The sequence below is a fragment of the Chaetodon trifascialis genome, chromosome 14 (assembly GCF_039877785.1).
Source record: "Chaetodon trifascialis isolate fChaTrf1 chromosome 14, fChaTrf1.hap1, whole genome shotgun sequence".
Taxonomy (NCBI): domain Eukaryota; kingdom Metazoa; phylum Chordata; class Actinopteri; order Chaetodontiformes; family Chaetodontidae; genus Chaetodon; species Chaetodon trifascialis.
In genome coordinates, this window is record NC_092069.1 from 11887975 (window position 1) to 12025512 (window position 137538).

Sequence of the window (137538 nt, forward strand, 5' to 3'; positions counted from 1 at the left end):
TAATCATAAATAAACAAACCAACTGTGACACAAGAATTCTGATTTCACATTCATGTATTGATGGCAATAATAATCCACTGATATAATATACTGTATTCTAAAACACTGTGACTTTGCATACATTTTGCTGCTCATAGCTTACTTCTTACTTGTATGTTGTGGATGTACTCCATTCTACATTTGTATATTTGCACTTGACATTATTTAAAGTGATGCTGTAAATGCTGTCAGGATTTAAATGATAAAGAAAAAAAATTATATCTGTGATTCTCAGTGAATATTGATTCACAAACAATACTGTGAAAATATTATTGCACCATTTAAAAAAGCAATGTTGCTGATGTGATGTCTGCCATTTGACACTATCCTGCTTCCTTCTGTCACAGGGAAAACCTGAGAGGTGTTTGCATGTGGACAGTAAAATATTTCTTGAGAATACTTTTGTGTTTATTTTTGATAGAAATCTATCTCCATATTATCAGTGGCTGAAACTTTCATCATATGAATAAAACTACAGCTGAAACCAAATTCTTCTAATGCAGGAAATACATAATGTAAAATCTGTTTAAAATCAGAGAAAACTCCAATGATACAAGTCCTGTTTGAGGCATGTCAGATAAGTAAATACAGCACCTTGCAATGCCAAGCTATCAGCTGTTCACAGCATGTGTGCGTGTGTGCACACGCGTGCACGTTTGTGTGTAGAGGAAAAGAGATGCGGAGCATGTGCACACATATACAAAAGTAGATGATGGTCATTGGCAAAAAACTGTCTCAGTGTCACCAAGTGATACTGAACTCAGTGAGTGGCAAACACCATCTGTTTGAACATGAAATATTTTGCCTTCAGACTGTGTTCAGATGAATATGGGTCAAACAGGATTTGCAGATCATTGCACTGTTTTTATTTACTTTTTCAACTGCCATAGATTAATTAGGTTAGAATGTCACAAAAACACAACGATTCTTATTTTCAGGTGATTAGACACACAGTTCTGAGTATTATTCTCCATGTCTGACAGTAGATTCTCATAAATCTTACAGACTGGCCCAGAACAAGCTTAGTAAGTGTAAAAATAATTATTCAGGCTCAGTCTTGAGAAGTACATCAGTCAGGATGCATACTGTCTGATGAGTTAGTACTCTGCATTCAAGGGGAAGTCTTTGTGTTCTGAGGCCCTGTAGAGAAAAGAGCAACACATGTTACTTGAAGTCCGTTGGTTATGATAATGGCTCCAGCATCCTTGGTCTGTAGCCTACGAGAATGCCGTTAGCTCTGCTTATGTTTCTCTCTTTCCCCCACACCTTCTTCCCATCTACTCACCAGGCCATTGTGAATCCTCTCCAATTATTGTTCAAGCTCAGCATGGTCTTCATGTCGTCGTCACTCAGCTCAAAGTCAAACAACTAAAAGAGAAAGAACAGCTTCAACAAACTGCAGAAGCTGCCCTCAGTGTTCTGTCCAATGACTGGCATGCAATGTGCAACAATGAATACATGGTCGAGTGTGAGTACAATATAAAACAATCAGATTCTTAAATTTTCATTTTCAGTCAGTGCACCTGGAAATTTTCCTTGATTCGATGTGGCGTTACTGACTTGGCAATGACAACCACGTTCCTCTGGATGTGGAACCTGATGAGAACCTGGTGAGACAGTTCAGAACACAGAGCGATATTTTGCCAGGCATCATCTTCCTGAACATCTTTATCAAGTTTTCTAGAAACAATCTGTTTGCTTAATGCACCACTGTCAGGTATGTGATCCAATATGAGTCATAATAATATTAAGAAGAAGAAGAAGAAGAAGAAGAAGAAGAATTCTAATAATAAGAATTTGTGGTCATATTCTTTTAAAGAGAAAAAGGTGAAGATAAATACTGGGTAGACAGTTCTTTCTAACCTGTGCTGGAGACTTGTTGTGCTTCTTAGCAATGGCCGTGATCTTCGGTTCCTTCAGCAAAGAGGGTTCATTAGATGATGCCCTTTGACAACAAGGACAGAAAAGAATGACTGACGGTCAATATTCTTAGTGAGAGGTGATTATGGGGGGTGCCTCTCACCAGGGTCTGTCAGGGGAGCCCAGGGGACTGTAAGCTGTGACTGCAATGCCCTTTGAGTGGCAGTAGTTGATCAGCTTCTCCTGGGTCAGATATGGATGGCACTCGATCTGGAGGAACACCTAAATGCTTGAGTTTTATGTTCCTTTGTCTACATTATGTTGCAGAATCAAAGTCTTGTTTTGTACCTGGTTGGTCACAGGCTTGTACTTGAGGCCTGGCTTGTTGAGGATGGCTTCAATCTGGTCTTTGTTGAAGTTGGAGATGCCAATAGCCTTGACCAACCCAGCGTCCACCAGCCTTTCCATAGCCTGTGAGACACATTATATACTCCTGTAACCCTTGGTGGTGCATCTTGTTTTGGAGGTCCACATTTCATTTGATTTAAGTATTTGTGAGTCACTTAAATTACCTCCCAAGTGTCCAAGAAGCTGCTGCCATCAGAAATTAACTTGTTGTTCTCATCTGCTGGAAAAAACTCATCCCCTGGCTGCAGTGGCAAAAATAGGGGTAGAAGTTGCAGAGGAGATGTCAAGCATGAAAACACAACAGTCTGAATTTAGAAAGGCCACAAAATCTAACTGTAATTCTCTGTGTTGAAAGAAAAGAAATCGGCTCAAGGTTTAGCTTGTAGGAGTGTGCATGCATACCCAAACCATAAAGGGCAGGGGGCTGAGCTCGAAGTGAGCAAATCATGACATAAATAAACAACTTTGAAAAACGCTCATTGCAATTTCCTGGAGTGGAAAGTGATGCCTTAAAATTGCTTCTTTTGTCCAAAATCCAAAGACACAAATGACAAAGAAAAGTAGCAAATCCCTGCATGTAAGAAGCTTTGACCAGCAAGTGTCTGACAGTTTTGCTTGGAAAAGATTAACTGATTATCAAAATGGTTGACAGTTTTTATTTGTATCCACACCTTGGCTCCGATAGGGAAATGCATGAGGTAAAGGTCCAGGTAGTCCAGTTTTAGGTCACTGAGTGTCTTCTCACAGGCTCCCCTCACCAGAGATGGAATGTGGAAGGTGCACCATAACTATAAAAAACAAACAGAGATTTCAAGAAACATGCTCCAGCTGTAAATGTGATGTTGGTTTATAGTATTTTTTTTTTCTTTTTTTTTTTTAAAGCTGTTGTGGGTGTATTGACTTTGCCTTTGTACCGTACCTTACTGACAACGAACAGTTCCTCCCTCTTTACCACCCCTTGGTCAATCAATGCATGAATTCCAGCCCCGACTTCTTTTTCATTCTCGTACACATAAGCACCATCGATGTGCCTGTAGCCAGCAGTTATTGCCACTTTAATAGCCTCCATGACCTGCCCCTGCTCTGCCTATAAAGGTGGGGTGACACAAAAACAAGGAAATTACAGCTACAGATAAAGAAAGAAAGCCTCATATCAAGCACAAAGGCCATGTTTGCAGTGTTCAAGTGTTCATGTGTTCTGGCCACTTTTCCTAAATGGTATATTTAGGAAAGGATGCATATAAGACAGCGAAAATGACCAAATCATGTCTCCATTTTGATCAAATCGTGACTGCTTCATTCAAACCAGCTTTAGATTAATAAAATCACTTGATATTTTATCACTAATTTTAAATTCACATGCACTGTCATCACCACCATCCATCCTGTTACCCCCCTCCCCATTCATCCATGTATTTTCTAAACCTTTTCTATAAGTATAAAATGCTCAGCCTTACCCTCCATGTTCCCAGACCCACAATAGGCATCTTTGCTCCATTGTTGAGTGTAACTGACGGTATCATGCTGGATCTTCTCTCGCAGTTGTATAGGTCAACCAGAAGCCGTGTGTTAAGCCTTGCAAGCAGACTCGTAGCAGACTACTCTGAGGGAGGAGGCTGCCTGGTGTGTTTAAAGTCAGTGAGAGAGGTGGGGTTAATGTGCAGAAAGAGAGCGTGTCTGGGATTGATTAGTAACATCTGTTCACAACATTAACCCAGATTCTGGAGTTATTCCGTCTGCAGAGAGAGGCTACAGGGGGAAGAATGACTCAGCACAAATTAAGCGATTAAATGCATCTAGTGTGATATCAGTGTTAGGATGTCTGTGAAACTGCTGTCATTCACTCTAAAGACAGTATTCTGAAGAACCCATTTAATCCCAATCTAACTTTCTGCTGTGTTCTAATGGCTTCAGTTCATGTAGTTGACAACACGAGGATCACCGATGACCCATTTTTCAAGATTAGGCCCATCTTCACTGAGTTCAATCAGTCACACAAAGTTAAGCGATTTCAGGAATGACTGTCAGTAGATGAGCGCATGATTCCGTACTATGGCCGACATGGATGTAATCAATTCATAAGAGGTAAACCAATCTATTTTAGTCACAAGCTATGGAGCATTGCCTCATCCAGTGGTTATATGTATCACATGGAGCCATATGATGGATCCCACACTCTCCTCCCTGAGACTTGGTTGGGTCAGGGACCCAGTGCCATTCTCGGTCTTGCAGAGCAAACTCAGGTGCCTCAAGGTTGCAAGTTCATTCATGACAACCTCTTTACTTCACTTACACTCCTCGATGAAATGACAAAAAGAGGATGTGGGTGCTCTGGAACAATGACAACAACAACAGAACCGTCTGTTTGATGTCCCATTCACATCACAGATGGACTTCAAGAAGTTACCCCGGTGAACCTCTGAGGTTCTGACCTAAGACGAGAAGTTGCTGGTACAAAACCACTGAGCTCAGGAAGGAGGTCTCTTCTGGCTGCTAACTCTTCAAGATCAGGCAAGATATCACAACGCTTCTCACTGGCCAATCAACACGACACACCGGTTGCAGAGATGTCATCTTTGTGACAAATGCATACCTAAAGATGTGAAGAATGCAAGGATGCTAATGTCATAGAGCATTGTAGTGGTGATGCTGGCGACTACCAGTGACAGAATTGTACAAATGTTATTAAATGGGATGGGATATATAGCAATTTTTATGACTGCACAGGTTGAATATGATAATGTAGTCTATAAATCGTAGATACAACACTTTATCCCACCGGTCACAATTGTGACCGAAAAACAAAACACACTTTTTCACCTACTTTTCCATGAAAATTTTTTAAAATAATAATTGTTTTTTTCAAAGGGGTTCTAATGACACATTATTTGGATCTTTTCATGTCTGGGAAAAATTTGGGATTAAACAGATTTAAGTTCATTTTAAAAAAATACCCAATTCATCATTTGCGTGCAAAATCGCCCCACTTAAGGTTTAATGAATATCAAATTTTAAGTGTACTGAACGTCAAAGTTGTGGAGATTTTTTTGGGTGTGCTGCAATTAAACAGCAAAAAGGATGAAAAGGCCTTCAAGTTTTAAGGCTCCCTCCAATAATGTTCATACAACATGGATATGAACAAAACCATGCAAGGAAAAACAACAAGACATAGATAAAACAAGTTATTAAAAAAAACATTCACACTCACTTCATATCAACACTGACCAAGTACACTGCTGTAATAAAGTCATAATTATAACGCTGGTGTCAACTTTGGATCTGTTGCATTCATCCAAAGGTCAGCACAAACATTTAGAGTCAGGACTCGAAACACTGTGCTGTCTCTGTGCAAACCTGCTCCACAAAGTTTCAGTAAATAGGACCCAGAACACACACATGCCGAGAGGAGGAACAAGTTCCGCATAACTTGTCACGAGGGTACATACGTACAATTAAAACACACAAACACATACAGAACAAATCCTTTCCAACCACCCCTGTAATGCCATACAGATGAGGCGGATGCAATTAGCATACCAGGTGGTGGTGCAGCCAGTCACGATCCTCTGGATGGTGCACCTGTAGAAGTCACAGAGTATCCTGAAGCCCATGTTGCGTCATAAACCAAACTAGATTTCAATTGGACGACAAAATGAAGTAAAGTCAGGTGTTCCTAAGCATTCATACTTATTTGCATAAAGCATAAGGTTGGCTGCTTCCACCCTTGCTGCATGCAAATCTGCAGGATTAAGATGTTTGAAGTTATTATATGTCATAAGACCAGCTAAATTCCCCATACCCCCGTCAATCCAAGCATGTGGGCTTTGTTTCACTTTAGCTGGGTCAATATATAATGAAGGGGAAACAGAGTGATATTAATAAATCTACAGTGTCTTTTAGAAGAGCCAAACACTAGTGTAGAAGGAGACTGTTATTTTTTAGTGTCTTTAGAGAATGTTTGTCAGTCTGACAGTGACTGAGATGATCAACAGGTGATGATCAACTACAGAAAGTCCTGAACATGACTCACATTTCTTCAGGACTCCCCCTCATCTCTGTTTATCCTTTGAATGAGTCAGATTCACACTCTGTTTCATCAGGCGCATACAGACATGTGTCCTCAGAGACTTCCTCCTATCCAGTCAAGTTTTGCGAGGTTAGAGGGACAACAGCGCTATGCAGGGGCATGTGTCGGGTCTTTGCAATGTGTTGTCTTTGGAGAAGCAGTACAGTGTCTCGGTCAAGGGGTGGCATTGTATGTCAGCTTCTGAGCAGCAGTGCTGCTAAGTGATAGAGGGCAAAAAGAGGCATCGGATTAAATGGGACAGGGAAGGACGAAGGACACATTTTCTTTCAGTGGCTTTTCCTTCCTTTTCTTGTTTGATGCGTGTTTGTGGGGTTTTTTTTAGATTTTGAAACTAGAGGAACAAAGAACCCCTATTTAAAAATGAGACCATAAACAGATGTAACAGTAAGGAGTCTGAGTATGAGAAATGCTGCCTCACCAAGTGTTATCGTTCAGTAAAATGTAAATACAAGTCAATTACATGGCAGTGGTATTAAAGCATTGTGCAGATTAAAGACTGAATTCCTAATTAACCTTCTTACTTCCACTGCTTCCAACCTGGATTTGAAAAGGAAAAACACAGCTTTACTGAAGAATGCTATTATATAAAATGCTGTAACGCGAGCTGTGAACTCTTCACATTTGCAAACAAATCGGTGCCTTTTAATTTCAGGGAAGCCCCAAGTTTAAACAAACCGACTCCTGAGCTCAATGATAGGATATAATGCTATGATATTAGCAGGAGAGACCTTAATTCACTGCTGATAGGAAAAAGTAGAAAAGTCCACATGTTTTTGTTCAGTGGTGGCCATTATTTGGATAAAGGTACAGTAAAATGGAATGCATATCACATGAAAGCAAAGTGAATGGAAACATTTTTACAATGTCAATGTCTGTCCACAAAGAAGTGTTTGGTTTTCAGTTAGGTTTCCACTTATGTGGATGAGGAGTCAGCATCTTTCACTTTGTTCAGATCATCATCTTCAGACCACTTCAGCTGATTGGCTGTGGCTGCAGGACCTGATACAATGCTACACAGTCAGCTGACTGTTGGCTACTCTGCATGAAATATCATACTACCTTCAACACACTATTGCTAAAACCAATGGCAGTGCTGGAGTGCTATGATGTAGTGTGAGTGTGTGTGTGTGTGTGTGTGTGTGTGTGTGTGTGTGTGTGTGTGTGTGTGTGTGTGTGTGTGTGTGTGTGTGTGTGTGTGTACATCTGTCTTTGTGAGAACCGATTTGAGTTTTAAACCTTTCTGGAATGGAAATCTCCCTTTTGGACAGACCTTCAAAGGGCTGTTTGGGGGTTAGACTTGGTTTAAAGGTCTAGGTTAGGGTTAAGGGTTGGGGTTAGGCATAAGGTTATGGTGAGGAGATGGGAAAAATATATGAAAAGAATATATACCACATACTAAATCATAACACTATGGTATTATCAAGAAAACAAAAGTTTGACAGCCACTGACATTGCTTTGCTTTGCTGTTTGCTGATGCGTTCACGTGTTCCAGTAAAAAACACACCACAATTATAGACCCACTAACATTTTACTGAATTCGCCCACTTAAAGGCAGACGAAAGAAAGGCCAAATTATCTTTGGACGATGATTTATTTCATAATAAATCAAGACATACCATTTCCAATAAATGAATTCGTGAATAACTACAATAAATCATCAAGAGTTACACATGGCTAAGTGAAATTGGAGTGACTTTTGATGGAGTTTGTATAACTGTTTACTGTGCGCTTTTCAACACTTTTCTGGTCATTAACGATCGATACAGACAAGGTCAAACCAGGATTTCCTCCAGCACTTGAAGCGGCAAACACGCGATGTTCTCGTCATCACTAATTGAATGACGTAGCGGCATAGTAGAATGAATGGGACGTGGACCACAAGAGAGTCGGCTTAGAGACATTCAGAGCATCGAAAGAGAGAGAGGCTACGATGCTGTGAAGCGGGCTTTCTTCTGACTCTGAATCATAAAATAATATATATAATAAAGAAAAATAATAATTACTTCATCGCCTTGAAAGCACAATGGCACGAGGAGAGGGCGCCGAGCAGTACGCGGCGAGTTTACTATCAGTCAAGCCCATAAGTACAGAGATCAAGACAGCAAAGGTAAGAGCAGGGAGTGGTGTGTCTGACTGTGTTTGAATCAAGCTGCTTTCTTTGTTGCCTCTTTTTATTCAGGAAATGAAGATAACGTTTGAAAATCAGCGGCCGTTAACGTGACTTCCTCTCGGCTGCATTTGAATTTCACCCGGCTGCTCCATCTGCGTTCCGACAGCTGCTTGAGAGGCGGACCGTCTTTAAAGAGACCTGCTCTCCACGAAATTTACCCTTTTGATTTAAACTGTCAAATTTTTAGTGATGACAGATGTGCTGCAGAATCGTGACGTGGTAGCATATGTTAGTCCAGCTCCAAAGCCGTGTGATGCCCGAGTGACGCTTCATTTGAGAGTCTGAAACTAAATGTGTGTTTGATGGTGTAATGTAACAAAGCATTTCAACAAACACACATTTCTGTGAGCATTTAAGTAAGAGTAAAAGCCTTAAATGATTCAAACGGGCATCAGTATGCGTCTAATGGTCTCCAGATGACTCCCAGGTGTTGGTGTTTTACATGAAAAGGTGTGCCAGCATTGCATTTGATCCATCTGCTGCCTAAAATACCTCCCATCAGCACGTCTGCTCTGTGATCACTCTCATCAGCCATGTCAGATCACCTTTTCACGATGGTTAGAGCAGGTACGATGTAAGCTGGGTTTAAGATCTAACGCCTGTTTCAAACTGAATTGAAACATACCTTCAACGTGTCTCGAGTCAGAACGATCAGTTGACAGGAAATTAATTGGCAACAGTTTTGATAATCACTAACACGTTTGAACAAGAAAATGACATTTTGAAGACAAAACATTGGATCAGTCCATCAAGAAAATACTCATTAGTCTGTATTGAGAAGACTTGTGGCCTTGATACCTCCTATTCAAACGGAAAACATTTAGTGAAACTTCTGTACGGTTTTCTCCTTGAATCCACACTGTTTCACACCGTACAGGACTTTTCCCCGCCAGCCGTGAAAGGTCTCTGCGGGCTGTTCCCTTCATGTAGCTGGAGCTCTATTTTTAGTTTCTCGTGATACTTATGCCGGCATACTTTGCATGATGGACGTGGTGGGAGAGAATATTATTCATTCCTGACTTGTGAGGCAGCAGCAGTTTGCCCACGACATGAGGAGATCCTGCTTTTGTGTCTTGTGGCAGATGTGAATCAGGGGATACAGACCCCTTGCTGACATCATCAGAACGTTGCAAGTGATTGGCTGTGGCTACTGGACGTGGTACGATGCTGCACTGTTTGCTGGCTGTTGGCTACTCAGCATGAAATATCACACTACCTTCAACATCCTATCGCTAGAGCCAATAGCAGGGCTGGAGTATTATGATGTAGTGTGTGTGAACTACAGTAACCCCCTAGTTTCACACCACACACAATCTGACTGCAGCGTATTGGCCCGGACTGCATCACCACGAGGGATTTTATCTCTAATCTGACATTCTGAGCAGTGGGGTGAGGGAAGTTAGCCAATCTCAGTGCCTCATTATTACAGGTTGTTTAACACGGCATCAATTGTGCCAAGAGGTTTTGACAGAGGGATAGACGAGGGTGGCTGAAGCTGAAAACAGGGATTAAATACGATCCAGACTACAGAGGAGAGCTGTAGATAATGATCATGTAGCACACCACCACCACCACCGCCACCGCCGCTGCATTCCCGTCATTTATAGCTCCCCTGGGAAGATGAACGTTTAAGTGTTTACAGTCAGACGCACAAATTAACTGCTTTACGCATCTCCTCTGTCCTCCCCTCTGTTTGTCTTCCAGCCAAAGAGCCAGCGAGATCGCCTGTCTGTGTGGAGCAAGCTGTGCTATGCCATCGGTGGGGCTCCCTACCAGATCACGGGCAGCGCTCTGGGCTTCTTCCTGCAGATCTACCTGCTGGATGTGGCTCAGGTGATTTGCAAAATTTAAAAAAAATGTTTGTCATCCCTTTGTTTATTCTGCAGAATACAAGTCTGCGTCTAATTTCCTCTTGTTTGCGCTTGCTAGTTACACATAACGATCAGCTTGGAGGCCAAAGCTTATACTCGCATTTCTCAGCCTTGGATCAGTTTAACAGCCTCCAGCAGCAGCAGCAGCCGGTCAAGCGCATTAACCTGGACTCCTACTGCTTTGTTTTGTTACTCAATTAGCAAATTAGACTTTTCCACTGTGCACAGTAGGAACTTGAATAAAGACCATTGAGCTCGAGAGATGAGATCATTAGAGTGACTTCTCTGAAAGCTGCTCTCTTCTTAAACAAATGGCACAGTTGTGTATTTCACTGCTGTTGTACTCTGACCCTCATAGTGTCTCCATAACCTCTCTGGTGTCGTGGCTCTTCTGAATCATTCCTTAGCAGCGCCATATGAGGTAGTGTTTGGCATACTCTTTGTTTCTGTTTCATGCCTCACTCTTTTTCCACATTCTCCCCGCAGCTGGATCCCTCCCATGCCTCTATCATCCTGTTTGTGGGCCGGGCCTGGGACGCCGTCACGGACCCAACAGTGGGTTTCCTGGTGAGCCGGAGTAGATGGACCGGCATCGGCCGCATGATGCCGTGGTAGGTGTCTGAATCCCACGGTGGGCCCTGAATTTCATGACAGGTTCACCAAGCAAAGAGGATATTAAGTGATCATAAGGAAATGAGTGGGTATGAGAGGCAAATGTACTGACGAAGATCAACTCATGAGCCGTTGGCAGTAACCATGGCAACAGGGTTGAAGTGGCTACTGGGGAAGAATGTGGTGAGAGGGCAAGAATATAAGCTGGATGAAACACCGTGCATCAGAAATCCCTCTGACAGACACTGAACCTGCAGGTGTAACCTGTCTGACGAACAAACAGCAGCTGAGGCATTTGTTTGAGGTTGTGTTCACGTCTTTCTAGATGCAGATGTGTGGTGGGATCTACCAGCTGTTTTAACTTTAAATTAAGATACGTGGTTCACTTTAAATCGACTTGGTGTCATGTTTTAGCTAAATGGGTGCATCAGTGTTTACTTGCCAGAAATCCTCTTCTTCTTGGCCTTTGTTGGCACAATGCTGCGTCACCTCCACCTGTCCATCAGTGGAATAGTGTGAAATCACTGGCATGAGTGTGTGTTGCGTCACCTATATGCTTGTGCATGTGTGGTTAAGACAACAAATGAAACAGGAACTCAGTTAAAACATGGCTCCACAGCACTACTAGTTCCAAGCAGGTGTTTTTGGAGCATTCCTCGACTTTCCCAGTCTTTAGTTGCTCCTGTCCGAACATAAGCAGATATTTACACAAATCAATGAAGTTGATGAGGCAAAGCATTGATTATATTGTCTTTGTACTGTTTTTAATTGAGCATATGTCTAAAAGGATTATCACACTGTGATAATCTTGCGTATATAATTTGCGTATATAATTCATATATAATTAAGTATATAATTCAACAGTACAGCACAATACACAGTACATCAGCAGACATGAGTTTGACAACGTGTTAGCTTTGTGATTCACTGACGACCAGCTGGCGACCTGTTAAGGTTTTCCCCTTCCTCTTGCCAAAAGCCTGCTGGGATTGGTTTCACCTCCCTGCAACCCTGAACAGACCAGATATCAGCCTTAATATATTTATACCTAAAGCACTGAAAGGCTAAGCATGAAGCGAGGAACATTAGTACAATTAAAAGGCTCTGCTTTAGAGGACACAGCTGTGATAAAGCAGCCATGTGATGCTGACAGTTCATGGAGGAAGTCAGATTGTGAAGACAGATGACCTTGTCTTTCTCCTCTCACAATGAAATAGGGTGTGGTTTCTTTTACATACAGAGCGTGTGTGAAGTGTGGGTGCTGGATGTGAATGTGTGGTGTCGAATCCATTGCTGAGGACCACGATGTATTTTGCACTGGAACATATCTACAGTCAATATTTTACAGGGATTTTCTCAGATGATGTCACAGTAATATCTTGAGCATCGTGGGTATTTCAGGGAAACATGCCGGCTGTAGCAGGCTGCACTTGGTAGGAGAGGGGGAGGGGGACTCTACCGGCATCTGCTGTGATTGGTCCAACCCACAACACACCATCAGCTTCAAACCAATAGGGGTGTGTCCATCTTTGTGTGAATGTGTGTCTGTTTGATTTCCTTGACTGTTTGGGAGGGGGTTAGCTTAAGGCAGAGAGAGGTTACCATAGGTCAAGAGGCATGCCTGGTTCAAATAATGGAGGTCATTGTTAAAAAGGGCAACATTTACATGTTCTGCTTCTGGCTTGTGTAGCTTCTGAAACTGAAGTGAAACAACTGGCTGCTAGATATGAACCCACAGATGTCTTTTTATGTTCTCACTTGTCCTTTCTATTCCTGCTTAAAATGTTCTACACAGAGATATCGTTACAGGAGACTAGAATGGGACGCTGTGTCTCGTCTGCATGTGAAGGTTTTTGCAAATATAGGCATTTGGTTTGCCTGACTGACAACTGTGACATATAAAGCATCTGCGGCGAGCGTTCAGTGAGCCATGTCAGTGTGTGAAACAGCCACAACCTGGCCTCTATTCACAGAAAAATTAGCTCACATTAACCTAATTCACTCAGACTTCAGGGGGAATCAGGAGGTTCTTTCTTATTTCCCATGTGTGTCACATGAGAATGGGGGCAGGGGGTGTTTAAATGACCACATGTGAGCGCAGAAGTGTCAGGTTCAATAAAGAAACATCTATTCTGTGTTCAGTGATACAGTCCTCAGGGAGAGTCGACACTTATCTCTCTTGCATGGCAGCTCAGAAACAAAAATTAGAGGCAAAACCACTGATTTTCCATGTTAGATTTAAAGCTGCAACTGAAGGCTATTTTTGATTTTTCTATTGCATAAGCAGCAAGATGAAAATAGTTGCAGGCTACGTTTTATGTTGCTTTTAGTTCTATTTGGATAACTCCAACTCCACTTAACCTGTTGGGATGTGCTGACGCCAACAAAAACATGCGGTTTCCTGTTGGCACCAAAACACCTTGTAACATTTCTCCTCACTGCCCTGCAGCAGGGCCTGACTCCTAACACTAGGGGCTCATGAAAAAGGAAAAGTCTTCGCTGGACTGTTGTCTGTTTAAGTTTCTGAAATGGCCCCAGCTTCTCTGACTGAGGTCAGCTGGAGGGCATACAAAGCTGAGGAAGAGGCCGTTGAGACTGAGCGGGGGTGAGAGCGAGGTGGGCCAGAGTGGCCTCGCCGCTGGGCCAGCCCTCCCTCGCCTCCCCATGCAGCCCAAACTGAGCCCTTTCTCCACACAGTCTCTAACAAGGCAGGATTAGGGGGATTATTCACAAAGCGGCATGAGAGAGTCGGAAAGACTGCAAGGGAGGAAAAATGAAAAGGGGGGGTAAAGCTACAGTAACAGTTGGCAAAACTGACTAAACACACTCTTAACAGCGGAAAACAGCAGGCAGGGTGCACTTTTTGTTTTAAAGCAAACAGCACAAGGCAGAAAATATCACATTTTTGCTTATTAGAAATGCTGCAAAATCTTTTCAACTTCTCCTCACAATCTTCCATTTCTTCCCAGGATCCTTTTCTCCACTCCATTTGCCGTGCTGACGTACTTCCTCATGTGGTACGTGCCTCCTTTTGAACAAGGGAAGGTCGCCTGGTACCTGATCTTTTACTGCCTCTTCCAGTCAATGCAGACGGTTCGTACGCCACGTTAACACCCCCCAGCACTTTCTTTCCTCTCGTGTGCGTGCGTGCACTAGCCTAACTGTACGTTCGTGTCCGTTTGCAGTGCTTCCATGTGCCATATTCGGCCCTCACCATGTTCATCAGCAGCGACCAGAAAGAGAGGGACTCTGCCACTGCTTACCGTACGTCAGCGCTCCGGTGTGATCAGCTGCTTTCACGTGTGAGGTCGTTCTAGCGCTCATGCTCATTTCTGTGCTGCTCTCAGGTATGATGGTGGAGGTGCTGGGCACAGTCCTGGGTACCGCAATCCAGGGTCAGATAGTAGGTGGCGCCTCAGATTGTCCAACTGAGCTTGATCAGGTCGTGGACAGCGGAAACTCAACCAGAATCAACTCGTCCACAGTTACGCTGGATGAGACGGTGAGTGCGTCAGAGAGATGATGGTGATGAGCTTTTACACGAGTGTTAGCTCATGCTAATTCTGTCTTTTCTGTCCTCAGAAACAAGCGTACTTGATTGCTTCAGGGGTCATCTGCGTCATCTACGTCCTCTGTGCCACAGTCTTGTTTTTGGGTGTGAAAGAGCAAAAAGGTATGAAGTAACAAGAGAAAACCTCATTTGTTCAATGCAAAAGTGGACATTTTAGCAGAGCTGCGGACTCGAGATACTGGAGTCAAAGTTGACTCATGAATCTGAGGACTTAAGACAAAATGCCCCCCAAAATGCTTACTTACCAGTATCACTTTTTCATTTCTCAAAATGGCATTAAATGTGGTGATGGCTGCAGGTTAACGTGTTTGAAATGGAAAGTTGAGGCTTTGGACCTGATTCATGCTGGTGTCTTGCAAAACCTTTGTTTTTGTCTCACTTCTGATCTAGATTTCATTTCAGTCTGTCTCAGCTGTCCTTGGGAAACATTTGGCCTCCTCCAAAATGTCAGAATGTTGTGGTCACATTTTGGCAGACACACACCAGAACATAGTTTCTCATCATAATGGCTCTGTGTCGTGCATGAGATTCCTGTCAGCGACGATTTCCAGCTGTCTTATCTTATCTCTCCTCTTCTGTGTTGGATTATAGAAACCGGGCGAAAAAAGTCCCAGCCTCTCACCTTCCGTCAGGGCCTGTGGCTGGTCATGAGCCACGGACCATACATCAAACTGATCATCGGCTTCCTCTTCACCTCTCTGGCCTTCATGGTAATACTGTGCTTCCTTAGCAGATGTCATTTTGTATTCATTTGATAGAGTCACCGTTAAAGGGATAATTCACCATTTTAGCCTCTCATCTAACCAGAAGATTGATCTCATAATTGTCCCTTAAATGAAGCTACAGCCAAGAGTCAGTTAGCTTAGCTTAGCATAATAACTGGAAACAAGGGGAAACACCTAGCCTGACTGTCCAAAGGTAAACCCAGAACCTGCTTTTAAACTTCAGCTTTCATGTGGAGATAAAAGCATCTCCCCAAATGTTGAACTGTTCTTTTATCTCTCACTGTGATTTGCATAAAAATGTCTCTTCTTCATTTGTATTTTACAGCTTCTGGAGGGAAACTTTGCCCTGTTCATCACCTATGCTCTCGGCCATAGGAACGACTTCCAGAACATCCTCCTGGTCATCATGGTGAGTGTTTGTATTTTCCACTAAAAGATTCCTTGAAAAAGCCCAAATCACTATGACGTTTGGAGGGCGTCGGGGCGTTCTGCAGCAGTTGGGCTGTCCCTGTGGCGCAGAGCAAGGTCCCAGTGTTTATGGGGGTCTCAGCTTGTTCTCTGAGGTCCTTCCTCACGTGAGGAGACACATGCTACTGGGGCTGAAAGGGCAGATTTTCAGGGTGAGAGGAGGTGTTGTTTGGGCTCCTGGGAACCTGTCTCCCAGTTACACACTCACATGGTGTTAGCAGGAGATGGAGGGGAGAGACAGGCACACAGTGGAGCTTTTGTTGCCCCGGCTATCCCTCACTGCCACCATGGGAACTGCCACCACTGGTTGCGCCTCCTCTCTCTGCTTTCTGCTCTGTTGCTTTTCTCTCTGATTAGGAGTGGAAACATTTTTGGGCACCCTGTATCATAATTGGAGGGGGAGTAGTTGAGGGGGAATGTTTCCCACTGTATTTACCCTCAGTTGAAATTCAATTTATTTCTCAGGCTGCGAAGTTGGCAGGCTCGTTCCTGTGTGGCCATTTAACACTGGTTGACCACGTTTGGCCCAGAGGTGAAAGGTTGACTGGCCCTTGAAGGGTGAAGTCATGACCATACAAAGCATACTGTGGCCCTGTCCCTTGACCTCCTCCTCCAGTGGTCACTTTATTCTTACAAGTTCCCACATTTTATAGAATATTAATGAAGCCCAGTGAGAATTCTGCTTGAGTTTCACACAATTCCTTTAATTGTTAAATAAAACAAATGAATATTGAGTTATTATTTAGGCTGCAGGATTTTAAATACATTGAGGTTTTATAGTGCTGCAAGTCCGACATGTAGCTACATGCAGAATTGTTTTGCCTGATTTTGTCAGGCAAATAACTAAGGAACATACAGAACATACTATTTTCATGACATCCAGGCATGTTTCTTTAGACGGGAATATTTTCATATATTTTCATGTAATGTTAAAATGCATGAATGGCAATGAAGAAAAACAAGGCTGGCACAGGATGTGACCTACTCGAGCTAAGACCAAACATTCAAACCAAAGTTTGAAGTTAGTCCCTGATCGTTATTTGGGCACTTTTTTTTTTTTGTCCCGCACTTAATTTCCACCAAAATTAAAAGTTACACACAGTAACAGGTTGCAAATACCTCGACATCACCAGAGGACATGACGTCAGTGTCCTCAGCTCTGATGGTGCCTCGCCAATGACAACACCAGTGATACAAGTGACTTTTCCTTGACTCCGGCTCTTTCTCCAACATACAAAACATAGGTTATATATTGTCTGCAACAGTATGGGAGTTCAGATAAATATTTGTTTCTGTTGTAATGTCTCTATCTTCTTTTAACGAAGATAATCTGGCTGAGATGAATGACTTCATCTGACTGAATGATTCCATATGAATCAGATGTTTTTATTGTTTACCTTCATTGACGTGAACGATGACTAATCACTGAGTAACTGTTTACATCCCTCGCCCTTTTGCTCTTTTACAAGCTTGCATAATTGGATTTAATGAAACTACAACACTGATAGTTCTGTCACATTCATTCCAGCTGTCTGGGACTCTGACCATCCCGTGGTGGCAGTGGTTTCTCACCCGGTTTGGCAAGAAGATGGCAGTTTACTTTGGCATTACTGTAAGTAAAAAATGCTTGTTCAGCATTAATTCCCAGAGGATGCATGGTTATGGAAATGCTCACATCCTTCTGTCTCTTTCTACAGTGGGCAGTACCCTTTATGATCCTGATCATCTCCATCGAGAGCAACCTGATCGTGTCTTACTTGGTGTCAGTGGCGGCGGGTGTGAGCGTGGCGGCAGCTTTCCTCATGCCGTGGTTAGCTCATCTACAGAACACATCCCTCCTTTTATACGCAGAGGTTTGTTGTGTTGCGTCTCAAGGTTCCTTATAAATAACGTGCTTGTGCTTTTAGGTCAATGCTCCCCGATGTAGTGGATGACTTCAAGGTTCAGAACCCAGACATCCACGGTCACGAAGCCCTCTTCTACTCCTACTATGTGTTCTTCATCAAGTTTGCCTCTGGCGTATCACTGGGCATCTCTACACTCAGTCTGAAGTAAGTTGACGGATCCATTTTACCTGCAGCCGAGTCATGAATAATTCTCATCTGCATTTGTGTTTTTATCCTTGCTGTCATCCTTAAAAGTTTGTCGGCGCTCACTTTAAGCTTGCATGGCTGTGATCTCTAACACGTATACGAGAAAAGCTCATTACAGCCCATCAGTCCTGTAGTCATGTGGTCGACAATCACATAATCCTTCACTGAACAACTGTACTCACATCAGCTCAACTTTTCTCCCTCTCTTTGCATTTTTCCGCAGATTTGCCGGCTACGTGACCGGGTCCTGCTCACAACCTGAGGCAGTCAGTTTAACTCTGAAGGTGCTGGTCTCTCCTGTGCCTGTGGTTCTTATTGGTGTGGGACTGTTGATATTGAGGACCTACCCCATTGACGAGGAGAGGAGGCAGGGCAACCGAAAACTACTGCAAAAAATGCTGTAAGTGAACGCTGCAATGCACACAAAGCACCAAACAAACAAGGACACAGATGTTTATGCTTGATCGGGATACTGAAACAGGTTCAGACACCTATTGTTGTGCAGCAGGACTCGTGCATGACCACAGTAAACAAACCAGTTAGATGCTAAACTGAGTTCCGCTCTGTATACCTGAGCTAAATTCAAATGAGGCCTTTTAAAAAAACTGTTTTGCTCCAGTGTTGACATGCATTATTCACCCGTCTGGACAAGCCAAGTCCTTTGTGTGTGACTCCTGGCTGTTCTCCCGTCCTCTAACAGGGACTCTGAAGCAGATTCTGAGTCTGAGACTTCGGCGTTCGGAAGCAGCGTGTAGTGACGGAGGACGAACCAGCCACCACTGCCGCTTTACGTGTTTGCTCAAGGTGTGGAGGTACATGACCACTAATTTTCTGTGATAACAGTGGAGGGACCACAGACCACTACAGCTGCCTCAATATCATCAGCACTACCAGCTGCCTTCACATGGATCACGCAGGTTTACGTCGCCCTCTGGTGGCAGTCTAATGTCATCTCGCGTGTGATACAAGTATTTTTGCTTGTCCATCTCCAGCCGTGTCCCAATCAAACTGCATCTGCTAAAACTAAAAAGCATTCACTTTACAAACACATTGTATAATTTGTCAGGTAGTGTAGAGCCAAAGTCCAGCGTTAGAGTCAGTTCTTCTCACTTTCATCTCCCAATATACTTTTTCTTTCATTCATTTGCTGAAACACAGTACTGGGGCCTGTCCATCTTTAACCTAAGTCGGTATCTACTGCTGAAATCTGGTCACCTTGTTGTCTAAAAGAAGTTAAAAGACATTTTTTGTGTAACAGCTCCTATAAGTGTGTGGCTAAGACTCATGGGAGCTGTAGCCATTTTATTTTGGTGGCGTTTTACTCAAGAAAGAGAAATCAAACTGTTTTTTTCCATAGATGGCTTCTTCATCACTTGCTGAGATGCTCCTGTAGCTGTCATTTACCTTGACCAGCTGTTAGCAGCGCCTCCAGTTCTTCTGTGCATTGCGTTGTGGGACAATAACATTCATCAACTCTATTTTCAAACCCAGTGTGAACACGCTACATGCTGAACAGCTGGTTAGAGAAGGCAGGAATTGGGACACAGCTTGTGATTTGTGGTATTGTTTATGAAGTATTCATGTGCTGGTTTACAAGATCAGACCTTGACTCGTGCAGGCTGGAGCGTGATGTTACCTTTGATGTTTACTATGTCCTAGCTCAGCTGTGTGTGACTTTCCTTTCAGATGATGCCCTGGAGGAACTCCACAGTATCAGCCTTTATTAATAAAGGGCATACCAGCACTAGTCCACTCATTGGAGTTGTATGGCGCTGTGCTACAATGTCTACTTTTCATTAGGTGGTGTTGTGTCAGATCATTTCATAAAGGCAAAAACTTTGAAGTGTACTTGAATCTTCTGAAGGGGAAAAGGCACCTCTTGATGTACTGTATGATGTACTGTATGTAGGCTGAATCACTGCCTTACACACTCATCTTGTATTATAAGTTGCGCTGAGATTTTTGGTCGAACTTTTGGTTACTCGGATCATTTACTACTGAGAAGGGTTTCCCATCGCACCTTTTTGTGCTTTAACATTGCAGCCAATCTCCATGAGGTTTAATAGACATTTCTGAATGTGCTTTTGCAGCGAAGTCATTTCATGGAGCATGTTCTCACTTCCCAAGGGAAGCAAAATGCTTTATTTAATTATTTATTTAAACAAACAATCTAAGGGATTATAATTTTTTCGTATGAAAGCACATGTGTATAATAATTTATTAACAGTGGATGGTTGTTGATAGATATGTGACAGAGTGATATTCAAGTCCTGTTGAAAACATTGGAGAACATCAGAATGATGCATTGCTTTTCTTTTTCTAAGAAAAGCTGCTGTAATGTGACAAACGAGCTGCTTGTACAGTATTGCGACTCAAAAATCAGAAGCTCAAACCCAGTTTTTCTATCAAAAGACAAGCAGGAGAAGAGACATTTGCCCTGACATAAGATGGCCTGATTTAACCCCAAATGATCGACTGGTTAAGCTATTGAGATTTAAAAAAAAAAAAAAAAAAAAAGGATCCTTAAAACGTAATCTATTCCTGCATAGTTTTCACTTTTAGGGCTTTTGAAATTGCACTGAATGAACTTAATGAAGCACATTACATCTCTCCTTGGTCTCATTGGTGTTTATATGCTGCTGTCTGTATAATATGTAAATATTTTTTTCTAAGTTGGACCTTGATGAACATTATATAATTTAGTGAAGAGACAAATTCATGTGCTGTACATTTGTAATTTTAAGTTTGTGAATAAAGTTTGTCAAAACAGAGAAAACCCTGCGATGTCATTGTAATATTGAAAACTACCCCACACCTTTTTTCATACATCTATGTAAAGGCTCATGTAAGTCACAATGAACAAGACTTAACGAGTAACATACCATTTACAGATAAACTATCAGTTACATTTAGTCATGTCTGGCAACACAGAGCATATATTTCCGTTTATTCTAAAGTCTTTTTTTCTTGGCAAATTAATATTCACATAAGATGATCTGTATTAGAAAGGGTTGATGTCTGCTCTAAGATACAATCCTCAAAACAGTTTTAGCAATTAAATAAAAAAATAAAAAATAATAAAAAAAATATTAGGCCTGAATCCTTCCACTGATTTCTCTTGTCGTGTCCAGAAACTAATTTGCCAGAGCAAGATGACCTGACTTGAATTAAGAACTTCACGAACCAAAGACATCTGCAGTCAAGGAAAACTGGCACTGGTTCCTTTGGATGACCGAAATCAACCAAAACGAAGCTAAACCTCGTCTGTTTGGCGACAGGCTGCCAATTTATCCTCGATACTAATTAGCCGCAGCCGTGACTGAGCGCTGGTTTTACGCGCAGATTGAAAGGAAAAGGGAGAAGGACAGCAGTCTGCTGCGATGAAAACAAAGTGGCATCTCTGTATGTTGCGGAGTGTTTTATTACTTGGCCTCCTCAGCTGTACAGTGAACACTGATACATCTCCACATACTGGAAGAAAAAAGCTTTTCAAACTGAATACGCCAAAATCCAAACCAACCAAACTGTCAACAACAGGCGACAGGAAATCCTCCCAGCGGTCACCTGCCAGCACGTCTCCATTGTCTCAGCTCAGTTTCGAAGGGCCCCACGTTCCTCCTGCACCTGGAACGCCTGGTTCCATGCGTCCAGGGGAGCCTCGGGAAAAGACCCGACCGGGATTTGCATACCTCCCAGACGTTTCTGTAACCTGCTCCACGTCTGACTTCGTTGTGCGGGTAAAACCGGCTTTCTACGGTCTGGGCGCAAGTGCAGAAGAGCTGAAATTAGGCAAAACCTGCAAAAGCAACGGGGTTCTGCGACCTTACGGTGACCTGCTCTTCACGTACCCTCTGACAGCGTGTGATGCCGTGCGCCTGGTAAGATTTCCACGCGTTTGTTTCCAGACTCCCCCTGCAAAATCCTGAAATCACAGTTTCTGACCCCTTTTGACAGTCGCCCCGCGGATATCTTGTCTACAAATTCGTGCTCCACTATGAGCCTTCGTCAAAGCGTTTCCCGAGCAGAGCGCACCGGATCCATGTCGACATTGAATGCCAGTATCAAAGGTTAGACTTGTCTCTCAGTTATAGTCAACATCGCGTGTGTGTTTGAAAACCCGCTATTTACAACCTCCAATCCCTGTCCAGGAACCACCATGTGCACCAGCTGACTGTGAAGCCCACCTGGCAAACTGCTGTTCTGCGTAAAAGGCTCAAAGGAAGTCCAAATGACTTCCAGATCGAACTGATGGACGGTACGCTTAACTGGAGTGATGAAGAGCTGCTTCAGATTTCAGGGCAAATATGTTTTTGTATATTAGAAATATCTCTGAAGTGGCTCATTTGATGTGACATATTTTCACGAACTCTTAGATTCGTGGAGCAGACCAGCCAAGTCCCAGGTGTACCGGCTTGGAAAGACAGTTCATTTCCAGGTCTCTGCTCCTCATGTCCCAACTGGTGGGAAACTGTACATCAGCAGCTGTTATGCTACACCATCCAGTGGCTCTAAATCGTCCCTCAAATACACCATTATTGACAATTTTGGGTGAGTATAATGGATAGAGGTGGATTTCAAACATTTGGTTTTACCTTTGGTGTCCAGATATGCACTTAACTGAGATTAGATGCTGTCATCCATAGCTGTATGCTGGACAGCAAGAGAGACCCAGGGGCCTCTCAGTTCATCTCTCGGACAGACAGCACCCTGAGATTCTCCCTAAAGGCTTTCCAGTTCACTTCTGACCCTGACATGGAGGTGAGCATGGCCTGCTATAATTCTCTGCATTCACACAGTTTTAACTGTGACTCAAACTCTTTTTCCATTTTCAGGTCAAAATTCACTGCAACGTACTTGTCACATCTGAGGACCCGGGTCCTGCACACAAATCATGCACCTACAGAGGGAACAGGTAAGCCTCGACACTATGAACTAATTTCCAATCCAGGACTGTGGATGACCTTTCCTTTCCGTGGTTGAGTGGATTGAGCATATTTGTGTATTCCATGATAGGTGGGAGGCTCTCACTGGTGACAACTCCATATGTGAATGCTGTGATTCACAATGTGTGACCTCTAAGCCTCGGAGGGCCATGATGACAGGTATGTGGCAGTATATTTTAAGCCTCAATTAGATGTCAAGAAAATATTTATGCATGTTCCTACTCATCCTGCTGTGGTTATTGCACTACGAGTGCCATATCTCTGGCTGACCACCTAAAGAAACTTAAGTCACATGAATGACCATTTTCTTGTGATCATTACAAATGGCTGGATGATCTCTATCTCTCTTTTCAAGGCTCTGCTCACAGTGGGTCGTTGCTAGTCTCTGATCAGCCGTACACAGCAGAAGATGGCTTTCTACCAGTCAGTCCCTCCTCAGTCAGCATGAGCAGAGAAGACGAGGCCACAATTAATCATTACATTAGTGGGCTGCACAGTCATGAGAACCTGTGGGGTAGTGTGGATGTAGTAATGTATGATAATGATGATGATGAAGAGCAAGGCTACACAGATGAAGAGGAGGAGCAGCTTGAAGAAGATGAAGACAAAAGTGAGGTTATCCTCACAGTGAGGACAGAGGCTGATGTAGAGGAGTTAGGTTTCAGGGAGAGGGTCTTCATGGAGGAGAACGAGTCTGATGGGAATGATTCACTTGAGTTTGAAGAGGAGGGGTCAGGGTACGGAGTACAAGAGGATTTTTCAGAGAGTGAAGAGGAGGAGGCATTTGGAGGGAGAGAAGATGAGATCTCTGATGTACAGCAGGTCATCTATTTGAATCAGAGGGAAGGTGAAGTCCTGCAGCAAATGTTCCCATCAGACGTCAGCGTACAAGGAGAGTTACAGCCGGTGGTCCCTGAAGGAGAGGGAGAAAACACAAAGCATCCAGGTAGAGGTGAAGAGGATGACAGGACAATGGCCTCTGAGGGGGAGTGGAAGAATGATGAAGATTTAGAAGATGATGGGGAGAAGACCTGGTATTTCACATGGAGGTAGTATTGGTTCAATGAATCAATCAGTACTCTGCTTCAAGACTGTTATAATTCTCCACAACTGAAGGATATTGTGACTCACTTCAATAAAAACATGAAAATGCACTCGATGGACCTTCCTCTGTCATAACTGACTAAACGTTTAATCATTGTAACTAGATTTGAAGATTTTTTTCATCTTCAACATTACGAATCCTAAAAGTAACTGGCATAGATCAATTAAGTCAACCTAGGCTGAAAAGTAGTATTCCGTGGTGTAATTAGAAATAACATTTAAGTATAGAAAAGTCACTTGAACTTTCTGTGCTTCATTTAAAGTATGTTTGACATATACTTTTAAAAAGCATATGTCTAAATAGGTGTAAATTTAAAAATTGATGCACTAATTCTGCAAAACTTTTAGTGGTATTAAGTATTTATAATAAGTACATTATTGTCATTGTATTATAAAATAAATTGTACTTACCTTTTAAGAAGTGTACTAAATTACAATTATTTTTAATAAAGTGTACTTACAAAAGTGTACACTATTAGCCTGTTTAATTAAGGTGTACTTTAATTTCACCTCATTTTAAGTATATTTAAGTACATTTCCAACAGATGGGAAAGTTCATTGAATCAAAAGCTACATGCTGAGCCATACAGCCTTGAGGGTTGACATAAGAAGATGGTATGCAAATGTAAGGGAAAATGCAACACCAGTCTGTTATCAGACTAACAGGGAATTTAGAAGAAAACTAAAATGTGAATATGATCTGTCCATAAATCTTTATTCTTTCCATTATGAATAATCATTTCTTACATTACAGTCTCTGAAACCAGTCAAATATATTAGAGTTCAACTCAGAAATATCCCACTGTCTGAGCCATAACTGTGAGGAAAGATGTTTCCATTATCAGTAACTATAAGCAGCAGAAAATGTGCTCCACAATAATGATTCTATTATTGCTTTACAAGTTTGCTCATGTTTTTGTGGCATTAATGGTCATGCACATGCATAGCTTTCAATCATAAAAAATGACAAGGGATTTTTGAGAACATATATTTGGATATTACTAAGGGTTATATAAACAAATTTGATTTAAATGATATTAGGGTTTAACACAGTATTGCAAAGAAGACATTCTGTCTGCAGAGACCCTCCTCTGAACATGAACACAGGAAAAATAACTTAAGATAATTAATATTTTTAACAAATATAACTGGTGTGGAAACTCTTTTGGAAAAAAAAATACAGAACAGAACTCTGTAGCACAGATCCACCATTACTGGATATGTTAAATGTACAAAGTATTGCTATATTTACAGATGAGCACCCAAAAGTCCCATTGTTATGAGTACTGACTAAAGCTCTGAATCAGCAGGACATAAGTAGTACAATCATCGCTTGACACTAGAGGGCGCTATATTCCCATCTCTTGCAGCTGTAAAGCACAGAGGACCCTCTGGCAAAAGAAAACGTGCTGTATTTACTCTTAGTAAAATGCAAAGTGAGAACTTGCACAAATTAAGACCCACACCATTAACACCAAATAAGCATCTCATCTATCCAAATCCAGTTTCTTGTGTTTAAACACAAAGATCGACTTGCAGCAAATTCAGTGGAATTAGTAAGTCCTTCCCAGGTCTCCTTCAGTCTTTACAATCATGTCGGATGGTGTCCCTCCTCCTTCAACAGTACCTGCTGTCCCATTTGTTTTCTCTGCAGCATCTGAGGTTGGAGAGTTTAGGCAGAATTAGTATGATGGAGTGCAGAGGAGTTTTACAAGAAAAAAAAAATTAGATTGTAAATAAGATGATAAATGTTACACCTCCTAAAGCTGCATTCAGGCAATGTCGGGAGAATGGAAAGGAAAGGAGAACCTCCCATTAATCCAAGATAGTTAACACCACTGCTAGTTTCACAGTGTTAAATATTTGAAGAGGTTTATTAATAAACCATATTATAAATATATATTATATTTAGAGGTTACTGCCAGTGATGGTGGCTTTTCGTTGACTAAAAATGATATGACGTGAGCGCAGCTTGAATAGCAGCATGATAGCACTGTCTCTGTTAGCAGGCTAGCATCATGGAGCCACTACTATTATAATATACATGTATAATATAATGTAATATCCCTTACCTTTGATATTCTCTTGCAGTACTTCCTGTCCTGCAGTTTGCTCCTTCCCTTCACTGGTCTCAATCTCTTTGCCCTTTGTTTTGGGTTTCTTTGCAACAGGTGGTGGCACCTTGATTTCCCTCTTCACCAACTCTGCTTCGCTCACCACCTTTGTTTCAGAGGAAACCTCCAAGTTATTCTGTATGATTGCCTTGGTCTCTGGTGCTGGCTTGGTCTCAATCACCGCCTTCTTGTTGCTCTTGGAGAAGATAAAGCTTGCTGTGCTGGAGGGAGACTTATGGAGGTCTATTGGTGAAGTTGGTGAGTGCAAACTGAGGCGAGAAGCAGGGCTGCTTTTTGATCTGGCTGCTGTCCTCAGGCGGATGGCCTCCTGTAGGTTCATGGAAGGAGAGACGGTCACAGCAGGAGGAGACTTTTTGGTAGGGGAGAGGACTGTGGCTGAAGACGCAGGTGGAACCACAAGAGGCTGTGACTTGGGCAGAGCTGGTTGTGAAGTAATGACAGCAGGTGGAGAAGTGGGTGGAGGAGATATCATGATCATAGACCTTCTGATGGGCTTCTGAGGAGCCTCACCACTGGAAGATGAGGTTGGGACATGACTGCTGGGCTGCTGACTCCTCATTGTGACCTCAACCTCTGGTTCCTCCTGAGCTTTAGGAGGCTCAGGGCTGCTACTGACAGACCGCAGCTTGACCATCTGCAGGATGGAGGGGGTCACAATGGGAGTGGGTTCCTCCTGTACAACAGGGGCAGAGGTCGGCTCTGGAGTTTGGTTTTCTATGCTTGCAGGACTAGGCTGGTGCTTAATGTTAGCAAGACCCTGCACAGGTAAAGGCGGAGGCAAAGGAATGTTTACAGGTGGAGAAAGAGCAGGTTCTAGAGCCTTTTCGGTTGATGGAGAGTTTTCAAGAGCTGATGGAACAGAGGCTTCAGATGGTGGTGAATTGGAGGCCTCCGGGGTTGTTGGACCATCAGTGTTTGGGGGCACAACCTCAGGTTGGTGGAGAACCTGTATGGGAGGCAGTGGTGGAATACTCTGAGGGGGAGTGAGAATACTGTTAGATGAAACCAGGATACTTTCAGATTCAGAAGGGATGTTCTCCTCAGGGAGATCAATCTCCTGCTCTGACAACTGGGATTGGGATAGCAGAGGTGGTGGAGGTGGAATACTTTGTGGTGGAGTGAGCTTGCTAACAGATGTTGCCTCCTCAGAAGATTGATGGGCATTCTCTTGTAAAGATGGAGGAACCTCTTCAGTGGACAGAATGGAGACTTCTTGAGGAGGCAGAGGCGAGACTCCGATAACCAGTGAAGGGGAGACCTCTTTAACTGGTGAAGAGGATACCACCACAACCAGAGTGGAGGAAACATCTTTAACAGGAGGAGGGGGTGCTATTTGAGCCAGTGGAGGAGAGAACTCTTTGGGCCTCACAAGAGAAACTGATTTAGGTGGTAGAGGAGAGACTTCTGTAGGTGGTGAAGGAGAAACCTCTTTAGGTGGTGGTGGTGGTGGTGCCAGTGGAGAAACCTCTTTAGGTGGTGGTGGTGCAGGAGAAACCTCTTCAAATGGTGGTGGAGAAACCTCTTTAGGTGGTGGTGGTGGTGGTGGAGGAGAAATCTCTTTTGGTGGTGGTGAATGAACCTCTTTGGGGGTTGGCGGCAGAGGAGAAACCTCTTTAGGTGGTGGTGGAGAAACCTCTATAGGTGGTGGCAGAGAGATTTCTTTAGTTGGTAGTGGAGGAGAAACCTCTTTAGGCAGTGGATGAGAGACCTTTTTAATCGTAGGATGGTTGACTGCCTCAACTGGTGGTGGGGGAGCTGTATATGGAGGGGGAGGTGGGATATTAAGGGGTGGAGGTGCGATCCCCTGGGACGTACTGGGCTGCTGTGGTTCAGCCTCTGTGATCACCCTAACACATTCCGTTTTCGTAGTTGCAAAAGAGACACCACCAGGACTGGACCTCTCTGGCGGCACCTGAACAGGTATAACTAACGCCTCCTCACCAAACATTGGGGGAGGCGGAAGAGGAAAATCAATTTCATCAGGCACACTGAGGCCCATTGGTGGAGGTGGTGGGGGCCAGAATGACTCAGGGGATACAACTTGTATTGTTGCAGCAGAGGCAACCTCTGTGGTCTGTTTGGTGGGGGTTTGGGTAGATGGAGGATTGTGTACTAATGAAATTGCAGGTAGCGTATCCACGTTAATCTTTTTGCTTTCTTCCTGCCTCACTACTGATAACCTTTCTTCACGTCTCACTACAGCCTTCACTAACATCCCATTTAATATGTCACTTACTCTTACTTTCTCATCTTTAACTGTCACTTTTCTATTTTCTTTCAAATCAACATTCTGCTCAGCCAGTCTGTCACTGTTCTCTGCATTCAAAATCTCACTTTCTTGAACCTTCTTTGTCTCTACCGTATGCAGGGATCCATTCATGGACTCCACTGCTGGAGCTGGATACTTGTGTTTTCTTTCTACCACCAAGCTCTTCACAGAGCCCTCTGCAGAAGCAGAGGGAGACTTCCTCTGTTGTCTCCTGTCCTTTGGATTCTTCTTTATGATGGCTTGAATGTTATCAGGTGCCGGGGGTCCCAGTAGCAACTCAAAGGTACGCTTGCTATGAGCCCATACCTCTGGAGGAGGAGGTGGAGGTGCATGGACTTTAGGTGGAGGAGGGATATTGAAGAGTTCTCTCAATGCCCTGACAGAAGGACTGACACTGGCAGGATCCTCTGTGTGTTCTGTGTTTTCAAGAGCCTCTGGCTGTGTGGGAGGAGGTGGAGTTGAAGCAGCAGGTGTGGACCCAGGAAAAAACTTTTGAAGCTTTGCAAAGATGCCTCTCTTGTGCCTTGGAGATGAGCTGTGGGTCTGTTTAGAAACGTGCGTAGATGTGCCATCATGGCTGGAGTAGCCACTGGACGGAGACAATGTCTTGCTTAGCTTATTCTCAGGCAGTGGGTCCTGCTTCTCTTGTGAAGCATGTTTGGAAGCAGTTTCCTCAACCTTTGCAGCTTCCTCTGCCTTTAGCGCCTGCAGCTGGAATCTGAGTGGACTGAAGGACGCTGATCCTGCAGAGTCATCCAGAGAACTGGTGTCAGCATTGTATCCAGGGCTGTCTATGGTTCTGGAGGGCACAGGAGACGATCCAGATTTGTTTTTGTCATTTTCCTCACCTGCGGCTGAGATAGTATGGAGAGAAGATTCCCCTGAAAAAACCTCTGCCAGATCACGTGACCGTCTCTTCATCTTGTTGTGAAGGGAATAAGAGCGGTTTGGTGGAGGAGGAGCCCTCTTTGGCTTCATGACAGAGAGGCTTCGCACAAATGGCCCCTCTTTTTTAACCTCATCTCCCTTAATAACAAGCTTGCCATTCGAGGTGCATTTGGAAGCCTTGCTGATGGAGGAGTGAATACTGATTTTGTCCTCTTTAGCAGAATCATCCCTATCCTGTGACTTTTTCTGTCTGGGGGTGCTGCTGCTGGAGATGGTTGAGGAGTCAGATACCAAGGTCTCTGAGGACTCAGAGTTGCTCCAACACGAGCTGTCGGACGGATTGGGAGCGTTGTGACGGGAGGCGGAGGTGATGGTGGAGGCTCTAGAGGAAGCACGAGAGGGGGCTGGGCTGGACAACAGCAGGCTGCTCTTGCTGACAGTGCGGACACTGTTGCGACTCCGTCCACGGCTGATTTCCACCACTTCGATGGAGGGTGGCAACACAGCATTGGGAATGATTTTGGACATGTAGGCGGCCTGGGGTGACATGGACATGACAGGGCTGGGTGGCTCCTGCTGGAGGCTGTTGGCAGTGGTCATCCAGGGAACAGCCAGGGACTGAGCCCTCTGCTCACCTGACAAGTCAGAGCCCAGGCAGTGCAGCAGGGCCAGGTCATCCCTATGAGCAGCATGAGTGGCAGTGAGCTGCTTGAGTTGGTCTTTGTTGAGGGGATGGATGGCATTGGCGCCGGCTCCTTTTTGTGACTCTGCTGCCTGCTGTGGCCCATCACTGTCAGTTTCACCATTATGAAGCTGTTCCTCATCTAACCTCTGAGTCAGCGTCCAACCCGCCCTGTCAAGACCTGATAGAAGACAGGAGGACCAGTTAGCACAAGTTAATATTAATAATGAAAGAAATGGACATGTACAGAAACCATCCATTCATTTATTTTCTATAAAGAAAACTGCCACATTTAACACCATGATATTTCTGAATGTAGCCCATTCAGTTTAAAGAGTAGTTCATAGATGAATGTTGTTTGTATGTAATGCAGTTAAATGATGAGCTGCATACCAAGTTCTCTCTGAACATGCTTTGGGATACCCTCAGCAGTCTTCTTGTGTCTTCTCCTCTTGGCCTTTTCTGACTTTTTCCCAGAGTTCAAGGGCCTGAATGTTGATTCTGGTTGGACAGTGGAATGAGAGAGCAGATGAAGACATCATCCAATGATCCATTTAAGGCGATTCCAATCTGCACATCTCACCATTAAATGTTCAATCAGTTAATTTATGTGTGCTCCTCACCATATGTTGTAAAATGACCAAGACCAGTTAGAAATAGTACTTATGTTAGTGCTTACCTTGCCTGGTGAGTCCAGAGCGGGATGATCTTGTGGACACAGATGACTGTACAGAGATGACAGAAGTTGTGTCAGCAATGGTGCTGTCTGTAACAAACCCTCCACCTTCCCCGTCTGTGTGGACCGTCATTGTTGACTGAAAAAAGGAGAAACAAAATCTTAAAAAAAAAAAAAAAAAAAACTTGTACAAGAACTTTGCACTTGTAGTAAGTTTCAGAAAAAACTGCAATTCTGTGTGTCACTTACAACAGTGCTTTCATTATCCTGGTACTCCACTCCATTGTTGGTTTCTGTGAGGAGAGTAACATTTAACTCTGCAGATTTATAATTTAGATTTAAAATGCTTAGCAGTGTTTATATCCTCTGTAGCACACCCTCTTGAGTAATATGCAAACAATTATCAACATCTTGGCATGGGACACCTCTAATTTTGTGCATAGACCGTATCACTAGAGTGTTTTGTACCTTCCTGCTGCATCATTTTCAATCCCTCCAGGGCTTCACTGTGAAGGTTCTCCAGGTACTTGGGCCTGCTGACCTCAATGAACACGTTCTCCTGGAACAATTGGGGAGACTGGGTCTTGTCATCGTCATCTCGCTTTGGGACAGCTGGAAGTAGAGAGAGGGGAGAGGGGATCAGCCTGGATGTACCCAAAGCTCTGTGTTACTGTAACAGTAGATAAGGGGACCATATGGACAGGATGAGAGCATTCAGGTGTCTGATGGTGACAATTAAGGACAGGAACAGTAAATATGTTTGACATTTAATACATGAGAGTGTGTGTGCAAATTAAAAAGGCTGAACACTCAGGCCAGATTAAACTCTAGGGACTTTGACAATGACTTAACACGGGATTATCACATCAAAAATCTACCGCCTGCAACATATGCTCTGTATTTTCCCCAAGACTTCCTCATCTAATTAGACAGTGGAAAGGATACTAATTAAATCGCTGTCGCATCTTGAGCAAGCTAGTATTAATAATTATACAATAGCTGAAAAGCCATGTCACGAACCATGGGCACCATCTAAAAACATGACAACATGCTTTGAGATACAACCTGCGTTAAGTCATATGTCAACTCCAACAACCTTAATAATCCATTCTAATGACTTATTGTCGTATAAAATTTTAATGTTATGGTTAATTTAGAAAGTCAAAAACTATACGGATTGTTGCCATTTTTGTATTTTAAAAAGCCTTAATGTAAAAATTAAGAAAATTGAGATAAAAGACAAAAAATAAAGTTACAGTAGCTTTACATTTGCTGACTGACATGTGATTCAACTCTGTGATGCTTCCAGGAGACAGTTTGGGATCATTGGGCTAACAACCGGCTAAGACACTTTTATGTAATGGTGACAGCTGATCCGCATTTAGCCACCTACTGTTCTCCACTGTCTGCACGGTCGCTATAAGACCATGCCGGAATTAGCCTGGGCAGTCATGAGCTCAGTGATCGCTACTAATTATTACCACTGTCTCTTCTCTAAAGGCATTACTGGTGGCAGAAAATCCCAATAAGCAATTACCTACAAATAATCTCAATTTTAATTCCTGACTTTAATTTCTTGCAATTCAAAGCAAATATAAGTTGCTGAAGTGAGACTATGAATCACAGCACATGCATCAGGAGAGCACACATTACAATCTGACAGTGGTTTTTATGGTCCACAGCGACAGTGAATGACCACACTTTAATTGCTTTACTGCCTTTCCTAGGCGAGCCAGTTGATCCAGCCTGTACTGCTCATGGCTGAAAAGCAATTTCAACAGGTAGCAATTGGTTTGAGTCATAAACCAATCAGGTCAGCTGTCTCATAATTTCAAACAACTGGCGTGTGCTGCTTTCACTCACCTTTCCTCTTGAAGACTGTTGGAAAGCAGTAGAAATTAGCACTAGAGTTGTTAGTCAGAAGCACAACCATGGTGTGTCGCAAAGCCTGTAAAGCAATCAAAAAGTTCACCAAAACTATGCCCAAGCTGTGTTAAGGAAAGAGGAGGAAAAATTAGATCTCAAGGTGCCGCCCGCAATCCACCCACTGAAAAAACATCCCGGAAAGAAAAAGACAGGATGATAATCTGGCTTGTTTTTGATGAAGTTGTTGTTGTCAGTTCAGCTCCGTGCAGAGTGCAGAAGGTCTCTACAGCCAATAGACAATCAGATCTCAGACACTAATCCTCAGCAGCCTAATTCCTGCCATCCCTCTCTACTCTATGTCCCCCCACTCGCTGCTCAACAAGATACCCAGCATCCCCACTGTTGCTCCCCCATCTGCATTCTCGTTCCTGATTGGTCAATCAGGGCTCAGATCAAACTGAGATCATACATGTAAACACTGAAGAGAAGAGAAAGCTGTTGTCAGGGATTTGAGGTACAATGACATCACAGTGGCTCCCTCTGATTATGCCACAACTTTAGTACTGTTAATAAATACCACACTGCTTTAGATGATTTACCATTTTCTCTATAGAACTGTAGTAACACAGCAAATGTATTCATTCCTCAGACTTCATTAAGAGACATGGAACTGTACTGTTTTGCCACAAGGGGGAGTAAGTGATTTAAAATCATCTATTCCTAAAACAAGATTAAAAACATGTTTAAAAAAAAAAAGAAAAGAGGCCTGCAGCTCTGTAGCACATGGCCACACATGTGCAAAATGTTCCCCATTGTTTCCAGGAGAATTACATTACATTTGTTACTATGCAGCCAGAATACAAAGGATGACATAAGGTCTTAAACTCCTCATTTAATCAAGAGCTGCTCTCTAGAAACTTCAGGAGAAGTGGCAAACACTTCTTTTTCCTTGTTTTTGAGTCGCATTTATGTTGTTTAGACTATTTCTTCATCTGTTTTTCTTTTTCTTTTCCATTTAGGACACCTCAAACTCATTTGCGGCTGAGGGGTTTGTTCACTTCCTGGTGTGCTGAGCAGACATGACATGGAATGTATGCCATCTGAACAAATGGAAAACATTCTCATGGTCGTGATCCTACCGAGTGAGTCAAGACAAAAGCAGTGTACAAAGAAAAGAAAAGAAATGAATCGCATGTGTTACCAGTCCATGGTAACAAGTACAAATGGGTTGTTATTTCAACAGAGTCCACTGCTTAAGTGGAAACTTCAACCTACAGATGTAAACTGAAAGTTGATATACATGCGTCTGGGAAAGGCAGTCTATAACAACACTGATCTGGTTCCCATGACAGAACACACTCGACTGGTGAGGCCTGGAGTGATGGGTGGGGCACAACTGCACATTAATGAGGGGCTCATATTATCACTGGTTCTGTGATCTCACTGTAATTGTGTCTATATTAATCACTGACATATTAAAGATACCATCTGTCACTGGTGGATTGTGCTCAGTACTAACGGGCTGGCAGTGATTATGTATGAACCCCCAAACTGATGTTTACATCCCGGATTTGGATAAACACACTAAATCTAATGGATTGATACTGCGTGAGTAGTGTATTCAAGAAGCAGACTTCAGCCTCTAGTGAGGAAAAAAACCAGCTCAAGGGGGGAATTATGATTTCATCTTATGACATTTAAATAATGGTGGATTTAAAGTGGAACATTTTAAATGAGCAAACATCTGTTGGAAGGTTTGTTTTGCTAAAATATGGATTCCCTGGCAGTAAACAGACAGAGGGTTCAGGAGATAAGTTGCCACACACTGTAAACAAATTACAACCAGTGACACATATGTTGGTGAAGAGTGTTTGTGATATGCAGCCATGGCAACACTTTGAGCTATGACTACTCATTTCAGATTAGGAGCACTGTTCTGTGAAAGACAGACCAAGACAGCCTGACACATTTTCATACAGTGAAGGAAACCTGAAGAGGCATCCGAAATGTCTTTTTTCTAAACCAGTTTTTGGTTTTTCAAAAATGATCTAACACGGCTGTCACATTTAACATTTATCTCTGACCAACAGCACACCTGACACCAGGGCCAGGATTTCAGAACCACTGACGTTGTGAGTCCAAGTCGCTAAAATGTTCGAATTGTTTTCCTTTTCTCATATTTCATTTATTCAGTTAACTGCTATTTACATGAAAGTTTTAAATAAATACTGAAATACCTTACGAGTCGTTTTTTTTTTTTTTTTTTACCTAAAAGAGGTTGAACTGAACTTAATTCAGTCTTTAAATGCTGGCACCATCCTTTGAAATACCCACATGTGTTAATTCCCAGAAAATAATATTAGGACGTGACCACAGTCCTCAAAATCCCTCTGTTTAAACCTAAAAGAGAGGCTAATCTAGAGAACAGATACTACAGCTCCAAAGGCAACTGATTTTGTTTGTGAAGTTGCTGCTAATATCATCTAATAAATGTGCAGGGGCAGAGTGCCAGAAAGGAGGGAGGGGAGAGGGAAAGACCAGCTGCTCAGCTTCATGTGCATACAGTTAAAATTCACTGTAAAGAGCAACAGTTTGAGAGCCTGCTTTAGATAGAGCACAACACACATGCAAAATGAGACAGACAACCTGATGTAACTCTTTCTTGAAGCGCTTCATGGGAATCAAACAGATGCAAATACCCCACACACACCTTATGTCCCTGCCCCAACTTGCCCCTCTCTCTTGTTTTGCGCCGCCAGGCAGACAGCCATGCAGAGACATTCTCTCCAGCTCTGAGGGTGCTGTCTGCCAGGTGCTTAAGCCTCTCTAATCAGCACAAACCCAACCGAACACACTGCGATGACAGTGGGAAAGAGCTGGAGGCTCGCTGTTTCTTTAAAAGCAAGAATATACAGTGGCGATCCACTGGACACGCGTGTTAATGCAGCATGGTCAAAGCTTGTGTGCTCCATTGACCATTTTCACGCTCTTGGTTTCCAATGAATTAAATATAAACGTCTCTCCGTCAAAGCTGAAAGAGAGGAAGGAAGAAGCGTAGTGCGACGAGGACAACAATCCAGGTAACAGATACACCTGCATCATCTGGCACGCAGGGTAACGCTCTAATTCAAGGGTGGGGAACCTCCGGCCTCTTGCAAATACTCTGCTCAAGACTGACCCATACCCAGAAAACCAGCTGTGAGGAGCATCGTCATCACTACCATCTGACATCAGACAAAGAGAAGCGGTTCCAGCTATCACAGAGGTTAGTGTGATACATGTGTTCAATAATTTAGTCCAGCCCATGAAGGATGTTAGAAAAAGTGAAATGGCCCTTGGCAGGAAAAAGGTTCCCCAACCCTGCTCTAATTCACAGTCAGACAACACAATCTGTATGCCTGGAAACAAACCGGCATGTATCAGACACCAGCAAAACTATAGCCCACAAGCACAACAAATGCAAACTATTACTATTATCTTGCAGGTGGCAACTTTTTGCATCATAGATAACGTCATTACACCAATTTATACCCTGAACCTCCCCACAGCCTTCATCTGTCACTTCACACCTCTCAAACTCCTCCTCTCTTGATAGGTTTAGCCATAAGCAACGAATCAAATGCCGTTAAAATCTATGCAGGAGGATGTAAAGTATCCAGGCCTGCTTCAGCCTGTTTAATGTAAGCACAGCTTCACTAGAGACTCCTATTATATGTGATTACAGACAATAAAACAGTATTATAGGCAAAAAAAGAGCTCCAAGATTCTTATTAGCAGAACAAGGGTAAGTACGAGAATAATGGACTGAGTGTAGTGCAGTTCTTGGAAATGTCTGGGAAGTGTTTGTTAAATCAGAATTAAAGAGAAAGAAATGTTTTACTTATTAGAAGCTACTTTTAGTATTTAATAAACCAAACTGCTGTAACATTTTTAGCCATGCTTGCTGAGGACACTTGTTTACAATTAATTTCTACATCTTCAGAATAAATGAAGTGGTAGATCACCTCCCTAACACTAAAACACCAGGCTGTGCTGAGGCAAACTGAGCAAGTCCCTCTACTATATACAAGCACGGTGCAGGTTTATCATCAGTCCTTGACTATGCACTGAAAGAACAGTGTGTTCTTGGACAGGAAAACTACCTGAATAACCAAAACTATGAGCTAAAACCAACATGGATGTCTTCAGGACTAGTACAGTGATTGATAAACTGCCAAACTTAGCTGTCAAAGGAGGCGGTTGCTTGAAAAACTGCCACATTTGACAGCTAAGTCATGACTGATGACTCACAAAACTTTCCGAGTATATATTTATCAGTCTGTCTGTAGCCTCCTCACAGTGTGCTGCCAAACAGTTCCCTTTTGTGACGATGGACCGGGCGGTTGGTGCAAAGCCACAGTAAAATATCTGCATAACCTGACAACGAAACAATGTATGATTTCATAAATAATAACTGTTGCTTTTGGCCATCCTGCTCTGTTTGGCGACACTGACACCGAACATTAGAGGACTGTAAAGAATAAAAGGAACTTGATTAAATGAAACTGGAGCACATTATTCTGTTGGGACTAGAGGGCAATCTGGTGCTTAGAAAACTTCTGCCATTCGAGTGACCTAAATATGATCTGCTCTGCCATTTGGGCGTGGTGACGCTCCATCTATTGAAATAAAAATCCTAGTAAACACCCATTAAACCCTGTGATTATAAACAAGCATTTGTGCTGCTGTTTACTATACAGGTAGTCAAGTCTTCATCTACAGAAATTCCCACGATGTCAGCATCAGCTTGACTCTCAGGTAACACATGAGCAGGGAGTGACGGTGCATTAAAAAGACAGACTGGCTGATTGTTTCCTGTCATGAGAAGAAGAAAGTGAAACTCTGTCAGAAGTTTGTTTTGTTTTTTTTCCTCAAACCTGTTCTCCTGCCTGTCACTGTCATCATCAGAACACAAGCACAACAACATCCCGTGTCACACAAAGTGTCAGTGTCACTAACAACATCAAAAGGTGCCACTTGTACATTTTTAACTGCAATATCAGTTTTCAGACAAACTACATGATCCCCAGTGATGCTCCTGATTGTGTGTATGTGTGTAAAATCTAAACGAGGCTGCTGTAACTTGTGCACTGCCGCCTCTGCGGTGGCAGTTTGACCGTTTTTTCTTTCCCTTCTTCTACTATCTGCCTTCACAAAGCTGAAACTTGAGCTCAGCCACAATGCAATCTGGCATTAAGCCTTATATAGAATCTAGCAGATTTCACACAAAAGCTAACCTGCTGATGAACCCGAAAAAGCTGCACATCCTTTATACAACTGTGTCACGACTGATGTGGCAATGGTTTACCAGCGTTCAAATGTCCACATAGCGCCTTTAACTGACTTCACGCCGCATGAAAACAAGGTTAAGCAACAGATAAATACACTTAATCTCAACAATCCTTGTTAAATTAAGCAGTGTCTATAAGAAAATATCCAACAAAGGAAGTTAAATAACGCAGCTCATATGATCTACACACAGACAGACAGACAGACAGACAGACAGACAGACAGACAGACAGACAGACAGACAGACAGACAGACACACACACACACACACACACACACACACACACACACACACACACACACACACACACACACACACACACACACACAAAGGGCTCCCTATTTCTAGCTTCTTTAAAGAAAAATCTTTAGAAAGTTCAGGAATGTGAGGAATCTCTGAGGGAGTGTTTCGAGTGTGCAGGTGATCTTCGGGGCATACCTTGGTAGGACTATATGACCTAATCAGTCTTCCACTCGCCTTATTTCCATTTAACCAAACCAGGGGAATCACTCTTAAAACCCATAATGAAGCTAAGACAGGATCTGTGCCGCCAGATATGCATGAGAGGCCCGTTGTCTAGTTTTACACCAGATCGAGTACACTGACAGCACGGCAGGGACATAAATCACCGTCAGACGGACATTAACAGTGTAAGGAATTAGACATACGGATGTGAACCTCTGCCTTTTGGCTCAGGATGAAACATCGTCCAGGTAATCAAAGAAGACAATGCAGAGTTAATGGGTTTACCACACTGAAGGGTTTAAAGAATTTAAGACCTGCTACTGTGCAGTCCCCTCTCTGGTCAAACTCCATAGGCTTTGTTTGCAAAAACGCATTCCTGCAAGAGCAAAGGGTACGGCAACCCCAGGGTTACAGGGTTTGGACGCTCACTCTAACTGGGAATCTAGATCAACCTGCATTGTCAACCCGAAAATCAAACACACGGGGAGATTAATCTGTCAGTGTTAATAGCAGGTTACTTTGTTAGGTGCCTTTCACGTGAACACAAGCACATACTAGTCGGAGAAATATAAACACAGCTTTCTACAAAAAGCTTTGTCTTAACAGAAGCTCTCAGATTTTAACTTCTTGACCTAATGTAAGAAACTTTACTGAATAAATTCAGTCTGAAATGAAAATATAGCTGTTTAAAGAATAAGCAAAAAACAAAAATGACCTAAAAATATCCATATTTTGAAGGGTTGTAACATTCTCTAGGGCTGCAACACACAATGTTGATATTTTCTCAATTAATTGAGTAATGGTGAGATAAAGTCTGTCTGAAAATTGTGAAAAATGTTTGCTTTGAAAAAACCAAAATCTCATATTTACATTATTTTCTTTTAAAATGATAAATTGATACAGCACGGTGTACTGGAGAAGAGCTGTGCTGAGGTTAGCTAGCGAGGCGTCCATACTGGTCTCATATGTACATACAGGCTCCATGTGATCCTCTGTGGGGACCCGTGTCTCAGTGCGAGTGGAGGGGTCAGGAAAAACAGAATCCCTTGTTCCACCCTCACTGTAATGGCCCTGGCATGGCTTTTAATTAACTGGCACTGTGCCTGCCATACCAGGCATTTAGTGAGCAGGAGGCCCCTCTGGCATCAATACAGATCATCATCAGGGGCTCAGCTGGAGGTATTCAATTTTCTGGCAAGTGTGTTACGCTGCACCATGTCAAGTTCCTGCAATAATCCTCCTCTGGATGCATTTTGGGAATTTCTGAGCTCCTCCTCTAATCAGGAAGCGTCTAGCAAGGAGTTTTCAGTTGTTGTTGCCAGCACCAACAATCAGCATGTCATGCACAACATGTTGATTGCTGTGGGCTCAACAGCAGCATATGTTAACATAAATCACTCTTAATAGTCAACACTTTCAGCTTTGAAGTGGTATATTTCATTAACCTGGAGGCCAATTACCTTATGGCAGTACCTTTTAAAATAATGTTCGTTGTGGCCGCCATCGGATTAATCATTAAAGGCTGGTTACAACTTTTTTAAAAATCCAGAAACTTCTTCTTCTTGAGTGCATGTGTGGAAAAGAGAAGGAGTAGATTTCATGTCCCCTGCCCGATATGGGAGGTAGCCTCTAGGCTGACCTTGGCAGAGGAGAAACACTTTATCTCTCTTTACAGTTTACCTTCTCTTACAAAACTCTTCACACAAGAACCCAGAAGTAGCACAAAATAGTGCAAAGCTTGTGTAATGCAGTCTGCTTACGCATGCTCTAGCCGACGCTGACGCGCTCGTCTATGCAGTCATCATCTACCAAAGCCACAGATGAGACTGACGACGTGTTTATACATCTTCATGTTCTGTTGTGGGTATAGTTTGACTGTGTGAGACTGAATGAGTTTGAATGCTGTGGAAATCCCCTCACACTCATCCAGCCATGAGCTCTGAGGCTCCCACTTGGAGAAGACGTAGCACAAGAACCAGGCGGGGTCTCCTCTGTAGAGCAATTAGCCAAGACACCACAAGTAGGGCCAGACACACTTACAACAGCCTGAACCAAACAATGTTTGTATTTCAGTGCTTTTGCATAAGCCCACTGAACAGAACAAGGTTTAGCTAGCTTGTCTGATGTTTTCTGCATTTCAGGTCTGACGGCATCAAGGTGTGATTAACGAGGGTGTAAAACTAAAGTTAGTGCTTACAGTTCTCAAACTGAAAAAAGAGAGAACAGGCCTGGTAGAGTTCAGCATGCTGACATATGAGCACACATGTGCAAGCTCCAACAAGACCCCACAGCTCTGGGAAAAGTCAGAGCGTGTGTGAATTTACTTTTGACCGTGTGGGTGCACAAAGGTTCAAATCAAACGCGCCATCCACTTCATGCATGTCTTCTAAGGGCTGCAGCCACAGCACAGCGCTTCACCGTCCTGATAACCTGAAGACCAGGTAAGTTAAGCAATGGTATCACAGAACCGGACAGATTTTTTTCCACAGCAAACAAAGCGAGCACGAGGTCAGACGGAGAGTGGAAGTCAGTCTGTTCAAACATCCCTCCAGTGAACAAACACACATGCCTGGGAGCCAAGGAGCAGCTTATACAACTGGTTCCCAGGAACTTACTTCTGCTCATCTTAGACGTCCTGTTGCTAGAATGTTCTCAGTAAGAATGACTTGAGAAGAGCTCACTGTTAAAGTACAACGCATTGCAGGACCATGCTGGACGGTTTTAGCCCATTAGCAACATGTTTCTTTCATGTCAGTGCAAAGCCTTAATGAACTTGCCAAGGCTTGATACAGAAAAGGGAATTCATTGCAGTTTAATAATTATATGTTATGTTATGTTTTATGTTTTGTATGTGTGTCAAAGGCTCCTTATCTTGTATTCTACTACAATTGTAAGCAGCTTAGCAATTGCAATTCATCATGGTGTGCTAAAGAAAATGTTTTCTTTTATTTATTTTTTTTAAATTGTAAAATGTTGGGAAATTTAGTTGGACTAAAATGCTTATGTGGTATTACACTCTTTCAGTTCATACACAGTATCTTTTTAGACATGTTCAGGCTACTTTGCAGGTCATTATCTTGATAATCTAATGATATTATGTAACATGTAGTGTATTGTCAACCACACAACACTGCCAAACTGCAAACACCCTTACAAAATACTAAAAGGGATTGTCAAGCATCCCGCAGGCTCTTACCATGACCTTGTGGATGAGTCTGCCTTCCTCTCTGTCCTCCCTTGTGTCCACCCTGATGCCCAGCAGGGTGCCCATCCAAAGCCAAGTCAAGCGCAGGACCTAGACCCAGGCCCTGCCCCTTAGCACCAAGATCCTTCCTCTTCTTGCCCTTCAACCAGCCCAAAGCCCGGCCCAGGGAGTGACTGCGCTTCTTCTGGCCCCTTTTGCTGTGCTTCTCCTGGGCAAAAATATCAACCACATCCTGGGGAATCAGGTCCCCAAACCCCAGCGAGTCACGGTTTGACATACCACCTTACACTGGAGCTATACCCTGAAAGAGGAAACAGAAAGAGGGGAGGCAGAAATTGTATTACTATGACAGTGAATTTGACAAAAAAGAAGACAAAAAAAATGTTGACTTTATCTTTATTATTCGTCAAAGCCACCGTGTCACACTGAAAACCAACCTTGCTGTTTCTGTTCAAGAGAGTCACAACATCCGCTATGAGAGTTGGCTGCTGCACAGAAGTCTTTCGAACTCAAGCTGCCAAATTCAGTGCTCTTACAACAATTACCATATCTGATCACTATCTGCCTTCCAGCTGTTATTCCACATCAGCGCAGTATATTATTCTTACACTTTTCCCCAGCTGATGCAGTGGATAACAGTGCTTCCTTGAATGCACCGCAAAAGCACCAAGGTTATCGATAATGGATGATGGATGCCAAACAGGTTTCAAGTCTTGGTGAGGTGTGTTGTGGGTTTAAAAAGTTTAGAAAATGTATAAATCCAGTTAAAAACTTAAAGTATGTTTTGGAAATTGCTAGTCAATAAAGTGTACAAAGCCATGAATCTGATGAATCCAGTTGTATTGCAAATGAACGCAGCATCGGACAAGTGTCCACTGTTGCAAAGTCTTATTCTTTAGACCACCCCAGTTGGCATGTGTGTGTATATCTGTTTGTGTTTGTGCGTCTATGTGGGCACTGCTCATTCGACCCACACACTCAGCCTACACAGACCCCCTCCTGTCTCTAAACCAAACTTCACAGCTCTGCAAAGAAAGAACTGGCTCTGCTCCCTTCATTCCATAACATGGAGTCATAATTCACAAAGCCGCACCCGTAGGCTCATGCACTTTTACACACAGACACGACAACACACTAGGAAGAGCTAGAAAGTAGAAAAATAAACAGTCACTAAGGTTCATTAAGGTGTTTTTAATGAGCATCCATTCATATATCAATGCAGTTTCTGTTTCCTGTTCCTTGTTATGTTTCATTGTCCTCCTTCATTTATTTTTTTCCCCCCATTCTCAGCAGAATGAGCTCATTGCCTTTTCTCAGCCTCCTTCCTCCTCCACCTTGCTAAACTCCTCTACTTTAAGGCAGGTTTCTCAGCCTTGCTCCTGGGGATCCGTAGCTTACACTGGGCTTCTTCCAGCTGCGCACTTTATTAGATACTTATCTCCAGATCACAGGCCAAAAGTAGGATCAGGCTCTTAAGATGACAGGAGTCAGGGCTTGTAAATAAGCACACAAAAGGCTCAAGGAAGCTGGAAGTGGAGTCAGAGTGAGAGAATTATGAATCCCTGGGTGATTTGCTGTCAAAGTTCATGAAAAGTTTTTGGCTGCCATGCTGCTTCACGGTCATGCATGAAAAATAGTGCAGACAGATTTTAGTACAAGCAAGACGTGAGCGATATAACCAAAGATCTTTCAGCGACGCAGTCTCTAGGAATGCTTTCCTGCCCAGACAATGCATGAAACTAAACCGCAGAAACCTGTGTCATGTTCTCTGAGGATTACCATGTGGCTTTTCCAAACGGCTCCTTATCAAAGCTCGGTGTGATGCAGAAGGAGAGCTGTGATGGGAAGTTAGAAGAAAGTGGTTTGGATGTATCATATGGAACATATTCAAACAGATGTGCACTTTTTGAAGCCACATGCCTCACATACTGTACACTGGTCATAAATTAACCTTTTATTGGTCAAGTCTTGACAATGTCACAATCACTGGAGCAAAGAAAACCTGGGGAATATAAACTGGCAACTCAGTCTCCAAGGCGGGTGGTGGTCTTCAGTAGAAACCACTACTAGCAGCTCTGAGAGGCTGTACTTAGGCACAGTGATGCTAAATGTTCGTGCTACTGTGCTCACAATGCTAACATGCTGGTGTTTGGCAGGTATAATGTTTACCTTGTTCATGGTATCTGCTAATTAGCACTACACAAAAAGTACAGTGAAGGTGATAAGAAGAAGTTTTGCAGGCGTTTGACAAACTGAAGTTTTGATTTGATGATGCTCTGAAGAGTAAGGCCGAACCATATGCACAAAAAAAAAATCATATTGTGATTATTTTGTTGCAATTCTGATGTGAGTTATGAGTTTCATAGGGACGGTAATTTTTGCATTTCATCTTACTTTCATTCAAAAATTCTAAAAATGAAGATGATGTGATTTTTTATGGGGTTTGCACCAAAACAAGCATGTTCCCTTATATGTGGAGAATATAATTTGTAGGCCAGGTCATCTCTTTTAATACATTTTACCTTTATCAAGAAAACTGTATCTCCTGTAATTTGGGTAATGCACTTGGCCATACTGCACTTTTGATTTTTCAATTAACAGATCAGGATTCAGCCTCTGGGCACCATGAATGTTGGCCAAGGAAAATGTCATGTTAATCCATTAAAAAATATTTCTGTCTTAACAATGACATTAAAAGTTGTGCCCTCTCCAGAAAGAGAGGTTTACATCCACACTCATGACAGCAGCCAGATATGAGAGGCTTAACGAGAAGTTCAAGTACTTCTCGTTAAGCCTCTCATATCTGGCTTTTCTAAACTTTATATATACATGGGCATTTTTGAAGTCATTTGTTATCTTAATGTAGCCAGACTGAACTTGTTATTCACTGTAGCACTGAAGTGGCACAGTGTGTATGGAGTAGACTTAAGGAGTGAGTTGTAGTGAAAGGCCAATAACAAGAAAGAGCATCCATCTTCTCCAGAGAAAAGTACCAGGCCTCTCCCGCACTAAGCCCTGTGTTTCTCCTGCTCCAAATTACAGTCATTTTGGCATGACTAAGATCCGTGCATGTGTATTGGCTACAGTCGCCAATAATCAGCAGCGTCTCTCTGGAGAATAGGGGGCTGGTTCATTCACTTATAGCCCACGGCTGTGGGTTTGCAACAACTCCTCGTATCATTTCCATCACAGAGGGGCCAGAGTAACACTAAGATCTCTGGGACATGGCAGGAGACCACCCAGCAGACCACTGTCTGCGCAGTCCAGTCTCAAGCAGTTGACTCATGCCACCATTGCTGTGGTTACACATAACAACCTGTAATTTTCAGTTTTGCACACAAATGTAATGAGGTGACGCACACAGTGGAGTCTCCTTTAAAACTGTAACTGCTCTAAAAATATCTGATGACGTCTATTTTCATACAAATGTCTTCAGATTTCCTAAAGAAAATGTCACATCTCTTGGGTTTATCCAGGAAAAATAAATAATCCCCTCTCTTGCAAAGAAGCTTTAGACTCACAATCTCTCTTCAAAGATAAAGCACCACTGCCGACATCTTAATTACAGGGTTGCTTCATTGTCCCAGCGATCACTTAACTCCTAACCACACCTCTCGATTCATAAAACTTGATACCCAAACTGAAGGCACAAAAGAAGAATTTAGAATCTGACTTTTTTGTGGATTTGACATGCAAACTTAGCTAAAAAAAACCTCTGACATCACAGCCTACGCTACACCACATCAGGGTGTATGATATTATCATAAAGATCACGATCAAGGCATATGCCCTAAGCTGATTTACTCACAAAAATGTTGTATGTTCTCTTTCCATCTCGCTCTCACACACACACGCGCGCACTAAACCCGCTGTGGTTTTCCAGCCCAACCCCAGTCCTGCCGGAGCAGGCATGTGTTCCAACACGCTGTTTACTTATCCTTTACAAAAGACAGCAGGCTTTCACATTGGGCAGGAGGCGCCACTCAAACACAGCAAACCTCAACTCAGTGTGTCAATACTGCAGCACTGACTGATTATCTGACATTGACAACAGTGTGTACACACCAGGATGAAGTCAACTGGGGCTGATAATAGTTTACACACTGTCATCATGAGATAGACTGTGAGACTGAGCATATCTGGAAAAGGCTTTTATTGTCTGCTTTCGGCAGCTATATTTCCTGGGGCTTGCATACATATGTTTCACAGCATAGGTGGGTCTCCTCTCTACTGCCAGGTCAACAAAGTTAAAGCACAGCAAAGCACTGATAGCTGTCTTGCCTAAAGCAAAGCACAGTAGCATAGCTACTGTTTGGACTGTGCAAATCCAAACCATTTATACCAGAGATTTCCTTCTTAAACTGGCCTGGACTGTACCTTTCTCTGACTCACTCAGTCTTTCTTATGTGAAACTTACTTTAAATCCGAGTGACTTAAGCATGTACACACCTTCAACAGATGGAGCATGTGAAATAGGAAGTGCAAATAATTCTCAGTATTTGTTTTTAAATGTAATGCCTTTAAGGTGGGATTACTCCACAAGTGCCGACTTTGAAATAATTTCCTGTGACTATGAACAATTTCTGACACCCATTGCATTGGCTTATGCAACAAACTGCATCCATCTGATTCAGGATTGGGTTCAAACATTTTATGAAAAAAGTAGGTTAAATTACATTTTGATCCAAACTCACAGCTGGACTACCTAGAAAACCTCCAACTGCAGTGCACAGCAGCCCTCTGTCCATGACTCAGCTTATGAAAAACTCAATACTGATTTTATGCTGAAATGTAATCACACCCTTATCGACTCAGATATGAACAATGTGAATTTTGCAGGCAGCGGTGGGGGGGGGGCAGGGGAGGGGTCTCCAGGAACTGTAACTTTGACTGCGGTGAGTCACACAGGGAAGCTGACGGAGCAGACTCCAATGCCTCATGGGGATAAGGCAAAGCCAAGAGGGAGTGGCAGCGATACAGACAGCCACCTTTGTTTGAATTAGGACTGGCTCCGTTTAACCAGGAGGCCATTCACATGTGCGCCTGAGCTGCTGGCTTTCACATGGCATGACTTAGCTGTCAGTAAGGTCAGGCTGAAAGTGGTTAGTCTCCACAAGTTGGAAATGATACATTAACAAGATTAATATTCTCCTGTTTAGTGGGGAAAAAGGATGTTTTGGATCTGTTTCAGTCTTCCTGCTGAGGTCACCGGAACAGGCTTAACAGTAACAGCCAGTTTTGGAAATAACAGTTCTTAAACCACACTTAAAGTGACTCTGTAACTAAATGGCAAGTGTTTAGCGGTGTGAAAAAAAAAAATGGTGTTACTGTGTGGCACCTGAAGGCATCAGTCAGGGCGTTGGCTGTCTTCTCTGGGCATTATCTAACAAAGGAGGGCACTGCTACTCAAGAGCAACCTTGTCTGGGCTGCATCTCTGCACATGTGCAAACACTCAATACACAAGAACAAGGTACTGTGATGGATGATGAGGCCATCAGGATGTAACTGGAAATACTCAATTTAGGAAGGACAGACCAGGGGTAGACTCCTCTTTTATAGTAGACATAGTTTCGCTTTGACAGAGAGAGGATTACAGGAACGTTTCCTACAGTCTGGTTCCCTTCCAACAGATCAGCATAACCACACAGAGGCCAAGGACTTGGACTGAAGAATAATCCCTCACTGACATTATGTGGTCCCTTTGTTTGCTGCAGAGCGGATAGAGTTTCAGAAAAAGACCATGTAGGTAATGGCAGTGATAAAAATAAACAACAATAACACTGGAAGACAATAATGACACGAATAAAGCAAAATGCTATGTAACTGAACTCACTGGGGTTAGAGACGCTGCGTGTGTGTGTGTGTGTGTGTGCGTGCAGGCGCGGTGGTACTGTGCAGAGATCTGTGAACGGGGTAATGCAAGTTGGCGTGCAGCGAGGCCGCTGAAGCCATGCAGCAGCTTGTCTGGTAAGAGCAGCGGCTGCATTCCTGAGAGATTGATAATTACTGACGAAGGAACTCTTCACTCTAAATCTGCTTTCACCCCCCCCTCCCCACCCCCTCCTCTTGTTCTCCCATTCTCCCTTTCACCCCCCCATTCCTCCCCGCCACACATCCCTCATACAGTACAGTGGCTTAGGAGACAGAGCCATGAAAGAAAACGGAAAATGGGAGGCGCATGAGACTCATTTTCAGATAACATTATAACATGTGGTTGTGGGCACTGGCCGAGATCATTGATCGCTGTCTACTGTTTCTAGAAGGAGTCACAAATGTTTTACCGCCAAGAAAACAAGACTTTTCTTTACAGGATATGTAGAAAAAACATATTTCCACATGTAGATGATTGTTGAATATATGTGGCACTGTTGATATCTTTTAACCACCATTAGTGAGAACAGTAATTGTATTCAAAAGCGATGTTTGTGTCACAGCCTCAGCTGGTAATGTTTTGCATTATTGTTTGAAAATGACACAAAGGATGAATCATCAAAAGATTAACTGATCATGAATCATGTCAGCTCAGATATTCTGAGCTGCTGATATGCTGTACTTGTCAACAATGCTTAAAAAGTGCACTTCCCTGGAATTCGATATTAACATACAAACAAATTTTGATCTAATTGTCAGTAAAGTAGCTTTCATTACATTTTCGAATAAAATACAGTAAAATGTGGTCAGTTCCTGCAATGTTACAGTTTGATCCCTATAATCTTAGTTTCCACTGTTTACTTCTCATTTCTTTCCAAAAACAGGATCAAAAATCAGGGAGATTTGACTCTCTGGCAGCATGACAGTCTGCTGCGACAGTGGCAGAGCTCTGCAGTGTGTGAGCTCTGTGAAGTGTGTTGTTTGCTTTGCTTCCAGGGGTTGCCAGGGGTCCACGTCTGGACTGCAGCCTCTGTGGAGCTTAAGACCCCTGAACTGACAGGTCAGTCGGGGGTGAAAAAGAAAGTGTTGTGCAGCAGCGGCAGCAGTGACCGGCTCGCAGCGAAGGCAAATACAGCTGGACATTTAGGGTTTAAAAATACATCCTGGCATCTCAGTGTCTGTGCTCTGCTCCAGTCAAAACAAAAACTCTGCAGCCACTATGAAATCTTTTCAATCTGAAGTTCATGCAGTCTGACAGCTGCCTGAGTGGACGGCAGTCAAAGAGAAATGCAGTGCGGGAATGAAAAGAAGGCCTCGGTTTGGACCAGAATTTATGGGAACTTTCAGAAGGACAAGAAAGGAAGGAGTCAAGGATGTAATGACACACGAACGCACAGGCTTGTTGGCACACACACAAACTCCATCATGCCCTAATGCCCTTTACAGCCACTGATTAAATATTTCACAAGTGTTGATGAGGACTCATTGACGAGTCACTCGTCAGCTTATCCTTCTGATTAAGAGCACTGTGTCTCATCAAGACTGCAGGCCTACATCGCTCATTCAGCCTGCACACACATAATCATGTGTCTCTGTCCATTGCAACACCACTTGTTCTTCCTGTTGCTCTCTCTTGACCAGCAGCTTTAACCTTTCCTCCACTGAGCTGGCTCTGTCTCACCAACAGCTGGACACAGTAAACAGCTGAACCTACCTGGCTGCAGCATATCCCGATACAGGATGCACGGTCAGCCCTTCTTTCCAGTGAATTCCCTATCCCGTCTTATCCCTCATCTCTCACTGCCTCCAGTCTCTACCTTGATCTTCCTCTGGATCTCAGATATCGACCAGACTCTGCTGTACCTCTAGTGCTTACATAACACACCTGTAATCTTCATGGGTACAAGCCCCGGCAGGGAAGGCTGGCGAAGAAGGAGCACCAGTATGCGACACACCCTTTCTAAACAAATGGCTCTGTCTCAGCCTCACCTACCAGAGGGTACAAGAGGTAAACCTGCACACATGGAGCTGAAAAAAAAAAAAACCCACAAAAAAAACAATGGCCTTCAACCCTCCATGCCTGGAAGTGCTGCAGAGTTTCCAGAAAAGTTTGGATTTGGAGCTCGCCTACAGCCCAAAGTCCAGGCGAGGCGGAGGACAAACAGGGAGATGGGGGGGTGGAGGTCCTGAGGGGGTCCTGTTATCTCTGCCAGGTTAATCAATAAGCAGTGGAGCTATATAAGAGCATTACACACATCCCATGACTGTTATTGACAGGCATGAATCAAACCAGGTGTCAGAGAGCTGTCAAGCAGTCACTTGCTGCTGGGACACTGACGGGAAATAACACAATAGTCTTCATTGTCACGAGCACCATAGCTGAGAGAAGCTGTACAGGTCTTGAATTACCTGTGCGCAGGATCCCTCAAGGCCAAGCTAAGCAAATCTCCCACACCTAGTTTTCCATGCATGCCTTTACTCAGACTGGATCTCCTGCCATCCATTTGCACCTCTCTCTGTATGATTACACTTTCCAGCACTGGCGTCGCCTGTTTTCTGTATTTCGAAGCCTTATCTTTATTATTATTATTATTATTATTATTATTATTTTATTTAATGTTACAGCAACTGTAGTAAACTTATCAGACAACGTGCAGTAACACCTAAAATGTACTTTCTGTGCATTCTTCAACGTTGTTTCAGTCGAGCCTGGCCACTTTACTGTAATCTGAACTTTTTGAAAGAATGCAGAACTAGATTTTTAGTTTATCGGACCAACGCGTAGTTTTGGAGGCTTTACGAGGAGGAATTGAAAAAAATGACATAATGGACAAAAACTTATACAACGACAAAAAACAAATACCTTGTTGAACTTCTGATCCAGATGAGCTGTTTCACCCTCTCTCCATTTGAAGCGCCTCTCTGCTGCGTCTTTCCTCTCCAGCGCCAAACTTTCCAAACTTTCACCGTCCGAAGGAAAACTTCAGGTGAACCATTTCCGTGAAACGCACTTCAGGAAGCGACGGGAGTCTGGAGCTGTTTGTTCCCGCGGCTACAGATCCGTTTGTCGGATGTCAGTTGAACTGACTTCTCCGGTTTGGATGCCGTTTGTCTGCGGACGGCCCTGCGGAGCACGGAGTTAAAATGAAGAGAGGCTGCGTCGACCTGCAGCTCCCACCTGGAGGAGGCTGGGCACGCTCAGGTGAGAGCGAGGCTGCGGTCAGTGTTGTGGGGACATCTAGCGGCCAGACGGCGGAACAACAAGTGACACACAGCAAGCGAGGAAGATGAGTGCTTGTCTTTACCTAGGCTGTGTTTGCATTTCCAGCTTTTTTTATGCCAAGAAAATATGTCCTTGATACACTCATACCTCTAATAAAAACCATGCATGTCCAAAACATACATTTCTTTTATGACTCAATAAAACAGGCCAGTTTTCAGCTTTGTGAAAATGTACACATATTCCAAAAGGGTTTCAAATACTTTTTTAAACTGAAGTGTAAGATCTTTGTCAGTCTATTAAAGAACAATTTGTCTCCAAAATAAGAAATCCCAACATGTGGAAATACATTTTTTCTTTATTTAGACACTAGTATTTAGTACACTATATTTTGTTATATTATTGGTCATCATAAAGGCATTCTGAATAAATATACAGGGCCTATTTTTACTTCCCTCTTTGGATTCTCTTTTACTGTGTTCTAGTGTGTGTTTTCCATGTGGAATATCAGATCTAAATATACAGCAAAATAGTTTTTCTGCTCACATTTCTCAAATTGCCTCTTTGCACAGTTGTATATTTGTCTCCATTTGTATGTGTGGAATTTTATAGGCAGCATGCAAAACAGTTCAGACGAATACTGTACATGAACCATGCAAGTGCAGCTGAGCTCAACAATGAAGAAAGCTATTAAAAGAAAAACCTGTACAGGCCTGCTAATGTTGCTGCCACTGCCTGCACAGTAGCCTTGGGCTAAATGTATTCAAGTAGAAAGTTGGGGAAAGTTATTGCTCAAACAGTTTTTAGTCATGATGTCACTACCTTTTTAGATGCACATAAAAACAGGCTGTATGGTTGTTTAAATATATCTCAGTCTGGCAGGCTGGTGTTAGCAGATGCACCCAGAGCATGTGGGTCAGTCTGCCATCAGCACTGACACAGTTTGTGATCCCATGTGGGGATATGAGAGAGTCTTAGATAGAGTTTCCCCCGTGCCTTCTGTGATATTAATAAACACAAAGTGTGCCTCTGTTTTCCTAGAGACAGACACACTGCAGAGCTGTCCTTAAAGTTAAAAGCACAGTGTGTCCACAGCTCCCCGGACTGTCACCTCCAAACAAAGTAAGTACTAACATAAGTTCATATGTGCTGTTACTAATCAGTGTAAGATATAGATTTTGACAATGACTTGAGGTTATTCAGGTCCTCTTGTGTGTGATCTTTGGATGTTTTTAAGGCTTTCAACTCTGAGAATTTTAAACATGTTTGCATTTACATTAAATTGCTCCATTATGTAAAACAGCCTTAAAGGAATGATCAGATTAGAGGGATTTTAACACCACAAGCTCATCAATTATCGCTTTGGGTCATTTGATTAATGGAAGCTTTTTGTTTTCCTCTCAGAAGGCCATGGACAATCAAACATCAACAAAGAATGGGAACGAGATGGCATCAACTGAGGACTCACACATGGGACAAAGATCTGTTGAGGATACCACAGACAGTAGTCATGCTGACTCTGAGACAGAGACGATCATTCCCCTAGATGAGGGCACAACACATCCCATTTTACAAATGGACCAGGCGGCCATGGACAGCTTGGGACAGCTTTTCGACTACTGCATCCAGCAAGTGTCCCATCTAGAAATGCAGAGGAACGAGCTGATCGAAGAGCTCCGCCGTCTGCAGGAACCCATGCTGCGTGTGGTGGAGCACCTGAGAAGGAAGCTGGTGGACACACGGAGACTGCTCACACTGGCTCAGCTGGATTATATAGCTGTTAATGAGGAAGTGCAGCAGGTGAAGAGGAAACTGTTTGCTACAGCCAGAGACTGCATCCAGAGCCAGGTGATGCTGGCTGCACAAGAGTACGAGGTGGCTCAGTCTGCTGTTACACAGGTGGGAACCACTGGATTCACAACACCTGGAGGGCTGAGTTATTGTCCTGTTTATAGCGGATAACTGTGCTTTGTTCTGCAGTTTTGAGAGGTGTTCCATGTGGACAATTGGCTTTGCAGCAAATAATAAAACCAAATAATATAAAACATCAATAAATATAATAAATAAAAGTAATGCATGTAGAACTTTAGGCTGAATTTGTGGCATTCAGCACAAGACAAATCATCATCATCATCATCATCATCATCATGAAATCTACAAAGCAAAATTGTCATAAGTGACTGAATTGAAGGAAAAAATCAAATCAAAAATCTGGGAGCAATAAACCAGGGGGAACCTGCATAATACCAGGCCAGTTGGGTAGTGTCGTCCTTTTACAGCCCAGATTTAGAGAAGTCCTCCACCCATCCCTGGTGCAGGTATCCAAAAGATGTTTAAAATGAGAGAACATCAGTATGACTCGAGAGGACAGTTGCATGTTTAAGAAATAAAAGATCAGGATGGATGTAAATAGATAATTAAATAAATCATTGTATTTCCATTAATGTGGGAAATTTATAGAGCAGTTACAGTGAGGAACTGAAAACACGTCAGTTTACTTACTTTGCAAGTTTAAAAAATGCTTTCACATGACTTAACATATACATTCATATGTTTGACCAGAATGACACCAAATTCTGGTTGTGTTTAGTAAAAAGGGTCAGCACATGAAGCTGTAGCTTCAGCCTGCTGCTTTTGGTCTGTGAAAATGTTAAACCTATTTGCCTTTTTACCTAATTGTTTATTCAATTACCTACAGCTGCAATCAATTTGGAAGTTAAATCTTTTAATTAATTTTCTGTGCATCCGTAGGAGGAGCTCAAGGCCCACATCCAAAACCTGACCCAGGAGATGTCCCAGCTCCGGGAGGCCTACCAGAACCAGCTAAACTCCCTGAGGGACCAGGCCAGAAAGCCCCGCAGGCCGAGGGCCATGAGCGACATCAGCCAGTGCCGCCAGGCTTCTGTGAGACTGCAGCGGCGGCTCAGCGGCAGCGTGAAGACACTGGAGGACTGCTACGAACCTCGGCTCATGGCCCTGCTGAAGAGAAGGCAGATGGGGGAGGACGCGTTGAGAAAGAGCAGGGAGCAGGCAACGGACCTGAGGGCCAGTCTGGGCCCCCTGAGAGAGGACGTACAGAGACTGGAGGTGCAGAGAGCCTGTCTGGAGCAGAGGATCACTCTGATGGAGAGGGAAAGGGAGGAGAGCGTCGCACAACACAAGGTACAGTGAGTGAAGTCTGGTGGGTCATGGAGATATAAAGGGTGTTTCGTTAAACCTGACCAACGATGTTTGTCCACTTTGTCCACACAGGAGAGGGTGGAGACATTAAAAGACACTCTGAGAGAACTACAAGTGGAGTTCGAGGTCCAAAGAAAATCAAAGAAAGATTTGGAGGATCAGAAGGACGGCCTTTTGAAAGAGCTGGCATCTCTGAGGTAGGTTTATTCTGATCCTGCTACTGTTTAACTCGCTGGACACTGTGAGCATCACCATTAAAAAATGCTAACATATACATTGTTTTATAGAGGCTGTGATGAACCCAGTGAAACCACTGCAGAGGAGGAGCCATAATTTTCTGTTCCCAGTGGATATTCATAAGCCGATTATCTACACCAGACCAAACCACAGCACCGCATTTACATTTACATGGAATTAGTCGACTCAGACGACATTCAGCAGCTTCAACTGGCTCTTATCAATTCATATTTTACAGGAAATGACACAACTTATCAGCATGCTGTGCCAAGAAGCAGAGCAAACAGACTCACTGTAAATATTTTATTATGAATATACTTAAGTACACAAAAGATCAGGTGCAGCACAGAAAAACAAACCAAAAAAAGAAGGAAAAAAACACAGAGGATATAAAACATACAGGAGACAAAACACGCATTCTGGAAAATAGAATGAAAAAATACTACTTATATAAAGCAAATACAAGAGAGCCTGCAGTATGTACAATCTGAATAGAAATGGATCTCTGTAGAAATGTTTTCAGCACAACTAACTAAGATGAAAGAGGTGAAACCACCAAAAAGCAAGCGTGAATGCTGACGGACGCATCTGTGTTTCATCACAAGCCAGATGAGTTCTGTGTTTGAAAACCGATGAAGACCTAAAAATCTGAGCAGTACTGACTTACTTCACGACACGATGACAATGCAGCATTTTGTTGTTTTCTACAAAGTCACTGCTGCCCAAAACGTGTTTCAAAAAGACACTGCTGCTTATGCACCCAGGACTGGAATCCATTTTCAACAAGCCGGTCAGATGAAGAGACGTGGAGACTGGACTCATGCCTGGACCTCTGAATCTGCAGCACCTTCTGGATCCTCGTCGTTGTAGATATTTTCAGCCTGTAGAAGAAACAATTCAAAAGAACACTCACTGTAACTGGTTTTCAATGGTAATAAACACTCTCTCCATGCTGTGTTGGATATTTTCTGCTCTTCGTATTTGCACACGCTCACAAAGCTCTTACCATTTGCCAGACTTGCATGATGTTGTCCTCTGATACAGAGCATATGACCCACGGCTCATTGGGGTTCCAAGAGAAGTCTGAGATCTTCGCGGTGTGTCCACCGTGGATGAACTAAAGAGGAACAGAGCAGGAGGGATTACTATGGTGCTTCACATTTAATTAAAACATGCACAGTAATTCTTTTTGTCGCAGCTGACCAGCAGCTCAGGAGGACCATCCTCAGCATCCTCTGGGGACTGTTCCTCTCCGATCTTGCTGAGGTCCCAGACGTTGAGCCTCCTGTCGGTGCCGCTGGACGCCAGGATGGTTTCGTTGTGAGGAGACCACTGCACCTGTTGGGTAGAGATGAGCCAGATGTTACATTACTTCATGTATAGTGCTTCATAAACATAAAACAAAAATCCACAAAATGCTCAAACTTCTGCTTACAAACGGCTCCTCTGAATCTCTGAATCAAGCTGGACTGAAGACAACTGTCGCATGTTTGATGTCAGACAGCCAGAAGCTGTAGGTAAATGTATGGACAGGTATGTGTGCTTGAAAGGGTGCATTGCACAACATGATTAATGAGCTGCAACATTCCTTCACCTTCTGAACCCCATAACCTGTGTGTGTGTGTGTGTGTGTGTGTGTGTGTGTGTGTGTGTGTGTGTGGGGGGGGGGGGGGGGGGGGGGGGGTGTCTTCTCAAATTATAGTATTTATCATAGCCAGAAACTGTGACGACAGACATTATTATGGGATTATCAAGTTTCCGACGGTCCTTGAACGAATCACATACTACAAATGCTTCTGTCCGGAAAAATAGCCAAATCTAACCTTAAAATTATGATTTCTCATCATGATCACTTTATTCTACAAGTCTTGTTTAAAATTTTGCCAAAAATAAACTGTTTGCACTAAACAGATCCTGTAAGAAAAACATGCAATTCTGCACTTTCCAGCTTAACTGGGAAACCTTGAGTGACTACACTGAGACCCACAGCCACAGGCCAACAGTTCAGCAAAAGGTCAGGTGAACTGCAGGAAGAGGAGCAGGCAGCCCTCGGCTGTAGATAGAGATTCTACGTTTTTTTCGTAAAATAAATACTCAAAGAAATATAACTTGCATTTGTTTTCCCTTTTTTCTTATGATTTATGGTATTATAACTGTGTTATACTGCACAAAATACATTTTGGAGTTCTGCCTACTTTGCTATTTCTGTTGAAGTGCAACACTTTTACATTGAGGTGAAAAATGAGCCCACAGTGAGTAAAAATTAGCAAAAAACACCCAGAAACTACTTTCAGTTTTCAGGTTCAGAGGGTTATGGTTGAATATCTAACTGGTCCTCTGTTAATTTTTATGATTCTGCTGTAGTTGCTCAGACTTTGTTTGCTATCATACCCTCAGATCTGTCAAACAATAACTCTGCAACAACTCACTTCAGATAAATTTAACTGCCCAGAGGGCCACTTCTTACCTGGAAGATCTCGTCCTTGTGAGACTCAAACGAGTGCAGCTTCAGCTTCAGGTTCCTCAGGTCCCAAAGAGCCACCGTCTGAATATAAAAGCAGTCAGCTTCAATTGATTCAACTCGTTCAAAACAAAGACAGATCCTGCATTACTGGACAGAGGAAGAGCTGACCCACCTTATCTGCAGAACCAGTGGCCAAGATGAACTCGCTGTAGGGATTGAAGGAGAGGCAGTTGACCTCAGCCGTGTGGGCGTCCACTGCATGACTGGGCTTGGAGGTGTTGTTGGACCGTGTGTCCCAGCTGTGCCAGAGCAGACAAAAGCACCACTGTTAAAAAGACAAAGCAAAACTGGACAACAACTTTGCTTCTCGTGAGTCATCATAGCTGTTGGTGAACTTTGTTATTGAGCGGCTCACATCATGAGTTTCTGGTCATCAGCCACAGATCCAAAGAGTGACTCGTGGAGCAGGTGCCAGGAAACATCCTCCACCACAGCAGTGTGGCCTGTGAAGATGGTCTTGGCATCCACAATCCTTCCCTCCTTGGGCACTGTGCTGATGTCCCACAGGCAGATAGTCTGGAAAAGAGGAGACGGGGGGAGAAAATGTATCAACAACAACTACATTAAACAAAGTTAGAAAAAAACTTTGCAATAACAACAGATCACTGACTATTCAACATCCAAAACCGTGTTGCACACGATTCTATGGTTTCATAGAAATTTCTTGCACTACTGTTTATACCTCATGCCAATTGCACTACTTACATGTATTTATATTTTGGATATTATGACTATTTGCACTTCTAGTTAGATGCTTAACTGCATTTCACTGTCTCTGTGTTGCACTTTGACGATGACAATAAAGTTGAATCTAACTATGCTCATTTGTAATGATTCATAACTACTTTACTATCCACCAGCAATGATTAAAAACACGCATTCCTGGTTAAACAGGGTAAAACGGGAAGAGAGACTATGTAAGACTGCTTACATGGTCATCAGAAGCACTGAGGAGGCAGCCGCTGAGGTTCGGGTTCCAGGAGAGCCCGTAGCCCTCCTTCTGATGGCCTCTCAGACGCAGATCCGGGGTGCATTCTCCAGAAGGGTCTACAGTATGAATAAAATCAATGTTTCAAAAATTGTGCAGAAATGATACACTTTTGAAAACTCTTCATAAAAATGTAGTTTGGCTGTAATCCTAACCAGGTTTGGAGGGGTGCTTTGTGTAGTCAAAGACCAGCACGTCACTGGTGGGGGTCTTGGTTGCAATGATGCAAGGATTCTGAGGCATGTAGCGGGCTCTGTTAACTTCTCCTTCATGGTTGATCTTGATCTCAATCTCTATCTTCCCGCTAACAGATCCAAAACCTCCAAACTCTGAAATAAAAGGATGGACGAAACAGTTGCTGAAAATGACCCGTGTCAAATAAAAGCAGTTTACTAACTAGAAATACGTACCTATAGTTTCTGAAGCATCTGAAGAATTTCGGCAAGATTTTAATGTATTCATTCACTGGCAAGAACCGTGAGCCACAACATTCACAAATAATAACTTTGATTACATCGATGACAAGAATAGTGATGTTGAAACACACTGAAGTTCCCATCAATTTACCTCCTTTCTCACTGTCGTAGTGTGAGGCATCAAACTGGGCATCATCATTTGGGAGCTGAACACTAGCAATAACAAGGTGATTCTGCTCATCAGAAGTGTGGGTCCCCAGGACCAGCCTGTGCACACTGTAGTCTTTCCCTTCTGGCCTGTCAAAATATTTACATTCGTTTGTTTATTTAAAAAAAAAAAAAAAAAAAAAAAAAAAAAGGATCCCTCTCTCATGGCAAGCTCTGTTGTTTGTCCGTGTGCAGCAGGTGTCCTCTCACCTCGTGACATCAGGCAGCCACTGGGCAGTGAGACTGGGCCACTCCAGGGCGTGAGTCATGACTAGGTCGTAGAGGAAAGGGGTGTTCTTCTTCCAGATCTTGTACTCCTCATTGATCACCCTTTCCTCCACAGCATCATCAAATGCAGCTGAAAAAGTCACATTCACCATCAGCACACAGCTGTGTTATAATGAGAGTCAAAACGAATCATATCATAATATTTACCTGGACTGACGTACTCTTTCTAATAAAGTCTTTCCCTTGGTAAATCAACTTTACCTCCAAGGTTTATTTTGCTGATAGGATAACTTTAGCACATGTTGCTGTAATTATTATGCACATAACGTATTATAAATAGTAATATAAAAGATCCCAAGCAATACGCCATTCCAGGTGGGACAGTAAATTAATCTGCACTAATCTGCACTAAATTAAAAAGACTGTACAGCAAGTCTGTCAGCAGCTAACGTTAGCTAACAGCAAGGTGGCTGCTGTGTATTAATGAGGCGCCAGCAACCACCGGTACATCTAGACTCGTAGTTTCTATCGTTCTGGACAACATACTCACAAATTGATATCATCTTATTCAGAAAAGTGAACACACGTACCGTCTTTATCAGCCATTGTGTTGGAATGAAACTGCTTATTGCCGGCAAAGAGCAGCAATTCTAACACTCCAGAGACACCACGCAGGTTTGCTATGGCGCCAACAGCAGAACAGGACTGGCCAATCATCACTCACCAAAACCGACAGGAAGTTGTAATAGCAGCATGTTACTACACCCGGAAGAGATTGACGCGTCTCTACTCTGCCTCTGATTGGCTTACGCTGATAGAGCCCTGACCAACCCAACCAACGACGACGAGTACTAGCCAATTAGAGGTAGAGTGGGGCGGGTCGTATCTTTACCATAATATGACTCGTGCTCTAGCTAGCAGGAAATCCTCCCCCTGCCCGTTAGTGGTGGTAACCGCACCAACGTAGAAAAGGTTGTATTTGATTTAATCATCTTTCATAACACTGAACAAACTTCCAGCTACAATGGACGACCGTCAGTTAGACCTAACAGAGGCACAGAAAGCGACCAAGTCAAAATACCCGCCAATCACCAAGAAGTATGAATGTAAGTCTCAAGTTAGGATAAGTAACGTAGCTAGCTTAGCTTGTTTACTTGTGAAAACAGTATTTTCACAGTCGCAACTAACGGTGTCGCAACTAACTGTGTCATCATGTTCTGGCTCGTGACATGTGCCATGCTTAGTCTCTGAAAAGAGTATTATCACATCTGTTGTCCTCGCGGCGTGCCCTGGCTTATCATGTCATCTTGTGTTTACTGTTTCAGACCTGGATCATACAGCGGATGTACAGTGGGTATATTTTGCTAAAGTGCTTTTCAGATCTCACATTTCCCAGTTGTTCAGTAGTCACCACTTTCCTATTTCCTGCTCTGTCCCAAGAATTCACTCCTGGGGAGACACCCTCGAGGAAGCCTTCGAGCAGTGTGCCATGGGCATGTTCGGCTACATGACGGACACAGAGACAGTGGAACCGCTCGATACTGTTGACGTGGAATCAGAGGGTGAGAGCACAAATCAACCCGTCCTCTACCTGTATGAGCCATGCTGTTTCCACATCACTGAAACTAAATTCTATGCACCCTTTTCCCCCCTCTCTCTGAAGGTGATGACATGGAGTCTCTTCTTTTCCACTTCCTAGATGACTGGTTGTTCAAATTTAATGCAGACCTCTTCTTTGTTCCCAGGGTGAGTATGTTGGCCAGCGGTCAGTTATAGAGTGCAGGACATTTTTTGCATGCAGTTTATAAAAAAAAAGTGAACATAGTTTACCTGTTACCCCACGTGTCCACATGGGTGTCCCAGATTCCACAGACATGCAGGTCACATAGATTTGAGTCTGTTAACTGCGTACAACTATGTGTGACAGGTGCTTGTTAAATGAGTTAATTTACAAAGCTGTGCATTATTTACATAACATGCACTGCATTTGATTGATGGAGAGACTGTGTAGACATATTGTTAATTACTTGAGCATGTCTTAGGGATGGACAGTATATTTCAGGCAGATAAATGATTGGCCAGTAATGGTACATTTTTATTATTATGTTTTTTCCCAACAATGAAATTATATCTGATAAATAGAGCTGATGTTGTGGAGCTAAATTGCTTTCATTGACTTAATATCATCCATCTCAGCCTCTCTGCCTGTCAGGTGCGCTTAAACTACAGGTTATGAACCCCTTTTAATGACACAAAAATGTGAAATTACCAGTTGTCTTATTGGTATCAACTGAAAAAAATCCATATTGTGCATCCCTAGTAATCCTTTTCCCATGCTATTCTTCTGACACAATTATATGTCACATCTGTCCATTAGGAGATCAAAGTTTTGCACATAGACAGAATGCGCTTCAGGATCCGCTCCATTGGGTAAGTGTGGGTACCTCTTCACAATAACCTGAATGTGATAGCAGAACAGGGAAAGTTATATGTTGAAAACATAACTGTACTGTACTGTAGAGCAACTGAAGTCTTACATCAAGCAAGAAATTGACAGAAGTTCATTTTCAAAACTTCAACAATTAGTGTTTTTGAAAGAAATGATGATGTAACACAGTGGTAAACATGTCCCTGTCCCAACTTTTTCTATTGTAGTCAAGTAGGTAAGCTGCTCTCTCATATGGTCATTTTTGTTTTGTTTTATTAAAGTTGGGGTGAAGAATTCTCTCTGGCGAAGCATCCACAGGTGAGCCAGTAAAGCTTGTATAAAGAATATGAGGAATTATCACTGGAAGATTGTTTATTCAGAATAAAATTCTGTATAATACAACTATGGAATAATAGTACAAGAGCCTTTACCTCATGTTATTTGTCATGCTCTTTTAGAAGAATTGTGTAAAATAAGTTAAAGATACATCATTTTTGTGTTATGTCTTGTGTTATCCATCCAGGGGACTGAGGTGAAAGCCATCACATACTCTGCAATGCAGATCTACGATAAAGAAAAACCAGAGATATTTATGATTGTTGATATCTGACGATAGCTCCAGAGGCAGACACACTACTGGTTCAATGGAACTGGAATCTCTACATGGCCAATTTTAGTGGCCTTTTATCTAAGACTGATTATTAGCTTATAAAATATGGCTTTCTGCTTGAATGCTGAACTGTTTGCTCTCAGGAGCTTTTCTTGTGATGACGTGTACACACAGTACGAATGGGAGAGATCTCAAACAGATTACAGATTAGTAATGTGACATTGACATTATAAATTTCATTATTTGAAAAATCAAAACCTTTTATCTCATATTCAACACGTTTATCAACAAATTTAACTTGAAATGCTTCTGAAAATTCTTATTGAACACAAACTTGACATTGTGTTAATGCCTTATCGAACGTTGTAAATAAATCAACAGATGTTTATTTTTCTTCTGTGGGATTGAATAAATGATTGCTGGTTCTTAAAGATAAAATTTCACTTTTGAATAATTGGGTTGGTCATTCTGGAGGACAAAGCAGTAAACAAAGTGAACATCATAAAAACATCCAGAATCCACTCTGAGCTCAACACAGCTACATATTAAAAACCTTCATACACTGACTCTGTGAATTGTTTAAACCTGCTCAGGTTTGTCTGAGTGCAGGTGTTACTGTTTGTGTGTTTTCTTTGGTGCTTCATGTTGAGCTTGAATACAGAGAATAGTTAGTTGGTGCACAGTATGTCTGGTCTTGCTGGCTGTTATACAGTTCTCTGTACATTCAGCAAGAGTTTTGCACTTAAGAAATGTATTCAGTTCTAGCGCACTGACCCTGTACTCCATTTTCTGACCAGTCTATCCCAGCTGGACCAGAGATTTGTTGGTAATTCAATGCATGAATGTACTACTAACATCCAGTATTAGACCACATCCACAAGCCCAGCTTGAATGTAAATGGAGAAGCCAGAGGAGAACAATTTGAGCTACAAGCATGATCACAGTAAATCCCATGCAGTGAGACACCAAAGGGGATTTGTAGAACACTTTTGTGCATTACATGATAGAGGATGCTCATGTCTGGGCTTGTGACTTTTGTTTTATACTGACTGAACAATCTTTGGCTTTCTCAAACCTGCTCTGAATGAATACCTCCAACAATAAATGGAAATAGCACTTAAAACTAAATGTAAGATAATTGCTATAATATAAGATGGTGCAGGAAGCAGTATTTATGATGTATTTATGTCTAAAAGAAAGATCAACTAAACCTTAGTGTCATTGATCAACTGCAGGTACAGTGTACTGCATAACAAGAATTAGAGTAAAGCAAGGGGTTCAGGTTATCCAGCTAAAAAGACACTGCTGTGACAGCTGATTATAGCTTCATGTATTTGAGGCAGTGTATAAAACTCAGGACGGATGTGTTCATCATGATCTTGGAGACCAATCTGAAGGCAGCTTTAGGAATAAGAACTATAATCAGCAAGGGAATACATTTCCTCTGTGGAGAGGGTGTTGGATTCAATGCAACAGCATAATGAGATTGCGCCCCATTCCCTGCAAACATGTTTGTAGATGCATCAAGACATGTTGAATGCAGAATGTGGAAAAAAACACAGTAAGGCAGTGGTAAATATTTCTTTTTACATAAGCTACCAATGGGATGCGAGTGGATAAAGGAGGCACATGCAACTGCTTCAGTTTTTCATTTTCATGAACTTGGACCCTGCCTTGATGGGTGCAGCAGGGGGTCATACCCTGAACTGTCTGGCCCTCTGACTGCCATGGTTAGAGTTGTATGTATTAACCCCTGATAATATGACATACAACATGATCAAACAATTAGAGTTTACTACTACCACTATAACTATGTATCTTGACAGGCGACCCTCGCCGAAAGGAGCACAGATGCTCCTCAGGATTTTTTCTCTACCTTGGCGATGTCAGACAGTGACGTCATTGTCCTCTCCTGTGTTTCTTCCTCCCACCGCACTCAAATGCAGCTGCGCCATTTCTCCTTTGTCCATTGAAGGGAGAAAGACGATTTGCAACGAAAAGACACCGTGTGGCTGTGCAACTTGGTCGTTTACGCCATAGTCGGATGCTGCTGCTATCTTCGTAGCTACACTTTCGTTTAAGCTAAAGGAAGTTAACGGTCCTAGCGAGACTTAGCTTGTTTAATTCAGCCGCGCCAGTGCCTTATGAGCCAAGCGAATGCTAATACGCGCAAACCTGAGTCCGCCATAGAGTCTAACCCAGAAGAGAACAAAATCAAAATGGAAGACACTAAATACCTCCCGGAGCTCCTGGCTGAAAAGGACAGCTTGGATTCATCGTTCACGCACGCCATGAAACTTATTTCTGCAGGTAATGTGATGTCTTGCTAACGCAGGCTAGCTAACGCTAGTACGGCGCGTGAGGCCTAGAATGCACAGGGGCCTGAACAATGGTGCAGTTAACACGTGGTTGTTGGCGATGTGGGTCAAACCCCCTCAGTGGAAAATGTACCAGGTTATGTTTATTTCACCAGCCGGCCAGATTGTTCAATAGGATGTATCAACATGCAAAACTACTCAGCCTTGTTTGATCAGACGTTGCCATCAGAGTCCATTGAATGACACATTTTTTTTCAAAGCACGGTTTGTTTATCATCTCATTTAATACACAGCTGCATTTAACAGTGTGTTGCGTACTTACGACACAAAAGACTCTTAGAGAGTAACGTTATGGGAACCTGGACGTTGACCCAAGAGCTTGAGACTAAGCTAGAAGCAGTAAAACACAGAGATGCTTTGTTTTGACCGGCTGCTACGAGATCACCTGAGATGTGTCCCGTTTTCTCTAACATTGGAAATCGAGTACAGTGTGTCTGAATAGTCGGTCATAACATCTGAGAATACCACGTGCTTAATATTTTCTTCTCGTCTGCAGAGATTGAGAGGATTCAGAAAGGTGAAGTCAAGAAAGAGGCAGAGAAGGAAACGTATTTGGACCTCTTTGCTACCAAGAACCTGAAACTCAAAGAGCGAGTACTCATTCCTACCAAGCAATACCCAAGGGTAAGAGTTTTTTTCTATTTCTTATTCTGGGTGTAGCCATTGTCTGTTTTCCCCAGGGGGCATGGTCTCCTAGGCCCATCAGTCAGCTGTGTGGGTCCAGATTTCGCATTTCTCTCCCTCAACGCTGGGCTTTATAATGTAAACACCATTTGCTCAAGCGTGAGGTTCGTGTGTGATTAATCCTGTGTATCTGATTGGAGCAGCCCGTCTTCCTGCCAGCTTTGCTGTCCCAGAATTAGTCAAGTCATGCGCTCACTGTCCTAAGCTTGTTTCTGCATGAGCAATTTTGCAGCAGTCTAAAAATGCATTTAGGGAGGAGAGGGGACCCGAGGCAGCTACTGTGGTATCAAGGAGTTTCTGTGCTCAATGTGACAACTGGAACCTGATTTCATTTTGGAGCAGACTAGTTGAGCCTGCAGTTTGCTTTTCTTTTGATGATAACTAAAAGCCATTTACTCCAATATTTCTTATAGGTCAACTTTGTTGGTAAGCTTTTGGGACCTCAGGGTAGCACAATCAAGAGACTTCAGGAAGAGACTGGTGCCAAGATTTCAGTTCTGGGCAAAGGTTCCATGAGGGACAAGAATAAGGTATGTGTAGATGCACTGTTAATGGTTGTTGCACCATATTGTTCTTGTCGCTAATGTTTTGTAAGATTATCATTTGCATTTAATATCACCATCAGGAAGAGGAGCTGAGGAAGGGTGGTGAGGCCAAATATGCTCACCTGGCCATGGAACTGCATGTGTTCATCGAGGTGATGGCACCCATACCAGAAGCTTATCTGCGCATGGCTCATGCCATGGAGGAGGTCAAGAAGTTCCTTATCCCGGTATGTGTTCAGGAGAACCTCTTGCGTCCCGATTACAGCACAGTTTTTTATACTTCAGGCTCAACATTTGCATTACAGGAATGTAAGCAGTGTCTTCTCTGGCCCTCACAGGGGACTGCCAAGATAACTGTTTTTGTCTCATCTGTAGGAGCCTGGTGAACACGACCCTTACATGGATCCTCACTTCCTGAATGGATCTCAGGATGGTTCAGGCAGGGGGCGAGGTGGTCACCTAGGAAGAGGTAGAGGTGGACCACCTGGTGCTGGAGGACCAAGGTAGGAGTGTGATTCACCCTAACTTCTAACTTAGTGCATTATAGCATAATCTGGCGACGCATGCATTGACCTGTTAAGTATGTACAAGCATGTATACACCTTGTTGCTGGCACCATGCACCACACAGACGCTCAGTGGTTGACTGAGCACTATTCTGTAAATTACAGTTTTCTATAGATGATAACCTGGCAAAATTTTCACAGGGGGCGAGGAATGCCACGTGGGGGCCCCCGAGGTGCAATGCGTGGTGGAGCTCCACGGGGAGGACTAGGCCGGGGCAGCGCTCCTAGAGGTGCACCATCTGGAAGGGGTGGACTGCCTTCTGGTCAAAACAGAGGAGGCTCAGCTGCCCGCTCTAGACCCCCTGCAGCAGGTGCTCCAAGGATGCTTCCCTCTGCAGCCATGTCCCACCAGCAACACCAGGGTCCCTCTTCTGCATCACAGCCCAAAGCTGATGCCTATGAGGACTATGTAAGTTGTTAACATTTTGGTTTCATCATTTCATATGAATTGACTTAATAAATGGTGGTGATCTCCTGCTGGGTTCCTTTTGTCACTTTAGTTGTGACTCCCTTGACACTGTAACTTTTGTTTTTCTCCCAGCCTCCATATGAAGAATCGTATGCAGAACCTGCCTATGAAGGATATGATAGTTACTACAGTCAGCAATCTGCACCTGCGTAAGTCAAAATAAATTTTTGTGACTTTATCTGCCCATTTAATTTGTTTACATTGTAGGAACACTGTATTAATACTTCTTTACTGCCTTTAGGGATACTGAATATTATGACTACGGACACGGAGAGGCCCAGGAAACATCATATGAGCCTTATGGTAAGATTATGAAATTACCATCAATTTTTGTCTCACCATGTTGCGCACAGCACTCGTCGAGGACCCTTCTGGGGCACTGATTGGACCTTTTATCTGCCTCGTTCATTATGCAAACTGATGTTTCCTTCCTGTGTTTCTCTTTTCTGTCTTTGTAGCTCAAGACGACTGGGGGGACAACTCATGGTCCAACTCCGGGGCTGGAGGCAAAGCCCCAATGTCCAGGCAGGCAAAGGGATCGTACAGAGAGCATCCATATGGAAGATACTGAACGGCTACTGGTAGAGAGTTGCTATGGCAACTGTCTCAGATTGTAACTCTCTGAACTTTTCACAAGTAATTTCCCTCTCGTCTGCTCCTTTTTTATGGTTTATTTTATTTTTGTTTTTAAACTCGGTAGAGACGTTTTTTTTTTTTTGGATGTATCATAGAGTGCCAGAGGAGAAACATGAACATAAGGTTTTTCATTGTTTACCTGTTTCCATTTAATGTTTGTTTCAGTTGCGTAGTTGGCAGTTGAGGTCCTAGTGACATAAACCTAACAAAGGAACAAGAGTTTAGTGATATTTGATGGTTATAGTTTCAGTTAATTGTTCCTGAACAAAATGTGGTTGTGGCGACAAACTCCTCTCACATAGGCTGCATTTTTAAAAGTCCTTCATGACTGACCAAAATTATTCATAATGCCTCAATGTAACTTCACTATAACTAGAATAGACTTAGTTGCAAACTCAAATACAGCCTTGATCCGTTTTGATTAAAAACAAAAGTCTCATCCTATTTGTTTATACTACAATACAAATCTAGACTTGTGTGAAGTTATAGAATCTCCTAAAATACGATTGTCAAAGAAAAATGCTTCTATTTTTGCCACCCTTTACAGTTGTTATATTATGATCCATCGTACTATTACTTGCAAAACCATCGATTATGATCGACCAATTCTTGTAACGCTTGAAGGATTATCAATCCTTACTGTGTGTAAGAAAGGCTGCAGCCAACTCCAATATTTTGTACATAACCTTAGGACAACTGTGTATGCTTTAAGCCGTGTCGTCTCCAAAATGCATAATGCTTGTGTACTTTTGGCTAAATAGGATACTAAATATATCCCAAAATGTTTTTCTGCAGTGCGTGTTTCAATAAAGTTTCTAGTTTCTTTTTAATCAATCTAAACATGGTATTTTGCCTTTGTTGTACCAAAGGAAAGCCTTCAGTTTGTGAAAGTGGTCCTCAGTGGTTTCTCAACAACGGTGAATAAGCTGTATGTATACACGTCAGCCTGACAAAAGAAAAAAACAAAAGCAGTGTTTTCTCAATGAGCTTATCCTCTTCGTCTGTCTTAAAACTACTCTAAATGACACTTGTAATGTCACCATCAAAAGCAAATAAAGCTCATCATTCCTTGAGGTAATGTGCTGCCAAATACATGTTTGACTTGGGAGTGATATAGTGCTTGAAAATGTATTGTCATTAACCTTTAGTTAGTGTATCTATTCAGGCTCTCAGCAGAGCCGTGTATCTTCAGCCACTTGAAATAACTGAATTTCAACAGTATTTCAAATCAAGCTTGCAGGGATCTTACTTGACTTTGATGCAAAGTCATGCTGGCTGGTTTTTATAAAAGAAAAAAATCGCAGAGGAGAGGATTCTAAAAGCCTAAAGATCGCCACAAGAAGGTAAAACTAACCCCAACACTCATTTGTTAGATTTTTGTTTTGTTTTCTGTGCAAAATATCAAGTAATGCAAGTCATCCAAAACATATCAAAAACATTGAAGTACAAAATTATGCTATCTGTAGTTATTCCGAGCAAAAAAAGCCGTACGAAACAATCAGAAATGGTTGTGATGCAACTCTTGCTCAAATAAAACCAATAATGATCCATTCATTTCACTCAATACTTACAATTTCCATCTTGACCAGTTCTGTAGAATGTAGATCAATGAAAATTACTAGTTGCATTCAAAGCATTAAAAACATCCCATTGGTGGACAAAAACCCTTCAGCTTGAGTTGCATGATACTTTTGTAGTATAAAGATAGTGTTGCATGTGTGTTGTCCACTGTGTGTATGTAGGCACTGGTGTGTCCAACATCTCATTTCTGTTTCTCTTCTTAGGTTGTCAGAGAACTGTGGTAGGTGCAGTTGACACATTGAACTCCAGCTTACCAGGCATTTAAGGTCAGTTGAAAAGAAATTGCAGATGAGCGTTGGCCTTGAATTTTTCTGTTAAGCTTATTGAGCTCTTGTCTCTGTCTTTGACAGGTTCGCTGAAAGTCCCTGGAAAGAGCAGAGGACTTGCAGTGTCTCTGAGGCTGATTGCTTCTTGTATCCCCCAAGGGATTTGTCTGGTTTTAAAATAAGTGAGGATGGATTTTCCTCCGTCACTAATGAGAAAATGCTCTGCTCCTCATATGCAGTGAAAGAACGTACATGTTGTTTTGTTTCATACTCAATGTGTCCAGATTTGCTATATTTTTACATTTAGGTATTTTAACTGCCTTTCTATGAAAAAATGAAAATAAAGTTGTTGTTTTTTTTTAAAAAAAATGTTTTGTTTTGTTTTTTAAAGATAAAAGAAGTCAGTTGGTATGTGATGGATCCCCAAAGGTACATTGTTTGCATTAGCTGGATGGTTTCTGAGGTTTGTTAGTTAAAACAAAAAGATTTATCATGCAGTCTGTTCAGTGTACATTATATGTACAGACCGGTGTCAAAGGAAAAATGAGTCTCAGTAAGGTGTTGGTCCACCACGTGCAGCTTCTGTGCACCTTAGACAGTGACTGTACAAGTCTCTGGAGCTCTATGCTGAGGGATGAACACGACCAAATGCTTGGGTGGTTGGGGACTGCTGCTCTAATGCACTATTTACTGCACTGACCTCTTGTAACCGTTATCATTATTAGTGTGTGTGTGTCCCGGGTCAGATCCCAGGTCAGGTTGTCAGGTCATTATTATTAGTAATAATACTATGAGTGTGTGTCCCGGCTCGGATCCTGGTTGAACTTTTCCAGACCTTACCTAGGACAACCCATCGGCCCTGGATACTAACCTCCAGAAGAAAAACCACTGATAGACTTAAGTTTATTCAAAACTCTGCAGCTCGACTATGAACCAGAACTAAGAGCAGAGAGCACATTTGTCTGGTTTTACCTGCTCTGCACTGACTTCCTGTTATTATTAGTGCCCCAAGCCTGTGGTGGAAATGTTAGAGTTACATAGCTTTTCCCAGGTTTTTCATTTAGTAGTTTATGTCATATTCCGTGTCAGCATAAGTCAGTCAAAATCAAAAATCAGTTAATGGTAACATTTCCAAAAATAATGGATGAAACACTTCTACCATCAGTCCACATGTTGCAGCCAATCGGCTTCATGCACAGCAAGCATACTTGTATGCACACATATACAGCTACAGCAAAACCCGATCTGTAAAAACTCTGACACTTTTATGCTTCTGCAGTTGTATTAAAAATGGCCCTAAACATATCAGCTATATCATCTGTCACCAAAGCACCTTGCTTCCCCTTCCCTGTTGCGGTTGTCTGAATATCGGTGGAATATCCCTTTAACCAATTCTCCTCCCACTGGTCGCTCACATATCCGCGCCCCTGTCCACCAGAGGGTAATTTCGCATCAACAATGACTGTCTCCGCGGATTTCAAAGAAAAACTCGCCAGCATTTCAAGACACTTTCTAAAAATGTTTTGCGTTTAGCTTATTTCCTGTGTAGCGGAGCAGCACTGAACACGGACCCTGCGGCTGGTAAGCTTACATTTTCTGGGCTAGCCTGTTTGGAAGCTAGCTAGCTAGCTAGCTAGCTAGCTAGCCAGCCGGAGGTGCTATTAGCATAGGCCTCAATCTTTGTATTTAATCAGGCATGGTGGCGGCGGACAGCTCGGAGTCCGTCGCTCGTCGTGTCTGTCCACGCTGTTTTTGCCTCGTGTCTCAAATTGTTACGTCTCCCGTGAGCTGTTTATCCCTGGAAGACAGCAAACGATGTGGCTGCTAAGATAGCTTGTAATACCAGCTTCCGCAAAACCTGCCCTCATAAAAAGATGCCGAGCAGCTAGTAACAAACACGCTTAACGCTAGCTGTTTATGATGCGTATTTATGAGCGATGATGTTGCACTTGGTTTGATCTGTTCGGTTTTGCACGGGTTTTGATTGGCAAGCAAATTTTAAGATTGCACAGCTGCATTTGTGTTTGTTTTGACTGTGCTCCACGCCTTTTCATTCAATCAGATGTGTTTAATCCAATCACTGACCAACATAATTTCATCATTACCAACTGCAGATTGACAAATTCTGCCCAGTGTGATAACTATCACAGACTGATTTTAATTATTTACACCCATTGCCCAGTAAACATTATTGCACACGTCTAATCACAGTGTACCTGACCTGCTCTCTTGTTGGATGCAGGTACAAGAGCAGAGAGAGAAATCCTAAAAGAAGACACACAGCTGGGAGAGGTGTGTGTCTGCGATGGCTGGTGGAAGGAGAGGGGCGAACCGCACCACGTACTGCAGACCTCCACTCAGCAGCGAACCAGGTTCGGTCAGCAATGGGAACCACTCGACCAGCTCCCCGGTCACAGGGGTGCGATCTCGCACAAGGCAAGTCGAGCTCTGATGTGCCGCTGCTACAGTCAGGAAGGGTTCCCTCTCTTCTGGGCCACAGGAATGCCTCTGACATGGCTGTGTTGTACTCCAGATATCAGAATAACAGTGTTTTGATGGAAGCCTTTGTTTTGTCTGCAGAAATGGTTCGGGAACATGCATGTCCAGCCCCCCACTGGCTGCGCAGACGGTGGTTCCTCTGAAGCACTGCAAGATCCCCGACTTATCTGTGGATCGTAACGTGCTGTTCGAGCTCCATCTTTTCTTCTGCCACCTCATTGCCCTCTTTGTGCATTACGTCAACATCTACAAGACTGTGTGGTGGTACCCACCGTCACACCCTCCCTCACACACATCACTGGTGAGGACTCAGTGGCACAGCGACTGACTGATCACGTGTATTATGGTTGTCAGTTATTGTTGAGATGCCCTGGATGACTGGATCTGTATTGTCGTGAAGTTTGCATATCTTGCTGCAGTGTGTGTGGTGAGAGCAATAATCCTGAATCGCTCGTATTATTACAGAACTTTCACCTCATTGATTATAACATGCTGGTGTTCACAATCATCATACTGGCAAGGAGGTTAATTGCCGCAATAGTTAAAGAGGTAAGAGCTCTGTTTTTTCCTTCTGCCTTTTCAGAGTTAAGCTTTTGTCTCTGACCTGTGTTTCTGTACATTCAAATGTAAAACAGCACAAATAATGTTAATCTGTATTTGACACAAGGGTCTAAAATAAAGGCAGGATTTAAACTACATCATACACTAGAAACACCTGAGGGGTTATGCTAATGATGTTTTTCCTGTACTCTATTTGTACTGCGCCTTTTGTCTGGTAAAATCGGATTAATGCAGTTGACTTTTCTGCCTCCCTCCTCTTCTCTCCCTCAGGCATCTCAGAGTGGGAAACTATCCTTCCCTCATTCGATCTTTCTGGTGATGGCTCGGTTTGCTGTGCTGACGCTGACAGGCTGGAGCCTGTGCCGCTCCCTCATTTACCTCTTCAGAACTTATTCAGTCCTCAGCCTGCTCTTCCTCTGCTACCCGTGAGTATCCACTGGAAAAACAAAGAGGGCCGTATTCAGAGCAGAGACACGCGCTGCTGCTCTGTGGATGTGGGTAGCCGAGGCACTGCTGCCTGAAAGTGAACTAGTTTTTCACTTAATGGCTGAAGGGCAGTCTCCTTCCTCTACACTTTTTTTAACAGTGATGTGTTCTGTTTGAAACTCGTTTCCATGATCCACACTGAATGTGCTCGATGCTTCCACGTTGCCCACACACTTTATTGAAGTTCCAGTCTATATTCCTTTTATTTCATAGTTTGTTGACGCAGCTGCAGCTGTTATGGTTCCTTTTGGTGTGTTTGCGTTAATATTTTATGCTTCTATCATGAGCTGGATCTGGTGCAGCTGGATATCAGATGCGTCTGAAAGCAAGTTGTGTACCCTGTATGGTTGGCAAAACCAAGATCTGAATGACAAAAGTGATCATTCAAATCTTGTTTGCTTGGTATTTTTGATGGTTGCTGTCTCTTGAGCTATGAAGCTTTAGACTTATTAAATATTAATTGATGTGAATGCATTTCCTGGTAGGCCTGTACACATTGTTTGCATACTGTCATCCATGCTGTCTGTGTTTGCAAACACTTTCACATGCCTGGCTTTATATATCACCTAGCAAGCAGTTGACAGGCAGTGATGTACAGAAGGTGCTCAAGTTGAATATTAATATAGTTGCTCAAATACCCTGGCTGTGTTGATTGAGAGCTTCAGGTACTGTAGAAGCTAATTGTAGCCATTGTTTCCCACAGATTCGGGATGTATATTCCATTCTTCAGGCTGAGCTGCGACTTCCGTCGAGCAGGTCCGCTGTCCCCCATCGCCAGTATCGGCTCCAAGGAGGTGGGCAGCGTGGGCCGAGGCAGGGACTATTTAACTGTGCTGAAGGAGACATGGAAGCAACACACCAGCCAGCTGTACGGCGTTCAGGCCATGCCAACTCACGCCTGCTGCCTCTCCCCGGATCTCATCCGCAAGGAGGTGGAGTACCTGAAGATGGACTTCAACTGGAGGATGAAGGAGGTGCTGGTCAGCTCGATGCTCAGTGCTTACTACGTGGCCTTTGTACCTGTCTGGTTTGTCAAGGTGAGAAACTGTTGGACATCCTCAATGGTACAGGCACACAGAAAGCTCTGGCTGCAGGGTGACATACTGCGAGTCAGGCGGTGCTTTGTTTTGATTCGTCGTGGCCTAGTTTGACAGTTTGATCTGATTATCACAAGCCTGGTTCGTCACGCTGGACAGACTCATGAGTCGTGATCATAGTACACAGCAAGATTTCCCTTATCTGGTCAATACTGTCACCCCTTTACCAGGAAAATCTATTTATATAAGTCCCTATTTGACCAAAATTTTTCCCATTTGTCCAGGACATTGAAACCTTCCAGGACACTCAGTCGGAAACCCTGATACACAGTGCAGTGCCACACATTGCAGCAGCACTGAAAACATTAGTGAAGAACATGATTGACAGTTTTAAATGGCTCTTACAATGTACGCAGTATTACAATGGTCAACCTTATACATTAATTGTGCTCAATTTTGACTGTGTATTTTCTTACTTTTAGACCAGTCAACTAGTTTAAGTTTAAACTTCCATCTTATTGTCATTGTTATGAGGAACTACCCCAGAATCCTTCATGAAATGGGTGGCCTGATCTTAGCTCTCCCTAGAAAATTAATGGGATCCGACTTGACATCTGTCAGTGGATCCTGTGTGTCTGTTTCCAGAGTCTTAATTTAAGCTTTTTAAACATTAACATCATCTTTTTAAAATGTCCTTTACTCAACACTTTTCCGCCTTTCTCTTTCCCTTCAGAGTACACAATATGTGGACAAGCGCTGGTCTTGTGAGCTGTTCATCCTGGTGTCTGTCAGCACGTCAGTCATCCTCATGAGGCACTTGTTGCCGCCACGATACTGCGACCTGCTTCACAAAGCTGCAGCTCACCTGGGCTGCTGGCAGAAAGTAGATCCCTCACTCTGCTCCAACGTTCTTCAGCACATGTATGTACTGCTCATAGTCCACTGCTGGGCTTCAGGTCCATTTGAGCCAATTCCTGACCTCATTCTGCTGCCCCTTTGCACAGATGGACGGAGGAGTACATGTGGCCACAGGGAGTCCTGGTCAAACATAATAAGAACGTCTACAAAGCCATGGGTCACTACAATGTTGCAGTGCCATCAGATGTGTCCCATTATCGCTTCTATGTGAGTATCACTAAATGAACCTGCAGAACAACAGCAGATGCCAGAGCCTGCACTGACATAGCCTGCTTTAGACGTACTGTATCTGATGACATCATGTGTCTCTCACTCCCCTAGTTCTTCTTCAACAAGCCTTTACGAATATTGAACATACTCATCATCCTGGAAGGTGCCATGATATTCTACCAGCTCTACTCGTTGATATGTTCAGAAAAGTGGCATCAGACGATATCGCTGGCTCTGATCCTCTTCAGCAACTACTACGCCTTCTTCAAGCTCCTCAGAGACAGAATAGTCCTCGGAAAGGCATACTCGTACTCAAACAGCTCGTCAGACCAGAAAGTCAGTTAGACTTAAGTTATTGTTGGTCGCATTTGCTTTGGAACAACACAAACATGCCTAAGAGCTCTGTATTTTTTCTACAAACTGCATTTTGTGTCATGTTTTTGTTCTGATCTGCCATAATAAAAAGAAATATTTTTGTATTACTTTAAAGGTTTCTTTGGTTATTAAATGTGTTTTACATTCTGACCTCAAGAGGCCCCTCTAAATGAAAAGTCACACTTTTTTAATGCTGTAAAGTTGCACATTAAATTAAGTTTTAAGAAAAAAGGTGCACAAATCAGATTAGTGACATCCAGACACAAAGTTCAAGCGTGAACATCCAGGCGACCAAATCAATCAGACCCATCAGGTCACGTTCTGTCAGTGAGTTCAGATCACATGAGTAACTGGACATGAACCCTTGAATTTTCTCTCTGGACCAGTGAACCCAAAATAAGAGATTTTTGAATTTGCAAAACTTACAATTACCCTCTGGAAGTTTTTCAAGTTTTGTTTTTCTGCGTAAATGTTTTCAATGATATGGATTCAGTGGAGTTGAAATTTCAACCCTGAGTATTCAGCAGTGATTAAATATTACAGTTAGATACTCAGTTGTTTATGAAATTCAAATTATCACTTTTCATAAAGCTGGGCTATTTGCCTGAGAGATTTTAAAGAAGAACTGATGCAACAGAGGCCAAGAGATTGAATGCTCCAAAGATGCTACATCCTACAAGTCTTATAATACAAGAATATGTTAGACCCTCCCTTCTTGGTAAAAGACATGGACATGTCTTTCAAACCCCATCCCTTTAACTTACAGCACAGTCTGTCCACACTGAGGTAACCCTGCTGACCCCATCAGTACTTTCCTTTTTTGAAAGCTCCCTGCAGAACTACAGAACAAGAAGAGGAATCCCTCGTCTGCTGCCCTGATTTCTGTCCTTCTTCAAGTGGAGCGGGCTGAGTGTAAGGACAGAGGATCCGGTGTGCTGTACAGAGTGTGAAGCCCTTTGAGGCAAATTTAGGCTTGAAGAGAAGACAACTGTCTTCACAGGATGTTTATACCTGAGGTGTTTATAATATAAGAGAACGTCATCCTGTGAGGGAAGCTGTTGTGCAGCAGTTGTAGTACAAAGTAGGACGAGTCCAAAATAAATACATAATTATCAATAAAAGGTAAATCCAAAATGTGTTTAAATTCCCCTTTAAGTGACAAGGACAGCCACTAATCGAGGTCTTCCCTGTTTGGCATCAACAAATGAACAATTATTTTCATTGTCGATTAATCTGTTGATTTTTTTAAAAATATAAATCAATTAGTTGTTTGGTTAGTAAAATGTCAGAAAATGTCAATCAGTGCTTCCAAAAGCCCAGGAAGAGGTTCTCAAATGACTTGTTTTGCCCTCAACCCAAAGATATTTAGTTTACTGTCACACCAAAGTAACCAGAAACTGGAACTAGAGAATTTTGCCTTTTTATCTTAAAACATTACTCAAACCGATTAATCGATTAGCAAAATAGTGATTAATCTAACAGTTAATGACTGGTTAATTCTTGCAGCAGCAGTGATTGTCAGTGAACATGATGGGGACAGATGAACTTTGGCGACACCGTGTGGCCTGGTTGCAGCATCTTTTAACTCAGAGTAACTATAAGGGTAAACCTTACATGCTGGAACAGGGGATTTAAGTAGCAGGGAACCATCATGGGCTGATCAGCGTTCAGTCAGCAGTACACAGCATGTTGTCTGCAGCCGTGTGACAGGCCGCACACTAACACTGTCCCGCAGGCTGCTCCTCTCCTGCGCACAGAGAGGTGGACTGGCCCTTTAAGAAGGATAAAGACGACAGCTTCGCACGAGCCGAGCGCAGTGATGCCGCGCGCTACATTTCACCCGTAATTTCCGTTGTTGCTGCAGGGATAATTCAGCATCTCCCCGGTGTCCAAACAAAGACCAATCCACATGAAGTGTACTTTCACGTTTTACTCGGCGGGAGGAGAAATGTGACGCTGTGCCCAGCCGGTTTGCTCTCCGGTTCGTTATTGATTCGGTAAGTCTTGTTTGTGTCATTCGCGGACGATAAATCTGTTTACATGTCGTCTCTCATGCGGAATTTAACAGTATAGTGCAACAAACTGCTGACTGCTTACTGTTCCGAAGTCAGCTCTTCGCCTGCATTGATTCAATGCAAAAAAGAGGGATTTCAGCGAGTAAAGTTGCCGTTGTTGGTACTGTAGTGGCCATCTTTGGATTGTACTTTGAACGGAGGCTGGCGCAGTGTGTAGGAGATAACATTAAGACAGTGAATTCATCCATTGTAACAGGATAAAGCGTCATTTGGGCCCAGTGCTGAGATCGTAATGTCATTAACGCGCTCACTTGCTCCGTTAATGGAATAATAAACGACCGCTCTAATAGTCTGGAGGCTCTGATATCACTGAGCCAAACACAAAACAGCGCATGCAATCCAAAACAAGTCAAATTCATTTAGGAATATTCAAACTTATTGCAGGACTAATTCTATTTATTGGATCACTTTACACTGTTTTCTTTCCTATCTCTGGCCGCTCACTGAGTGTAAAGACCTTTTAACTCCAACATCCTGCCATAAGGAAAGCCTTCATATTAATGCAGTACATTGATTTTCTCCTTAGCCATTTGTCGGAAAGCTTTGCACATTAAGTATATTTGTATAACCTGAAACATGCTCCTCAAACTTCTGCATCTCGGTCCAGCTGATCAGTCTGTTGCCTGTCATTCATCCCACTCATTCACACAGTAATGGATTAAGACAAAGCAAAGGTTTGTTTTAGATGTTGCATTGCATATAAATGGTTTGTCTGGTTGGAAAAAGTCCTAAAACCAGTCATGCACCCTCTGTCATACATTGACTCAAGGTCTTTCCACTTAGATGCTGCTCTAAAAATATCTTTCTAGGCTGCTGTTTCACTCACTTTCTGTACACCAGGGAAGCATTACAAAGAAAAAAAAAGCCCCAAATTGCTTTCTAATGAACGCTAAATGCAATCCCTTTTAAAGTACTGGATAGCCAGATAAGTGGAAAATCTTCCTCACTGTCATATAATATTACAATGTAGTAGCGCTCCATCAACACTGTTGACTCAGATTTTTCTGTGATAGATATATAGGGGATGCTGTTAAACTGATGAAAGCATCACTGATTTTTTATTTATTAATTTTTTTCGCAGAGGAGAATCCTGATCCTGCAGCACTAATTTTGGCACAGTCAGGATCTTCCACAGTGCCTTTAGCTCAGGGAGGGGAAGGCTGTCGGTTCTCAACATCCTGCTCTTGTTGTTTCAAGACGTCCTGTACATCAGCCAGGCCGCGGCCCCCCGTCTTACTCGGGAGAGCTTCAGTTAAATAAGTCACAATGGAAGACAAACGAAAGAAACGGAGCCCAAAGGTGTCTCTCCCCCAGCCCCCTCCTCCCCCCATCAACCCCCGCAAACTCTCCGTTCTGCCCGCCAGCAAAAGTGCCACCTTCTCTCTCGGCCTGCCGCAGCCTCCCTCCCCCAAGAACAGAGGCAAGTACAAGAGGTCCATAGGAGCACCGGGACAGCCCAAAGAGGTGTTCACGGCTGTCGTAGCTCCACCAAAGACCACCAGGTTTGTGTCCTATCAGAATGGGAAGATCTTATAGAAAACAACAGTTGTTAGAAATTGCTCTTTGCATTTTTTCCCATCAGTAGAGGAGAAAAAGTGTCTGTAATACTGAAAACCACTAACTGTCAGAGTTTTAGAGTGAGTCAGAATTAGGCCCACTACACTCACCCTTCAGCACTGACTGAGAATATATACGGTTTATTGCCTCAGAATTGCTCTTGAAAGCGTTGCTCCATAACTTTTGACGAACAGCTGACATTTATTGGATAATGGTAATTGTGAAGCTACTGTGTAGCAATCGGCTAAAGTGCTTAGCCATTACCACAGAGTCATAAAGTTAGCAAACGTGAAGTTTTATTTATGTGAAGTTTTAGCCTCTAAAAGCTACTGGTCATGCTAGACCAAGCAACGCTGCAGCATCAAGACCGCTGTGTGTTGAACCAAGCATGGGCTGCTGTTATTGCTTATGAATTCGGCTTTTCATTTTAAGAGGAAGACTGTGTTATTTTCTTCTATAAATCTGCACAGACATAGATAATGCAGGCTGCCTTTCACCTTTAAATGTAGCAAAACCAACCAATACTAAATTCCTCATACTGTGTGCATGTAATGAGATGACCGAAGGCTGGACTGTTCTTTGAAAAACAACAGCAGATCACGTATGATAGTGATGTTTTCTGTCTGTTTTTTCCTCAGGCCCCACAAGGAGAAGCCCAGAGCCCCACAGCCGGCAGGCCCCAGTAAAGTAGTCCAGTCTTCCCCCCTGCAGCACTCCTTTCTCACAGATGTCTCAGATGTGAGAGAGATGGAGGGAGGCCTTCTTAACCTCCTCAACGACTTCCACTCAGGCAAACTGCAGGCTTTTGGTAAGATAACCTTGATTAGAGTGGCCACCGAGGGAATATTCTGTTACGCGCTGGAAATAAAGGCAGTTGAAAAGCGGCTTTGTTACATGAATCAGACTGAAATCAAATAGCTGTGGTGCTATTTTTACACATCTGGTGCCATGGAAATACTTCTGACTTTGCTGTAATCCTTCATCTAGAAGCGATTAGAGAAGTTCCACTTGTCTTTTTGAACTTTGTAGGTAAGGTGTGCTCATTTGAGCAGCTGGAGCATGTGCGCGAGATGCAGGAGAAGCTGGCCCGACTGCACTTCAGCCTCGACAGCCATGTGGAGGAGCTCTCAGAGGACCAGAGGAAGTGCGCCTCTGACCACAACCTAGAACACCTGCTCTGTAACGTAAGCACAAGCCACAACGGCACAGGGTCGTCCTCCTGATTTCATGATCACAGTTTTCAGAGGTTTTGAACAAGAACTTAGTTTGTGTTTCAGTATTGTCTCTGCAATGGCGGACAAGCCACTGAAACAGCATCACGTGACACAAAAACTCTCCACTGAAAGTCGACTCCAGTTCAGTTGGGTTAGGGTTAGGAGGGTGAGGCAAATTTCAGTGTTAGTGAGAATGGCAATAAAAGATATGCTTTCATTTTTGTTCTCTTTAAGTGTTTCAAGGGTCAAGAGAGTTCAGGCATTTATCACATGCAGCATTAATGAGAAGAGCTTATGACAAAACCTTTTTTTTTCCTTTCACTCTTCCCTGTTAATCTTCATGTAAAGCAGATATGCCATAAAATGAAAATTCAATATAGTTAAGAGTCTGAGAGTCATCGTACAGAATAAGCAGCGTTCAGTTACATGCTTTGCAGTTTCTGGCATGTTTAAATGTTAAATATTATCCAGCACAGGCAGTGATGTGTTGTCCAAGAATGCCTTGAAAGAGTTTCTATTGTTAGCATGTTGTGTCGCTCCCAGTTACGCACGCCCGGGGCTGGTATGCTGTCTGTGGGCAGGTTGCGATGCGATGTGTGAGGGAAGTGAGAACAAGCCTTCAGCTCATGACAGATACTGCTGCCAGGAATATTTGCCAGCTGTAGCTGCGGTGGCTAATTGTGCCTCAGAGCAGATGGGCTGTGAAGTGACTTTCCTTTGTGTGAATAAGAAGGGAAGTTGACCATTTGCTTTTGTGAACAATGTTGTCGGATGATGGGAGTTTAATTCAAATATTGACCCGACACACACACACACACACACACACACACACAGGCTCTTATGTAATATGATCACATGGAGTGATTAGTGGCCTCGCACGGCCACATCCTTTCTGTTTGGCTGTGTCTATTTTGTGATACATTTGTTCATTTGTTCCTGCAGCTGGAAGAGCTCAGCACCTCTATGTATCCTTCTGTAATTGAGAGTTTATTTCTGGGAATCACCCAGCACTCCGGGCGCAGACGCTGGAATTAAATCATCCGTTTTCTCTCCTGTAAGAATCCTTAACGTGTCCCCGTTCAGACAAAAGCTCCACTTGGCCGAGAACCAGGACCTGCCCAAGACATCTGGTCCCTGACGAAGTGAGGTGCGGAGGATGGCGACCACACACTCATCTTCTCACATCATCTAACCAGTCCAGGTTGCCATGGCATTGATCCAGCTGCCTTAGTAACAGAATGGGAAGATCCACAGGAGGAGGGGCTATTTTTCCATTTGGTCTATGAAGCCGAGGGAACAATACAGGGACTCGAAGCAGCAGAGCATGAAATGAATACTCAACCAAAATCATAAAATGTTCATTCACACGGCACAAGAAATGGTCTGAGGGTTTACTAAACAGTTCGAGGAAACGTGCTGCTTCCAAGTTTTCACCATGTTCTTGGCATCAACTAGCTTGGCTCCAGTTATTAGTGACATCATTTGGAAACATATAACTGCATCTATGTGTAGTCTTTGGTTCTCTCTGTGTTTTTTTTCTGTCACAGAGAGCACATTTCATGAGATGAGAATTTGTGTCATTTCATATGACGCCTGCTCTTTTGCATAGTTTCTGAAGGCGTTTGTCTCCGTCAGCAAAGGTAAGAAATTTGAGCCATACTTAAGTAGCAAACTTATTTGGCCCGCGTCGACGCCACTGTGGTTAGCTCAGAACTTTAAAGGGAGTTTTCACTTTTGCTATTAATCTGACCACGCTCCCTAATTTGTATATGTTTGCTTTTAAAGTTTATAACTGGGAAATGGACTGGATTTAATAAAAGGGCAAACCTTTGTTAAAACTGTATAACTGTGCATTTTAAAGGGACTTTGTGAGGAGGACCTAATTGTATGTTGATTAACTTGGATATATAAAATGGTTTATATGTTTGCTAATGTGCAGTCCAGCTACTGTATCATATATATATACACACATATATTGTAGCTAAGAGATGGAGGGGATTGTAGGGGATTTAGATTTTTTTTTTTGTTTTTGTTTTTGTGAATGAGGGCCCAGTAGCAGCATTCCTCCCAGCACAAACTAGTCCTTCCTGCTACTGAAATGCTGTAAAATCGCCTACTGTAACGTGGAGGTCACAGGGACTCTGTCTAGTCAAATATTTCCTTGTCTCCCATGACACTGTGTTGGACAGCACATTCACAGAGTAGTGCAGCTCTGGAATTAATCCCTGTACAGTTTGATTTCAAAATGGCAGCTACTTTCATAGATTTGCATTGTATTCAGTTCAAGACTTAGCAGAGATGCACCTTGGCCATAATATATAATCATTGACAAGCCAATTAAAGTGATGCTAGTGATCAATCTGAAACACCAAAGCATGTGGAAGCACTGGTGTGTTCAAGTGGTACCACCAGTCTGTTTTACTGCTACCTCTTTCTGAGTCCTTAGCTTGGATCGTCTACAGTGACAAAACATTTCTCAGTCTGGTTAAACCTTTGAAGTAGGGCTGCAACTAAGGGTTATTTTCCACTATCAGTTCATCTGCACATTAGTTTCTTAATTCACTGGTTTATCATTCAGTCTATTGAACGTCTGAAAATACTGAAACATGTCCATCTGAGTCTCCTTTTGTCTGACCAACAGTCCAAAACCCAAAGATATTCACTTTACAATGACAGTAAACAGACAAAATCAGATGCTGTTTTCACTATCTCACATTAGAGATGTTGGAAAAAGGTTGAAGAATTTTTTACTTAAACAATAGTTCGCTAATTGATTTTCTGTCTCTTGTCTAACTGACTGGTCATCTCAGCGTTGCAGCTCCACTTCAGCTATTTTCTCATTTTCTATTTCACATATTAAGAGCCGCAATTAGATTGGTTGCTTTCCATATTGTTAAGAATCTTGTGCATTCAGTAACTGTATCCATTAAACTGTAAATTAGGTCAATTCAAAGACAAATAATGTGTGTTTCTTGGATAAGATTAAATTCACTTATTTTGAAAGTCAGCAGTAAACGACTGCTCACTTCCCTTCGACCATAAGTCCAACTCCATTCAAATTTAAATGAGGCACCTGGAAGTTAGTTTTACAGAAATAAAACACTTTATTTATATGTGAATCTTGCTTTGCTCTTGTTCACAAACAAGTCAATATAATTTAACAATAGATGAGTTAAAAGGCTACTTGAAGACTGGCACTATGCTGAGAAAGAATCTGGGCCTTCCCTGTTTCTCAGGCAGCCGCTGGAGTCCAGATGAATTCCTTTTCCTTTCATGCTGTCCTCATCCAGAAGAATTGGTGCAAACCCAACATTGATCTAGGCATCAGTGTACATATATATATATATTTATATATATCTCCTTTACAAAAATATACACAATTTTGATCCTGCCAGTAAATTTTGGTCATGCAAAAAAAAAGAAAAGAAAAAAGACAGTACCTACTCAGCACATCATGAACAGGACCTTCAAACCATTACACAATAGATAAATTATGAACTGTACTATCATACAGCATACGTTTACAGATTAGGCTAATACTGTGCAAATACACATTGGAGCTGTACAAAAGTATTTTGAACTAATCTTGTTAAATCTCAATTCACAAATCTTCAAAACAACTACATAAAACATTTTGAAAATATCACATCACGTTTGACGACACAGCAAAAATATACACCTTTCAGGCCCCTGTCTTCTTCCTCGTCTTTTTGTGCATTTCCATTTTACATTCCGCAATAGTGTCTTGATTTGTCTACAGTACATGCTTATACTATGAAAAAAAAAACATTATGACAATCATGGGATGGTAAAATGTAAAACTAATGAAGTCTGTCGTGATAATGAGCTACCTTTTCAAAGTGCAAAGAGAGCAGGTTGAGTGTGTTGAAGACCTGATGTCAGTGTTTAAGAATTGTCCATGCTTGTGTACCAGAGGAAATCTCGCTGAGATAAGAATAAGAGCTCCTAATCTTTAAGGACTTTCTCTTTATTGATATAAAAGTGCAGGCACTATAAGAAATGTAGAACATCTCTGTCTTCAAGTAAGGTCAGTGTTACTGTTCTTCTCTTCCAACGTGTGTTTGGAATCAGTTTTACCTTTAGGACAAGGCCCTCAGGACCTCATTTAAACCTTTATGGACATTGGCAGGCTGGGAGGCAGCACACTCAATCAGGCTGGGCCCCATCTGGATGTAAAGGGCTTGGCACAGGTTGGCGGTAGCACCCCTCACGCTGCCGCCCCGGCCATGAATGGTGCCGCTGTGGGTGGAGGTGCCCAGGAGGTGCCACAGCAAGGGCAGCACTTTCTGCTCCACCATCTGGGGCTTGCGAGGGTAGAGCTCTGTCACAAGATCTAGTGAGACAGTGAGAGGAAGCAAGAGGTTGTCAGACACACAAACCAATTTGAGAGCTCAGGTGAAAATCCTACTGCACTGCTCAGTTATTCTGACAAATGTACCTGCAACCTTTTCGATAAGATCAACCTTTGCTTTGCCGTTTAAAAACTGAGCCTTGGTGCAGAATGGCTGAAGAAGAAGTATGTTATCTGTCATGGAAGCAAAGAAAATCACAAAGTCAAAGCCAGTTATCCAATTAAGACTCAAATTCATCTCAAGCAGATATATTTGAATTCTGGAAATGAGTACCTAGATTTAAGATAAGTGCATTAATCGCTCCAATAGCAGCAGAGTAGATGGCGTTATTCTTGGAATTGAGGTGATTGTCCACGATTGCTGGGACCAGGATATTGACCACTTGGGACAGATTGTCCTTTAACAAGTGGATGATTTTCTGTAGAGACTCAAGGGCATACAAGTTGACCTTGCTGTTGGACTCCTGCAGCCTGGCCCTGAAGGCATCAAACACCTGAACGAAGAGACGCCACAGGGAGAGGAACAAAAGGTGAAAGAGAGACCATTTGGTGATGTTTTCATGATCAAACAGAATTGCTCGATGGTAGTTGAGAACCATGACATAGCACATCAGGAAATATTGATAGGATGTGGAAAAAACAAAACAAAACAAAAAAACAGGCTAGTACTAACCGGGAATATACTATTGATGACCATGTTTGGGTTGTGTTGGCAGTCAGCTGCTAGCTGGTCAATTCCCTTGATCCTCTCTCTGAAGTCCTTTGAACCCAGCAGACCTGAGATCCGCTTGATGTATTCGGTCTTGTCTGCAATACTCTGTGTCTGGGATCTACAGCTGTAGTGGCTATTTGACTCCCTGGAGATGATGCAACACACATCAAATTTGTTTATAAGCCTGCTAGTAAAGTATGAATAATGTACTCTCCATATGTATTATGCAGTTTGTGTAAGCGACACCTCTGCTTGAAAGGCTGAGTTTAGTGTTTACACTGCTGCACTGGTTGATATTCACACCCACCTGTTGGTCTGGTTGAGTGGCTCCCTGGTGAGAGATGAGGCCCTGACTGTACCACTGCCTGGGAGGGAGCGTCTACCCCTGGCTGACTGGGTGTCCTGGGGCATCTCACCAAGACCCTAAAAGGACCCAGGTATGTTCCAGGTAAGATGACAGCGTGACCTTCAGTAAGATACCAATGCTACAAATGCATACAGGAAAAACACTGTACCTTCATCTTGAGAGTGAAGACAGTGTCTCTGACAGTTGGTAGGTCTTTGGGGGGAATGTATCTCTCCAGGATCTTATCAAAGTCAGGGTGGGATGACAGGGACAGCAGCATTCGACGGCCAAAGTACCTGTGTGTTGAACCAGGATAACAGTGAGAACTCCGATGCTAAGGCACACAGTCTGTCTCCTCAGTGGTCACGCTCTGTTCAGCCTCGCAAATGTTATGTCCATAAATCAGCTGTTAACTTTTTGTTGAATATTTTATTTTTAGATATCTACTTCAGAATGCATATTATATGTTGCAATATACTGTACTATACATACACAAGGCAACAAAATGTTACGAACACTTCAATCCAAAATGATGAGGGTTATCTGTGAATCAGCTGGCAGACCCAACCACTCTTTGTTTCTTTCCTACTAACATTCTACATACCTGGCTTCCTGTGAGGAGTCTTGTGCAAGCTTGGTGACGGCAGGTAAGATTCTGTCGGTGAGATCTTTACCTCCAGACAGCAGACGCACAGCACCGACCTTGTCTACCAGATTAGCCAGATGCTGGGCGGTGCATTTTCTCACCACTGCATTGAGGTGACTATCAGAAGAGGGGAAACCAATTAAGAAATCAGAAATATAAATTTTAAAAATGGTTTGGTGTTAACAATACTGCCAAAGAGGCCACAAATTTTCCAAATCTGAAGTGTGTTAAAACAGCACTTCACTGTGTGTGTATGTAGACAGAGTGCACACACTGACCTGAGTCCTCCAGAGAGTAAAGCACTGATGCTACGAGTGGGTGTGCAGTGCTGGACCATGCAGTCCAGTGCTGCATCCACATCCTGTCTAATGAAGGCGTTACTCTCCCCAGCTTTCTGCAGTAAAGCTTTAACTGTCCCCTCCAGCTCCTGGTCCATTGCCTTCTGCAGGTGGGTGTACAGATCACCCAGCGTACACACTGCAACCCTAGACACACCTGAGCGCAGGTTCTTCACCTGAATAAGACGGATATTATCAATATCTCATGGGAAACAGGAATGTCCCAGCATCAGACAACAGGAAACAGAGGTAAATATGAAAGACATCTATATGACAAAAATGAGGTATCAATTTATGAGCCAGAAGTGAAGTTCAGGTGGAGTAAACCAGCAAAATCAATACAAGTTGAAAGGTGGGAGTGTTATAAAACAAGTTATACTACCTCTTGAATGAGAGACAGGCAGACATCATGAAGCCTGCCCTGGAGTGTGTCTGAGTGGTACTGAGCCAGACTGCGCAGGAGCGTCAGACCCTCAATCTTCTTCTCCCTGAAGTTAAAAAAAAGAGCCATGTTTTTGGAGACTTCCTTGACCACACGTAAAGATACAGTTCCTGTTACATACAATATATGCTGATAGTGGCTGTGTTCTTAACCAAGGTATATACCTGTACAGCAGAGGATACTGTTACCCCACAAATGTCACAATATTTGGAATGACTATAATTTAATATTTTAATGTATTCCTTAGCTAACCATAACCTGCAAATGCATTTTTCATTCTGTTTTGTAAACCTCTGTATGGCCCCTGGTTTGAGTTTGAGTCAGAATGATGGTTTAAAGCTATTCCTCTCTGAAGCAGTGCAGCTGAGATACTGTGACATGTAAGTGTTTCTCACCAATCTTCAGAGCTCAGCAGGTTAAAGCTCTGTGTCAGTGCCAGGTCAGGCTTTGAAAATGGACACAGCTCCGGAGGCTCTGAGACGTTTTTCCTGTGGCCCACAGTACCAGGGGACAGCTCATCTAAACGGCCCGTCAGACACCACACAGTACACAGACACACAGATTCAGTCTCATGTTACATCTCTATCAGTCTGAAAACAAGCAGTGCATGTGGGCGGCGGTGCATTAACAGCAGGTTGTCAAAACAAAGCATCGTGGCACATTATCCAAAGCAAACATCTTATTCACCGTGCTCTGGTGGCTCAGATAGTCTAATTAATGTTCCAACGTTTCCAATAAACAAATACCTGTTAAAGCACTGGTTCGTCTATTTATAATGCAGTGGAATTCTGCTAAATTACAAGCCAGTGTCAGACTGAGAGACAGAGAGATGATACACAGCAACATGACGATACACAGTGACATTTTTTACTTGTTTAAAAAACAAATGATGAGCTTTACATTTTGTGCAGCAGGTAGATGAAGTCTTTCAGGCTTTTAAATCCACTAACCTGAGCTGTGGGACAAAGATGGCCGGGTCCTGCTGAGGCTAGGGGCCCTCCTAAGACGGGACGGGTTTTTGGGGTTGGGGGGCACTGTGGGGGGGCTCGGCTGGTGGGGCGGAGTGAAGCACTTGGTGGGGCTTTGGGGTCCTGGTGGGCTGACAGGACTGGTGGGGCTGAGAGGGGACTCATCAGAGAGAAGGTCTGTTTTGGTGGAGGTCAGTGGGCTGCCATTCAGATGCAGATCTGCATCAAAAGAAATCAACATTTCGAGTCATTATGAGGGGTGTACATGGATGATTTCATTTCTTTAAAGAGCGTGTGCGTTAAATAAATTACATCACAGCAAGGTCTGATCTTTAAGTGCCATATCTGAGCATATGTAGCATATGGACTGACAAGAATCCAAACGTATATTAGACAAAGGGTAGTAAAAGATAATGAAGTACTTGAAAAAGCTCATTTATAACCAATAGTAAAAATCAGAGAGACACTCCCCTCTGGCAGGAGGCTGCGGTCCATCAGGACCAAAACCTCATGCCACAAGAACAGTTTTTTCCCATCTGGTGTCAGCCTTATCAACAAGGCCCGGAACCCCCCGACACTGTTCACACTCCACCTCTGCCTGCCATAACTCTACATTAATGCTCAGCTTGGATTTCCTTTCTTGGATTTGCACATTTGTGAACATTCGAAAAAATCAGACCGTGTATATATATTTATATCGTTATATTTTTTTACTTTTTAATTGTTTATTTTTAGAAGATTGTCATGCACCAACATCACCAAAACAAATTCCTTGTATGTGTAAAATCGTACTTGGCAATAAAGCTTTTACTGATTCTGAATGTAAAACTAGCACAATAAAAACAGTTGGTTAAGGTTCACTCTTGCCTTTGATGATTAATACTCTGTTCTCCTCTGTGGGTGAGTCAGACAGCATCTGCCTGACTCGGTGGCGAATCTTGTCTCGTGTGTGGTCCCCTTGACTGAACTGCCCCTCCTGCTGATCCAGACACTGCAGCCGCATCTTATCCCTGTTAAACCTTGCATTCTTCACCCTCTGCTGCACATGCATTGGTAGAAAACACACCAGGTGGGTCTTTGGTAACTGGGAATCTTGTATGATGTATGATTTACCACTGGACAAAGTGTGACTAACCTTAACCTCATCTGAACGAGGGCTGTCATCACTGTCTCTGTGACTGCCAGACAGAGCACGGCTGTAGATGCCTGCTGAGGGATCAGTGGGGGGTTTGGCCACAGAATCATCCTGCTCAAGTGACAAGGCAAGCCCTGGATGGCTGGGGGTCACTGCTGTGCCAAACATGCCTGAGAAGCATGAGGGGGGTGTTAGCTAGCTGATGGAAAAAGCTTAAATGTTAAACTTAAATCAAAGAGGTCAACATCAAACCTTGTCAACTGCAGAAAGAATCAGTAATGAGATCTACTTCAACTTTTGAAACAGTGGACAGTTGGACTGTCTGTGTTTGTATTTGGCCAAAGGATTATGGGAAAACCCTGCAAACTTTGGCCATGCTTCTATGCAAACCCTGTCTTTTGTTTCTATGCAACTCGACAGGACTCTGGGAAGCGCAACACTTGCCTTGCAAGCTGTTGTAAAACAGCTGTGAGCTAGAACACCTTGGCAACCAAGCAGAATATTGGACAACAAAATTAAGATCTGCAGAGACTACGCCTGTCAAAACTGGCCAAGAATTACATTCGATTATTCCTTCTATTAAAACAAAACACATAGGTTCAAACTATTATTGGAATATCTATTTTTGCACATTATGTATATGAGAGGGAAAACCAACATGAGACATGCTACTTGTACATTACTTCAACATGTCTTTGAAAAGATCTACATACTGACACAAAAACAAATAAAATAATGTTCTATACTGTGCTGTATTATTCACACAATGCAGCTTGACCTACATTTAATTTTCAATCATTGCAAGTTGTGTTTGTAGGGATTCTAATTGGTGCTGGTCAACGAGTCCTGGAAGATCGGTGGTCAAATATTGTCTGAATATGGACCCTATTTTTCCATGTTTTTGTATCTAGGTGACTCATGGGTCAACATTTCTTGAACATAAGTGCTGCAGCCATCAGCTGCAAAACAGACTGACCTCTTCCAATGACTCCTTCAGGCATATCTGTGGCTGGTGAGTTCCTGCTGCTGTGGCTCTGAGATCCTAAAATCAAAGGAGAAGATTTGATTTTAGTATTTAACAACACAAAATATCATTACAGGGTATAAAAGCTCTGCTTGACATCATGGTCGACTGACCTTTGGCAGGCTTCAGAGCTCTGACCGATTCCCGGAGGGCTGGTTTGACCAACGGAGGGGACGGTCTTGTTGTCTCTTCCTCAGTTTTGATTGTTCCATTGGAGTAAGTGACTCTTTGCCCAACCACACCCACCTCAGACGACAGCTCATTTCTCTGAGACAATCCTTGAAAAAGCAGAAAACAAAGGCACAAATCAGATAAACTACACAATGAAACAAATTTCGCACAACCATTTAATCCCTTTCATACCTTGAAGGCTGCTGAAATCCATGGACGTAGAAGACCTCAGTTTTGCAGAAGGCACACTTGCAATGCGAGGTTTCATTCCTGAAGAGGCTGAGTTTCCACAACTGTTGACAGATGTGACACGTGAGAATGATGCTGTAAAACAGCTTAGCACAAACAACATCAGATGGGTACCAGGTTACCACTGCTTTAACATGTCACCCACTCTGTGACAACATTTACTCAATTAACTGAAAACTGACAATAGCAACCGAGCCTGAATGATGTCCCCACATACTGTAATTACTCATGACTAATTTAACATGACCAAGTCTGAATGATAAATTCATTATTTTAAAACATGATACTCAGTATTCTTATACCTGTTTACATATGTATAAATACAACTTGATGAAACATTTTTAAGAGTTTTCCTTTATACTGCTTATGAAATTTTGCTAAAGATGCATCAACAACTCGATCAGATCACCTAATCTACTGAGGGAACCTGTGTTGTAAGCATACAGCTTTTACAACAACTTATTGTACTTACAGTACGAGTCTATTCAAAGACAGACACCAGGTGCAGTGGTGGAGGGACTTTGAAAGCATTAATGAAAAACGTAGCAAACCTTACTTTGCAAACGTTTTACCTGGTTTTGATGCCATTGAAGCTGGAGTTGGCGACTGAGCTCAGACTGGAAAGACCACTCTCGCTGGCTGAGCTGGTAAGCATCGGAGAGGTGTGTGATGGTGAATCCAGACCCAGGTCCAGTCTTACAGCTGAGTCAGGGCTGTCTGGATCTGGATCTGAACTAAGGCTCACTTTGGCCCTCTTCTTGGCAGCACTGTTGCGCAATGAGCGCAGGGAGTTCAGCATCTGTGAGCAACATCCATATTGGCACATAAGAACATGGAGAGAATGTTATCAACTGAGCCAAACCTAACAGCCTGTACCCTCCTGCCTTTGGCCAGACAGTATCTATTGTACCCTGAATACCGGATACTTCTTTAAGCATTCCCAGATGCTGAGGGTGCAAGTTGGAACTTGCAGTGTCCTATATTTTCCAGCTGGGTCTTTCTAATGAAAAAAACAGACAGTTTGCTCTACCTCTTGCATGTCCAGAGGATCATCCTCTTGAGAATCTTGCACTGCACTGATACCATCAGGGTCCAGATGAAAGTCCCTTTCGAGCCGCTGATTCTGAGGGCTGCCTGGAGCAATGGATCTCTGGCCATTATGGGACTGGATCTGCTCTGCTGTAGGGACAACTGGTGAGATAGATAGGGTTGCCCTGGTGCTGCTCAGAGCCCGGCGGAATGATGAAGTGGAAGAAGAACTCATGAGGGAGGCACGAAGGGGCTGGGGAGAGCATCTGCTAGAAGGACGGTCTCCTGAAGGAGGTAAAAGAGGGAGGATAATGAACAGACGATGAAATGAGAGTACAACATTTCTACACTGATGTGTCGATTTCTTTTTGACGAGATTACCCTTTGCTGCGCCTGCTTTGTCTCTCCAGGGGCTGCTGTCACGCTGGTGAGGGCTGTTCTCTCTCTTGTTGGGCCAGGTGTTGGACATGGAGAGGGACGAGTCTGCATGACGGCGGGACAGTGTTGGAGTAAGCATGCCTCCTGGGAGTGTAGCCAGTGGGTAGGAGGGCAGCAGGAAGGAGCCGGATGTAGTGGGGTTCGAGGGGAGGGAAAAGGTGCGCTCAACACTGGGATTCCTTGAGAGCATGCGTCCCTTGGGTGCCACTGTGAGACAGAGCATTGACACTTGAGGTGAGGTGAAAATGTGGTTCATGACTGGCTTGATGTTGAAGACTGTCCCTTTAATTGACTCAAGTTCTTTATTTCCTCAATTATTTCTTGCTGATTTGTATGTGAAAACATTTAAACTTTAAAGAAGAAACTTTAAAGGGATGAATATTTGTGAAAAATAAGCAGATCATTTTGAGGCAATGAATCCTTACCAACATCTGTTTCAGAGAAGTTGGTGGTTTTAAAGATGTCAGGGTCTAAGTTGAGACTTCCACTTCTTCTGAGGCGTGCAGGGGATACCCTCCTTCTGGAGGACTGAGGCTTCTGAGGCTCTGCACTACCTAGATGGGAGGAATATTTTACCATTCATGCTATAAACCTAACAGGGTATCACAAGTACTCAAGTCTAGAAATAATTAAGAATAATTTGGCAGACACAAAAGAAATCCTCCATATGAGGTGACGAGCAACTGAAAAGTTTTTGGATATTCCATATCACACACCATATGCAACCCTGTAACTTTCACCAGGGGTTACTTATGTCCTGTTTCCTCAGGGTGATTTTACTTCCTACCTGCTGTTGTTTTACAAGGGAGAGTCTCTTTCTTCTCTCTTCTTTTCTGAAACCTTATTAAATGCATACATTAAATGTCTGTGCCTGACTATTCCACTGAACAAACATTCAAGTCTGACAAAGTTAACAAATGCTCCTGACCTTTTGGCTGAGATGTTTCTTCCTGAACAGTTCTTAAGTTCAGATATAACAAAAAAAGCAGATCTTGACTGAAGATTGATGGTATTTGAGAGATAAGACTGATGGTAAGATTTACTTTACCGGGGTGGTAAATACTGATGGCAAACTTTACAGCCATAAATTGAAAAAAATTCAAGTCCAGTCTTGCCTGTGAGAGCAGACTGTTCAGGGACACAGAGGGTATGCAGAGGTAGGTCACGCACAGGTGCAGACATAAAAACTGGACATTTACACAGTAATGTTACACAAGAGTGCAAACATTTAGTAAAGCACACAATGGATCTTTATTGAGTACGGAAAAAAAGACTGCGATGAAATATTCAAAGCACACCTCCTGCACTTGTGCCCTTCATTTAGAGGTTACCACAAAAAAAGTGTTCAAACTACAGCAGTGAGTTTGTCTAATCCCTTCACAAGGAGTTGAAATCAAACAGCCAGGGGGTCAAGGAGATTAAATCAATCTAAATTCCTCTAAGGTGATAAACAATATAACATTTTGGCAAGAATAATGAGGTAGGCAGCAATGTCTTTCCTCTCATATAAATTATTGGACAAAATCTGACCAATTCCCATCACTGTGCTTCTTTTTACTGCTTGTACCCAAACTCTGGGGTAGTCAGCTGCTGGCAGGTCATTTTCAACTTAACAGCACTGACAGTCTGTTTTTAAAATACAACCCCTTGCTGATGTTCACTAAGAGCATAAATCTCATGAAGTAGGGCCTAACCCTAACCCTAATCTCACAAGGATTCATTGTGCCTGTAACATAACAGCAGACCAGAGTTTAGGAAACTAACAGTTTGTGAGTAGCATGGTCTAATGGTCTCTTCTGGTCTGTTGAGAGACAGGTGTGACACTCATCTGCCTTGCAACCATGCTCATCTCAGGGCTTTTGGTGACATGTGGCACGGTGACTCCTCTGACTCAGCATGCTAATCCAATTTAAAGCCGCTCTAATTTGAGTCCAGCTGAAGTTGACCATGACAACCAGTCCAGTGTACTTGTCACCTCGTATGGAATAAATGTGCCTGTAATGTTGAGAGAGGGGAAGCATTGGCACTTACTGAAACTGGGTATGTAGGTCTCTGGACTCAGCTTCCTGGACAAGGGAAGGAAATCCTCACTGGTCACCTATTAACAGTCAGAAAATTATTATTTCCAGAAGATGACAGCCAAATAACTATCTTAAAGCAATCCTTAAACAAACAGGGTCTAAGTGTAATTCCATCCACTGGCCTGAACAAAGGGATGCCGCAGATACTTGGCCAGCTCAGACAAAAGGCACTGGCATTTGGGTGGATCTTCTGCTACTGTAAACAGACTTAACCAAATGTACATGACATCTACTGTCCTTATGAAAGTTTGACTGTCAAACTACAACCTCTGGAATCGTGGCAAACCACAAATAAAACATGCAGAGACAGGATTTTGACAGATTTCTACATCAGCGCATGCATCTCAGCCTTTGAGAGACGGAGAGAAAGAGAGTGTAGCTGAGGTTACTCCTACTGCCGACAATCTGATCAACACTCATCAAGGAGCACTTGGTGTGATTGCAATCAACACTAGAGCTGTAAATAAACCATGTTTTACAAGCATAACCCTGTGATATTACCAATTATGTCTCACGCCCCCTTCAGTGCGTGTGCTGTGTGATAATGGGGTTGCTGGGAAACAGACACTGCTGTAAACAGAAGGTTTTTCAAATGGAGGCTCTAAGCTGGATAATTGATTCTGGAGGAAAATATGGTCAATTAATACCTCATGAAACAAAGCCACTCTTCTCAACCAATGGACATTATTAGAATAGAGCTGACAGCAGCTTATGTTTCATAAATTATTCTACTTTGTTAGCTAATAAAATGTGATCTGACAGATTTAGTGGACAAATTGTTTGACAGATTATTGATAGCTTCATCATTCCTCTGTAATCGAAGCAATACTAACTGAAGGTAGAAAACCAAGCACACAAAAAATAACCTCCTTTCATGCTCTGTGAGATGACTGCCCTTGTTGAATGATTGGGAGTAAATCAGTGTAACTGCCTGGCCGCTGAGATTGTCTGTAATTTCAAAGTCGATGTGAAAAAGACTGTGGCACTCCTAAAACCTCTGTACAGCCCACAAATGGCTGATTAAGTCCTAATTGCTTGGAGTATTTTTAGAAAAGAATTGCACACTGCTTGTTGAGTCAAATAGCTGCTTCATCATTGTCAATCAGTGATAATAGGGACAAAATTTCTATTTGTTATCAGAGTAAAATAATACACCTGAATGCCCCTCAATGCTGTATGAGAATCAAAGAGTTACTAAAAAGCTAAATCTGGTAATGTCCCCTGATGGCTTATTTATAATAAGAGAAAAGTGAGAATATGGCAAGTAGACAGCGATGATGGACCACACCTGTTCGGAGTACTTTCCATTAGGGGTACTGAATTGCTGGTCGTTCTCAGTGGACGAGAAGCTCGACATCTCCCAAGGTAGTTTGTTCTTCCCTTTACCCGCACTGACAATCCTCCTTTGAAGTGGAAGGTCATCAGTGAGGGACCCTAAGCTGCCATAGCCATGCAATCGGTCACAGTCTGGTTCAGTTCTGTGGCTCCTGGCGCTGCTTACCCGCCCCCCGTTCATCACCCAGTCCAGATCGGCCCCAGAACCATACTGCAGAGAGCATCGGTGTCCTGGTTTGGGCACCACCAAGCCATACTCCACAATCCCCTCTGGGGAGAGTTTCGGAAGAACGTGCCTTGCCCGTCTTGCCTGGACAGCTGCCATAAGACCCTCTGCATCCTCATTGAGTTCAACCATGTCCACTGCTTTCATTAGAGGCTGCTTTTTCCCTGTGTCAAGGCTATAGTCAAAAACAGCAAACAGCTCAAGGGTAGCATGGCGAACCTTCCTTTTGCTGTCTGCCAGGTATGGTGCAACCTCAAAACAAAGCTTGGGGATGTTAAAATCTTTCCTTGGATAAGTAAGCATAGCTGCCATAATGATGTTAAGGACATCTTCCCGAACCCTTGAATTCTTGTGTTTCAAGCTGCCAGTGACAAGGTCCAAGATTTGCTGTGGTGCAACAGCTTTCATCAGCTGTCGAAACACATTCATGTATTCATTTCTGGTGACGGTGCGAGTGTCCCCAAGGGCCTTCAGAGCCACAAAGACTATCTGTTTGAAATATTTGTCTACACCTGTATCCAGCTTCTGAATGAGTAAGTTTAAGACTTGTAAGGTGCCATACAATACTTTAAAATTACTGTCATCCAGCAGTCGTGGGAGAAAATTGATGAGCTCCTCAATACTGCCAGATGGGACTGATTTCATGTCCACTTCTGAGAGGACACGTTTGAGCTCCTCCACCCCATTTGTGCGATTTTGGTAATTCTTCAGGTCCAGAAGCTGCTCGTGTAACTCCTGGGAGATCAATCCTGGTATCATTATTGATGGTCTTATGGATGTGGTCAAATTTGAGAATCCAAACGAGCAAACACAATCCGGTGAGGACAATGATATTCCTCCTCTTCACTTCGTGCTTTCATCCTGAGTGGCTGGTGATGGAAAACCACTCTCCCATTTGTCAAGCTGTGAACGCACACCATAGCGAATTAAAAGGATTAGACACAGGACAAGCCCATTTGTTTATAGTGAAATGAACGCAGTGAGGAACGAACTCGTTAATAATAATGTATATAAACACGTTACAACACAGCCACGGCACTGTACTATTCGAGCTGAGGGAATGTCTTAATGATCCTGAACACAATAATCACCATGAACTACGTTAGATTAGAGCGAGTGGACACAACCACTTGTGGCTGGCAGACACGGTGCTTAACGACAGAATAATTGAGATAACCTTCACCACTGTACGTTTCGTTATTCCCTGTTATTGTAACACTAGTCGCTATGAAGTGTATCGACTGGAGCTCGAGCCAGTTAAACGATACCAAGTAATGGCTTCAATGGGCTTAGAATCAATCCCTGAGTAATGTTACATTACCGTTAAGCAGCCTACATTAGTTAGCTAACGTAGCGTTAACTCTACATAGAACCTTAGCTAACTGCAACACCGTTCAAACAGCGCTAAGCTAACTCGCTAACGTTACTCCGCTAATTGTGTTGGTGGTGAGTGCTGGCTGACTGGGCTAGCAAAGTTAGAAAAACAGCAAGAAAATAGACCTTGCATCTCTCCAGGTCCTCTTCGATGGCGCTCGAAGAGACTGTTCAATGTTAACGTCGCCCAAATGTCCATGTCATGCTGCGGCAGCTCCAGTTCTCAAAGTGCAGACATTTTCCTTGGTTGTTTTAGCTGGTATCTGGAGTGTTGAATGTTTGGAAGCTACAGAGGTATTCTCATAGACAGGAGCCCACACACATACACATACACACACACACACACACACGCACACACACACCGAGGCAGCAAAATGGCGAATACATGTCGCAAACTGAGCGCTTCCATGGTGACGCGAGTTCCAGACTCCTCCAGGCGGCATCATCACCACAGAGCCTCGGCGCAGACTGAGATGGAGATTGAGGCGAAAAATTCAGAAGTAATAGAACTTACTTCTTTGAGGTTTGAGCTTTTGTTGTTTGTGCTTTTCAGGAATAATGTCACAAAGAAAAGTCTATATTTGCTCATACACATTTTCGTATATAGTGTATTCTTTTTTCCATCAACACATCCACAAGTTTACTAGAAGTTTTTAATTACAAATTCTATGGTGTTAAAAGTAAACTCCAGCTGTATCAGCCACATTAAAACAACAGTAAAATGTAGTTCACAATGTATAGCATGAGTAATGATTTAATGCAATACATAACACTGACAATAGCTAATAACTATCACATTCTGTGTGCTTTGTGGTTGCCAAAAAGAATGGTGTTATTATTTCCTCTAAAAATATACATACTGGTAATGTTCAGTATCATTGTTAATACATTGTCTTGGCTTCTCGCTTGCTGACATCGAAGTCGCTTTTCCTTGAAAATAGCTGTAAATGTGGTTTTATTTTGAAAGCAGCGGAAGTGGGAGTGCTTCTCTGGTAACTCGTTAGTATAAGAGCTCATCTGTAGCTTGGTGGCTAAGCTGGCGGTAGGTTGTTTTCCTGATAGCTGCCCGGGGTTCCCACTCGTCGCCGCTGAACTCCGCCACTGCAAAATCGGTCATTACAGCGGGACACCAGACGGACTATAGGTTAGAGGTTTGTTTCCCTTGATTTGACGATGTTATTTGACAGCTAGCTATAACGTCACTTTTTGTATCTGTCAGCCATGTTACTGTATATCAATCAATGATGCAGCTAGCCACAGTAACCGTGTTTATTTTTAGCAGCTAACCTTCGCTGACTGCGGTGCAAGGAAACAGAGACAAACGAGCTGTGTATGTGCAAGAGTCGAACATTGTTGACGATATGATGGTGCCGATGCTTACATAAATATGGTATCAGTGGAAATGTGTTTCTGCAAAATCAAAGCTGATGGGTCTTACAGTGTGTTAGCTAGCGCATTAGCTGTCTGCTGATTTAAAGCTATGAAGTAGCTACCGAGTTTTGATCTGACCATGTCCTCCGTTCAGAAATCAAGCCAAGGCCTCAGTCAACAAACTGAGCGTGATTGTGACTGAATGTCATAAAGCGTAAGTGCATGCACAGCAGCACGAAGGCAGGTGGTTTGAGGTTAGTGTAAAAATGTGTACGCTTTCTAGCCACTACGGCTGTTCAACTTTAAGCAGTGTTAGCGCTGGATTAAGAAGATCATGCCCCTTTAGCTTACATCACAGCAGGCTGCTAACAGCGGATCGGAAACACTACTTTATCACTTCAAAACATCCCTGAATGCATCACACTGCCCGGGCATGTTTCCTTAACGTGTGCGGTAATTACGTCATGATGCACAGGCCTGTGTTTAGTTGGCTTTCCAGTCTTGTAGTCTCAGGAACAAGAAGACAACTGGTTAATTTCCAGGATTTGCAGTATTTCCACTGGTGCTTGGTCACGTGTCAGTCAATCAGAAAATTTCACAGAATCAGCAGCCTTCACAAAATGTCAACAGCGCACTGATATGTGGCTTCCTGCTCTCAGATGGACCAGCAGGACCAGTCCTATATGTTTGCCAGTCTGAAACGGCCTCACTCAGAGCAGCTGCTGCAAGGCCTCCAGCTCTTGCGGCAGGATCACGAACTATGTGACATTGTCCTGCGCGTGGGTGATGCCAAGATCCATGCTCACAAAGTAGTGCTGGCCAGCATCAGCCCTTACTTCAAGGCCATGTTCACGGGTAACCTGTCGGAAAAGGAGACCTCCGAGGTGGAGTTCCAGTGCATCGACGAGACTGCCTTGCAGGTATGCTCCGAGCCAGCAGACACTTTATTAACTGCACAGACTAACTGCTTGTAGCATAGTTATTGTTTACATGGTGCTTTTTGTCTTTGTCTTCCAGGCCATCGTTGAGTATGCCTACACTGGCACGGTGTTTATCTCACAGGAAACAGTGGAATCTCTGCTACCGGCTGCCAACTTGCTGCAGGTTAAGCTAGTACTTAAGGAGTGCTGCTCCTTCTTAGAGAGCCAGCTGGATGCAGGAAACTGTATAGGCATCTCCCGCTTTGCAGAGACATATGGCTGTCATGACCTGTGCCTGGCTGCAACTAAGTTCATCTGTGAGAACTTTGAGGAGGTTTGTCAGACAGAGGAGTTTTTTGAACTGACGAGGGCTGAGTTGGATGAAATTGTGTCCAACGACTGCCTTAAGGTGGTCACGGAGGAGACTGTGTTTTACGCCCTGGAATCGTGGATCAAATATGACGTAACTGAGAGACAGCAGCATCTGGCTCAGCTGTTGCACTGTGTTCGCCTTCCACTCCTCAGCGTCAAATTTCTCACCCGCCTATATGAAGCCAACCACCTTATACGAGATGACCACGCATGCAAGCACCTGCTCAATGAGGCCCTCAAATATCATTTTATGCCTGAGCACCGGCTCTCCTATCAGACTGTGTTGTCGGCTCGGCCCAGGTGTGCCCCGAAGGTGCTGCTTGCAGTAGGAGGCAAGGCTGGCCTGTTTGCAACATTAGAAAGGTAATGATAGTCATTTTAAGCACGATTGAAAAGGCAGCTCTCCAAACCTCTGCTGTCTGTGCCTTCTTTGTGTCCTGTGTTTAAAGACAAACAGACTAATGCAGATAATAAGCGTTTTTCCTCTTTCTTTCCAGCATGGAAATGTATTTCCCTCAGACAGATTCATGGATAGGACTTGCCCCTCTCAGTGTACCCCGGTATGAATTTGGAGTGGCAGTGCTGGACCACAAGGTGTATGTGGTGGGAGGCATTGCCACGCACATGAGACAGGGCATTAGCTATCGGAGACACGAGAGCACAGTGGAGAGCTGGGACCCCGAAAGCAACACCTGGTCCTCGGTGGAGCGTATGGCCGAGTGCCGCAGCACACTCGGGGTGGTCGTCCTGGCTGGTGAGCTTTACGCCCTCGGAGGCTATGACGGCCAGTATTACCTCCAGTCGGTGGAGAAATACGTCCCCAAGTTGAAGGAGTGGCAGCCTGTTGCACCCATGACGAAGTCCCGAAGCTGCTTTGCCACTGCTGTGCTGGATGGCATGGTGTATGCTATCGGAGGCTACGGCCCAGCCCATATGAACAGGTACTGCCAGTGAGACTGGACACGATCTGTTTTGTTTCACTACTGGAAATATACTGTATGTTATGGGTGTTTAGACATTAGGAATGATGAGTTTTGATTTTCTTTAAACATTCAATTCTAGTACAATTCGGACAGCAGCAAGTTTATAAACCAATATTTAACAAGGCACTGAATCATTCTGGAGCTACTCAGCTAAAAAAAAATAAAACTAGCCTTTGATCTCCTTGAAAAGCTTCTAGCTCTTTTAAACCTAACCTGGCTTTCTCTTGCAAGGTCTTGTTAGTTTATTTAATAGAACTGGCAATCAAGTGAAGGATGTCAAGTGTTGCTGAGAAAATGGCCAGGGCCCTGTTAATGAGTGAAGGGGAGTCATAACAGAAGTGGCTGCTGAAGTTTCATGGAGAGGCTGCCCGGCTGTGTGCTCCTGCTTAGACCTCTGTTGTTGCTGTGGATCTCTAGAGAGCAGGGCCTCTGTTGCTCGTTTCCTTGACTCCCAAAGCCCATCAGGAAAATGTGTTTGACGGAGAATCTTTTGGGACTGTTTTCTTCTGTTCCCCAGTGGCTTATATGTCCTCGCATACTGCAAAACAATCCTAGGCTGCCAGTTTTCCAGTTGTTGTTAGGGGGATCGTTTGACTGTGGTCAGATTTGGTAATTCACCACCACCGCTGGTACAAGTTGCACCGGATGTGTGTGATCAGACTACCTGAATGGTAGACTAAATGACTAAATATTGGTCCAGTTAAGTACTGGATTATAAATTAAATTCGTATGTGAAGTAGATTCCTCACCCCTGAAATGCATCTGAAGGAGTACACAAGAGTATTTGCATGTTGTAGACAAATAATGAAGTGCAGATAATTAACAATACTTCAGACAATTTCCCAAAGCAATACCACGAGACTAGATTGTCTACATGTCCGTTGTTTCAGTTATGCTGGTGTAGTATGAAAATCTAATCACAGAGTTTCTTAAAATCCTTCCAGTATTCAGGTGGGGGCATCTGTTGAGGACTTGCAGAGGGCCGGGAGACGACGTCAGTCTGCATTGCTGCTTTTTAAACATTATGTGTTCCATTGCGTTTTGTCGCCCACAGCGTGGAGAGGTACGACCCCAGCAAGGATGCCTGGGAAATGGTAGCCCCCATGGCAGATAAGAGGATCAACTTTGGAGTCGGCGTCATGCTCGGCTTCATATTTGTGGTGGGCGGACACAACGGCGTGTCGCACCTGTCCAGCATTGAGCGGTATGATCCACATCAGAACCAGTGGACAGCCTGTCGGCCAATGAATGAACCGCGCACCGGTGAGTTTATGTCCCTCTTTAGCTCAGGCCCCAATCTGTAGGATTCAGGAACGTGTGTAATTAACAACATACCACTTTGGCATCGTCTTGCAGGAGTGGGCTCTGCCATCGTGGACAACTACCTCTATGTGGTGGGAGGTCACTCTGGGTCGTCCTACCTGAACACTGTCCAGCGCTATGACCCTATCTCAGACAGCTGGTTGGACTCGAGCGGCATGATGTACTGCCGCTGCAACTTTGGTCTGACTGCCCTTTGACCCATGGCCCAGCCAGCTAGGACCCAATAAGAGAACTTAGACACAAAGACGTTTCTTTTTTGTTGTCTCCTCCTCCTTCCCCACATTCATCCTCCAGGTGCAGAAAAGTGCTGCACGCCAACGTGAACGCCAGAGGAGAGGGAGCCTGCTGGGTGGATGGATGTGCCGGGCTAGCTGGCCGGCGAGAGGGGGACCACAGGCATGGCTGCGGAGATGACAAAGAGCTACAAAGCCTGGTGGAAAAGCGAGGAAGACGATTGGACGGCTGTTGTCGCGGGCAGGAGGAGACGACTGCTCTACTGCTGCTGGACCACAATGAGGACTCTGAGCCATTTCCCAGAGGATTGTGGGAGAAAACTTGTCACTTTTGTTTCAGACTTCTCTGTTAGCAGACATTTTATTTGTTTGTTGCCATTAATTGTGTTTAACACTCAAGTCTTTTTTTTTTTTTAATTTCCCTGCTGCAACTGGAACCATGTGTTCAAATTTTGTAGAGCACCGCAGTTTGCTAGCGTATTTGTGTGAATCTGTGGTTGTCGGCCATGTAGTGTGTATGTCCGTGTGTATGCTCGAGGGGGTACGTGCATGTCAGATAGGATTGTTTGTTTCGTTGCGTGTCTGCGTGCAGAACTGATGCTCGGGCTCAGCGACGTAGGAGTTCTGCATCAAAATCAGTGCTTCACAAAAAAGAGAAAAGTTGGAATCTTTATATTTTCTCAAAAAGGGCTGCCTTTTCCTCTCCTGTAAATAATCTAAATGAAATATATAGATATGAATATATCCTCTAGTGCATTGCCTGTAAATGTTTTTCTGCACTGGGTCACTAGTGTGTGCGGATGTGTGTGTAGTTTGATTTCAAGGGTCAGCGTAGAGGTGAATGACGAATTCTCCTGAGAGTGTTTGCCACTAGTCTCTGCTTCATCCTCAGAGCCATTTAAAAACCCCCGCGCTCTCGCTCCTGTCACATCTTCCTACGGTCAGGTCATGAACTTCTTGCTACTCTTCACAATAGCTGAAATTGACCTTGGCCCTCTTTTCACCCTTTGGTCTGTACACAATACCAACTGGTGCTATATTTAGGATTCAGGATTCAGCTGTTTGTCTGTGTTGCCTCACACAATTAGGTCAACCTCTGTTCGGCCTCAGCTACATCACTGCGTTAGATGTTCTTTATTTGATTTATATGCATTTAAATGCGTAAAAATCTAATGGCCCCCAACAATGCAATAAAATAAAGTCCTACTGAAAGGGAAGCCTGTGGATGGACAACCACAAACTTCTGTCTGAATATTAGCACTATGTTTGGTTTGAGATTTTTCTTTGATTTAAATTACATCTTAGTCAGCATTCCCGGCCCTCAGAGTGTCCCTGTTGCAGGATATGAGCATGCTTTGTTATCGTCTCAATGCCTGATCCCAGTACAGTCACTCTCTTAGCTCTGAACAAGACTTTTTCTGCCTGTGATTGGGTCTAACACCTGCACTCACCAACTCGCCGCCAAACATGATCTTCATGTGGCCACGGTCTTGCTTGCAAGCTCAGGTTTGAGATAATCCATTCACAGCTTCATGTGAAGTGCCAAACATGACCTTTTTTTTTGGCGTCTTTCCCACCTCCAGTGCTAGAAACGACTTTCCTCGTGTGCCACAGATGAAAACATTTTCTTCTCGTCCTTTTTGCTAACATTACATTAGCATTCTTCCATGCTGTCATATGGAGATGGACGATATAGCACCAAGGGCTGTGCCAGCCAACTCAGGCCGTGTTGCCATTATCACCAGTCCCGTGTCCTGAGAGAGGAACCAGAATGCTCCCATGGGTGTTTCTGACTCCCAGCTGGCTGAGGGTGTCACTCTAGGCTAGGCTAACAGAAGGTCAAGCATTGCACAGCAATAGAGGGGGCACTAGGCTCGAAAAGGCTAGGCGTGGTGTGTGTTGAGTCACTGTTAATGTTAAAGTCCAGTTCGAATTGCTTTGTGCACTGACGTTTGCACAGAAGTGGAAACTTAAACCAAGCTCTGCATTGCACTTACCAAACTATTTGATACATATTGTAATTTGTATATATGTTTTAATTTAGAATAATGGCATTTAGATAATGCAATAATACTTCTGTTCTCTCTGTGGATGAATATGTTCTGTGTTTGTCTCTTTTAAAAAGCCAAGGCATCTCATATTGCTGTAACAGAACCCCACATGGCACGTCTGCTGATTTACACTGTCGGCTACAAATGCGGACGTCTCATGAAACATCCGAATGGTACAATTGAGTTTCATGTTCGTTTAGGCGGATTGAGATGGATTGCTCTCAGTCTATTAATTAATGGCCAATTTTGATGCATAGACCTTTAAAAAAAATCACCACAAACACTAGACAGGACATCTTCCACTTAACCCTTGTGCTCTAAACTTGACGTGTTTGTAGAACGATTGCAGAAACTGACTACAGACGAGAACTTAAATGACCTTTGCCTTGCAGATCGGTCAGGGTGTCACTGGTGAAAGCTTTAGTGATTGTTTGCATCACCACATGAAGTACTTTCCTCTCCATTTCTGGTCTGTTTTGAAATGGAAACGCATTAACAACCCAAGCGAATTTCTGCAAATGTCATTTTATTTTAGAAAGATGTGAATGATTTTTTTTTTTTTTGTATTTATGATTCTTTGTTTTGTGTTGTCACCTGATTTTGTTTGCTGATTCTGTCGTCTGTCTGTCATACTAGATTTTGTTCGTCACTTCACAGCCACAGCACAAATCACGCAGGCGTAATTCTGTGCTGCTGCCATGATTCATCCAGCATCGCTGTTATGTACAATGTCTTGATTTCAAAGGTGTACACTTACTACTACTTCTGGAGAGACGCTGATGAGAATCTGCAAACGTGAATCTGCAAAAAGAAGGGATGTTCCAATTGAGTTTGTACGCATTTTTCTTATGGCCTAACCAATGTCGTGTTTTTGCCACCACTCTCACCAAAGTGCTTGTTCAAAGAAAACAGATGGACGACTAACACCTGGTCTGCAATGGACTGCCACTCTAACGTTTGTGTCTGAAAGAAAACTCCTTTGAAACTGATGTCAATGTTAGCCAAATGACCACTCTGCTTCTTTTACATTTCCCATTGTGTGTCTGGAGTTAGGTGACGATCTTGAATTTTATATCCTGTGGATTAATACTGGAAGTACAAGATAACCTTAGGTGTAGAAACGGTAGCTTTTCACATTTTATCATGTTTTGATTGAAGACATTTTACATACATTTTAGTCAGTTTGTGTGGTGCAGTTGTACCCAGTTTAAAATAAATGCCTGCCTTAAAAGGTACTGTCTGCTCGATGTGGCTCTTGTTATATCCACCCATGCAATGCGCAAGTGTGACAAAATAAATCAATGCAAGTTTACTCCAAAATATTTGTATTTGCATTTTAAAGACAGTCTAAGCATCGAGAAACAGCGACTGAAAAATAATCATGATCAAGGATTGGCACTTGACAGGATTCCCGTTCATTAAACTTCCCTTGGCAGAGGCACAGTGTGATACTCTGAGGCAGAATCTAAAACCATGTAACATGTAAATACATATTCCATGTGTTGGCGACTGCAGTGTGTGCTGAGCCAGCGTGTTAAAAAGCTTGAAGCACGGGCATTAGTATGGTGTAACATTGTTGTATGGACATACTGCCGGCTTGGTGCCCTGGAAGCCAAACAGGTAATATTTAAGCTTGTCGTGTCAGAAAAGATGTGCCCTCAACCTCTGACCTTTAGGTTTTATCTTTCACTCATTGTGTCAAATACTTGCCTCCAATTTAAACATCTTAAAGAACAAGACATTACCCTGACATGGACCTTGGTCTGGTTTGGATGTTTCTTATCCTCGGACCACATTGTAAATAGAGAAAGCACCAGTTTCATTGTAGGAAATGTAAAATTAAACCGCCAGAATAGTGCACATCGATGGGAATGTGATATACAGTCAGTGGCATCTACTGTACAAGGCTGCTTAACGGCAAATACACCCATACTGCATAATCCCTGTAACAACCATGACTGTATGTGCATACGATGTGCATTACTCTCAGATATTGTCATTAATGCATATCAACGCAGAACTATTATAGTCCATCATAGTCTTGGATTCCAAGCATGCCTAAAAAGAAGTAATTTCCATTAAGCACAGTAAGCTTTCTGCAAGCAATCAGGTGAAACAGAGGAAGCTACAGCTGACAGAAATTCATTTAAAAAAAAGGAAAGTTGTCAATGGGGTCATGACAAAATACTCATAGGAAGGTGGACGAATGTTTGGACTTGCTGCTCATCCATGTGTCCACTTGTGATGAGATGTGTTCACTTGTCAGAGGCGCGGATGTAGACCAGAGAGGACAGCAGCAGGAGCTCCGGCGGCTTGTGTAACAGGATCAGATTGTCACTCCTCAGGCCGTCATAGTGCATCCAGCAGCCGTCTATCTGGAAGGCTGCAGAGTAGTGATGCTCCTCCTTGTTGAAGAGTGTGGCGCCCTCCAGTGAGTACCTGTGGAAAGGGTTATTTAATAGAATTTTCTATCCAGGAAACCCAAAGCAAGAGTGTATTAGGGACAAAGGGAGGCAGAATTAACTGAAAAACTGAGAAACAAATGCATAAATGTATGTAAATTGAAAAATAGAATGTAATGCTGTAGTTCAATGACAGCTACTTTGCAAATATCCAGTGCTGGATGTACAAGATTCCAGTTTTTCCTGCCTCAGTCACATCGCTCTTCTCCAACTTGAAGAATACAGGCACCAAACTACATATACAAAAAGAAAACACACCTGTGCTGGCAGAGAGCCAGGTGGTAAGGAACATAGGACAGGTCCTCTGACTTCCACTGCTGCATGTTGAGAATGAAAAAGGGAGGGGGTCCGTGGCAGAAAACCCTCTGAGAGAACTCCCTTAGACCATCACACCTGTAAAAAAAAAAAAAAAAAAAAAAAAAAAAAGTTGTGAAGGAAGTGGAACAAGACTGAACCCAATCAGGAGATGAAGGACATCCTCCTCTTGTCTCACCCCAGCTGACAGCAGAGCACGAGCCTGGGGCTGAAGAACTCGTCCAGGGCTGATTGAATGGGGTCTCTCTGAGGCAGCTCATGAGGAGGGCTGGAGGGAAAGTGTCAGAGTGAAACTGTGAGAAATGAAAAGCACACATAGCGACCAAAACACCCTGTTAATGAGGGATGAGCAGCTTTGTGGAGGGAAAATACCTCCAACAATCCAACAAGACAAACTAGATTAACATGCTCACATAATTGGGCAGAGGCAAGTGCTCCATGTGTGCAGGGTACCTGATGCGGATTGTGGTCTTGATGAACTCCTGGAAGCGGGCCGGGCAGCTCCAGTTGGTGCACAGACTCTCCTGCATGGTGGACATGAGGTCCTCCAGGTTCTCTGTGAAGTTCTCATGCTCGTTACCGAACAGGTCGATCTCCAGCGCTGCCTGGCGGATCTCAGAGCGGTACTGTCTCCTCGACATCCTGTCCCAGATCCACAGCATCTTCACCGTGGTGTAGTCACAGGAGTCCATCAGGTAGAGGAAATGCTCCACAAAGCGCTTGCCCAGGAAGACCGCCAGCTCCCTGGGAAAGCCCTGGTTGTCCCGCAGAATCACATAGAGGATCATGAGAAAGCCATCGATGGTGCAGGTGTTTTTTAGGTTGATTTCGACGTACAAGGGGGTGCACGATATGGCCTTGCGTCCTGCTTTAATGCTGAAGACGCCACCCCACGGGAGGACAGGCCTCCAGAATGAGCGGTCCTCTTCATCGTTGTTGTTGATGGAAGCACGAATTTCTTCAAAAAGTGTCTTAGACCTGAAGAGACGTAAGAGTTAGCAGAGGACAAGGAAGTGTGGGTGAGGTGTAGTTTATTGCACGGATGGATTCAAGCTGTGTAGTTATGAGAGACGGCGGCTTTACCACGAACGATAACAGCGGAGGGTATGCATGTAAGTAAATGCACGTTAGCTTAGAATAACAAAATAAGCTACGCAATGACGAGTTACGTCCAGTGCCCTGTGTCCAGAGAATAGACAGAGCCTAAAGGCGTGCTATCTTAACAAATTAACAGCCGTTATCTACTTACCTTTCGAAGTGGAGACTGCTGTCAGGGTTTGAAATGAGCGTTTGTCGGTCTTTGGTGTCGCTCAAACCGAAGTGTCTCCTCTCCATAGTTCTCTGTATTTCTTCATGTCTTACATCGGACTTAAGGCCAGATAATTTAAGTACTGTATTTTCTAGCACTTTCTGATGGACGTTTGAATGATGACGCTTTGGAAAGCATCAGAGCAACCTCGATCAAGCGTTAATTTAGACCAAAATAAACAATTCTATGTTGTTGTTTTTTACGACTAATCTTGCTAAGCGGTGTGTAAATATAGTGCTGCCCTCTGCTGGTTCTCGTCGTAATTACATTTTTTGAAGTCCCGCCCATCCCTCCACCGTCTTGTGGGCTGCGTGGCAGAACTGGAAATACTATTGGTTTTGAACTTTCACTTGCGGGTTACGGTAAATACATGATTGGCTATTAGAGCTGACAGTTTGTAAATATCCCCGCCCTTGTTTGTCGTCACATCCACGACCGATTCTCATTGCTGTGACGCCTTCTCACTAAACTTAAGTTTTTGGCAGAACTCACCGCGCTCATCTTCTGGTCAGGCAACGAGAGTGCAGGCGGCACCTGAGAACACGGACTTTCTGGACTAAAAAGATGTCAGCTCAAATTATCAGTGGGAAAGAGGTTTCAGCGTAAGTTTCAGATTTTATCAAACGCGTTTATCAGTGTACTGATAGCATAAGACGTGTAAGCAGTGTGAGGAAACGTGTCTGTACTGGGCTAACTAGCTGGCTAACTAGCCACCTGAGTTACAGTTACTTCATAGCTAAAATTAACGTCACTCGAGTCACAAACAACTTCTGTGCTCGTTCCCAGTGTTATGCACATTTTGCATGCAGCTGTTATGTGTTTTTTAAGAAAGAGGTCTTATCTGTGCTGGCAGCATCAACTAGTTTGTTGTACATGACGCTGCCCACGTGAATGAAGAATGCCAGCAGTTTATTATGGATAACCAGCTGAGGAATCACAGTGGACTCACTGCCAGGGTGCATGAAATCTCTGTCCTGACCGTTATATAGAGCAGTCTGAATGTTTTCACACTAAATGTACTGACTTATGACTGTTTCTAACCCGGTGGTAAACCATATGTTTAGAGCACTGAATGCAGCATTATGTAAGAAACAGTGGTGGTGTGCTATGATCTTTGCCCTATTTGTCCAGTGACCTCGAGTCGTAAGGCTGGCAAACACCGCTCTTAAAACCCACAAGACAAAACTAACAACTGTGCATTTTGTGCGTAATAGTTCAAAGTTTGACTTCATCCAAATATTGCTTATTTGGTAAAGAGACAACCGAGTGCAGAATATATAGTTGCATGTGCTTGTCACAAGACATAGCAGCCTGCACCCTGTTAAGTGCCCCTCACCATACTCATTAGTTCAATTACTGTATGCAACTCAAAGAGCCTCTCCACAGATCTGCCGTACCTCCAGGAGCAGCCTTTACTTCATTATCTCTGACGCTTGACAAAAGCTAACATACCATTGATTGTTCAGGACGAGTGACCTTTATGGACTGGGGTTTATTGATGAAATTGTCTCTTCCCGTCAAGACATTTAGTTTTCTACAATCCCTGATCAAAACAGCACCGTGTAGTGGATGAATGTCTTTTGTTTATAGGGACATGGCCCTAGTTGTTCAGTGACCAGTAATAAAGCTATAGCTGCGACAGTTCCCCTGGGTGAATAAATGAAAAAAACCCAGCACAGTGCAGGTCATGTCAAACAATGTGTAAGTAAGTTTCCATAGAAGGTCTGTGTTTTATGCACTATATTGACTTAAAAATATAAAATATCTGTTATATCATTGTTTTCCTTTGCAGCCAAGCCTTTAGAAAGGCGAACATGTCACTGCCTTTGGATGCCCGATGCCTTGCCTTGAAGACATTAAGATCGTCCAAAGTTTTCATTATCAGAGCACACTGTGGACCTTTGGATGAACCTCTTGCAATAGAAAACTCTAATCTTGCAAAGCCACCATGGCAAAAGCTGTCTGAGGTTAATTAAAACGTAGTTCAAACTCGTGTCGCTTCATTGTGTCACACATCCAATCATAATCACACGGTGTATTCTATCAGTGCTGTCAACAAAGTGCATGTGATGCATAAAGACTCAGCTTTAAACACAGCGCGTCCTTAGACCTTTTTGAGTAACAGTGTGTTTTCTTGTACAGAGTGGACGAGATCAATGAAGCTGAGATTAGTTGTGTGATTGTATGAATACAGTCAGTGTTACGCTTTGTTTAGCGACACACAACAAATCTGCAAAAATAGATTTACTTGCCGCGAGTTAAAGTCCAGCAACTTTATGTCTGTCAGACTGTCTCGTCTTTGAATGGTTGATTGACTTAATCTAGGTGCCATAACCAAAGCATTAAACAAAAAGAGATAAAGCAAAGATCAAAGATAAGAATGTCATCCTCCCAAACGGACTCTCTGATGACCTGGATTGGCATGTGCAGTTGAGATAGATGGCTGTGGATTGTAAAATACCAGTGCCATGAGATAGCTAGATGAAAAAAGCTGTAACGACTACAAGGGAGGGAACGTCTATCGCTTTGTTTGATATGGTCTTGTATGGTCCTATCACTGTCAATGCATAGAGATTAAAAATCGAGTGGGTTTTTATCCTGTTGTCTTCTCAGGCAGGTGAGGGAGCGTCTGAAGAAGGATGTGGAGCAGATGAAGCTCCAGGACCCCAACTTCAAACCCGGCCTAGTGGTTTTACAGGTAAGTGTGAGATGGGAACTTTTTCCCCATATTATCTAAAACATGTATGGATAGCTTGTTTGCTTATTTTGCTGTGTGCTCTCTCATGGCCATCTCTTGAAGGTGGTCAGCAGATGAGGAGTTTGCTCACGTGCGCGTGTTCCCCTGCATGTATACAGAGAGTATAAATGTGTTCTACTTGTAGATGGACATGTTTAGACAAGAGCTCTGTGATCAACACATATGCATCTGGTGAAGGCCTGTTCCTTCATGTGTCTTTGCAGGTTGGAGACCGCGATGATTCAAACTTGTACATCAGCATGAAGCTAAAGGCAGCAGCAGAGGTATAAAGATCATTCTCATCACATGTACACCACACTTCTACTGTGCCCTGTTTGCGATCAGTCTGAACATCCAGCCTGATCTGTTCCTCTGTGTACACAGATTGGAATAAATGCTACACACATGAGACTTCCCAAGACTGCAACAGAGGAGGAGGTGAGAATGGACTTTGAAATGGCTTTAATTAATCTATATACACACTAAGACACTCTCAGAGTTTGTTGTACTGCCTGATAAAGTCAATAAATCTCTAATTTTCCCTGCTGAGGTTTTAAAAAATTAACACAGTTGACAGTGCTTTTCAGTGCTGTAAGACAGGAGCCAAGTTTGGACTTTGTAGGACCACTGGTGTCATAACAGCAACAGGGATTGTAAGGTTCACACAGTAAATGATAAACCAAAAGTACCTGAGAGAGTGAAGGCTGTCTGTGTGTCTGTAGGTTCTTCACAGTATCACAGAGGTGAATGAGAACTCGTCTGTCCATGGCCTCCTCGTACAGCTGCCCTTAGACTCGATCCACAAGATGGACACAGAGAAGATCACCAACGCCGTGGCCCCGGAGAAGGATGTTGACGGGTAGGCTCAGACATTAACTGAAGATCAGAGAGCTGACTCCTCTTTTGAATTGAGCTCAGGTGTTTCAAAATCTCACTGGGATCATTTGAATTGTTAGACATCTTTGATTTGCAGTGTTCGCTTTGCTTTGGTCCATTTACAGACTGACCAGCATCAATGCAGGGAAGCTGTCTCGCGGGGACCTGGGCGACTGCTTCATCCCCTGCACACCCAACGGCTGCATGGAGTTGATCAGACAGACCGGTAAACACACCAATTAACACCCTAAAATATTTGTTTTTCAGAGAGAGAGCATCTGTGCTGTGAGAATATATGACATGACATGAATGAGGTCAGAGTTAATCAATGGATCCGCCGCTTCTCCACAGGTGTGTCTGTGGCAGGGAAGAGAGCGGTGGTGATTGGCCGCAGTAAGATTGTGGGTGCACCGATGCATGACCTGCTGCTGTGGAACCACGCCACCGTCACAACCTGCCACTCAAAAACCGCTGATCTCCCCGGAGAGGTACAACAGTAGCGTCTCCACCCAACCCAGCAGTCTCAAGATTGTATTCCCATCAGCCATGATGTGCCCACACACATAGCTGTTGTTTATGGGTCTTTAAAATGTTCTCAGGCAGTGACACAAACGGCTGTCTGCATTTCTCTACAGAGGTGTACAGAGGCAGTTCAAGTCTGACTGTCTGCTGCCATCTTGTGGCAATAACAAGCAATAACATGTGTTGCCAGATGTTTGAAAATTTCCATTAACTTGCATAAAATAAATGTCCATCAGGCCTAGCATCATTGTTACTCATGTTGTCGTCTTATTTGTGAAACACTCACTCATGTCCACTGCTGTTTTTTCCCAGGTGGGCAAAGCAGACATCCTGGTGGTCGGCATCGGGAAAGCAGAGATGGTGAAAGGAGAGTGGATCAAGAAGGGAGCGGTCGTCATCGACTGTGGCATCAACCACATTCCAGGTTGGACTCTGCATTCCTTGTCTTCAGAAGTGAATCAGTGCAGTCAGAGGTCATGTTCATAGTATTTACCACAGAGTGTCTCTCTGTCTCCTTCAGATGAGACGAAAGCAAGTGGGAAGCGAGTGGTGGGCGATGTCCAGTACGACTCAGCCAAGGAGCAGGCCGGCTTCATTACCCCTGTGCCTGGTGGTGTGGGACCCATGACTGTGGCCATGCTGATGGCGGTAAGGTCCATCTGGAGAGTGAATCCTGAACTAAACTCTGTGTTGGCAGTAAATGATCTTTCCAGCAACAGGTCAGGTACAGTTTTTTTTTTCCCTGCCACAGTGCTGCAGCAATTAGATTTTTATTGCAGCGAAATGACCTGCTATTGTCTTCCTTTTATTAGCATGCTTATTATGTGGGAGCACAGTATATAAAGTTATAAAACAACATAATGACTGTGTGTGTGTGTGTGCGTGTGTGTGTGTGTGTGTGTGTGCGTGTGTGTGCGCACGTGCATATGTATGTAGAACACAGTGTTGAGTGCAAAGCGTTTCCTGACAAGCCATCAGCCAGGGAAGTGGAACATTTCTTACACCAAACTCAACCTCCAGAAGCCCGTGCCGAGGTGTGTCTGCTTATCTCCCCCTCGTCTTCATCATGTGTTCTGTTAACTCGCCACTGAAGGATCCGTTAAATTCAGTTATCCACATGAAGATGAACTGGCTTCGGTCGTTGCCGTTTTCCTCCTTTGCACAGACCATAAAAGTCATTCTGTGTTGTCTTTTTACCTCCCAACAGTGACATTGTGATTTCTCGCTCCTGTGTGCCAAAGCCCATCGACCGTCTGGCAAGAGAGGTGGGCCTGCTCTCCGATGAGGTGGAGCTCTTTGGCAAGACTAAGGCCAAGGTCCAGCTGAGTATCATCAAACGCCTGCAGGCCCAGCCAGACGGCAAATACGTGGTGGTCACTGGGTATGCTGGCATTATCTTTAATGTGCACCCCTCACCACAGCTGAGCTGACATTGCTCATGTTGATTTGACCAAAGACAACATTTAATGTCATTAAATACTTGGCACGTGTTCATTTCTGGCCCTGCTGATGGACATTGTCTGTCTGCAGCATTACCCCCACCCCTCTGGGTGAAGGAAAGAGTACCACCACCATCGGCCTGGTCCAGGCCCTGGGAGCCCACATGAAGGTCAATGTGTTTGCGTGTGTCCGACAGCCCTCTCAGGGACCCACCTTTGGCATTAAAGGTGAGCTTTGGAACAACACTCAGTGAGAAAGTTGCACAGGTTGCTGAAATGTCATTTTTTAAGGTCTATGGTGGCACATGAAGCTGTAGTTTTGTCTTCTGTCTGCAGGTGGTGCTGCAGGAGGAGGATACTCTCAGGTCATTCCTATGGAAGAGGTACGACACTGCTGTTTCGAGTTAGAGGCTGTGCTGCCTGTATACAAAGGCAAAGGTGGATTGAAGTAACGAGTCTGTTCATTTCAGTTCAACCTCCATCTCACTGGTGACATTCACGCCATCACGGCGGCCAACAACTTGGTGGCTGCTGCCATCGATGCTCGCATGTTCCATGAGTCTACACAATCTGACAAGGTGGGAACTCCATTTCATCAGTAGCATACTAAGAAATGCACTTTTTGCAAGTTTATTACTTGCTTCTGACCATTACCCTCCTCTCTGTATGCGTCCTCAGGCTCTTTATAACCGCTTGGTCCCACTCAGCGGAGGACAGAGGAAGTTCTCCCCCATCCAGATCAACAGACTGAAAGTAAATAGCCGTGTCACAGACGTGTAGGTCTTGTCGTAACTCACAGTCCAGAGAATGACGGACGTCTGATTTGAATTTTCTGTATTTGTTTAGAGACTGGGCATAGAGAAGACGGACCCCTCCACTCTGACTGAAGAAGAGATCACCCGCTTCGTCCGCCTGGACATAGACCCGAGCTCTGTCACCTGGCAGAGAGGTATGAACGCCTCTTAATCCTCATTATTTACATTATCTGCCTTGTTAAATTTGCTGTATGTACATAAAATTCTCACGTGGTCCTCGTGTTTCAGTGTTGGACACCAATGATCGATTCCTGAGGAAGATCACGATCGGCCAGTCGCCAACTGAGAAGGGATACACGAGAGAGGTAAAGCGATAAGATCCACAAAGCCTGTTGTTCAGTAGAAGCCACCGTGTGCACCCAGTGGTTTAACCAAAGAAAGCACTGTGGTAGATTGAGATTGAGAACACTCGATCTTTGATAGATGCTGTAAACTAAATACATTTAAAAAATCTACATGTAGTTAAAAAAATACGAATAAGAATAACTTCTCTTTCTTTTTCTTTTACGAACAACAGCTTTGTTTAAGCCTCATTTATAATACACATGTAATTTGATTTCCTCTCTGTCCTCCAGGCCCAGTTTGACATCACAGTGGCCAGTGAAATCATGGCGGTGCTCGCCCTCACCAGCAGCCTGGAGGACATGCGTCAGCGTCTGGCCAAGATGGTCGTGGCGACCAGCCGCAGCGGTCAACCCATCACCACCGAGGACCTGGTCAGTGGTCTGGAGTCTCCTTCACGATGGCACAGTCTATGTTAGCGTTGTTGAAACAAGGCTCCTATAATCTACTGTTTCTGCCTCCAGGGTGTGAGTGGTGCCCTGACCGTCCTCATGAAGGATGCCATCAAGCCAAACCTGATGCAGACCTTGGAGGTGGGTGTGACACACGTGCTAACCTGTTTCGCTCCACTGAAACGGGCGTGACTTTAACCACTGTGACCTTTAAGCAGGTTAGGAACGTGTGTGAACAGTTTAAGACTCAAAGAAAAACCTCACAAGCTTTGAAAGTTCAGTCCTTTGACATCTGGTGGTTGTTTGTTGTTGGTTTTAAAGGCTTTATTTTCTAATGATCCAAACCTGCGTCTGTGCCAGAGGGGTGACTTTGCCTTGAGATATTGGTGTTATGTCACATGTGAATCATTGAATCTGCAGGGAAACCCTGTGTTTGTCCATGCTGGCCCTTTTGCCAACATCGCTCATGGCAACTCCTCCATCCTGGCTGATAAAATAGCTTTGAAGCTGGTTGGACCTGATGGCTTTGTAGGTGAGCAGAGCTGAGAAATTTCATCAATATTTATGTTTTCAGGCCTGATCTGGTACTGCAGTGTATACGATTTCATGTATTGATGGTACAAATTATGTAGTAGATATTATATAATACTACTACTACTACTGCATTGCTCAGTATTCCTTACAGCTGTGATTCTGTGGCCGTTGTCCTTGTTTCAACATCAATTGTGCCCAACAGTGACGGAGGCAGGCTTTGGTGCTGACATCGGCATGGAGAAGTTCTTCAACATCAAGTGCCGCTACTCAGGCCTGAGACCCCACGTGGTGGTGCTGGTGGCCACTGTCCGAGCGCTGAAGATGCACGGAGGAGGACCAACGGTGAGTTTGTTTTCCTGTTCCTCGGTATCCTAAGATGTTTGTGTTTGTCCATAGTGAGTTCTGAACACAACATCAGCATCTACACAAGCTCAAAATATTCCCTCTGCACACAACGGTGTCTGACCCCCCCATCAGGGAATGACAGCACGCTGCTGGGACTGGAATTACATTTCCTGCTGAGTGGATGTCACACAGCAATAACTCATTCATATTCTCACTTCTTCATTCACACAGTTGTTACATCTGTCAGGTTTCTGTGTATAAGTTAATAGTGAGATTTTTTTCAGTTCACTGAATCAATTGACTTATCACTCTTTTCACTCAGGTCACTGCTGGGATGCCTCTGCCTAAGGAATACATCGACGAGGTAATGTATAACGTTGGTCAGACAAGTTTGCATGAGGTGCAGCGCGGCACCTCAGATTTAAAAGCTTTGTCTTTGTTAAAACACCTTTATGAGCATCAGCATTATTTGGACAGAGAATTGCTTCTTTAAAAAGAATGTTTGTGTGTACCTGCATGTAGAACCTTGAGCTGCTGGAGAAGGGCTGCAGCAACATGAAGAAGCAGATAGAGAATGCACAGCACTTCGGCGTGCCGGTGGTGGTGGCTGTCAACGCTTTCAAGTAAGTGATGGATGACAACACTGTCGAAAAAGACTCAAATGATCTACATGACCACAAACATATGGAGAAATCATTTTGAATTTTGCTTAAAGCTGCACATTTTGTTTCATCCTTGTCTGTTTCCATCGTTTCCTGTTCCGTTTAAGTTCCTGTGTCTGTTTAACTATAACACCTGTTGTTGTTGTGACCCGTCCCGCAGGACAGACACCGAGGCTGAGCTGGACTTGGTCTGCAGCGTGGCCAAAGCTGCTGGAGCCTTTGATGCCGTACGCTGCTCCCACTGGGCTGAGGGTGGAGCGGGTGCAGTGGCCCTGGGTCAGGCTGTCCAGAGGGCCTCTGAGGCCCCCAGCAACTTCAAGTTCCTCTATGATTTGGAGGTATTGGCCATCACATTTTCTGTTTTTCTTTTTGCATTGCACAAACAGTACGCTTGTTGGGCCAAAATATCAACTAAAGGACTGCACTGATGGTAGTGTGTATATCTCTAATTCCTCTCTAGCTCCCCATTTCTGACAAGATCCGAATAATCGCCCAGAAGATCTACGGAGCGGACGACATCGAGCTCCTTCCAGAGGCTCAACACAAAGTGGAGCTCTACACCAAACAGGTCAGCATCTCTCCTGCTCGATTCGTTTGTTTCGTCTGTCTTGTTGGGCCTGTTTGTTGGCTTCTGCTGTCAGTTGAAATTATAATTGGATGGAGAAAGCCTTCATCAGCCTTTTGAAAAAGATCTAATACATTTTCTTTGCTCCCCTTCTGTCCTCAGGGTTTCGGCAATCTGCCAATCTGCATGGCCAAGACTCACCTGTCACTCTCTCACGAGGCAGACAAGAAGGGTGTGCCCACAGGGTTCATCCTGCCAATCAGAGACATCCGAGCCAGTGCTGGCTCTGGCTTTCTGTTCCCATTGGTTGGCACGGTAAGCACTCATTTATGCCGTGCAAGCAACGCCTTTCCTTTCACGCCAGTGACTCTTTGCTGTCTGACACCTGCAAACCACATCACAATGTAACACACCTTCATTTTCTACATTCCCTTTGTCGAGAACAATCCTGTTAACAAAAAGCAAAGTCTGACGGACTGTAGTATTCATGTCTTTTCATTCAGATAACAAACTAAAAATGTCATGCGTTGCAAATGGCTGAATCCATCTTAAACTCCAGCATAAAACTTAATGTTTGTCAATCTGTGTCACCAGCTGAGTTTGCTGAAGGTTCACCTGCTTCTCTGAACTAGCAGAAAGAGCTGGTATAGTCCACCGATAGTGAAAGAGTCATTACTGGAAATGTCTCATGTGCCTGCCAGGCTGCATTGCACACGTGTACAGATTATTATCGGCCAGAATCTACCTTCCAAAATGTCTGAAATTAAAGCTGCTTTCTCTTGCTGTTCCTCCCAGATGCCTACGATCCCTGGTCTGCCCACCAGGCCTTGTTTCTACGACATTGACCTGGACCCTGAGACTGAACAGGTCAATGGTCTCTTCTGAAGCGTGGCTCTACACTGTATGATGGTGAGGAAGGCAGTGAACACATGCAGATACCATTCTCCTACTGGAGAGTAGTTTTAATTTTAGTCTTAGTCTAGTCTTTGTGTCAAGCTGTCATTTTCGGTTTTATTAGTTTTAGTCACGTTCATACTCTTTTTAGTCAAGTTTCAGTCGACTAAAAGTCTGAGCATTTTAGTCTTATTTTAGTCAGAATTATCCGTGACTCTTTTTGTCTAGTTTTAGTGCACGAAAACTGATGACATTTTAGTCTAGTTTTAGTCAATGAAAATTGTAATAACTTTTTAGTAATGCAATTCTATTTAACCCAGTCAATATAGTATCTATAGACGAAACCAAAATTTTCTTTTAGTCAAACCCATTTCACAATTCAAACAAGGTTATCTTGTTATTATTATTATTATTATTGTTAGCTTATAGACTCAAGAATACATCCATTCCAGACACGAAGAGGCTCTGATTTGAATTTACAACATATTTATTTTACCAAGCAAAGCCGGCTGGCCGGCCAACGGTCCCGTTCTCTTTGTCAGCTGTTTGTCATTGACGCAGCTGCATCTTCTCAATAATGCCGCGAGTGGGAACTAATGCCGTGACGTCGCCTGCGACTGCGCAGTGCAACCTAATGCAGCCCCTGAAGAGAGACATGGGAAACAGAAATACTGCAAAATAATAATAACAACGCGACTAAACGAGACGAAATAACGTTAGAAGATTTCGTTTCGTTTCGTTTTAGTCAACGGAAATGAGGAGACATTTTAGCAGAGTTTTTATTTTGTAAACCACATTTAGTCTCGTTTTTATTCATCAACAATATTGCATTATATATTTAATTGTAGTTATCGTCACATGACCAGCATTTACGTTGCGTCTCGTCTTGTTTTCGTCACGTGATAAAGGTTCGTTGACGACGATATTTAGTTGTTGACGAAAGCAGCTATACTGGAGAGGCATGAATGATCACTGTTAATGTTTGCCCTTATTGTTTGTGTTTTTCCTCCCACTGTGCAGACATGGCCCAGCACCCCTCACTGAGCCTTCATGAAATGTGACGGACTACTTAATGGAAGTGCCTTGAGCTTGTCCCCTGGTGCTGTTTCTTTGTCTTGTTTTTCCACTCACTGACACCTGTATTTAACTGATTTTCTTTACCCAGAAGGCCGATGGGTTAATCAAGAAACTTAATCACAGAGCAGTTTATCCCCCTGAGATTGTAAGTCTACAAGAGTGTCCAATTAACATTTGTCTGCCACTGCACATGAACAAGCCCGGCTTGTATTTTCCAATGACAATAATAAGCCTGTAACTAGTGTTAACTAGTGGTGTATATTTTGTTTACACTACAACATGAGCGTCTCTTCCAGGCCACAGAATTCTGTGCGTCTGTGGGATAAAGTTGTTATAAAAAAAAAAAAGACATAAAAATGATGTTCCCTTATGAAATGTTTCATAATTTTTTTTAATTATGTTTGACCAACGTTGTGATTATTGTCTGTCCTGTATTGTGATGGAATATTACGAATACTGTCTAACATTGCTGGAGCTATGGTGAAGGTACGTCCACCTTTCTGTCAGAAAAGATGAAATAAAGTGTCCTCGATGGAAAACCACACATCAGCTCGTCTCTGAGATGTGAGCTACACATTTTTAGCATTTCTTTCTTCTTCTATTCCATTTTGTTCCTCATATTACTGAACATAAAGAGTATGCCTGCACAAAAATATGAAGTATGTGACAAATCCATGAATGTTGATTTCTTGGATCCTGCAACACGTCAGTCACTGCGGCTATGGAAACCAACATGCCCAGCTGATGTTTGAGCTGTGTTGAACATCTGAGGCGCAGACACCTGTGTGCCATATGTCAGCGTCAAAATGTACAACTTGCCTGTTTGGACATCTTTCCTCAAATGTGTGGTATTGGAAATGCCCTCAGGCTCCGCTTTTTGCAAAACATATGTCCAACCATAAATATTTACCAACAGATGAATCAGACATCGGCCTTCAGAAAGGTCTAACCAGCTTTTTAACCAAATGTGAGCGACTCAGTGATGCACAGACTGTCTGCTGTGAAACAATGACAGATGGTGTCTCAGTGTGGTGAACTGCAGAAGGATGTAAATGGTGTATTTTAATATTTTGGTGGAATTAATATTAAACAAATGCTTTCCTACCAGCAGGAAAACAGTTGAGGACCATATATGATATTAAATGAACTACTACTAGGTCAGTGACAGCACCTCAAAGTGGGTGTAGCTCAGTTAAGAAAATGCTAAGCTGACTTGTTTAAGATGTCTTTTATTGGGAAAATCAAGGATGAAAACTGGAAACAGGAGCTTTGAAGTCTGCATCGCCTGCAGATCCTACGGTCAGCTGCTTCACATGCGCGCTGAAACCTGGTGAGAGCTTGATGAAGGTGATGAAGGACGATGATACAGCCTTCGATAGACACACCACTGTTTGTAGCATCTCAGCCACAGAAACGCATAAAATCAGCATACAGAAGATGGAAGTGAAAACACTGAAACTCCTCAATCAGCTCATTGTTCTGCTCATCTGGATCACAATGACTGACACCGAGCTGTCAAACAAGTTATTGTATTTGTGGTTTGGCTGTTGTTTATCTTGAGAGGAGAGGCCTTGACAAAATTAAGTGTTAGTGTTTAGGAAATTTGCATTTAGTAAAATGCTTATATTATTTGTGCACAATCTTGTTGCTGCTACAAGACAGGTCATTTCTTCATCAGCAAAAATAAAGCAGAAACCAACCTTATTATGTCAAATGATGTTGTGCTTTAGTGGAGCTGCTTCCAAAACAAATGTTCAATTACATCTGGACAAACCAGTTTGCACACAGCCAGGAGCCCAGAACTTCAGGGCCTGTGGTTTATGATCAGGACTTGGACTACATACCTGTTCTGCTCTGAATCCCCTCCTAAATGAGAATATTGTCACAATACTTCCTGAGCACACCCCTCCTGAAAGGTATTATAAAACCTGTAGGCCACTATAAAACCATGTTAGAAATACTTAGGGTGTATCTGGTAGTTTCTGAGGAGTGCACATTGCCACACAATGTTGCCTTCATGGCTTAAATATTCATAACCAACATCATCATATTCCTGTGTGAAACACTGCCCCGGCTGTCAGCTAACCGTGCATGTTTACCACCTTCAAATTACAGAGGCTTTACACTTATTATAGCTACAGTTATGTGAATAAACAAGAAACCAGTCATGTCTTTTCATGTCATGGATCAGTTTATTAGAGATGTATTTAATTCTTTACAGTCATTATCACAGAAGGGTGATTCAAGGATTTCTTCTTCATTTATCGATCACCACGACCTCCACCACGGCCTCCACGACCTCTACCACGGCCTCCACGATTACCACCATTTCCACCCGATTCATTTTGTCTCTTTCCTCGTCTCTTGTCTCTTTTGCCCTACAAACAACAATAAGAGCAATGGTTGGCGCATTTTCTTCGAACGCAGAGATAAATGGCTGCATGCTGTGGATTCAAAAAGGTTGCAAAACTCCTACCTTTTTAGCTCCCTCCTGTAAAAGAAAATAGGAAATTAACACACAAGTACCACAAAGTCACTGAATCAGCTGGCGAGGCAAAACAGTATGAAGCACGCTTTAGGAAGCTGAAACATGTCTTACTCCATCTGACTCAGATCCTGACCCTGAGCCCTCTTCTCCCTCTCCCTCTTCCTCTTCCTCTTCCTCTTCCCCCTCTGGCATGTTTTCTACCTGCTCCTAAGAAACAGCCTCATAAGTACACATGTTTTCATGATGTCAGTCACAGGCCTAAAGCACTGTAAGAACACAAAATAACTCACCTCTACGCCAGCTGTGATGGAAAGGACAAAAATATAAGTCAAAAATGTACAAATTAACATTGATCAAATGCCTCCCAAAGCTAAATGAAAGCTAATTTTCTCCCCTAAATATTCAGTGTTAACCCATCAGTGAACACAACAGCTGTAAAATGCACATGCTGAATATAAATTAGTGTGACACTGCTCCTGCTGGTTAACAAATGTGATAAGATGTTTTAAATACACATACCAATGCACAGTACTCTGAGCCTAAGGTAATAATTATACACACTGCGTGATTTGGTACAGTCAGTCGTTTGCTGAGCTCTAATGCTTTTATCTATGTTAAAATATCATCAATGAAGGACAGAAGAAAAACATCAATTTAACAGGTGATTCCTTTTCAATGTTCTGCACTGAAAACTAATCCAAAGCATTCTTTAGAAATAAAGCAACAAATTAAAGAGACTTACTTTCACTCATTTTGTCTTGTTGACAAGTGCAGTAGAAAGTAGTTTCCTGTGGAAAAAAGCAAAGGAAGGATCTTAAAATTGGAATCACTAGATTTCTATCATCATTACAAATAATCAGCAATACACACTACAGACCTGGTGCAGAAATTGAAGTGACTCGTGTCAAATGAAGGCATTCAGTCTCTATTTGTAAGGTGCCATATGCAGAGAAGAATGTGGGTGTGCCTCATGAAGTGGGTTAGTTGCAGGTAAGATTTGGGTGTGGAGAGGAAAACAACTGACAGTGTTTTTCTCTCTGAGAGTGATTGACAGTTCCACCTCCAAACTTTAAATTAAGGACCTTCACAGCCACTGGAGAGCAGGGCTGTAACCACAGAGGCATCTGGGGTGAAGCTAGGTATCGGCCAGCTTTTCTTCTACTCGAATCACCGAACTGAATCACCTCCATGCATGTTCTGTAATGCTCAATGGTGTGTGTTGTGGGGAAAACATAACAACTTTTTTTTTTGTTTTTTACATAACAGTTAATTTGACAAAAGTTCATTTTTTTTAAACAAAAGTCTCATCCTGGGGCTGAGACAAGAGGCAAATTCAGGTTTTTCCTTCTTTGGCCTTCACTTTTAAAGTCATACTGCTGCCTGCACGGGCGCTGAGGTTTCCCAGGGCACTTAAACTACTACTGCCAGTTACTGCAGGTGTGTATGTGCTTAGATTTTCTCAGGAGCAGGTTCAAATTGCACGGCTGGCACAGGCTGTTTAACACACTGATAATATGGGCATGCTGCTCTGCTTTCAGGGACTCTTTATGACTCAATTAGAGCTCAAGTGCCAAGTCACAGCAAATGAATCCTCACATTCACAAAGACATTAAGTTGAATATGTTTCTGAATAGCAAAAGCAGCATATAGTGTGAGTGACTGATTCAAGGTACGAGTGGATCATTGTCATTGATGCGTATTTGATTATAGGAAGCTTGTTTCATGCTAAGAGGTCCTGCAGGGCACAGTACAGGGCTTATCTTGCAGGATAGACAGTGGCTGCATAATTGTGACTAAAATTTATGAATATTGAGATCGTTTGCTTCAGAAACATAAGCAATACCACACCATGAAAATAATCCATTACAAGTACAGGTTCTGTATTTGTAATTTTAGGGTCTCATAGGTATCAGCAACAAAATGTTCTTTAAGAATCAACAGTAAAAGTTCTAATTGTATCTAATTCTGAATTCGATACAGCAAAACATTTCAAACAATTTGGGACAGGAGCAACTTAAGACTGGGAAAGATGCTGATTGTTCCAAAAACACCTGTTTGGAACATTCCACAGGTAATCAAGTTCATTGGTAACAGGTGATAGTATCATGTTTGGGTATAAAAGGGGCATCCTGGAAAGACTCAGTCGATCACAAGCAAGAATGGAGTGAGGTTCACCACTTTGTGAACACATGATTGTATAACTATAATCTATAATGGGAAGACACTGCTTTTGTGTCCAGGGTGGGATGGATCTGAAAGAAAAACAAAGTACCAGTAGCACCACCTGTGAATAAGTTAATATTGTTACTGGTGTAAACATGTTTTGTCTGTAGCCACCAGTTCAAACTGCTTCAGCATTTCCACCTCGCTCACTTCCTGCTATTTACACTAATTATACAAATTAATTCTGGGACACACCTTTCATTGTTTTTAGAAATTCATACAAAACTTCACATAAACCATCACACGAGGCGGTGCCCTACAAAACAGGCGTCAGGTGTTGAGCGAGGAGATGCTTTGCAGTAGATGCCCATATCACTGCGACCTCATCTGTCCTCTTTTTCTGAAGAACAGATGATCTAACTCTTTGTCATGTCAAACCTGATGATCAAGAAGGCATTTTGGATTTGTGCACCAACTGGTTGACACTTTGCATGAACAGGCCCTTAAGTGTAGCTGCAGAGAGGATCTCCTTTTCATCTGAGCATGCACAGACTTGAATGTTTGTAGCATATAGCTTACTCACGTGCATATAACGTCATCTATGAAAGTACTTCCAAATTATATCAATTTGGGTGATACACACTGAACTGCTCTGCTCTGTGCAGGCAGCTGAAACATCATTTGCTTTAAAGCTGCAGCATTTCTCATTATGTAGACTAATGCAGCTGTTGTGACTTTGGATAGTCATTTGTCAGTAAGTCAGATTATGAACCAGACATGAGTAAATGAAGCCTGAATAAGTCTGTTGATCAGAGCTTTTCACTCCACTGCCAGCAAACCAAGCGATTCTTTCTAATCATTAACTGATTGTTCACTGAGAAATACTCAGATCTATTTAAATTATGATTGATCAGTTTCATTGATCCAGATTTAAATGTTACCATCAAAATGTGTGCTTCATGCTGCAAGCCCACGTGGTTTATCACAGTTCACAGTGAACAGGGGCCCCTGGTGGTGAGGACTGCTCACTACCAAGTGAGATGACTGAGAAGGGAAGAAAGAACACAACTGCAAATGATTTTCTGCTTAAACAGTGATGCTACAATGTAAACAATGCAAATGCTGTTTATTAATATTTTAAAAATGTTATTTTATATCTACATATTAGATATAATCGAATATATATAATATATATATATAATGGATCTTGTGGGATCTTGCATAAGAGGTCCCTGTCTCTCCTATTCTCAGTTTGTAGATGTCTATATTTATAGAGTCCTGCGCCCCGGGACGCAGGACTCTCCTTAAATTATTATAGACTCGAATTGTGGCGGGGTTTTGGCGCCACCCTGTGGACATGGTGGGTAATCTCAGTTTGTTTCGACTGCTGCTTCTGCTCTTAGCTTGATGAAGGTGATTCCAGCTAATGTGGAGGTCAGTATCTATCTATCTATCTATCTATCTATCTATCTATCTATCTATCTATCTATCTATCTATCTATCTATCTATCTATCTATCTATCTATCTATCTATCACATTTCCATTTAATAACTTAAAATTCTGGTTTTTAATAAAAAAAGATTGAGGAAAAATAAGAGTACAGCACAATTTGTGGAAATTTTTGAGAGACAGTGAGACAATGAAACTAGTCTTGTTGTAAATATAAAGCAGTGGAATCAACTGCATACTACTACTACTACTACTACTACTACTACTACTACTAATAATAATAATAATAATAATAATAATAACAGAAGAACGTCAAATGCCTTTGCGAAAAGTATAAAATAGCTTTAGCATGCTAACGTTAGCTACGACAGTTAGCGCTATGATGTTCACCGACAAGACTAAGCGTATAACACATTAGCCTCGGCTCTTCTTTGTATATAGCGAGCGGTAATTAGCAATAGCATGCTAACAGGCTAAACTAAGATGGAGAACATGAAGAACATAATACCTGATAAACATCCCCATGTTACCATCTTCACTTTGAGCATTTAGCTCGAAGCACCACATAATAGCTTGATAGGTTGAATGTAATAAAATAAAAATAATTAAAATGTAATTACTACTCAATTTACATTGCCCTGATGCCTTCAACTGCATTTGTAGCTCAAGTTAAATCACGAGTTGGACTCTGAACCACTTAGGTCACCATTAGTTCCCAGGTATTAACTTTTTAGGGGGCACTCAACATGAAACACAAACATTTTCTCAATACATTTCTTACTTTAATTCTAAAATAACTCAAATACTCGTAGGCTAAAACGTGTTGTAAAGAGCTTTTGCTCATTAGCAGGATTGACTCATGTAAGCTATGTGGGCTTGTGTGGCTAAAAAATGTAGCTGAGAAACTGGTAACTTTCAAAAATGCGTTTGTTTCCATAACGCTCTGTAAATTGCAGAGCTGTGACTCTCAAGTGACTGCTTTCACCTCTACTGCTCTTCTTGAGATGCCTGTGGCATTTGTCTGCCAGGCTGCCTGTGTGCTGCATCTCATTAGCTCTCAGACTTGGCTTTGGCAAAGGCAGCATGCCGTGCATGAAGAATTGTGGGAAATTCAGCAGGCAACCCCCCCCCCCCAGTCTTTAGGAAGCTTCTTTAGTAGTTTAAACATGTAGTCTGGAGCACGTAGGAGACGCAGCTGTTGAAGCTGAAGTGGGAACAAACAACACACGCATGTCATTTATGATGTCTGGATTTATATAGTGCTATGTCTAGATGTGAAGGAGGAGCTCTTATCAGTAAAGGAGTGATTCAAGAAGCAAAACTGTATGATTTTCTTTCTTCCTCTTCTCCCATCTCGATAGGTTGGGACACAAGGATATAACGTAAAAGAAATCTGAAAGCAGCCACACAGAAAACATATTCTACATAATTAAATTTCACAAAAATTCTCATCAAAAACAGAGACAGGCATCTCTTTTCAACATATTTTTAGTTCAAAAACCTTCATTTAGCACAAATTACCAGCACAAAGAAAGACCCATTTGCCTTATATACCCAAGAGGATATTATAAAACTATAATCATATTACCAATCCAGCATTGTATATGAAAAAGGAAAAGAAAGTATAATAGTGTAGATTTGCTTTGGTTGCCAAGCATATGATGACACACATACACAGAAGAAACAACAACATAACATCAATTAAGCAATGGCGATGATTTACTTTCAAATTCAGAGTGTGCGTATGTGGGGAGGGTGACAGGATTTAACTAGCATGCTTTGAGCAGAGGATAAGTGAGGAGGGGAAAGAGCAAGTGCTTTAGAGAGGGCGAGAGTGAGCGAGAGAGCATATGTGCAGGAGGGTGGGAGGGTTGGAGAGAGAGAGAGGGAGAGAGGGAGAGGACAAGCGGATGGGTGCTGTGAAATCCGTTAACAGGGGAGCTCTGTGCGTTTGTTAGACGTCTTGGCTGCTTGCCCAACTTAGCTCATTGTAATCGAGGCATGATCGTCGACTCCAAGCAGCCTTCTCCGCCGCCTCGGCTGCCTCGCGCCTGGACCCAGCCCAGCTCTCACCGCTGACATGGAAAGACCCGTGAGTGCCTTCTCTCTCCTTCCCCGCTCTCTTCTCATCGCACACTCTCCGTCTCTCTCTCTCGCTCTCTGCTATCAGGTTCCCCCCTTCCTCTGCTGCTCTGTCGCAGATTTAGCTGTGGCTGCATGCTGCGTTTCAGTTGTGTCTCTGGCTGTTGTGGCTCCTGTAGGTGGCTGGAACGCTGGGTAGGGAGGAAGCCTTGGCAGCTTTCTCTCTGCAGGGCCCCCTCCTCCCCTCTGCCTGGCTGTCCGGGCATGGGTGCCGTCCGCTGGCAGACCCACAACGTCTCTGTGTGTTTTGTGGTTGTGTGTGCATGTGTGCACATTAGCCTTGCCGCTACACAATCACAGAGCTGGCCAGGACGAGCCCAGAGGGGTACTGTCCCCCCCAGTCTGGTTTGTGGAGGCCAGCGTTCACTTCAGTCTCCGCCATTGGCCTTGCTGTGATTCGGAATCGGCAGCGTGTCTCTTCATTGCGCCTATTCTTGGTGGTATGTCCTCACGGTCTGTTGTGTTTGGATACCCTGACAACTAGAAGCTGTGAGGTAGCCACTTTCCAGCCTGCTGCCTCTCTGAGTGAGTTACAACTTTTCTCATGCTCACCGTGTCTTCGTAGGTTCCACACAGTTGCCTTCAGGATGTGACGATTGTGTTATTTTGATAAAAGTCTGTGCTGACACCTTACATTTAAATGTGGCCCAATGTCTCTCACGATTACATTTGAATGTAGTTGTCGAACTCACACTGTTCAACAACATCTCAGCGGCGACTAGTCTTTGCAGGCTTAACAGTGGCGGCGATGGAAAAAGCACCAAAGAATTTCTTGCAGCCCCTATGTGATGGTCTTTGTGCGCTTGCTAGCCATGAGTCATCATTCTGTGCTTGCAATATCACATATAAGCAGCCTTGACTCTCTTGTTGTCACTGGGGCAACAGTAGAGGATGACTGACTCACTTTGGCACCTCTACTTCCTGTCTCTGTCAAGACGATTTGACCCGTCTGAATGATTTACACAGAGTGCGGAGAACGGTGGACTTCAAAATGAATTATGTTTTTTCACACTTTCAACAAGCAGCAGTGGCGACTTTTCTATTTAACGGCGTTGTTGTCACCTCTCCTCGGCTGTTAATAACAAGAGATGATGCCAGCATTGATTCAAAGAGGGAAACACTTCAGCCGATTGAGCAGAGAGCTCCATATTCGACAATGATTGTTGTTCATTGAGTATTGTTGTTTTTGTGCTGAATGCAGTATTTGTGATGATGTGAAGAGAAGAGAAGAACATCCTCCAGGTGCTGGCTGGCAATTGGCAAACTGCAGACACAGGGATGAAAGTTTCAGACTTTTGTTTGTCTGTCACATCGCTTTCTGTTACACATCCCACGGATTTATTTATATTAAAACTTCAAGCATAAACTAAAAGCTGAGCTCAAGTGAGCAGTTCACTTGAAAATAGAATCATTTTTTCCTCTTTGGTCTCATTACCGAGGGCATGTTTTATGTGAGGCAGGAGCTGCCTTGTGACCAGTCCTCATGCTGGCACCTCATGTCAGCGGTTTAAAGGAATAGTTCAACATTTTGGGAAACACAGTCATTAGTGAGATGATCAGGTCATGACCACTCTCATGGCTATATCTTAAATATGAAGCTACAGGCAGCAGCTGGTTAGCTTAGCTTAACACAAAAACTGGAAACAGGAAACAGCTAGCTGTGCCCTGTGCGAAGGTAACAAAATCCATCTATAATCAAAGGTAAGGTTTTTGTATGTGGTAATGTTTCTGCTGCCTTCAGACTTCACACTGATGACAAGACTCCAGGAAGTTATGCCTGCATGCTAATCTAAGCTAACCGGCTGCTAGCTGTTGCTTCATATTTACCTACTGACATGAGCTTTCCATCAGTCTTCTCACCTAACTCTCGCCAAGACAGTGAGTAATTGTACTCTCCAAATGTCTCACTATTCCTTAAAACAGCATAGTGCTTGTATTGCAGCTTCTTCTTTCTTGGCATCTGTGGCATGTCCTCATGACATGTATGACGTGATCTTGCTCTTTAAAGAAGGTAGCATCCTCTGTCTTAACCATGCTGCAGTGAGGACTTGATCATTCACCAGTCTTCTGAGACGTGTTCCCTTTAGCTTGCACTACAGCCAGATAAAGGAACCACGCTCTCTCCACTCACATATCCCACTGCACCAACCTAAGACGACACAGGCCAGACTGGAGAGGGGACATTAAGTTACTGCAGGCTAAAGGAAATGAGATCTCTGTGTTGGACATGGTTGATACCTCATCATTATTATACCTCATTGCTTATTTTGAATATTTATGCACATTCCTTCTAACTCAGCAGCTCTCTTGCACATGTTTGCAGAGGGTACGGCAGGTTAAGGAGAGATTCTCTTGAAAGGAATCGTTAACACATGCCTAGTTTTTGGTGCCTCTTGTAGTGTGAGGAGGCATGCTGACCACACTGGGATGTTTCAGATGCTCTGCATATGCATTCTTCCTGTGTAACTGAGCTTCGTAATGAATGCTCCATCTGTGGCAGGTGTGAGGGTGTGTTCGTGTTGTGTGCTGTTGCAGCACATGCAGTAAGTTTGAAATGAGAGGGTACTTTTTACTGTAACAATGATCTGATGTGTCTCTTTCCAGACCTCCAGTGACATGATGCCCAAGAGGGATCATGAGAGAGACGTGGAGCTGGACAAGAAGATCGAGGCTCTCCGCAGGAAGAATGAAGTGCTCATGAAGAGGTACAAGGTAAGGACAAGTGCTCGCAGGCAGAGAAGTCCAAACTCTCAGTGGTCATCATCAGGTGTAGAAATACAAGTCTGGGACATGTTTCTTTTCTGTGAAAGCCTGCAGTGCTTTCAGACTTCCTGATTAGTTTGTTGTCTTCGTTGAGTTGCATTTAGGAGGTGGAGGAGGACAGGAAACGGGCAGAAGAGGAAGGAATGGCGCTGCAGAGCCGTAAGGGCAAAGCTGATGATCTTACCATCACAATCAGCAAGTCCACCAGTGTGAGTTTTCAGCATGAGGCGATGGATTAAGGACTGTAATAATACTAATTCCACAAAGCACTGCCATTGTTACTGACAGCACATAGTCCCAATTTGTTTCTGAGGAAAAGATGTTTCAAACTAAACTCTGAATATTTATGAGATGTTCTTGTCTTTGGTGAGCAGGATAATCGCGTGGTGGTGACGAAGCCTTTTAGCGGTGGATCACCAGCTGGAAAAGGTCAGCCTGATGCCGGGCCCGACTGGGGGGAAGAAGGCCCACCGCAAGGTGCTGGCCGAGGTCACAGGAAGCAGCTAATGGTCACTATGGCTGGCAAAAAGGTAAATACACTGCAGCGCCAGTTTCCACTCAAAGAGTGAGGGAAAATATAGGAGACCCCAGAGCCCCTGTAGTTTAACTGTAATAAATGAAACAGTAAAACAACAGCAATCCCTCATTCAAATCAGTAAGTGCCCCGAGCTGAAAGCAATGTAATAAGCAGTCAGCCAAAGTATCACGACTTGATAAAGAAAGCAGGAGCACTTAAGAATGATGGATATGCAGCATTTTGCATATGTAAAAGAATTCCTCTGTAAGAGTCGAACGCAGTCAATCACTGCACAGCTCGGTCGTGTCAGACAACACTTGAGGAGACTGAATTGAAAATATTCTGAGCATTATATAATATGAACTATTTACAAGACCTGTATATTTATCAAAGTCAGAGCTTTTACTGGTGAGATTGCTGTAGGTATATCTGCTGCTCAGCATGTGCTTTATTTCCAGGACATTTACTTTTTTTTATTTCATTATTTTATAATGTTTCTGGTTTTTAATTTAGTGACTCTTTTGTGTTTGAATTGGGTCAGCACTCAAAGCCTGTTTACTGTCACTTGGTACCACAACTTCCTAATGAATCTGTATATTCGTGGTGTAGTTTATAAAATAGGCTAAATATGCCCGTTACCTGCTCAACCAAGCTGTGAGAGTCATCAACAAGAGAGTATACTGCCACACTAGCAGCTTTGAGAACTACTGCAGTGCTTTGAGCAAAATGCTAACATTAGCATGCTAACATGCTCACAATAGCAATGCTGAAATAGGCCTGTTTAGCAAGTAACGTTTACATGTTCGACATCTTGAGGTACAGCTGAGGCAGATGGGATTGTCAGCAGGTATTTGGTATTGGACTAATTGAAATTTTGGAATATCAACTTGCTGGTGGCACTAGAAGAGAAGTCTGAGGATCGCCAATGTCATCAAGGATATATTTTCTGGCTACCATTGATATCTGTATCGCATTTCATGGCAGGGCATCCAAAAGTTGTTGAGACATTTGATTCTGGTGGACTGAAGTGGGCCAACTGACGTAACTGTCCAAGGAGACATGCTGCTGGCATGGCTAAAAAATGGCCTGTATAGAGGCCAGCTGGGGTCAGGGGTAAATGTTTTGATTTGTGCACATGAATACTGTATCTGTAAAAATTTTGTATTACAAAGTAGTTTGTTCCCTCAGGTTCATTATTCTTGTGTACGACTTGGACACGATAAGGACCGGCACTCTTATATGACATTGCACATCGCCACAGTTATGATACTCTAATTTGAGTAACTGTCTCTTCAGGGTAAGAGGGTGGTGAGTGAGAGGCCAGAGAAGAGGCCGGGCCCTGCTGACATCAAGAGCCCTACAGATGACGGTCAGACGAAGCGCTTGGAGTCAGCGGGGAGGGGGAAGCAGCCACCTCACATGACCAAGAGAGATGCAGCAACGCAGGTCTGAATCAGACACTCTGAACACTCCAGTGATCATACGCTTCAGCATTCACCCTCAAGTCTGCTTCCACGCTCACACCCCCCTTTGTTCATTCTCTCATGCGGCACTGACGTGTTTTACATAGATGTCAGACATGTCGGCTGGACACACCCATCCACAATGGATAGAGCACAATGGTTCGTGGACAGGAGGTGGACTGGCTGGTGTGGGATTAACGGAGGGGAGCCGCTAATAGAGCTGGTGGTGGAGAAGAGGCATCGCGGTACCATATCTTAACAAATGGAGAATGTTCGAAAGGCCTGGATGGCTATTTCTTTTTTTTTTTTTGACCCTGGCCTTATGGGTACTTATTTTATCTTCTCCCTCTGAGGAGCATTTAGGCGAAGAAAAATCCCTCTCTGACCATGAAAGATAGTTGGTGATCCCAACAAAAGACCTTAGCAATAGTATGAGGTCGGAGATACTATGTTTAACATCAGTAGCTTTACAATACACTGCAGGTCTCAGATCAAATGCCGAATGCAGATAGGCGAAGGCACATGTGCACATGCAGTACCCCCGGCTGGGCTGTGAAATGCCACACTGACAGTGACCTTAGGCCCCCCGGGTATGCAGAAACTCTGAAACAGCTGCTCTGCCTCAGTCTGAAGCCTGACACACACACACACACACACACACACACACACACACACACACACACACACACACACACACACACACACACACACACACATACATCCACACACACGCACGCACACAAGCTGCTCAATCAATAATTTGATGCACTGCACAGACAGCTGATCCTCACCAGTGTAAACACAGACACTGTTTGTTGAAGTGGTCTCTGGACGCAAAGCCAGCGGAACCTCTTTCCTCATACATGTACATGTATCTGCCCCTGATTGGCTGATAGGCGGAGGGCTGCTCACTGGCCCGTCTGAGCTAATGTGCACTAAATCTACGGGCTGAACAGGCTGTCCTCTTGCCTTTATTTCTGGCCCGGTTGGTCGGTCCCCCTTTATTTATCATGTTGACTGAATCAGCACTTGAACAGTGGCCAGCGCTCCAGTGCACCAGTCATCTGTGAATCCCAGAGACCTGGTTTCCATGTGGTCGATGTTTACACAACCAGCATCATTTAACATGGTTTATGAGCGCGACGGGGAAAACTCTGTGAAAAGGTGTTGATGGGTGCAGAAAATGTCATTGATCTATCTGGCAAGTGTTAGGAAAATATTTGTGCTGAAATGAGCCACAGTAACGTGCGCATTGCTATGCTTTTGCCCTGCCTTTGAAATATTTTTCTTGTGAGTGTGTGTTGGAAACCCTGGAAATAAATAATGACTCTCTGAGAGGGGTGTGGCTATTTGGCAGCGTCTTCGGCAGATTGTAATGCCTGGAACTGTTCCATGACTAGGCTGTCAGTTCACACTCATGAGAGAGAGGTAGACAGGAGAAAGGAAATGTAGAGTGAGGGGGAAAAAGCAGATAGAAGGGGAGATACTCCTTGGAGCCCACCATCTGTTTCCGGCCTCCATTTCTGCTCTCTGCAATCTTAAGTGGTCTGCTCTCCTCTGGCACGATTGTTTCTCCATTCCCACCACCCTGAAAGGGCCGATTTGATCTAATTAACATTCGACTGCCTTCTCACGCTGAAACGGCTCATTATGCTGCCAAAGAGATGGGCCTGGCGAGGTGCCGGCAAAGGGTCAGAGAGGGAGAGGAAGAAGGAGTGAGAGAAGAAAGAAGTAAAGGAACTAGGTAGTCAGGCGTCTTTTGTGTTTGTGTATAAGCCAGACCGGGTAGGAGAGGAGTGCGCACGAGTGTGTATGTGGGTGTCATTGTCTGTCGGTGCACTAGACCACTCTGTCCAGCATTCATTGTCTATTCCCCCCTCAGCTGTTCATGCAAGTGTTGCTTTTAATGGCAACATGACTCATCCACTGTGTTCGCCAGAGCACATCTTTGCTGTCAGAAATACACGAGAGCCAAAATTCACATGATTCTCTACCTGCAGCAAGATGACTGTCATTTTCCAAACCACTGAAGTTCAACCACCTGCAGACTGCACTCTGCTCTGATGACCTCATTGCAGAGCACATGTTTAAAACTGAACCCCAGGTGCCAGTTTGGTCTGTGGCACCATAAATCCACTTGGGGGCAGTGCAGGCCTCTTAATCTTAATGTCTGGGCCCTCGCTTGATTTCCTTTTACTGTCAACGGCAGCGGTGATGTGACTCTTTACAACCGTGTTTAATTGGCTGGCAACAAGTTGCTGTGTCATCCTTATTGTTGTTATGCTCATCTTCCCTTTATTTCTTGTCTCTCCTCTCTGACAGGAGGTTAAACAAGGGCAAAAGCGCACTGAGGAGCATCACAGGCTTTCAGAGCAATGCCAGGTACCACATCCACACACCTACCTAAACGCCCGTAACATATCAACACACATAATGACATTGTGATCTCGAAAACGTGTCCTTCTTGGGATCTGAGAAAACTCATGAGCTTAAGGGTTTTATCTCAGGCTCACAATGATCCACGATTCACTGGAATGACAATTGCCGTGTCAAACATGGTTTCCGTATGACGGCACCTCCGCATGAGCACACAAAAGATACAGAGAAATGCAAATGTGCCCTAAACCGTCATCACAAACATTCACATGCAGAGAGGCACAGCACGTTGCCACGCACACCCCTTCCCCCTTTTCAAGCACTTGTCCCCATCTGCCTCCCGCTGGCTCACGTGTTAACGTTGCTGGAGTAGCTCAGAGCTGTCTCGCAGATCAGGCGTGCGATAAACAGGCTAACTGGGGAGGCTTGGAGGACAGGCTTCAAAGGCCCGCTGAATACGCCACATGACAAGTGATACTGTTCATGCCGCTCTGTAGTCCTGCTCTCTCTCAGCATTGGCTAGACCCGTCCGCCCCATCTACCTTGGCTCCTGACAACCACCCTGCGAGGCCTCATGGAGGTGAGAAATTGAAAAGTGCTAATTAGTGGGGCGGCTGGAGTGACAGCAGAACATGGCCTGCTGGAACATGCAAGAAGCGCCCTCCCTTGTGGCCCCGGTGTCCTCCAGGGGACCAGAGGAGAGGGAGTGAGAGGAGATGGAAAACAGAGGGATGAGCACAGATGCCATGGTCTCCGATAACTGCACACAGGAAGGCAACATGTTTACTTGGCTGTGATTGGTCCACACCTGCGGGGAAAACATCACCCTTCATGGTTTCTTACCGGCTGTTTTTGCCTCTGTCTGACATAACGTGCAGAGCAGCATGTACGTTTGTTTCCCTTTTACTCAGAGATCACACAGTTTTTATTTTTCTCAAGACAGCGACATCATCTCCCTCCTGCTGCATAAAAAACCAAACACAGATGAGCACTTTCTCTCCGAGATTGTCTGTTACTTGATTTCCCCTGGAGCACAGCAGCGTTTGCAGTCCTTGTTCGCTCCAGCACTTTGTAACAAGAGCACACAGTCTCTGTCCCCTTTGATGTGTTAAAGAGCTTGCATCAGATCTCAGTTTAGTATTACAGTAGTGAGCAATGCTTCCTGCTCTCATCACAGTAATCAATAACGAGGTTAAGAGGGGAATGGAGGAAGCAGACCTAATTGCGTTTCTTATTATTCTGTACTTTCCCTGGAATATTGTCTCAAAGAACTTGATGGTGTTGCCTTGCAGTTGTCACTGCAGAGAAACCAGAAGCTGTTTGAAATCAAATAGGAGCTGACTGGAATGAATGACCAACCAGAGGCCATCATTAATATTTACAGTGAGGCAGCAAAAGGCATTTACAGTAATGTGGAACGTGCCAGACATGTCCGTCTTTGTCTCTTTGTTTGAACTCCATGGATCTGTGTGTTGCCCTGTAGCTATTCAATAATTGTTTAGAGATGAGAAGCTGCTCTTGTTTATGACCACCCATGCTTAATGTGAGGCTGTTGTTAAGCTTGTTCCCTTCACTGCTCTGATTATTGTGTGACGCTTCAGATGTATTATAATCTGAGTCGTGCAGCTGTTTAATTCGGTCATGTTTCAATGCCCACTTTTCATTAATGATGCGTGGACAGCGCCATGATATAAATCTACATGCAGCAGCTTCCTTTTCTGCACTAAAATACACTGAACTGTTTTGTGTCTGCGAAGGAGCCTGAAGGCCCGCAGACCAGCACAGACCTCAACATCCCCACATCGAAAGAGGAGCAGGAGGAGTATCTGCGGTGGAAGAAAGAGCGCGAGCAGATTGATCGGGAGAGAGTGGCACGCCACAAAAACGCCAAGGGCCAGTGGAGACGGGCGTGGGACATGGACAAAACTGAGAACATGTAAGACTTCTAGCCCTCAGACGCTTCATGTGCTGATGTCTTAGATTTCTTACAGTTGCTTCTTCATTATTTTCCTTTCACTTTAATAATAATAATAATAATAATAATAATAATAATAATAATAGCATAGTGCTAATGATTCCCCCTCAGTTTTTTGCTAATAGAGTTACACACTGGAACTACCATCATTTTGTGGCCACAAATGTACTTTTTATGTTTTCTTTTTTCTTTTCTTTTTTTTTTTTTTTACAAATTTAACAAGCAGAATGATGAAGAGATCTGTTAAATAATGAGCATTAGTCTTTATTCTAAGCTAAACTCTGGCTGTAGCTTCATATTTAACTGACAAAGATCAGAGTGGTATCTCTAGCTAATCCCCTGCCTAGCTAACAGTTAACAATCCTAACTGCTTCTCTCCTCTTTCATTTCTGAAGTCAGTGAAAAGCTTCATTCATTTTTAGTGCAGCTGTAGATAAGGGACAAACTAACCTTGAAGAACAGCCTGTTTTTTCTGGTTAGATTATTGCAGTGGAAGAATCCATTAGCAGAGCTATCTGGATTACTTGTCCAACCACATCATCACAAGGCTAAACAGCATCAAGTCACAGGATGTTGCTAAATGAGTGCATAACCAAATAATTACGTTTCAGTCAAATTGTGTCATTGCACAAACAGTATGTAATGGTATTTTACTTTAGCTTTGTGTGTTCTCACATTTTGAAGGCTCAGCTTGATCACAGCTTCCCTGTTTGTTTCAAGTGTTTGCTCCATTTCAAACAAACCACGCCATAGTACAAAGAGCGCTGCAGAGTAAATTAATGTGCTGTTTAAGGGAGCATCAAAATGTAAAGAGACAAGGGAGGAGCGGCTATTTTAAGCTTGGGATAAGGGATGGAATGCCTTGCCTTATTTGGTGAGGCTTAAACAAGGCCCTTGGGAAAGAATAGAAGAGGAAATGTGTTTCTGATTCAACAGTTTAGATGGCCTCACTGCATGTGAAATGCAAGGGCGTGACTCATGGAGCAAAACCTCACTGATTCTGTAAAAATCTGTAAAAAAAATTTAGGCCCATAATAAATGAACAGTGATGATACTGAAATGTCAGAAGAGCCTGTTGATGGGGGTGGAGATGGGCTGTTATGTCACCTGAACAAAAGATTATTTTTAGACATGACCAAGACCTGCATTACTTTGTGTTTCTGTCTAAACTGAATCTCTGTTTTAAGGTTTTCAGATAAATCCCTCCCCGACAGAGACTGGGGGCCTTCCAGCCGAGGTGAGACATTCGCAGAGTCCAAACCGAGGACGTGAGGAATAAGACCTTTCACAGCAAAATGTGATGATAACATGTGTTTCAGTGTCATCATTCTCTTTTCCTCCAT

General features: G+C 43.3%; 14 protein-coding genes across 27 annotated transcripts in view; 9 read left to right on the forward strand and 5 right to left on the reverse strand.

Moving 5' to 3' along the window:
- Window positions 1-1039: 1039 nt before the first annotated feature.
- LOC139342238 (aldo-keto reductase family 1 member B1-like) lies at window positions 1040-3830 on the reverse strand. Its single transcript, XM_070979235.1, has 10 exons — window positions 3765-3830; window positions 3227-3394; window positions 2979-3095; window positions 2472-2549; window positions 2248-2370; window positions 2063-2169; window positions 1903-1984; window positions 1563-1646; window positions 1325-1407; window positions 1040-1179 (listed from the first exon to the last, which is right to left on the reverse strand). The coding sequence occupies exons 1-10, from the start codon at window positions 3828-3830 to the stop codon at window positions 1137-1139; spliced, it is 951 nt and encodes a 316-aa protein (XP_070835336.1). The 3' UTR covers window positions 1040-1136.
- Window positions 3831-8249: 4419 nt separating this feature from the next.
- On the forward strand, window positions 8250-20669 carry LOC139342236 (sodium-dependent lysophosphatidylcholine symporter 1-B-like). Of its 2 annotated transcripts, none has more exons than XM_070979233.1 (14): window positions 8250-8502; window positions 10270-10398; window positions 10923-11047; window positions 14018-14141; window positions 14234-14312; window positions 14396-14550; window positions 14631-14721; window positions 15211-15329; window positions 15670-15753; window positions 17341-17424; window positions 17510-17622; window positions 17720-17863; window positions 18129-18305; window positions 18606-20669. In XM_070979233.1, the coding sequence occupies exons 1-14, from the start codon at window positions 8419-8421 to the stop codon at window positions 18658-18660; spliced, it is 1563 nt and encodes a 520-aa protein (XP_070835334.1). In that variant the 5' UTR covers window positions 8250-8418; the 3' UTR covers window positions 18661-20669. The 2 variants fall into 2 exon arrangements, with proteins under 2 accessions (XP_070835334.1, XP_070835335.1); XM_070979234.1 differs by having other exon boundaries at window positions 8317-8451.
- Window positions 20670-24660: 3991 nt separating this feature from the next.
- On the reverse strand, window positions 24661-50340 carry LOC139341839 (NHS-like protein 3). The gene is made up of 8 exons (XM_070978560.1): window positions 50203-50340; window positions 41459-41768; window positions 31071-31214; window positions 30852-30895; window positions 30606-30741; window positions 30320-30427; window positions 26025-30107; window positions 24661-25609 (listed from the first exon to the last, which is right to left on the reverse strand). Exons 2-8 carry the CDS (start codon window positions 41742-41744, stop codon window positions 25506-25508), a joined length of 4905 nt encoding a protein of 1634 aa, XP_070834661.1. The 5' UTR covers window positions 41745-41768; window positions 50203-50340; the 3' UTR covers window positions 24661-25505.
- Window positions 50341-50410: 70 nt separating this feature from the next.
- Window positions 50411-54140, forward strand: LOC139342657 (syncoilin-like). The gene is given in 6 exon segments (XM_070979873.1): window positions 50411-50541; window positions 51603-51681; window positions 51964-52458; window positions 53311-53721; window positions 53812-53936; window positions 54027-54140. Coding segments are annotated over 6 exon segments (1287 nt in total). The 3' UTR covers window positions 54073-54140.
- Window positions 54141-54266: 126 nt separating this feature from the next.
- On the reverse strand, window positions 54267-59040 carry LOC139342119 (histone-binding protein RBBP4). The gene is made up of 11 exons (XM_070979046.1): window positions 58930-59040; window positions 58322-58469; window positions 58056-58201; window positions 57644-57817; window positions 57432-57547; window positions 56856-57016; window positions 56613-56739; window positions 56444-56521; window positions 55180-55314; window positions 54983-55093; window positions 54267-54857 (listed from the first exon to the last, which is right to left on the reverse strand). Exons 1-11 carry the CDS (start codon window positions 58943-58945, stop codon window positions 54795-54797), a joined length of 1275 nt encoding a protein of 424 aa, XP_070835147.1. The 5' UTR covers window positions 58946-59040; the 3' UTR covers window positions 54267-54794.
- Window positions 59041-59258: 218 nt separating this feature from the next.
- Window positions 59259-61942, forward strand: zbtb8os (zinc finger and BTB domain containing 8 opposite strand). Its single transcript, XM_070979249.1, has 7 exons — window positions 59259-59445; window positions 59665-59689; window positions 59780-59901; window positions 60003-60085; window positions 60717-60769; window positions 61049-61085; window positions 61291-61942. Exons 1-7 carry the CDS (start codon window positions 59364-59366, stop codon window positions 61375-61377), a joined length of 489 nt encoding a protein of 162 aa, XP_070835350.1. The 5' UTR covers window positions 59259-59363; the 3' UTR covers window positions 61378-61942.
- A 1348-nt stretch (window positions 61943-63290) lies between these two features.
- Window positions 63291-68857, forward strand: khdrbs1a (KH domain containing, RNA binding, signal transduction associated 1a). The gene is made up of 11 exons (XM_070978902.1): window positions 63291-63687; window positions 64252-64379; window positions 64853-64969; window positions 65065-65211; window positions 65360-65487; window positions 65691-65958; window positions 66091-66167; window positions 66260-66321; window positions 66477-66654; window positions 68439-68501; window positions 68586-68857. Exons 1-9 carry the CDS (start codon window positions 63522-63524, stop codon window positions 66587-66589), a joined length of 1206 nt encoding a protein of 401 aa, XP_070835003.1. The 5' UTR covers window positions 63291-63521; the 3' UTR covers window positions 66590-66654; window positions 68439-68501; window positions 68586-68857.
- A 1030-nt stretch (window positions 68858-69887) lies between these two features.
- Window positions 69888-74701, forward strand: tmem39b (transmembrane protein 39B). Its single transcript, XM_070979141.1, has 9 exons — window positions 69888-70082; window positions 70744-70937; window positions 71082-71301; window positions 71466-71549; window positions 71832-71986; window positions 72751-73084; window positions 73818-74005; window positions 74089-74209; window positions 74324-74701. The coding sequence occupies exons 2-9, from the start codon at window positions 70807-70809 to the stop codon at window positions 74555-74557; spliced, it is 1467 nt and encodes a 488-aa protein (XP_070835242.1). The 5' UTR covers window positions 69888-70082; window positions 70744-70806; the 3' UTR covers window positions 74558-74701.
- Window positions 74702-76355: 1654 nt separating this feature from the next.
- On the forward strand, window positions 76356-82439 carry ccdc28b (coiled-coil domain containing 28B). Its single transcript, XM_070978959.1, has 6 exons — window positions 76356-76584; window positions 77744-78164; window positions 78858-79027; window positions 79249-79403; window positions 80376-80398; window positions 80517-82439. Exons 2-6 carry the CDS (start codon window positions 77929-77931, stop codon window positions 80569-80571), a joined length of 639 nt encoding a protein of 212 aa, XP_070835060.1. The 5' UTR covers window positions 76356-76584; window positions 77744-77928; the 3' UTR covers window positions 80572-82439.
- Window positions 82440-82521: 82 nt separating this feature from the next.
- On the reverse strand, window positions 82522-96667 carry LOC139342075 (TOG array regulator of axonemal microtubules protein 1). 4 transcript variants are annotated; one of them, XM_070978958.1, is made up of 23 exons: window positions 96446-96667; window positions 94673-95848; window positions 93335-93401; window positions 91729-91857; window positions 91247-91510; window positions 90867-91150; window positions 90409-90635; window positions 89780-89880; window positions 89530-89694; window positions 89369-89434; window positions 88393-88562; window positions 88125-88293; window positions 87240-87476; window positions 86685-86808; window positions 86230-86335; window positions 85788-86023; window positions 85468-85626; window positions 85033-85159; window positions 84825-84940; window positions 84479-84662; window positions 84080-84299; window positions 83893-83979; window positions 82522-83787 (listed from the first exon to the last, which is right to left on the reverse strand). In XM_070978958.1, the coding sequence occupies exons 2-23, from the start codon at window positions 95702-95704 to the stop codon at window positions 83534-83536; spliced, it is 4524 nt and encodes a 1507-aa protein (XP_070835059.1). In that variant the 5' UTR covers window positions 95705-95848; window positions 96446-96667; the 3' UTR covers window positions 82522-83533. The 4 variants fall into 4 exon arrangements, with proteins under 4 accessions (XP_070835059.1, XP_070835056.1, XP_070835058.1 ...); XM_070978955.1 differs by having other exon boundaries at window positions 88125-88296; window positions 96446-96657; XM_070978957.1 differs by lacking the exon at window positions 96446-96667 and having other exon boundaries at window positions 91729-91853; window positions 93331-93401; window positions 94673-95826.
- A 633-nt stretch (window positions 96668-97300) lies between these two features.
- LOC139341937 (kelch-like protein 28) lies at window positions 97301-104807 on the forward strand. 2 transcript variants are annotated; one of them, XM_070978680.1, is made up of 6 exons: window positions 97301-97463; window positions 98350-98610; window positions 98708-99345; window positions 99480-99923; window positions 101020-101228; window positions 101322-104807. In XM_070978680.1, the coding sequence occupies exons 2-6, from the start codon at window positions 98350-98352 to the stop codon at window positions 101483-101485; spliced, it is 1716 nt and encodes a 571-aa protein (XP_070834781.1). In that variant the 5' UTR covers window positions 97301-97463; the 3' UTR covers window positions 101486-104807. The 2 variants fall into 2 exon arrangements, with proteins under 2 accessions (XP_070834781.1, XP_070834782.1); XM_070978681.1 differs by having other exon boundaries at window positions 97393-97470.
- dorip1 (dopamine receptor interacting protein 1) lies at window positions 104717-107923 on the reverse strand. The gene is made up of 5 exons (XM_070978682.1): window positions 107599-107923; window positions 106803-107327; window positions 106528-106617; window positions 106293-106427; window positions 104717-106011 (listed from the first exon to the last, which is right to left on the reverse strand). The coding sequence occupies exons 1-5, from the start codon at window positions 107682-107684 to the stop codon at window positions 105828-105830; spliced, it is 1020 nt and encodes a 339-aa protein (XP_070834783.1). The 5' UTR covers window positions 107685-107923; the 3' UTR covers window positions 104717-105827.
- mthfd1b (methylenetetrahydrofolate dehydrogenase (NADP+ dependent) 1b) lies at window positions 107245-119193 on the forward strand. Of its 6 annotated transcripts, none has more exons than XM_070978675.1 (29): window positions 107245-107337; window positions 108144-108260; window positions 110272-110356; window positions 110620-110679; window positions 110780-110833; window positions 111118-111254; window positions 111397-111497; window positions 111623-111759; window positions 112106-112217; window positions 112314-112441; window positions 112730-112827; window positions 113001-113174; window positions 113324-113460; window positions 113569-113615; window positions 113703-113810; window positions 113911-113985; window positions 114079-114181; window positions 114276-114352; window positions 114623-114763; window positions 114854-114922; window positions 115202-115313; window positions 115518-115657; window positions 115983-116024; window positions 116183-116283; window positions 116483-116660; window positions 116783-116890; window positions 117050-117202; window positions 117683-117796; window positions 118802-119193. In XM_070978675.1, the coding sequence occupies exons 2-28, from the start codon at window positions 108223-108225 to the stop codon at window positions 117770-117772; spliced, it is 2805 nt and encodes a 934-aa protein (XP_070834776.1). In that variant the 5' UTR covers window positions 107245-107337; window positions 108144-108222; the 3' UTR covers window positions 117773-117796; window positions 118802-119193. The 6 variants fall into 6 exon arrangements, with proteins under 6 accessions (XP_070834776.1, XP_070834774.1, XP_070834777.1 ...); XM_070978673.1 differs by having other exon boundaries at window positions 107267-107461; window positions 108134-108260; XM_070978674.1 differs by lacking the exon at window positions 107245-107337 and adding an exon at window positions 107391-107461.
- A 7639-nt stretch (window positions 119194-126832) lies between these two features.
- The window catches only part of LOC139342133 (coiled-coil domain-containing protein 9B), a 16768-nt gene continuing 6062 nt past the window's right edge, over window positions 126833-137538 (forward strand). The window contains exons 1-8 of one of the 4 annotated variants that reach the window (XM_070979066.1): window positions 126833-127051; window positions 129706-129813; window positions 129969-130073; window positions 130239-130394; window positions 131678-131827; window positions 134167-134226; window positions 135978-136156; window positions 137383-137432. In XM_070979066.1, coding sequence (XP_070835167.1) covers window positions 127040-127051; window positions 129706-129813; window positions 129969-130073; window positions 130239-130394; window positions 131678-131827; window positions 134167-134226; window positions 135978-136156; window positions 137383-137432 — 820 coding nt within the window. In that variant the 5' untranslated portion in view covers window positions 126833-127039. Of the gene's footprint in view, window positions 127052-127506; window positions 127627-129705; window positions 129814-129958; window positions 130074-130238; window positions 130395-131677; window positions 131828-134166; window positions 134227-135977; window positions 136157-137382; window positions 137433-137538 lie in introns of those variants that run through there. The other 3 variants (XM_070979064.1, XM_070979065.1, XM_070979067.1) reach the window with 3 other exon arrangements.

Bases quoted from the DNA above. Each gene is read 5' to 3' on its own strand.
- LOC139341839 (XM_070978560.1), bottom strand. From the start codon at position 41,744: ATGTCAAACCGTGACTCGCTGGGGTTTGGGGACCTGATTCCCCAGGAT. The intron at 30,108-30,319 runs GTATGCAGCTCA...GTCTTCTATCAG, and splicing joins GCATGTTCAGAGAGAACTTG to GTCTTGACAGGGCGGGTTGG. The intron at 25,610-26,024 runs GTAAGGGATATT...CTCCAACCTCAG, and splicing joins ACTGCAAGAGAATATCAAAG to ATGCTGCAGAGAAAACAAAT.
- tmem39b (XM_070979141.1), top strand. From the start codon at position 70,807: ATGGCTGGTGGAAGGAGAGGGGCGAACCGCACCACGTACTGCAGACCT. The intron at 71,987-72,750 runs GTGAGTATCCAC...TGTTTCCCACAG, and splicing joins CTGCTCTTCCTCTGCTACCC to ATTCGGGATGTATATTCCAT. The intron at 74,006-74,088 runs GTATGTACTGCT...CCCTTTGCACAG, and splicing joins TCCAACGTTCTTCAGCACAT to ATGGACGGAGGAGTACATGT.
- LOC139342236 (XM_070979233.1), top strand. From the start codon at position 8,419: ATGGCACGAGGAGAGGGCGCCGAGCAGTACGCGGCGAGTTTACTATCA. The intron at 15,754-17,340 runs GTGAGTGTTTGT...CATTCATTCCAG, and splicing joins ACATCCTCCTGGTCATCATG to CTGTCTGGGACTCTGACCAT. The intron at 17,425-17,509 runs GTAAGTAAAAAA...CTCTTTCTACAG, and splicing joins CAGTTTACTTTGGCATTACT to TGGGCAGTACCCTTTATGAT.
- ccdc28b (XM_070978959.1), top strand. From the start codon at position 77,929: ATGGAAGACAAACGAAAGAAACGGAGCCCAAAGGTGTCTCTCCCCCAG. The intron at 78,165-78,857 runs GTTTGTGTCCTA...TTTTTTCCTCAG, and splicing joins GCTCCACCAAAGACCACCAG to GCCCCACAAGGAGAAGCCCA. The intron at 79,404-80,375 runs GTAAGCACAAGC...TTGTTCCTGCAG, and splicing joins TAGAACACCTGCTCTGTAAC to CTGGAAGAGCTCAGCACCTC.
- LOC139342075 (XM_070978955.1), bottom strand. From the start codon at position 95,704: ATGATACCAGGATTGATCTCCCAGGAGTTACACGAGCAGCTTCTGGAC. The intron at 86,336-86,684 runs GTGAGAAACACT...TTTTAACTTCAG, and splicing joins CTGCTGAGCTCTGAAGATTG to GGAGAAGAAGATTGAGGGTC. The intron at 85,160-85,467 runs GTATGTAGAATG...TTCAACACACAG, and splicing joins GACTCCTCACAGGAAGCCAG to GTACTTTGGCCGTCGAATGC.
- LOC139342238 (XM_070979235.1), bottom strand. From the start codon at position 3,830: ATGATACCGTCAGTTACACTCAACAATGGAGCAAAGATGCCTATTGTG. The intron at 3,395-3,764 runs GTAAGGCTGAGC...CCACCTTTATAG, and splicing joins TGGGTCTGGGAACATGGAGG to GCAGAGCAGGGGCAGGTCAT. The intron at 2,371-2,471 runs GTAATTTAAGTG...TGTGTCTCACAG, and splicing joins GCTTCTTGGACACTTGGGAG to GCTATGGAAAGGCTGGTGGA.
- LOC139342119 (XM_070979046.1), bottom strand. The intron at 55,315-56,443 runs GTAAGAAGTGGC...TCTACCCAACAG, and splicing joins ACAAGGACGAGATCTTCCAG to GTGCAGTGGTCTCCTCACAA. The intron at 55,094-55,179 runs GTCAGCTGCGAC...GTTCCTCTTTAG, and splicing joins ATGGTCCTCCTGAGCTGCTG to TTCATCCACGGTGGACACAC.
- mthfd1b (XM_070978673.1), top strand. From the start codon at position 107,392: ATGGATTCAAGCTGTGTAGTTATGAGAGACGGCGGCTTTACCACGAAC. The intron at 112,828-113,000 runs GTGTGTCTGCTT...ACCTCCCAACAG, and splicing joins CTCCAGAAGCCCGTGCCGAG to TGACATTGTGATTTCTCGCT. The intron at 115,314-115,517 runs GTGAGCAGAGCT...TGTGCCCAACAG, and splicing joins TGGACCTGATGGCTTTGTAG to TGACGGAGGCAGGCTTTGGT.
- LOC139341937 (XM_070978680.1), top strand. From the start codon at position 98,350: ATGGACCAGCAGGACCAGTCCTATATGTTTGCCAGTCTGAAACGGCCT. The intron at 99,346-99,479 runs GTAATGATAGTC...CTTTCTTTCCAG, and splicing joins CTGTTTGCAACATTAGAAAG to CATGGAAATGTATTTCCCTC. The intron at 101,229-101,321 runs GTGAGTTTATGT...ATCGTCTTGCAG, and splicing joins AATGAATGAACCGCGCACCG to GAGTGGGCTCTGCCATCGTG.
- zbtb8os (XM_070979249.1), top strand. From the start codon at position 59,364: ATGGACGACCGTCAGTTAGACCTAACAGAGGCACAGAAAGCGACCAAG. The intron at 59,446-59,664 runs GTAAGTCTCAAG...TTACTGTTTCAG, and splicing joins AATCACCAAGAAGTATGAAT to ACCTGGATCATACAGCGGAT. The intron at 61,086-61,290 runs GTGAGCCAGTAA...TTATCCATCCAG, and splicing joins CTCTGGCGAAGCATCCACAG to GGGACTGAGGTGAAAGCCAT.
- dorip1 (XM_070978682.1), bottom strand. From the start codon at position 107,684: ATGGAGAGGAGACACTTCGGTTTGAGCGACACCAAAGACCGACAAACG. The intron at 107,328-107,598 runs GTAAGTAGATAA...ACGTCTCTTCAG, and splicing joins AGCAGTCTCCACTTCGAAAG to GTCTAAGACACTTTTTGAAG. The intron at 106,618-106,802 runs GTACCCTGCACA...CTTTCCCTCCAG, and splicing joins AAGACCACAATCCGCATCAG to CCCTCCTCATGAGCTGCCTC.
- khdrbs1a (XM_070978902.1), top strand. From the start codon at position 63,522: ATGAGCCAAGCGAATGCTAATACGCGCAAACCTGAGTCCGCCATAGAG. The intron at 65,488-65,690 runs GTAGGAGTGTGA...AAATTTTCACAG, and splicing joins CCTGGTGCTGGAGGACCAAG to GGGGCGAGGAATGCCACGTG. The intron at 66,168-66,259 runs GTAAGTCAAAAT...TACTGCCTTTAG, and splicing joins AGTCAGCAATCTGCACCTGC to GGATACTGAATATTATGACT.